The sequence below is a fragment of the Bactrocera oleae genome, chromosome 3 (assembly GCF_042242935.1).
Source record: "Bactrocera oleae isolate idBacOlea1 chromosome 3, idBacOlea1, whole genome shotgun sequence".
Classification (NCBI taxonomy): Eukaryota; Metazoa; Arthropoda; class Insecta; order Diptera; family Tephritidae; genus Bactrocera; species Bactrocera oleae.
The window spans coordinates 83646440-83790618 of record NC_091537.1 but is presented as its reverse complement, the minus strand read 5'-3'; the positions used below and the strand labels follow the sequence as shown (position 1 = coordinate 83790618).

Here is a 144179-nt window from a genome sequence, read left to right as displayed (position 1 = left end):
AATTGTTTGGTTGATTGAGGTTATATTGACTAAAGTATTATGAAGAACAAGAAAACACGTTAAGCTGCAATACCCTTCCCAGCTGCATTACTTATAGTATAAAAGAGTATTAAAAGATATTTATATGATTTGGATGGGTCAGCTTCTATGGCAGCTATATTCTATAGTGGTCCGATCTGAACAGTATTACAGAAAATTGTAGCACTGCCTTGGATAATAACGTACGAGTATGCCAAAGTTCGTGAAGATATTTTGTCAATAAAAAAAAGTTTTTCATACAAGCAGTTATTTTGATCGGTCAATTTGTATGACAGTTATAAGCTATAGTGGTGCGATATCGGCATCATATTCCGACAAATGAGCAATTTTTTGGGGAGAAAAGGACGTATGCAAAATTTCAGATCGTTATCTCAAAAAGTTTGATTGTCAGAACCCGATCTTAAAATTTCAACCTCAAGTCTAAACTAAATTTCAAGGATTAAGGGAATACATTAAACTTTATGCAAAATACTCCCAACAACAAAAATGCATGTCATAAGGTACTTTCAAACACTGTAGCTCATAACTCACAGTGCATATCTCGATGTTTATCATCATAGAACCTAGACATCGGATGACCTTCACTTTTAGCAGTCCACTGTTAGCTTTTCTTTGGATACTTATGAATGATGAGGAAACAATTTTTTATTTACCTTCGAAAATAGCAAATTTGCTGAAATCGATAAAAATCCCTCGGATTACGACGAAATAACCCACTGAAAGCTCTCTCTTTCTCAAATATTCACAACAAATGTAAGTACCCACTTCATTTCTTTGGTTATTGTCTAGACCTGTTCAAATAGTACCATGCACCTAACATTCACTACTAATTTAGGGTTTTTAAACCGAAATCTTCGAACTCCTCAATTGGTCTCAGTGTAGTTTAAGATCGTATAGTAGTCATGTATTCTGTCGGTAATTCGATTTTTTGGCTAAGGGCCTCCTTTCTACCTCTCAAGTTCGACTGAGCTGGTGGTACTCTGCTATAAACAGCTGAGCTCGAAGAAGTGGATAGGTTTGGCTTTGTTTCGGTCCAGTAAACGACGCTCAACTTAATAGGAATAAATTGAGTAGTATTCTCCAAGAGAATGCATGAGATATTGGAGTATATCCTTGCATTTTGTTCTACATCACTAATATCTTGATAATTTGAAAAAGATCAGAGTCCCTCAGATTGTACATCACTAGAAACCAAGCTAACCTAAGCTAGAGCTCAGAGCAAGATATTTGCCAGATAATATTACCTACCGATTCAAACAGAGTTAGATCGCCGAAATAACAGTCTTTGATCGGATAAAATCCGAGTCAATTCCGGTAATGTAGGATCTGGCTGTTGTGGCAATGGATCCTTGAAGTAGCACTGTGCTTTCGATGTTTTAAATGAAAAATCATATGCAGATGTAGAGAAATGACAACTTTTGGTGTTTTTGTGAGCAAGATTCTGAAAAAAACTTTATGGGACTTGCTACTTATGCGTTGCCATAGTGTTAACAGACCAAAAATAAGAGGCAATATTTACGACATCACCGACTTCAAAATGTGTCTTTGTTTTGTTTTTGTGAGGCTCTAGCATATTGAAAGTAGAATCTCAAAATAATGTAAGTTGACTGCTTTTAAGTTTCAGCTTCCCATATTTTTAAATTTACCTCGATCGAGTTTCAACTCGCCGATAAATCACAACGAAGAATCGGCGGTTCAATCTGCTTCACTAGAGCCTTCGGTCCAGTTTTTATCAAGTATAATTTGCGAGTTAGCTGAGTTAAATTGCGTCTTAAGCCACTTTTCATATCTAACTTTATGGACCTGAATCATACCTCGACAAAATTGCATCTGATAGTGTTCACCAAGAAATAGCACTACTAGCTCCAAAAGTTTTTTTTCTCAATCTGTCGTGAGAGCACATACAAAGTTACAAGTCCTTTTGTCAATTAATTCTTTGTTTACAAGCCATTTGACGTTGACGTTGACGTGTGATTAGATTCGTTGTTTCGAAAGGTTTAAAAGCAAACTATATTCATGAACAATTGTTAGAAGTGTAAAAGGAGTCCTCACCTTCAAAACGCACCGTTGAACTATGGGCTGGTGAATTTAATCGTGGTCGTACTAGGCTTGAAGACGATCCACGCAAAGGACGAACAAAAACCGCAACCACGCCAGAAATCATTGAGCAAGTTCATAATATTGTTAGTGAAGGTGCAAGTTTAACTAAACGTAACAATGCAACAAAAACTGGATCGAAAAAAAATTACTCAGCATAATTTAAAGCATTTTAAGCACAATAAAACCGATTTTTTGCGTCAATTTATAACTATGAATGAGATCTGGATCCACCACCACGATCCTAAATTAAAACAAGAACGTTTACAGTGGACTGAAGCTGGCTCTTGCGTTCCAAAGCAGGTGAAGTCACAACGATCAGCAAAGAAGGTTATGGCAGCAGTTTTTTGGGATGCAAAAGAAATTTCGTTGATTGATTATCTGCAGAAAGGAAAAGCAATCAACTCTGAATATTATTATTACAGCCTTTTGGATCAGCTGGATGAAAAAATTCGTGAGAAAATACCTGGTTTGCAACGCGAAAAATTAATTTTTCGTTAAGACCATGCAGCTGCTCACTAAGGTGCTTTAACAATCACCAAATTCAAAGAAATAAAGTACGAATTCCTTGAGCATCCAACGTATTCACTAGATTTGGCTCCCAGCGACTACTACCTCTTCAGAAACCTGAAACAATACCTTCGGTAAAAGCGTTTTTCGTCGAATGAAGAAGCTATTACAGCCGTAAACGGGTACTTTGAAGAGCTTCCAAAAAGTTATTATAGGTTTATAATATATATAAGTCATATTATACACAAAATTATTGGAGAATCATTGAAATAAGTTTATTGAAGTTAAGGGAGATTATATTGCATAAAAAAATAGATTTCGTACCAAAAACAGTATTTTTTCATTTCAGCCAATATGGAAATTTTTTAAATATATGTACATGCATACATTTATTTAAAATTCCTAAAGAAAATATAAGGCAACTTTTTTAAATGAATGGTAATACATTATAAATAAATATAAATTCTAAAAAATGTAATACAACTAATACCAAAAACTAATAGTTAATTAACTAGTAAACTAAAATTCAAAAATACCAACAAAATAAACAACATAAGTATATGAACTATTTGAACCGCCACATTCGTCAGCCTACTCATTGTATTTGCACAATTGGAATTGCACAACAACATAGTAGCGGCGTTGCTGTAACAACAGCAACCGGTTCGTTGGCCGAGGAGAGGGTGCGCGAGCGAATGGCTGCAGGCGCGCACTTGCGGAAATAAAAGCAGTAAACGCAACACTTTCGGAGAAAACGAAGAAAACAAGCCGAGTGCATTGACATAATTTTTGTTATTACTTTACGCTTTGTTGTTGCTGTTGTTGTTGCTTTCTGTCATTTCATTACTGCCAAATAGCGAACTTTTTAAGCGCGCATTTGCACGTGGATGGTGCACAAAGGCAACAGCAGCAGCTGCAACAACAAGAAAAATAAGAACAATAAGAAACATAATAATAACAACAACTACATATCAATAGCAATAAACGCCGATTGACAATGCTAAAGTTGGCGACAAAGCATGGCTGGCTGGAACGCGAAAATCGACGTTTAACTGTGAATGGTGCGGCGCAACTACAGCGTTACATTTGAATACATATGTATGTATGTATGTACATGCATTTGTTGTAGTTGAAAACGGTATGTGTGTGCGCACGCTCGCCAGAAGTATGAAAATGAAGTATGTAAACAACAACAAGTGCAAGCAAACAACCTGTTATCATGCGGCACATTGCTTGCGATACCCCGCACTACCCCCTCGCTTTAGCTTAAAACTGTTAACGCCCTCCCTCACCCACTCTCTCGCCATTATTTCCAATTCATTTCACTGCCACGTTTGTCTTTCAGCGCATTCCAATGATGCTTTGTTCTTATTTGCTGTTAAGGAGTTCATATTTTCGCTATAATTTCTTTTATGCATTTTTTCACCTTTTTACTGTTATTGTTGGCGCTTTTTGTTGTGTTAAATATGGTGTATGTCGTCTCTGCGTTATGTGCTTTGTTTGATTTATATGGTTGACATAATGTTCTAGGCGTGGTGTTGTTGCACTCTGACAATGTTGTTGCCATTTATGGTGGCAAGCAATTGTTGTAGCCGCTTAAACAGGCGTGCAAGTACATGTTTGTGTATATGTATTTGTGGAGTAAATCATAAATAGGAATTCCCCGTTGGTTATTACTAAGCAGCTCAGGTGTTTTGCCGGTGCGGTGAGCTGGCATGATTTGGTGTATAGATGTTGCATTGATTTTGTTTACATTTCTCTACAAAAACAATAACAACGATTCATTTAATTTAATCAACACGGCGGTGTCAGTCAACCGATATAATTTAAGTGATGAATTTATAATATTATTATATATTTTGGGGAGACTTTCTCTAAAATCAAAAATATACCTACTAAGTGGATCGAGGTTTCGTATTAAGATAGAAAGAAGTTGAGAAATTGAAAAACAAGTTTTTACTTATGCATTGGAATGCCAAATTAAATCTCTGAGCGTCTTCCTGTAGTGTAAAAGTTCGAAGATGAGGAACTGTAGTTATTAGTCGATGAAGATTATTGACAAACACAAGAAGAGTTTGCAGTATCTTTGGCAGGCACTCAAGCAGGCACTCAATTGGTTAAAACCAGCCAGATATATTCAGAAGCAAGGAAATCGGGTATCATATGAATTGAAGCCAAAAGATGTTGAAAGACGATTCTGCGTGTCATAAATGGTACTTGAACGCAAGGAAAAGAAATCGTTTTTGCATGTGATATTGACTGGTGCTGAATAATGGATCCATTACAATAACCTTGTCAGGGCAAAATCCGGAAAGATTTTTTTTAGTCATCGATTTTTTCTATATTATAATTTACTGAAAATCGCGACATATAATAGATGATAGAGCGACACAATTTTATTCAATTCATTGTTTTATTTTTTAATTTCAAATCCCGGGACGCTTAGCTCGGAATCCGAACTGTCCCGGCCCAACCGAGCACACAATAACCCAAAACAAAAAAATTAATAAAATAAAAGTAAGCCCTGGCCAACCAGCCTAATATCCATATTGCCCAGGTAATTCTCTGTATTTGATGGAATCAGAAGGGTATTAGAAGTATTAGGAGCTTCTAAAACCGGGTGAAATCATTAATGTGAACGCTAACAAGAACAACTCATCAAATTGAAGCGAACGATTACCGAAAAACGTCCGAAATTTACGACAAGACACGAGGCAATAATTTTTCATTATGACAACGCTCGGCCTCATGTTGCAAGACCGTTTAATTAATAAAAACTATTTGGGAAGTTTCGCCTCACCTGCCTTATAGCCCAGTCCCCTTCTGAGAACCATTTGCCGAAAAATTATCTTTACTCATTCTTGGACGCCAAACCGGCGCATTTCTTTTGAGATGGAGTACACATATTGCCAGAAGTTTCAGATGAGTAATACATAATACTATTGTGCATGTTTTTTATTTAAATAAACGTTCAAATTAAACAAAAAACTCACTTATATATGTAGTTTTAGACCCAATAAATATTAGGTTGAACCAAAAAACCTAATATCAAATTAATGGATTAAAACCTAACCTAACACCAGCAAAGAATGTCCCGTCATGGCAAGATTGTGAGCTTAAAAAAGGTGTCGGTGAGCATTCCAAGCTAATTTTTTTAGTGCTAAAAATTGTTATTCGAAATTTTTTGATTAGTTAAATTATACTATTTATTTTATTATTTTATTTATCTCAATCTAAGGAGTTTATTTCCTCTATTGAAGCAATACTAGCAACATCAAGTAGTAGTTGTCACTGAACTACAATCGAAACCTCCACGTTCACTTTTAACCAACTGTATTTCATCTCTCATTTCCTTATTGCAACAGTTGGCATGGCTTTTCAACTCATGCCGCTGAAAAGCTGTTCAAATAAAGTTTCATTTACCGAAAAGGAGCAATAATCGAAATTATTTACCATAATTTAAACAAGTAATGGAAAATTCTGTGCAAATATATGGTAAATATTGGCTGAGGCAAGTTCATTGGCTGTTGTGGGTATTTATTTTTCGGTCGCAGTAACCTCGCGGCAATTGCATAATATAATAATTTATGCAGATATACATAGGTGATTTTTTTTTAAATAAAATTGCCGCTTTGTTTCAATTGTTTAATGGAATTAAAGTTTACGTTTTTTAGATCGCTCGAAGCAGCCAATCCAACTTTAAAATCGTTTCCATTGAGTCATCAATGTATATGTATATTTAAAAGAACTTAATTCAGATCTATCAAAATATAGAATATATTTTACCTTTTCTGATATCTTAAAATACTCTCTTTCAAACACCCCGAAAGCTACTTTGCACTTTAATTTGGTTTCGAAAAACTATATGGTTTAGTCTTGAGCTACAAATCTTCTACAACAGTCGTGTCTATGCGGCGGACTTTTATGCGGCCAGTTGGCGAAAATCCTTTAAATTATTTCAACGATATTTGCTGCCTCTGCCAAAATAACAAATTTTATGTTTTTTGCCGAATATATTTTTTCTGCTAATTTACAAAAGCGATGTATTGAGATTAGCCATGTAGAAGAGTCAATACTTACGACTATTGCTGTTAAAAATTAATACACCTATTTCAAGACTTATTCGACCCACAAGAAAACAAACATTGAGTTAAAGAAAATTTGTAGAACTCTCTTCTAAACGATACGAAATTCTAGGTTAGACTTTCTGTACTACTACAATCCATAATAAACATTTATTATTGCGTCGAATTGGTAATCTCGTTATGCTTGAAGTTTTTATGAATATAGTCTCGTTGGAAAGTTGAGTGGTAGTTCTAAACCTGGGACTACTAACATCCAAATATGGTTAAAATTGATCTATATTTTTCCATAGAGCGTATATACAGGTCAATGTGTAAACTGTCTGAATGAAATTAAATAAAATTTGTTGGCTTAACATTGTATGAGATGATAAAAAAATAAAAATAATCGGTCCAAACTTTCACGTAGTACTGTAGTGGTCCGTTTGATGTGTGTATTGATATTCAAAATAATGGATATGGTATCTTTTCAGTTATTATTATGTCATATATACCGTATTTATTATAGATCTTAACAAAGTCAGAAGATGCTGATTAGATTAGACTGAAGTCAGTTCCATTTTCCTTTATATACTGATCTCCGTTTATGCGTTTGTCTTTAAAGTGGATATGTCAAATAATAAACGGTATATTTATATTAAATTAAATAGTTAATTTTCACTTTGTATCAAGTAAATTCGTGTTTGTGAATGATCACGGCTTCTAGTAATGATCTCACAGAAAAAATCGTTCACATTCAATTTTTTCAAACATCTTTCATTTTCCACACTTCTTATATTCTTGGTACCTCTAAAAAAATATCGGTTTGGTTCGAACTTAGCCCTTCGTTACTTGTTGTATACCCTGTACAGCATATATTAAGTTTGCCACGAAGTTTGTAACAATCAGAAGGAGTTGTCTGAGACCCTATAAATTATATATAAAAGAACAGCGTGACGAGCTGGGTCGATTTAGCAATATCCGTCTGTCTGTCTGCTCGTTTGTCCTGTATATACGCGAACTAGTCACTCAGTTTTCGAGATATCGAAGTGAAATTTTGCACACACCCATTTATTTTTTAGAAGCTACTCATTTGTAGGAACCGCCGATATTGGACTACTATAGCATATATCTGCTAGCTTGATAGCTGTCACAGAAACCGAACAATCTAAATAAACTTTGTGTATGGAAAAGTTTTTGATTTTACAAGATATATACCCAAAAATTGGCACCAATTATTTTCCGAGGCATAGATGCAATCTCCAAAGAAAAATTTCAGATCGGCTCATAGTAGCATATATGTAGCTGCCATACAAACTGAACGATCAAAAATCAAGTTCTTTTATGGAAGACTTTTTTATTTGTGGAGAGAATTCATGCATCGTTGCAACCGCAGTTAACGTTTTGTTTTTTGTTTTTGTTTTTTTTAATGTTGAAAGGATTTAGAGGCTTACTAAGGCGCAACACTTTCCTTTTATCGATTTTACAGATATACTTTTGCTTGGCTATTATATACATATTATATTTACATACATACGTTTGTACTGTTACTCTTCCACACATATTTGCCCTCGCTACGTCGGTTGTTTTGCACGCTTGTGCGCTTTCAGCGCATTTCCGCTTAGCAGCGTCGATTATCCTGCTCAACTGGGTGGCCAGAGTTGCTCTTCACTGAGCAAAGGACACGCGCGTTCACAGTAACAAATGCAGCAACAACAAGAACAACAATCAAACCGACGAGTAGTAGAGTTTGACGACAAGAAATGCCACAGCGCCCATTCGTCCGTATCGAGCATATCCGGTCGTTTGTGCGCCCGCCTGGCTGAGTTGCTGCCGGCGAAAGCTCACGAGTATCCTTCGCAAAGACTAAAAGTAATCACAGACACAGTTAGGAACGCGGCGGCCATTGCGTGTGTTTGTATGTATGTAATTTGCAAATAATTACTGCGGCACAGATTCCGCTCGATGCGCGATTTCATCATCATTTATATGTTGTGGTTGTTGTTGCTCATATTTAATTTTTTCCATCTTTTTTGATTGCTGCAACAACCAAATGTATTTATATGTGTTGTAATTTTAGCTCACTTCTATTGTTATTGTTATGCTGGCCACTAATTGCCACAACGCACTCATACAACATGCCACATGCCGCATTAGTTCGCTGGCCATCAAAGGAAGTGCTATTTGCGCAGATGGCGAAAGCATGCCGTTGGTCCGGTTGATGTGTGCGTTCATGCAACATCAGTAGCGTTGGCGGCAACAGCAGCGCCTGCGTATGGCAAGCGCGCCACACGCATCATTGTCAATTAGAGCGTCAAATGGCACGCAAAGCTCAAGTGTCTATGCTGGTTGAGAGCACCTTATTTAGTGGCGATGCGTTGTTGTTGGTGATGTTTTTGTAGTTGTTGTTGCAGCTGCAATTCTAAATAAATGCTCATCGATGTACATACATGCCATGAACTACTTCCGCTTGTTGTTGTAATTATAATTGTTGTTGTTGTTGTAATCTCGCTAATGTAATTAATTGCCGTGCGTTGATATTGTAGGCAAAAACAACACAAAATGACCAACTGTCACTACTACAGAACTTCAATTAGTTGCTGCTTCGTGCATGATTTGTGCCACAAAATTGCTTGCTACAAAAAAATTTATTATTTTTTATGTTTTTTATTCGCATTTTTTGCACTTTTTCTTTCATTTTTCCATTTTAGTGAATTTAATTGTGGAAATGCGAAAAATGCGAAAGAGTGTAGTTGTTGTAATGCCCTTTTGGATCTGTTGTTGTTGTTGTTGTCAGCGTGGTCATTTGCATTGTTTTCCATTTTATGTTGGCTGTTCCACCAGACATATTTCATAGGGAAAGATTGACTTTCTAGTTACTATGTTAAAAGCATTGAACCCAGTTTCACTTGCAACAACAATATTACAAATCAAATTATGCAGGAAGTACTGCGATAATGAGGGCAATTTCTGCAGATGTGGGAATAATATTCGTGACAACATAACAAGTCCCCTGAAACTTTCTAAAACACCAATTTTCGAAGTTACACTGAAAACTAAGCTGACCAAACTGGATTCAGCTGTCTACAGACGCCGCAAATGGCATTTTAGCCATCTACTTTGAGGTTAAATAGGACATGACAAGGTTTGAGAAAGCTAAAAATATATTATATAATAGGCATAATAGAATTCCTAACCAGATAACATACCAAGCCGCTGGGACCAGAAACCTTCTTTGCAGTAGGTCCATATACCATTAGAGAAGTAGTAAGGAAGAAAGGTAGAAAGGAAGGGCAGAGAAAAGGCGGAGAAAGATAAGCACTGATATTGATTACAAGGAAATCAAAGGTTGATCAAAACGGTTGAAATGGACTTTTCTGTTCAAAACAATTTTGGCCAAATACACGACAAATCATAGTTAAAGTAGAAGTCAGTGGCGATGTCGGTACGAAATACTAATTAACTAAGAATGCTGCTTGCTAGAAACCTATAGGAAGGCATGTCTTAGTTAATTATTTAATAGTATAGTATTTTAGCATTTTTCAAACTGTCAGAGGATTTATTCCTGAGAATCAAGAATCACAATTTTGGCTTTATTTCAAAGTGAATCTCAACGACTCTTATATCTTTCCAATCAATAACTTAAGGATTATTTGTACGCGGTCCATCCGTCCACGGGAATAGGTCTTACAGCATTAAAATTGTGACGATGACAACTAAAATCATATTAGGAGAATTTCGAAAACTAATCAAAATGATCCCATCATTCGAAGGTAGAACTGAAATTTGGGCCGTTTTGGGCAGCTGAAACTCAAAAATAGGAAATGTGGGATCGACCTAACGCAAGGCCGATCCTACAAACAATATTATATGAGAAATTCTAAAATATTCTCGACATATATTCTAACAAGGAAAGGTAGTTACGCGACTATTATGCGAAAAAGCATAATTTGCTAAGCTTTATAGCGGTAGCCAAAGCTGTGGTAGCTGTAGAGAGATCATGAATGAAAAAATGTCTACATATTCCTTCGAAGTACTTCTCAGAAAGCTGATCATTTAACGTTGAGAAGGTCTTAGGAAGCTTTGTCCTCTGAAGGCATTTTTTGGAACCAGAAATATATTGTAGTATGTAAACTAAAAATACCAAAAAAAATCCCTTGATATGCGGGACGAGAAACTTTTTAAGTGAAACGTGTTGTGTGCGCAGAAATTTTATGCTTTCCACACGCAAAGCTGGTAAGTTACGGACGTGCGGTAACGAGCCATATCACTGAGGTTAAAAATTGTGTAGGGAGGAGAAGTAGCAAGGGGAAGCATTAGCGACAGGGGTTTCCCAAATCCAACCAGAGGTCAACGCTACGTAGGCAGAGGTGATGGACATAACATAGCAGGGGGACTCAAACAACGCCACAGCGCTGACGTGAGTTCATGATGGGCTGTCAAATGAACAACAACGATTTACGCTAACCACACCAACTAGATTTGGAAAACAGGTGGCCCCCACGCATGGCTAATGTAGGTGTATATGTGCTGAAGTATGTTGGATCATAAGCACATATATCTATATATACACAACCCAGTTGACAAACAGTCGAATTGCTTAACTTGTCGTGCGCTCCCTAAACCGTAACGAACGCTTTGGTGCGCTACACTGCGCTCGCTTAGAGCCGCTGCTTTCCAGCAACAACAACAGCAGCAAATGTGAATACAAAAACCACACAAACATGTTGACGCATACTAACGGCAAGTGCGCAATTTATAGTTTTCTATTAGTTCCAGAGAGTGAAGCGCACTGGCCAACGTCGAGTCGCAACGCCAACTGACAAGCTCGTGCTTAGTACGGTCGTCGGTCGGTCGGTGGGTTAGCCGTTTCGTAGCGTACGCGGCGCGTAGTCAGCTGTAGTCATCAGCATTGGTTGAGCAGTTAGCGCAGATAATACATCCGGTTCCGGTTAAGCCCATATTTTTGTGTCATTTACAGCCGGAACGAATGGACTGAGCAGTTGGCGTTGTTGCTGTTGTTACTGTTTAGAGCTCTGGCGAGTCTCTGCGTTACTTGAGGCACGGCTAGACGGCGTGATGGCGGAGGGATAGTGTTGGTTGTGGCATGTCAACGACGGAATATGCGATTGCCAGCCATGGATGTTAATGAGAGATATGTATATACATATGTTTATATACTTATTAACATAATTGTATATATATGTATATATTTATATATTTTGACTTTCGCGTGTTAGCTCTGATATTATCGTATTTTTGCTCTTATTTATCTATTTGCATATGCACATATGTAAATTTGCTTTTATATCGGAATATATATATAAATATGTTAATATATGTACATAAAGATGAATGTAAATATATTTATACGTTTTTTTATTTCCATATGCACATTCGCAGAACCCTGCATGGACTATCAGTTCACTTCATATTCATAAATTTTCCATTCAACAACAGCAACACTAACGTCAATAATATTCAGCATTAATCTTAGCAAATTTCGTGAAGATACTTTGTGAAATAAAAACGTTCTACATACAAAAACTTGATTTGGATCGGTCCGTTTCTATGGCAGCTATATGCTATAGTGCTTCGATATCGGCGATTCTGGCAAATATGCAGCTTCTTGGGAAGAAAAGAACATCTGCAAAATTTTAGTACGATATATCAAAAATCAGACGCTATAGTTCGCATATATACAGATGAACAGAGAGGAATGGATAAATTCGCTTCGCTCGTCACGCTGATCATTTATATATGTACCAACTTTCTGGGTATTACAAACTTCGTCGCAAACTTAATATACAGGGTATAAAAATTATTAAAATTGAACAGCTTAACAACACTAACCACATAATGTTATCGTGTCGACTCACCACCCCCTGAGATAGAAGCATCGTTAGCCTCGTGATCGGTAAGAAAACCACGACTTAAATTGACATTTCTAAAATATCCAAATGCTATCAAAATTTAACCTTATTTAAAATTACTCAAGTGCAAGAAGAGTGGATGCCTGGTACCTAATAATCTTCAGATTAAAACCCTGTGCAAAATGCAATTTCTAAGATAAAAGTGTAGGCATAGTACTAAGATCTTTGCTGCGAATAATAATATAAGTGAGAAAGATTGCAAAAAGAAGCTATATTTGATATGGTCAGTTACTATTATTGTTAAATCATTGCAGTGCAGAAAATAGCTATTCATACGACTTCTGTTTGGATCAATTTCATGATAAAAGAAACTTGGCATTAATTTTGCTACTAGGATTTAACTAGTACTGACTTATACTGTGTTCATGACCTATTGGAGGTTTCTAGTCCAAAGATATTCTACGGTCACTTCACTGCTATTTGCGTCCAACCTTTTGACGTCTCGTTGAAAATCAACAGATTGGGCTTGGTTCTGGGTAGGTAGGTAGTAGCTTTATATAATATGTAATAGTAAGAATCGCTTAAACCACACAATGAAATTTCTGCTATAAGCAGTTACTGAGAAAATTTCATGAAAATATTTCCGTTACTCTAATTTATATCGAATTTACTTAATTACCTCATTTAAAATAGGCTTACTAACAGCTTTACATATAACCACATTAAAAAACGACAACAATTAAATTTAAATATTTTTACTATTTTTCATTTGCCACAAGTAGCCAACGGGCAACAACAGCGACTCAAATCAGCACACCACCGGCGACCGACGACGGAGAAAAGAGCAATGGCCGCAGTCCGACAAGGAAATTAGCGAATTTGTTGACACGGCATGGAAAATGCAGAAAAGGGCAGCAACTTGTGAAGGGAAAATAAAATGGGGAAAAGCGCAACCAATACCAGTGAGAATATAAATTAGGCAAAAGCAGGAAATTGTTAGAAATTAGCATTGGTTGGCAGCGGGTTAATTAGTAACGTGGCATTGGTGCGAACCAATGCAAATGTAACTAATGGGGGAAATTCTTGAATACTTTTCTTTTTTTTATATTTTTTTTTTTGATGTGGCAGTAATAGCAAGTTTTTTTTATAAAATGGCATATCTAATTCTTAAAAAAAAAAAACATTTTTAAAAGACTAATAATATAAATGTAAAAAACAAATTTTTTATAATTAAAACTAAAATGCATTTGTGAAAACATTAAAAAAATACTGAAAACAACTAAAATTATTTTACTTTCATGTAATCATATCTTACATGAAAGTAAAATAATTTTAGTTCAAATGTTTTGTACTAAGCACATTTTTTTATATATTATCGCTTTTCATTTTGTGCTACACCTTGAATACTGAGTTTTTAGTGATGTATAATACTATTATTTTATCTTATAAAATTTTAATTTAATTTTTTTTTTGTTTTTGTGTATTTAACTCTATAGCTACATTAATATTTTTTTTAAATAATTTTTGAATTAATTATTTTAAGTAATTTTTTTTTATTACATTCCTTTTCTTTAAATTTTTATTTAATGAAAAGTATTTTAATTTTTAGCTTAAACTTTTATTTATTAAAATTAATTTTTTATTTTTATTAAAAATTAATCAATTTTTGTAAATTAAAATTTTTCCTTTAATTCTATACAATTTTGATTTAATTATATATAAATCATGACTATCTTTAGTTAAATAATTAAATAATTATTTCAACAACTTTTTTCCTTCATTTAGAAGAAACTGCATTTCTTCCATTATATCCAGCAAATCAGGTTATCTTCACGCCAGCAACAGTCGCCCATTCTCACATAAATTCTCACATTAAACCGTTGGCGCTGAGGGGTGGTGACACAAACAACCTTTTTGCATTTTTTCAACTTTTTTATATTTTTTCTTACTTTTTATTTCATTTTTTGTTATCGTAATTTTATCTTCACACCCGTAAATGTAATTATATTATATATATATGTATAAATATGTATGTATGTATGCATCTACTTTAATATGCATATACATATGCGGAACTGGTTTAGCGCGCCGGCTATGACAGAAGCAAGTAGCAACAACAATAAAAGTAATATAATGAGCTGCGAAATTTACAGCTGTGCACGTTTTTGTGGCAACAACAGCAACAATTAATAAAGGGTATGTGACGCAGGGGTCAAGAGCATTGGAAAATGAATTTTTATATTGTATAGATTACAGAATTATTTTATAAAATTGTTAAAAGCAAAAATATAAATTACGGAAAACAAAAAACAATTCAAGTTAATTAAAATATTTTAAAATTTTATATGGTAAAATTAAGAGTAATGGTAACATAATAAGCACATTATAAAAAAAAATTAAATATGAAACTTTTTAAAGCAAATTTAAAAAATATATATAAACAAATGTTAGAATTAAAAAAAAAATTTTAAAAATTAAAAAAATAAATTAAAAAAATAAATAAAAAATATATAATGAAAAATAATATATGGGCAAAATTACTTTAAAAAATCTGAAAAATTAAAAATATTACTTTCGAGTTAAAATAAAAAAATAGCATAAATATTAAGAATCTATATCATTGTTAAATATTATTTATAAAATTAAAAAGGAACTACTTTACTACTACTAATGAACGGAAATAATTATGAAAATATCATATAAATAAATTTGATAATATATATAAACTTAAAAAGTGTTTTGAAATTGCACCGAAGATAGAAAATTTTTCACAGGTGCACTTTTATAGCACAAAAGAGTAAAAAAAATATAGTTATCTTGATTTTGATCGGTCAGTTTGAATGACAGCTATATGATGCTAAAATGGTTAAAGCTAAAAAATTTGTGCGGACTTTATAGATATCTCGTCAATTTAAAAAATTTTCCATACAAGAACCCGATTTTGATCGTTCAGTTTGTATAGCAGCTATATGCTAAAGCGGTCCGATCTAAACATTATGTACTGAGTTTGTAACATTTCATTGGATAACAATTTGTGTCCAATTTCGTGCAGATAATTTATCAAATAAAAAAGTGTTTCCTATAAGGACTTGATATTGATCGATCAGTTTGGAAGGCAGCTACATAATATATGCTACATATTATATATACTTGTATAATAGTCCGGCGGTTGTAAAGAAGAGGATGTGCGCCAAATTTCAGATCGATATCTCAAAAACTGAGTGACTATCTCTCGTATATACAAACGGACAGACAGACGGACATGGCTAAATCGACTTAGCTCGTCACGCTGATCATTTATGTATATATCTTATAGGGTCTCCGACGTTTCCTTCTGGGTGTTATAAACTTCGTGCCGAATTTAATATATCAGGATCAGAGTATAAAAAAACAAGAAAATTCAAAATAATAATACCTGGTAATATAAATAATTTTCAATTGAAAGTGTTAGGAAAACGTGAACGGTATTAACAATAATAATAATAACAGTATATGTTTGTGTTAAAAGTCTCAAGTGCAAATGATGAAGAACTTTAAAAAATATAATATAATTAAAAATACTAAAAACTAAAAAATAAATAAAATTACAAAATTTGCAGAAAAATATATAGTTTATTTTCGTAATATTTTAAATATTATAAAAAATTCAAAATAAATTTAAGTTTAAAAAACCTAACACCATCAACCTCGCGATCAACCTCGCAAGCACAGAGTATAGTTAAACAGCAGTTAACCAACGATTCAAACTAGCTCTCAACCGCCAGTTAGCGGACCGAAGATGCATTATCACTCACTCCGCACATTTTAACATACATATGCATGAATATTGAAATATATGCACTCCTACCCACATACAACCACATAAATAGTTTTTAGTTTTTTTGTCGAATCACTGCAAATAATTATGATTTTCAATTTGAATTGGCGGGAGTACGCCCACACCGGAGTGGCGTATTGCTGCAGACAAGTGTACACGTGGCTAAAAAAAGAGAGCGAACACAGGCTAGAAGGCTCGCCATACACAGAGGGCTAAGTGAAAAAAGCGACAATGAAAATTATAGGCCAAATACAACACTTAATTCAGCATTAGCATAAAAATAGTTACACCAACATACGTAAAGTTAGAAAGTAAAATCTAAAAATAGTAAGTATATAATTATGTAAATATTTACATATATATGTACGTCTGTATGTGTGCACATAATTACAGCTGGCAGTGCAAGTGCGCTTTTGTTATGCAATGTGAATTGTTGCATAGAATGATTAACGCTCGACACATATAAATATATGTATGTATGTATGTATATATAGCAATATTTACATATATATGTACATACATACAGTTAGACAATATATGTGTATGCTTGGCGCATACAAATTTATTGTTTCGCCGCTTCTAGAGTTCAATAAACCGATTGCTACGAAACGGTGAGTAGTCGGCAAGTTTCGGATTTATGTGTGAAAATTGAAAGATTTTAATTTCACGTTGTAAGTTGGTTTGCCTATCAGGTCTTTGAAACTTGTTCTACTATTTATGTCATTTACTTCATTCATGAAGAACTCTATCCCAAGACCTATAAATATCTTGAACTTAAAATCGCCCTAAGTCTAGATAACTTTAACTTAAAAAAAGAAATAATAATAATAATAAAGGAAGTGATTTTGTGCTCCAAACTTTTTAGTGCGAAATGCTTAATTACTCTGCCTAGTTTAAGATGTTAATCGTGTAAAAACGATCCAAAAGTGAAAGGTTCCGACTTAAAAGTTTTCGATGCTTGCCGAAAGTCTTTACCATTGGGGAAAGCCCATCAATAGATTTTTAAGCCAAATTATAGGCTGAATGCAAAATAACGAACCAACTGAGCTCAGCCTTATTATAAATATATAAACTCCCATCTGATCAAAATTGACCCGGACTGACAAAATTTATTTTAATACAAATTTTTATTATCGCCATCAAAATAAAATCCTCAGTCAATAAAAGTGGCTTCAGCGAATTTTGGTTTTTTCGGTTTCGGTTCATTTTTGGTACACTTTTCGCACAGTTAGATGCCATATTCATAAATTCACATCTCGTGACTAGTAGTGATGCGTTTGATGAATCTTTTGAATCTAACCGACGTCATTTTTGCAAAATATTCAGGTGTTTCGGTACGAGTCTGATTGACACGCCTTATATCCAAAAAATTAACCAAAATGGGTTGAACCGATGCGTAAGAGATGTTGAGATCCTCTTTTATTTATATCTCTGATTCCAACACGATTTTCAAACACTGTTTCTTTAACTTTGTCGATGTTAATGTCATATACAGATGGGTCCAAAATGAATAATCGGGTGGAGGGTGGTGTCTTTTCAGCAAAATTAGATACCAAAATCGCCTGCCGACTACCAGACCACTGCAGCGTTTTGCAAGCTTAGATCACAGCAATTAAAAAATGCGTTTTTGTTCTGAAAAAGGAGGAGCTTACAACAAGAAATTAATAAATATAATATATTTATTTGAAATCACTAACCTCTCTTAGAGTTTCACCGAAGATAGTGAAATAATGCCCTGATAGAAAAAGAATTGCAACTATAGCTCGCAGGTCTCTTGGATATGTCTCAGAAATTGCACATACTCGTATACAACTTTTTTGATGAACTTCATAAAGACAAGAGGGTGGTTTAGAGAGTATACTTAAGTGTGAGGAGTTTAGTCTAAATGGTTTCAGAATTGGCCTCTTAAATGCTTAGGTGCGTAGAGTTGTTTGTTGTTATTAAAAGAAGCTAGGAAACATCGGAATAAGCAAATTTACGTAAATACTTGTATAATCGTAATATCGTTTGGGAGTCGGGTGTCATGGAATGAGTTTAATAAACGAAAAACTGTTTATTAGATATATAAAAAATGTTAATATTTACCAAAAAATTCCAGTTGATTAAATCATATAAATTTCAATGTAAACCTCAGAAACATAAAGCCTTTACCGACGCGCATTAACCCAATTTCCACGACCACCTACAGACAGCTGCTATTAATGCCATGAAAAAATCAAAATTATTTATAAATATAACAAAATGATTAAATCGTCAAATATTGCCGTACAAATTAGTCGACACGCGTATGTTAAAAGCCTTTTTCGTGGCCATTAGGCGGCGCTAAGTGAGCGACATGAAAATTTTGGTGAAAAAGTGACTACAAGCTTGCACTCACATGTGAAGGGATTCAATAATTAGGAAATATAAGCACACGAGTGCCAGCCGCCATATGTCACAGATCGTTCGTCCTGCCCTCGGTTATGGTTGCCGACATTAACACTAAATGATTTTTGTAAGACCTACTGCACACTTTACTTAACCTCTTCGATTATTGCGGTAACTTGGTAAACGCCGACAATTCGGGTAATTTATGAACGGTGGTAGGCATTAGCTAGTCGCTTAGGTGAAAGTAATAAACGAGTAGTTGAACAAGTGCACTAACAAACAGCAACATATGGTACATATGTATGTGCATGAGTTTTTGTGGATAAGCCTTGCGCCCACTCCATCCCTATTTGGCACGTGCCGATGGCTAATGGTTTTCGTAATTCAACACGAAAGTCTCGAAATATTAATACATTTATGTATTTTTAATGTTTTTTTCGTTGTATACAGAGAGCCTCAAAAGTAGATAATGCTGAATTTTTCTACAATATTGAGAAATATGCGAAAGAGGTGTCAATGTTAAGAAATGTTATATTAGTATTTAAACTGGCCAAAAAAATAGAGCCACCTTAATCTAATTACTTGTGAAACTCGGATCTTGCAAATTTGAACACTCTAACATTAGTTTACTTTTAACTTCTTTCAACGTCTTAACCTAAAATTTGATATTGGTTTTCGTCTTCTATCACCAGATAAAGTTAAACTTTTTAACATCTCGAGGAACCTTCTCTGGCCTCTGATCTTCAATCAGTATCTGCATTACCGGAAAATATACAGGCAAAAACGACCAAAGCTAGAGAGTTTAGACTGATAACTACCTATAACTGCACCGATATTAAAAACCTAACCCAGCTAACACGATCCTAAGCAAAAATCTTCAATCTTGAATAATTTTCACTGAAGTATTTAATTTAGCTTAAAAAAACACCAAATTTCATGAACTTGAAGCTTATATTCTTTGGATGTAATGGTCCAGTTATAACCGACCCAGATAAAAACAAAAAAAAAACGGTTACTTCGTCTGTACCGAAGCTACAATACCCCGCACAGGTACAAGTTTTTCTTGCTAGAACTTCATTTTGATTGGTCAGTTTGTAGGGTAGCTATATGATATAGTGAACCGATCTAAACAAAATGTTCGGAAATTAAAGCGTTGTCCTGGGCAAGAATCTATGCTAAATCTCGTGATTTGTCAAATAAAAAAGATTTCCATACAAGAGCTTAATTATGCTCCTTCAGTTTGTATGAGAATTATATGCTATAGTGGTCCGATATCGGCGGTTCCCACAAATGAGAAACTTCTTCGAGAAAAAAGGAAGAGCGCAAAATTTCAGATCGATATCCCAAAAACTTACGGACTAGTTTGCACATATACAAACAGACGAACAGACGGGCATGGCTAAATCGACTCAGCTCGTGACGCTGATCGTTTAAATATATGTACCATACATACATATTATAGGGTTTCCGACGATTTTTTTTAAGTGTTACAAACTTCGTGGCAAACTTAATATATCCTCTTCAGGGTATAAAAGTAGACTGACCACTTAATATATTGACTGCAAAATCTGAAGAACTAGTCTAACCAAGCTCGGTTCCACACATAATTCCCTGAATGGAGTTGACACTGAAATATTTCATTTTTTTAGGCATGAATCAGACTTTAACCCAGAAAAAGATATTCTTATTCGGATAATTAGGATTTTTCGTATGTCGTCAATGAGTTGTAAGAGCTCATGAAACCCTTTAGTAAATATATGCCGCCAATTAATGTTTAGGGTCTTTCTCTCTAAACTCGACAAATATAAGAACGAAATAAAATATGATGGATGAATAACACTAAGAGTAAGCAAACTTAGTGGCAGTGAGAACGCAGTTTACCAAGTATCTACTGCCTTTCCTTAAACCATCGGTAATCAGTAATGAAAACTTGTGCTTGAGTTCGCATTAGCTCGATCATTTGTTATGAAGATCCCATACTAGAGTATATGGATAGACGTTCGTTTGTTGCTAAATCATAGTTTATTTTATTGTAAATGTCTAGAAATGTATGAGACGCATTCAAAGTGAAATAAGTTGTTATAACGAGTTATTTTTCTTAAAAGAAACTACAAATCTAACTGGTGATAGTTTTTTTAAAAAGCAAAGAGAATAAAAGAACACGAAGTAAAGCAACACTGAAAAATAAATAATTAAAATAGAATTCTTGAAAATAAATTTTATTAAAATTAAAGGAAAAAACAGGATCACCAGCAATATAGCCAAAGTCATTTAAATACGTAAAAATGTAACAACAATAAAGCCACCAGCATAACATATACCACCAAAACCGAGTAGAGCTATAGACACAAGCGCGTCTAGACTTTTAAGCCGCGCGCGCGCAAACTAATAATTCAACAGCGCGCGTACGCATTCAAAAATGTATATAGACAGCTACATGCTGGCGCATATGGTGGTTCAGACGGATGGAGTAGACGAATTGGCCCACAGGCCGCGCTGTGAATTCGCCTACAAGTAGGTACTGGCAGTCAGTCAACCCAACCGCGCGCCTTGCCTATTACGTTGCCAAGATATAGGCGAAATAAAACGCTTTCGCTAGAAAACGCCATAAATTAAGCGCGCACTTAGCGAGGTGTGTACGCACAACGCGCATCGATGTTCTAGTCACGTCCACAAATTGTCCACAAATAGCCACATTAATTCTGCACAAGTAGTAGGCGAGAAAGGAGTTGCGCCAAAGTAGTGACAAAATATATACAAATCAAAATAAATAAAATAAAAATTGTCAACGCGTAGTACCGCACAGCTGTTCTGTCACCAAAAATATACGAAGCATATAATAAAAAAAATTAATAATATTCATAAGAACACTTGTGAGTGGTATTTAGACAACAACAACTAAAACGACGTAAACTAGCAAATCATATTCAGGCGTAGGAAAAAACATTTAATTAATGTTAATTACCATTTCCACCTAAGAACGTGCGCGCTCACTAAAGTGAGAGATAAGATCGACGCCACGCACGTACACACACACACACGCATCAAAACACGTAAACACACATCCATACATGGTCACAAACGTAAGCGCTACTACTATTTTCAACCGCTAGCAGCAGAAAAAGTAGCGTAGCCAACTTTCCTACAGCAGCGACTACCGCCAAGTGTTGCGGCGCGTTGAGGCGCTTCCTTGAAAACGTAGCGCGCTCAAACGTTTAGTTACTCCCCTTATGCGCGTAGGTGTTTGTGACAAATTCGTTCAACATTTGCGACAGTCACTCGCGCCGTGCTTCTGAATTCTTTACTTTTCAATGCATGCCGATATACAAAGTTATATATACATATATAAGCGTATATGTATATTTTATAATAGGCATATTCATATGCGGCGCATCAGCACTGCGCGACTGCTTGTCTGCGCATATCAGCTGTGGATCCGCATGCACTATTATACTAATTGAATGCGGCAGCGCGCATACATTAAGTTGTTAAAGATATGCGCCAACGCAAACAGCACATAAAGTGTATAGTTTTCCGTTTGCGCTCACGTGTGCTATACGGTGCGCTGGCAGCGGTGGTTGAAGGTCGGTTCCGCTTAATTCTTGCGCTACTCTCGTTTGCTTACGCTGAACTGCAAAGATCAGCGATCAACGCGCTGCCTCCGAAATTCATGTGTCGTGAATTGATATTTGGTTAAGAGAGTTAAGTAAGGGAGATATCGCATCGGAGAGATGGACGCAAATGATATTGAGTGCGTGTAAAGTTTGCATAATAAATTCAAGAGACAAGTTGACAAGTCAAGCGATCTTCGGAGAATGGCAGGACGATTTACAATAAAAGTATTCTCTGAGAGTAAAGCCTTGATGTCTAATTAAAATTTAAAAAAAATCTTCAGACCACCGTTCGCGAAAATATCTTAACAGATTTAAGGATTATTAAATATAATTTTATAATACTATATTGTACAAAGTATAAAGAGATAACTTACCAAATAATTTTATTTAATTTTTTATATTTTTCCCTGAAAAAGTAAAAAAAATTATTTTATAAAAATTTTCAACACTTTCTTAAACTAAGTTTAGGTTAAATTTGAATATATATTATAAGCCATGTGTATACAGTAAAGATAAAAAGGTTAGTGACAATTACAGAACCGAGTGGGTTGAGCACTTGGCTGTTATTCCAAAGATCAAGGGTTTGTGACCCTGCTAAATTAAACATTTCAAATGTAAAGAAAAAACACCTCAACCAACACCAGACATTAGCACAACGCCGAATTTATTTAGGCTCAAACAAGTTTCTCAAAAAGCTTTCAGAACTATTTCTTGGAGCATGTGAAAGCTAATGCCGCAAATTAGAATAACATTTAGAAGAAATGCCGCGCATCTGAACTCACACTTAGTATCCAACCGATCGTAAAGCTTTTACTGAATTTTAAGGGCGCTAGTGTTAGAAATATCTATACTGCTGTTAGCACTGTAAAGGAACTGAACCTAAGTGATTGTGATTCCCAAAACACTCCTTGACAAGTTCTGAGCACACTGTCAACGAGCTCAAGTTTGTACAATAGCTTTGCTATCGGAGTGAATGTACGCCTCTCTGAAGGCCCCTGCACTTAGGAGCAGTACATCCACTGTAACCTTGAATGCAGCCACATCCACTTGAGAGACACTGGAACACTGGAACTCCTTTTTTTCAACACTTTTACAAAATTTAATAAAAGTCATGCATAGTCTTTTATTTTTAGAGTGGGCTTAATCTGTTCTGTTTTGGCAAGCTCTTGGCTATGCTTAAAGCAAAGAAAGTTTTAGCAGAACTTCTCCAAGACATTGAGCATATGAATCAACTGATATCACGAGTAACTCTAAACTCAAGCAAATCCTTTCTTTCAGCTATGATCGTGATTTTATATGAAAAGATAGGCAACGATTTGTGAGTGTACATTAGAGAGCTCTGGAAGTGTTTGATAGAAACGCTTCCAGATATGACCATCATGCATTCTAATATATAGAATGTTCATTAACATATATGTAATTAGACGATTATTTAAGAATAAAAATCTCAAATACACATGAAGGCCACCAACGTCAGCACAAATTCACAGAAGGATAAGAAATCTGAATTTCAAAAAAAATTACTCCATATTACTTTCTACAAATTTCGAACGGTAGCAAGTGGCTAACTAGACGCACTACTAAGTCTAAGTCCTGCGAGTGATAAGCATCAGACATGACGGCCTCGCCGACCAATTTCCAAGTACTACTTGCAACCATATATAATATGTGTGTATGTATGTGTGCACTTGTAAGTAATTCGCACTAACGCGCCAGCAAAGCCAAGCGTACGCACGCAATTACCAGCTTCCAAGTTACTCAAGTTACACAGAAATTTGTCTGCGCGCAAACGCGGCAGCAATGCAACAAATTATACAATGACGCTGTGCAACAGCAACAGCAAAAATTAGTGACGATGCTGTGGCAATGCGAAACAAGTGGCAAAAAGTGCGATAGGTAAGTGTATACACGGCAGTGCGGTAGCAATTGCAACGACGCTGGAGCTCCGCCGTCAGACGACGTGCAACAGTTGCATGAAGAATTGCATTTGCCGCATGTCTTTTACTAATAACCGCCATAAATTTTATGCCAACAAATTGAAATTAAACGTATGAACGATGTTCAGTGGGCGCAGGAGTAGGTGGAGTCGAAGGAGTAGAAGCCAAAGCATGTGGAGTGCCAAAGTGGTGGATCGCAGATTTTGGTTTTACGCGGCCTTTGGCTAAGTGTGAAGATGATTACGCGGCTCAGCTGTAAAAGTCGCTAAGATTGCAGATCAGTTGACGGTTAAAGGAATCGCGTTCTTTAGAGACGCATAGCCAGTAATTGCTATACCCTACGCTGATAGAGATTGTAGTGTTGTAATTGAGAAAATGTATCGAAATTATCTAACTATTGTCACAGAGAGTTTTATCACGGCGGAAGAGTTCTAAAAGAATAAAAATTCCATTAGAAGACTGGAACGACTGACCGCCGTGCTTTAGCTCGTCCAAAACTGTATACTTACTATCATTTAGCGAACAAGCGATTTTCATAAGCTTTTACGCCCTACGTTCATATCTTCTGAGATCGATTCCACCAGGAGCTCAACCGAATAAGCGCAGTCCTCTAGCTTCGAATAACTAAAATATTGACTAAATGATGGACGTTGGCTTTGATAGTCGAATTATGGCCTGCATGGAATAGTTCCGATATTGAACACCAGGTGGGCTGCCCCAAACCTCTGAATCCTCTAAGCATCCTATAATATTATTATTTTCCGGACTTTTCACATATTCCGAGAAGGGAGAGCTTAAAGAACTTAAAAGTACTCAAAATGAGAACTCAGATACGATCATGAGCTTGTCGAATCGTATCTCTCTTTATTTACTTTCCGATAATGATCGCACCAATAAAACGACGTGTCTCCGTGGGTTGCTAGCATTCCAGCATTTTCAAGACCATTAAAATAGGTATAAGAAGAACCTTATCCTCCGGATGAGAACTTATACTGAAGCAAATTGTAATTACAGGACCGGGGTTTAGAGCTTGTGTTAGATGATAGACTCTTCCCCTAAAAAAATTTGTATACTGAAAGCCCTAATTAACTCTCCATAACGGCTTAGACTTTCTCATGACAAATTAAATGTAATTATAAAACCTGTAATCAGAAAAGCCCTAACTGCCTGTCTTCTAGTACGTTTAAGGTACGTCATAAGTCCGAATCGGTTATACATTTTGGTGTTTAACGTTAAACTCCAAATTTAACAACTCCGAGTTTATTCTTTAAAAACTTAAACTCGAGTTTGTAGCGCAACAAGAGCTTACTTTTAGATGGACTTAGAGATCTTCGGAGCAAAAACCTTGCAGAGTAGAGCATTTTATCTTCAGTGTTGCCATCTCTTTAAATATTTTTAGATTTTTTTTTTTTTTTGCCAAACTTAAGCGTTCAGACTCATTTATAAACCGCAACTTTTGTGCAATCAGTGCTGAGTAGTTTTTTTTTTCTTTTGGGTACGCACATATATATTCGTGTATATATGGTAACGCGCCGGGCCAGAGTGCCACTTGTACCCAAGAAGACAGTTTGTTATTTGCTCCAAACGAAATGGTGAACACTTTGTTGTTGTCATGTAGTTAGCACTAGATTTATCCGCGTGAATTAATTGTGATCTTGTTGATCAGTGTGCAAAGTGAGAGAGAGAGAGAGAGAGTGAATGAGAGCATCGGCAGCGGAAAGAAGGGATGAAGGCTACGAGGCGTTCACTTCGAGCGGTTATGGTAGTTGGTGTTGAACTTGCAGCTGCCATATGCACGGCAACGAACATTCTTTGAGCCACCACTGCCGTTGTGTACGCTCAACAGTGTCGGATAATCCAGATGTGGTGACTTTTTTCAGCGTACGCGCCACATGTGGTCCCTTCGCATCAAGCAACCTGGATTTAATTTCTGCGAACTGATTCCACTGCTTACCGAATGCAGCAATGGTGTTGGTGGTGGCTGTTGGTCATACAAAAATATGACACTTATTAGCAGCGGCATAATTCATGCTTTAGGTAGCAAACAGCAGCCAGCAGCAGCCAACATTTATGAGGCAGGTAATCACACGCGATCAATTGGCAATTGTCCACTACCGCTTGACGCTCGCCCTACATGTTGCTGACTGCAGCTGGCATGCTGTGCAGCAGTGTACGGCGGTGGCTGAGAACTAAGCGCATTCAATACGCGCCGCCACAGCACGTCTACAAAATATGCTACATATACACAGATGCACCTAAGTGAGACATTTTAAAGTGCGCGCACACAGCTGATCGCTGATCGCCAATGATATACGCGCAATGTCATCATATATCAAGCGGCAATCGATAAATGTGTCATAAACAGCAGTTGGCATTTAAAGTGCACAACGATAAAAGTCAGTCATATATTTAGTGGCAGTCACTTACATAAATTCGCAATCATACATCTGGCTAGCGTCGACCAAATCAACCAGTGCGAACGGTCAATCATCGGCGCAGGCGCTCGTTAAAGTATGCGCGTGCGCTACTTAATATTCCACTCAGTTAAATGGATAATCAGCTTTGGCAGTCTTGCTGTAGCACCGCGCGCGGCCACCAGGATTGTGGCAGTATGGCGCGCAGGCGCATTTTAGCGTTGCACATATAAGCGCTAAACGGCGCGAAATGCTCCAGCGCGCGTATGAACGTAAAAATTCTTTCATTTAAATTTTTTGACTTAACGCTTTTTTACGTATTCCACTCAGCGCTGCAGCAATAATAAAAACAACAATAAGTGTAAGCGTTATTGCAGCATTTGCCAGGCAGGCATTATGTATGCCGCTCACTAGCTGCATTTACGGCTTGCGGTTCAATCAACGCCTTTAAAGCGTTGCAGTGCAAAATTGCGCACACTGTGACAGCAACAACAAAATATTTCTTGTAAAAACAACGAAATTTTGTTTATTCGTCTGGCTCTGTCTAGAAGTCAGTCAACCGCTGCTAGCGTTCACAACTCCCAACTCAACCGCGTTGCACCACATCCTCGCGTTCTTTACCTGCGCGCGTTTGCTTGCCGTAAACATGCACCTTCTTCTGCTGCTCGTTTTTTTGTCAAGCGGCGGGGGCGCGGACATTTACAAATTACCGCCATTAATTAACAAATAAAAATATATTTACATTTTCGCACCGCGCCAGCCCACCAACACTAACGCATAAACGTGCTTGTCGCTCTTGCTGCCGCGTAAATTAATTATGCGTTCGTTGCATACTCATACGCGTCCTCAACGACACCTTTAGTAACGCCGCGCCTGCGTATAAGCGTTCGAGCGCGCGCTTGTTTTGTTACAACGCCCTCGCGCTATCCTCTCATTTTATTTGTCTTCGCGCTTGGAATTAAGTCGTCTTGCCGTCTTCTGTTTTTTTGTTAACTTAATTTTTTCTTTATTTAATTTATTATCTTTTTTGGTTGCGAAATTCACAGTCTGCTCTGCGTCTGTTCGCCGCGTCGTTGATTTGTGAGCTCATAACTGTTGTCGTTGCTTGATCGATTTCTCTGCTATCATTCCAAAAATGCATTGCTCCGCTGCCGCATGCGGCTGATTGACAACTCCGACACTCAGCGCCCACACATTTATGGTACTACGCGTGCGTATAAAATTCTCATGAATGTGTTCCTTAGAGGTAGGAACATAGTATATACTTGGTTTTATTGGTTTTTGCCGTTTCGCTACATAAATGAGCAGTCAAAAATGCGAAAACGAAATTGGCGAAACATGAAAATATGCAAATTGGGCCTTGAACTCTATTTGTACGGTTTTGTTGAGCGTCGCTTTATGAATTCTGCTGGACGGATTTTTTTTGCTAAAACTGCTTTACGAGTATATTACAAAAAAATATATACAAGTATTTATTATTTGTGTTTTTAGCAATCTGAGACTATAACTCTAATTTCTAAACTCAAACTCTAAAAAAATTTGTCGAACCTCACTTAATGAAATGATATATAGATAAAAATTGGTTTCTCAATAACCTCGAGAAATAATATATTTTACTTATATCTGTCTTGTTACCTTCCTCTAAAAGCTGTGCCAATTTCTTCTGCTCCATTAAGCTTTACTCAATTATTTTGGAATCGAAGAATATGTTACGATACTATACTTATCTCTCACAATATCATAATCGATATTTACCCTCAGATATATAAGTCGGTAGATCGATATAGGAGCGTCTCACTCACTCAAAGAATGTCTAACCTTGTCCGAAGATAAATTTTACTTATTGTTATTTACTTTTATACCCTTGCATCCAAGTACTACCGTAAAACGGTTGGTGTGGTAACAAATCTTATTAGACATATATGGATAGGATTTTAAAGTCTACTAAAGGCTATAGTAAAAATCTTGTCGGGTGCTAGTTGTCAAAGTTGTATAGAACAAGGTGAAATGGAAACATCTAGCCACTTTCTTCACCATTGTCCAGACTTTGCATGGCTGAGGTTAAAACAGTCTAGGTAGGCAGTCTTAACTTCGGCGAATCTGAAAACATTGCTGAAACTGATGTTAGCCGCTTTAACAAAGTAAGCCTATCGCTTTGACGATTTATGAAGGTATTATGATCTATTATGTAGGAGTTTTAAGTACCACAACAGACCAGAGTTCTAAGCGGTCCAAGTGAGATCCCTGTGAGGATCGACTGCTTAACATAACCTAGCCTAACCTTAACATACTTTTCATTTTCTTTTGGGTACAGAAGATCGGTCCAAGGTGAATTACTTAAATTTTATGAATGTTATAGACTTCGGGAAAATCGATCTTTGTAAGTAAATTTGCAATTTTGAAGAGTATTTTTGGAGCCCCAGCTATTTAAGTTCAAAAAATTATTTATGAAAAGAGCGATCATATTTCTTGAAATAAAATACCTGTGGATTCAATGAACTTCTGCACTTTCGTAATTAGTTAAAAAAAAGAAGAAAATTACTTTGAAGATCAACTCAAACACAATCAATCATAATCGATCAATTAATTAAACAATTAAGTGCATGTTAGTGTCAATGCCACCGACTGACAGCCGAACAATCAAATAACTTTAGGTAGTCAACTCGCCGAAGCGGGCCACGTTAATAATATACATATACATGTATGTATGTGTGGTATGTGATTGTATTTTTATTCGTTTTTGGCAAAATAAAACGCTTTGATGCATTACGGATTTCATAATTTCACTTTTACTAATTAACGCGCGCCAATTGTGGTATAAATCAGGTATAAATCATATAAGCATTATTGATGGTATGATCATTTCTTTTTATTGCTGGAGCGTAACGAAATGGAAAATGAGAGAATTGCACTGGAAATGTATATATGTATATTCCTATATTTATATGAAAAATCTTTGAAAATTATTTTATATTATTAAAAATGCTTTCTAATCATAAAAGTGAAGAAATATTACAAAAATTTAAAAATATTAAAAATTTAAAAAAATTAAATTGTTTAACAAATTATTTATTTTCAAAAATTCTTTTTAATTAAAGTTAAATAAAAACAGGGAATCCAATAACTTTACAGATATTAAGTGTACAAATTGAAAGCATTCTTGAGAAAAAATTAAAAGAATAATAAATTTTAAAAAATAAAAGTTTTTAAAACAGAAAGTTGATAAAACTTAAAAAGCAGTTTGCAAAAAAAATTTTAAAATAAATACACATATTTTACAAACATAAAAAAAATTATTTACTGCAAAACAAACCATGAAAAAACTTTTTGAAAATAAATAAAAATAATCATATATCACTTTATTATTAATACTTGTCACTATTGAAAATTTTAACAAATATATAATATTAAATAAAATGGAAAAAACAAATCAAATAGAACTTTTGAAAGAAAGTTCATTGAAAATATTATAAAAGTTATCGTATAAAAATACAGTATTTTAAAAAACAAAAAAAAATTAAAATTATAAAAAAAATTTGCACGAAAGTACATATTAAAAATATTAGAAAAATTAAAAAAGAATTTACTATATTATTTATCCTTATTACTTAAAAAAAAATGTAAGAAATATTAAAAAGTGTATAATTGTTAAAAATTCCACGCAATTTACAAAAATTTTAAATTTAATGCAAAAAAAATTACAATAATATTTTTTTAAATAAAAAAAAATTACAATAATAATTTTTTAAATAAAAAAAAATTACAATAATATTTTTTTAAATAAAAAAAAATTACAATAATATTTTTTTAAATAAAAAAAAATAAGCAAAAATATTTATCGCTTTATTGATTAGACTTATTACATATAAAAAAAAATTTATCGAATATTAAAAAGTATGTAAAATGAGAGAAATTCAAAAGAAATTAATTAATAATATTAAAAAATTAGATGTTTAATATTGTTTTATTGTATTTAACAATAAAAATCTTCAAAACAGAAAGTTGGAAAAACTTTAAACATGTTTTGCGAGAATATATAAATTTTAAATAAATTTATTTGTTTCAAAAAAAAGTTATATATCATTATATATTTTTTTGAAAACAAACCAACAAACAAAGATTTATCACTTTATTTTAAATTTATTTATATAATATATATTTTTTTGAAAACAAACCAACAAACAAATATTTATCACTTTTTATACAAATTATTTACAACAAAAAGTGAACATAAATTTTATTTTTAAATAAAAAATATTAAAAATAATAGAAGCTGAAAAAAATTTGTATACAAAAATAATATATTAAAAACATAAAAAATAAAAAAATATTTAGTATAATTAATTAATAATATAATGTAGAAAAAAATTAAAAATCGAATTAAATTTATATTATTATTAAATTAACAAAAATATCGGACATAAAATGAAATCAAGCACCCAAATTTGGTCAAAATGGGTTCTGTTTTTTTTTTTTTGTTTTGTTATGCAGATAGTTTTATACCAATTATGATTTGAACAAAATGTTGGCCAAGTATCATCGCGGCTCCGTGGTTTACGCCAATGTTCGATGACCTGGTGCAGTATTTCGGCTAAAGTGCGCTAAATATTGTTTTCGGGCTCTTCGAGTATTGTTGGTCTATTGGCGTAAACCTTTGATTTAACATACCCCAGAGAAAATATTCTAGAGGCGTTAAATGATCTTTGCGGCCATTTGACTGGGTAATTATTCGTACTTAACTATTCGCCAAACTTTGTACGCAATGTGTCCATGTTTCGATGTTAAACATGAGGCGGGGCATCGTCTTGTTGGAAATAAAGATCGTCCGCGTCAATTTCATCAATTTCTGGGGGAAAAAAGTTGATCAACATCGAGTTAAGTATAACGCTCGCTATTGATGGTAACCGCATTTCCTGCTCACAATTCGCACCAAACGGTCAATTTCGTGGGGATGGAATTGAGTTTCCTTAATCACCCCAATAGCGCCACTATTGGTTTGTTGCCGAAGCCAATAAGCCAGAAATGAAGAAGTGTTTTGCGCGACGAGCATCGTACCAAAATTAATCTGACATCATGGAATGGCAAACCTTACTAAACACACTGATAAAATGTGAAACAAATCCGTTAACATATATGACCGCTATGAGCTATCAGCATCACGTCATTGCTATTAGTAGACGCGTTATATTTATAAAACTATTTTTGTGAAAGTAAAAAAAAAAACTTTTTTGAAAAAAAAAAAAATTAATCGTAAACGAATTTACCTAAAAATATGAAATTATTATTACTATATTTTGTAAGTTAATAATTTTAATAGTTACTGAAAAAAATTTAACATTTTAAATAAAAAAAAAGAAACAATTGAAAGTTTCAATTTTTAAAACTTCAAAATTGTTTGTTTTAAAAAACAAAAGTATTTAACATTTTTGGAAATTTTTATGTTTTGTTTAATATTTAAAAAAAAAAAATTAGAAAGATTTGCTTATGAATAAATGCCTGAAAATTTTTTCTGTATTTCAAATTTGATTTCGTTCAGCGTACGACGGAAATAAGCCTCACTGCTTACATACAGCAATCACCTGCACACACACACACAAACACATACCAACGCAAAACTCATAAATAGCGAAAAGACACATTATTTAACTAATTAAATTATAATTAATGACATAAAAAGAAATAACAACAACTAATAAAAATTCAATAGCATATCGAGGTAAAAGGGTGCTACTCGCCCAATCTAGATAAAACCGAATTCCTCAGGCATACGTACACTTAAACATGCCTTGACATTTATGCCAGTAAATATACAAATATAATAACAACAACAACGCTTAGCAATAGGTAAATAAATAATTAAAAACACACCGTACAGTGAAACACTCTCGCACTGAACACTTTTCTGTGCAGTTGACTCACCCACCACACAGGTTGTTCGACTGCGACTCCGCTTAGTTGTTGTTTTTATTTTAGTTTTTTTTTAATGAATTCTTTTGAATGCTGTACAGGCTGCTCGCTAATATTCACTGCCTGACCACCATCAATTGTTCCAAGTCAATTTTATATTAACCAACAATATCAAACAACACCAAACGTCCACCACTTTTGGCGTGTACAAACTAATTTTCATAAAATTTCAATAGATTCCAACAGCGTGAAGGTGTGAAATATTAATAAGACGTCAAGTCCATGCGACAGCGCCTAAGGAAAAAAACAAAAACAACAATAACAAATGTGGAAGTGACTTGTTATGGAGCGCGAGAGTTATGAGCATTAAGCGAAAACATGTAAATTAGGGGCGTATTCGTTTGGTTACCTTCTTGGGCTCAATTTGTCTTGTTGGTTTTATGGGGTTTGATGCAGAGTATTTGATATTTCTAATTAAAATGCGGCTTTTAAGTGGCTGGTTAGCAATTAAAAGTGAAAACGTGGTAGACTTTCGTCTACTTGTGACGAAAACCACGGTCTAACGGTAGTCTCGTTTTATTGTTGTCACCCTATTTGAAAGCAAAAACAAATATCATTGCAACAAGATGTTGCTCGAAAGAGAGATGAAAGCTTGAGAAATATATTTTCGACTGCGTTTAGCCACACGTAAAGCGTAATATAGATCCCAACTTGTAGGAACTTTTCAGATCAGATGGCCTCGCATTGATTTCATCGATCTATAATATAATTTCTAGAAGATATATTTTAACAAATAAAATTTTTTTCCATATATGGACTTGATTTTAAGCGATCAGTTTTGTATGTCAGCTATATGCTATAGTAGCTCAATATCGGCCGTCCCTATAAATAAACAGCTTCTTGGGGAAAAAAAAGTGTGGAAAATTTCAAATCAATATCTCAAAAACTGGGACTAATTAGCGTATATACAGACGGATAAACAGACATCACTAAATCAGCTCAGCTAGTCACGTTGATAATTTTTGTATAGCATCTCCGACATTTCCTTCTGCGTACTCGTATTACAAACTTAGTGACAAACTTAATATACCTTGTTCACGGTATAAATATTGCAAATATATTATTTGATGAAGAACATCTAAATTGTTTTATTTTGGCAAAAGAATCGCATTACGTCGTAATTTATTAATTAAACCTAGCCGTCCATAAGATTTTGTATAGCAGCTTCTCAAATACTGCTTACTTCTAAGAGTCTAAGTTTAAAGGTCATCGTCGATAATACAACTCGAGCTCGTATTCGGATTTCATCTAGTTAGCGACATTCAGCGCTCTGACGCTCTTTTAATCCGGAAAAGCATCTCTGTAAACTCGTATGTGTTCTCTTAAATCGCCTAAATTGTGTTATAAACTCTAAGAATCATTCTATTGAACTTTAACCTACGTAATTCACTCTTCTATCCTAAAATATGGTGAATACTTTACTCAAGTGTCACCGAACTTTCTTCGCATCACTTCCTGACGTCTTTTTTGGAATTAAGATCCACAGAAATGCTGAATAATATAGATTTTCTCTGCGTGTCTTAAGGCTATAAAAATATTTTATTGTCATTCTGTTCTTTTCTTTAATAGATCATAACTGCTATGAGCGAGTTATCGGACATTTCCTATGCGTGCTATAAGCCCTGTTTTGGCTGGTATTCTAAAAAGAATAACGAAAGAATTGAGTTAGAATTAGTTACGAAGTATAACCAAGGTCGCAATTTAATCTAAGCCAATAATGGGTTTCGAGTTTCTAAGCGTAAGTCGGTAATATCAGTAATCAGTCGGTTGGATTTTAACATCAAAAATTACTTAAGATCTGTGAAATCCAGATTCATCCATCCTATTGTTAATCCGCATCCTGTGTTTACGTTTCTTCCTTGTGCTTATCCACACAGTATTCTAATCAAGTTTATGCTTAACTTTATAGAGAAGCTTTGAACGCATGATCAACCCTCTCCGATCAAGAGTTCAAAGCTTCTCTTCACTTCATTTCGAGGCGCAAATCATGAGAAAGAGAAAACTCAGGAAACAGTACAACATCCAGTGAATTATTACAGGTGTTTAGAAAAGCATTGACTACTATCCCATGGGATTAAATTTGGTCACAAGAAGTATGCACCTCTAGCTTCAGATCGCGAGATTAAATGGGGATTGTCTATCTTTAAAAGTACCGTAAAATCAACTGCGCTTGGCTATTCGGCTAAATATTGTTATTCAAATATTATCACCAAACTAGGCTGATTGAATCGCGGTTTATTTTACATTTGTAGAGAGTTCAGCCATACCTCGAGGTTCTATAGGCGAAGCTTTATTTTATGTAACAATACCCATTACTTGTCGGTAGGGCTGCTCTATAATTACGAATAGTCTAAAACCATCTCAGACTACTTTTCAGCTCATGAACATGAGATGTTACTACTAAATTTAAAAACGAAACCTCTCAGCAATAAACAGGACAACATCAAAGATAGATATGTTTCTTTTTCTTTTATCTTACAAAATTTCAAATTTAGGATGTTACAATATATCCACTTTTGAATTTGCCAGAAAATCGATTTTTGTTTTGGCATATATATTGAATGTACATATGTCTGAGAATATTTTCCGAAAATTTAAAGTTTACCGGGTAAATATTTTTGGAGATATAAGCGTATTTGCGAGAATTTTTTAAATTAGTGTAATCGGCTTCCAAAACTTTAAAGTTTTCAGAGTCCATGAGGAAAATTTCTCTCGGCTAGACCGACCGACTTGAAGCTGTCACACAATCTTCTTTGAAATATTTGTCAGATAATGATCGAAGAAATAAGGTTATTGATAATAATTTCGATTTTTTAAGCCACTTTAAATTTTTTCACAAAAAACTGCAATACTTTTTATTGAATAGCCGCCATTTTGTCGAAAATCTAAATTTTTACTAGTCCTTCGATCATTACCTGTGTTCATCTATTGTAATACTGTTTTTTTTTTTTTGGATTACAGATAATTTTAAGCAAAAAATCTTCACCTTTTTTCGGAGGTCCTTCTGGAGATCGGCTAACGGATCAAGGGAATCCAAACTGGATCAAGGGGATCCAAAATCAATCGCTTTATTAAAGTGTATTAAATTCTGTAAATTTATATTTTTTTAATTTATTTAATAAGTAAAATTTATTTAATACGTAAAATTCAGACTTGCAGGTGGATGTAAAACTTTAAGGTTTCGAGTTGAATTTATCAATAAACTATTACTATATTTAAAGGTCAAAGGACTTACATTGAAAGGTAAGAGAAATTTTTAGTAACTTTTATCCTCCAAAATTTCTAAATTGAAGCAAAATCTCAAGTTTTAAAATGTTCAACAATTCTCCACATTCAGAATTGCTTTTGACATAACCTCAAAATTTTCAATCATCACACCCTTTCCACTTACAAAAAAATACAATATGACTATGAACTTCCTTAGCACTAAGCATCCTTAACCCGCTGCCTGGGTTGTGGGATAATACAAGTAATACCCACAAAATACCTCGAACCACTTAACCCATCCACCAAAGCCATCGCTGGCGACGTTATTTCTTATCAATACAAACATTAATTTGATTAATAACACCTGCAAATCATTTCCTCAAAATTGATAAGCCTGCTTAAGTGGATGGCACAGCGTTAGCACCCTTACCCTTTTTCGGCATTTTTCCATTGATTCCATTGAGCGGGTTATGCAATATCTTTTCATAGAGTCTTCCAAACACCTGACAGCCAGTGGGGCATAACCTTTCGACTCATCATCAGCAACGCCATTAACGTGGGCAACAACAATGAAAATTGTGAGTGTTGGCGGTATGCTCATCAGGCGACCCCTTATGCACCAACCCATCAGGTCACACCACACCAAATTATATAACCTCAACGATATATATGAAGCGTTATCCGCTATAAACTCCGATTGCCATGACTTAGCGTTGTCATCAGTGCGCTGGGGGCGGAGAGAGGGAATGGCATTAATAGCGACGAACAGCAGCTGCCAGGCACCAACAACAACAACAACATTAGATAGCGCAATCATCATTTACAACGCACCTTCATCAGGCTCGTCAACATTATGTTTCTTTTCTTGCCATTTTCTACTGCTCGCTGTGTTGTTGTTGCTGTCGCACGCGCGTATCAATGCAAATATTCGCTATAAATCGCTATCTTTATGGAATTTTTATGGGCAATCTCCTCGAGGCATACGCCAATCTAATACACAGTTCCGTTGCTAACCGAACAACAACAACAACAGCAAAACACAACAACAACAAAAACCAACACTACCGTTGTCAAACACATCCCACTCCGCACCCAACAACTGCCGTTGGGTGAAATTGACAGGAAAAAGCAGCAAACATAAAACAACAACAACAACGATTGATTGTCGAAGAAAGCTACGAAAAAAATGGGGAAAATGAGAAAGCGAAAAATATAAAAGAAAAAAAATATGAATGCCGAGAAAAACGTTGGCATATTGTCAACGACATTTGCGCATCATTATGTGTGTGTGTGTGTGGCTCAAAAGGTGGGGTGCAGTGGAAGGGGCACGAATAAAATTTCCTGTGCGCAAGCAAACAAAACTCAAAATATAATACAACAATAACAACAGGCGCATATAATAATGACAGCCATGCCGCCACCAACGAAACTTAGAATGAAAATACAACAACAACAACAGAAACGCACAGGAAAATGTGGAACATCAGCTTCCGTGGAAGCAGCAATGCTGTGGCAAGGAGCCAACGAGACGCAGACGGTTAGAGCAGCCTGCATCATTACTTAAGTGCGCGCTGCAAATGCAACAGGAGAAATTAGTGAAGCAACAGAAATGAAAATAAAATAAAAAAACATTAAAAACGTTAACTTCTATTGCGCCGAAACTATAATACCCTTCACAGATGCTTTTGCTTATAGCATAAAAGTGTATAAAAAGACCTTGTCGTAATTTTGATCGGTCAGTTTGTATGGCAGCTATATGCTATAGTGGTCCGATCCAGACAATATGTTTGGAAATTTTAGCGTTGTCTTGGACAATAATCTGTGTCAAATTTCACTAAGATATCTTGTCAACTAAAAAAGTTTTCTATACAAGGACTTGATATTGATCGACCAGTTTGTATGACAGTTATATCCTATAGTGGTCTGATATCGGCAGTTCCAAAACAGGAACGGCTTTCTGCAGAGAAAAGGACGTGTGCAAAATTTCAGATCGATATCTCAATAATTAAGACTATTTCGCGTATATACAAACGACAGACAGGCAAAATCGACTCAGCTCGTCACGCTGATCATTAATGGTTGTATGTATGTATGTATGTATGTGTATATATTCTCTGACGTTTCTTTACAAACTTCGTAGCAAAATTAATAGTTATGTTACATAGTATATACTATTCAGGGTATAGCAACCACACATAGATACAAATATACGAGTTCTATATATACTTCGACAGACAGGTGTGTGAACTCGGCGTCTGTCTGAATTCGCAGCGCAAATGACAATATTCCGAAATATGTTTGTATGTATTTATTGTTGTTGTTGTTTTTTATGCTTTTCACTTTGTTATGCGACACAACTACAACGCGCATGTCAGCTCTTACCAACGGCCTCCACAAGAACTTACGTCGACATAAAAATTTGTTAGATAAAAGGATTTCGTCCGTGATTTACCATTTACTTAATGGAATGCGTCAGCAGCAGAAAACAGGAAAGGATACAAACGGATGGGGTGGAGTAAGCAAAACTAAAGCAGCGGCAAAATTGGTGTGTGTTTGTATGTATGTTTGAATTTGGCTTGCAAACAGCTGTAGTGTTGTTGTTGTTGCATTTTTTCACTATTCCAAATAGTATGAATTCCTATTTTTACTATTGTTTCTTAAGCTAACAAGTTGTTGCCATAACTATGACTTTTAGTATATTTTATTTATTTCTTAACAGCTGGCAACTCTTCTCAAATATTTGATAAAACTCTTTTCATTATTTTTGCCCATAATGCAATATTTGATTTATTTGATTCATACAATAATTTTATTTTTAAACATAGTGGGAACTCTTTTCAAATATTTTTAAACATATTTTCATAATTTTTGCTTTTATTATTTTGCTTACGTGATATTTCATTTATTTTATCAGAATAATTTCTTTAATAAATTTAAACAGGTGGCAACTATGCGTGAAACTAGCTTCAGCTGTGAACTTTCTTTACATGCTTTAGTTTAATACCCATATGGTTTTATGTCACAATTTTTTTATTTAATAAATATGTGGCAACCCTCGTCAAAAACCAAAAAAAAAATCTAATATCTTTAATTTTATACTTATATTACAATAATTCGCATACATCTAAAAGTATCGAAATTTTTAAACAGGTGGCAGCGCTCCCATAAATAAATTTTCAACTAAAGCTTTTCTAAACGTATTCAATTGAATATCCATTTTTGAAGTGTTTTTTATCGTATACACTTTTGCATGTTAAAAATTTCAAATAAGTGGCTAACTACTCTGATATGCACGCAAGGATCTGTACAATTCTAAAATATAGCGCTTTACTCTTTGTCTTATTAACTGATACAGGATTTGCCTTTCGAAGACACTTGGGGTGATGAATCACATAGGGCTTCATACCGATACAAAATATAACGAACAAGAAAGCTGAAAAATTACCAAGATTTAAATATCTTTTGGAGAAACACATAACAAAATCAACAGGAATATAAAATAGTGTATTATATAACATACACCTCATGTACGATAATGAATGCTGGGTCTTAAGACGGGTGGTGGTGTTTCCATGATAAAATGCCAAACAAGACTGAATAAAAATAGCATGACCTCTACTTGGATCACCCGTTTTAACATACAGCTAAAGTACATCTAAGATTGGATTGGACAGGTTGGAGTCCGAAGCTGACAATATGGATTTAAAGTCTTTGTCACTCTTTTACAAAGCTTCTGAAAAACATTCGCTATACTCCCGATGAAATCCCTGTCTGGCCCATTTTTCTGAATGGATCGTTCCAAATAGATTGTACGAACGATTCGTTATGAAATGCAGTTCCTTCCCCGATCATCACATGTTACATTGATTTTGTTTGACCAAAATTAATTTCCAATTTCCACACACTGCTGTACAGGTAAGACGCGATATCTACAAATGAGTCGACTCGCGTCTGCGCATTCCAATACACTTTTACATATTGATCTTGTTGCTGCGCTCAGTCCATAACACATACATTCATCTATACGTCCGTCCATACATTCTACAACATACCGTTGCAGACTTTAGTGGCCCTCAAAGAAGGTGGCATCAGCTATCAACACGCGCGCACGCTCCACGGCTTATGGCAAATCGGCCGGTCGAACCGTCGGTCTCACCTTTCATTTGATTTATTGCGATGTCATTAGTGCACGAATGAGCCGAGCCGCGTCGAAAGTGCGGCACACAACACGCGTTGCTGCCGTTGATGAAGATGCGACAGACAGCGGTGTAAATGAGCTGGGATGTGCTGATGGGTAATGGATTTGTTAAATAACTGGATATGCATGTACTGCCCGGCTAGTGCGTGTTGGTTGATTACTTAAATTCCGTTCGGTTTCTTTTTTCCGCTGCGCAACTTGCCACAAATGCCGAACGAATATGAGAGAGTTTGAGCTCAGGTGCCGCTGATGTGCTGTCAAAGACCATTTGAAATTAGTTTTTCGGTGATTTTGTTAATAAATTGAGTTGTTTTAACAGTTTTTCGTTTTTGTTGTTATTTACTCATTTTTTGTTGAATTTTTTCCAGATAGCTGTTGTTGACCGCATTTTTGTATTTGCCACAAAGTGTGTACGTTCGCTTGTGCCTTATCAGCGACCTGGGACGAGTTGTTACGGAGTTGTAATAACTTATTTAAATGAGCGAAGACAACATGCGCCCAAAAGAAAGCAACAAAGATTTCGGCTAAAAGATATATCTAATGGTAATATAGAAGTAATAGATAGCTGAATGACGTGAGGAAGTTGTAGGAAAGTAGTGGCGATCACAAAATCAGGCAGCAACGTACGAGGGGAGTTACAAAAATTAGTTAGCGACAAGAGTGGTGAAGAAAGTTCAGGTCCTTACGAAAAGAGGTTGGCACTCAAGAAACCGTCAATTCAAAATATCAGAGATAAAAAGTTCGAAAGCTGACTAAGTCTCAGTCGTCTAAACTTAGTGGTATCACCAAAAATTAAATATACTTGTTCTTCTATCGGTGTAACAGAATCATAAAAAAGACAAAACTGTGATAATCTCCAAATAAACGTGAAAGGAGAAGGACCTCGTAATTCGTCCAACATCATGAATATAACTGGAAAAGTGTAAAAAAAAATCGTCATAGAATATTATTTTGACCTAATGGTCTGTCTTGACATTTATACCAAGCAAAAACGACTACATTTAGCGAAGCGAAATGAGAGCTTCGGTATAGATCAAGTCTAAACTCTCAACTTTTTAGATACAACTATTTCGGACTGTTTGCTTATCAAGCACATTCGTCTAGTTCAGCCTTTTGAAAGTACTTCTGCCTTAAAAACTCAATAAATTGTCTCTGTGGTAAAATAAAGTCATGTCGGAACTCCGAACTTTGCATTCATAACTCCGGATTCGCCGTCCAAATCAGATAAAGTAACTAGATGGTATAAAAAAATACAGTTATCACATAGAAATGAGGTCATTCATCCTTGGATCATATAAAGACTCACAACTTTTCGGCACAACCGGATACATAACGTTCCGAAAAGCATTCTCAACAAGTGGGTCCGCCTAGTTTAGTCGTCTGTCATAAATTCCGTCGTTTAAATTTGTTACTTCTTAAGAGGTTTAGTTTGGAAAGAAGGTCAATACAGAAACCCGTTTGGAGGGTTGCCAGAAAACCCGCTCTTTTTTCCTGGACACAGTTCAAAAATTTAAAACAAAACTAGAATTTCCAGGCGTTACTATAAGTTTTTGTGTCATGGGTATACAATCCGATAGAGGGCGCTGCTTGACTGTCAGTTATACGAAAAGATTCTTAGTATAAATACACCGGCCATTCGTAAGCTTAAACCTTCGGCCAACATCAATATACACACCACTGGATCGAACATAACGGAGTTGAATCGTGTATATCTCACTGACTTCTCAAACTCCTCTCGTATTCAAGTCAACACTTCTTCAGTAACTATTTTCAAGTTTTTTTTATTCTTCTATCTTTCATTTCACTGGTTTTTTACTCGCCGTCAACGATCATTTGATTTATTTCGGATGCCCGCATAAATTTGAGTTGTCGCCTTGTTTGAAAATCTTGTTCGCACCATCGCCTAAGCTGTGCATGCGCACATACATACATACAAACACACACATATTTATGCATATGGCTAAGCTTAACCTGTTGTCGCATATTTATAGTTGCTGTGAATTTTTTGTTTTTAATTTATAATTTTAGCTAGTGATTAAGTTGTTGGCAGTCGTTGGTGTTGCTTGCTGTCCAACTGCTATGCGATAAGATATGTTAATACGCTCGTATACATGTGTAGTATTCCCAGTATCGTGCGCTTGTTTTCGGTTTTGCTCGCAGCTAGTTAGCTGCGGTCGTTTTTTACCGTTCTCCACTAACACTTGTGCATATTCAATTTGTGTTATTTATGACTTCAACAACGCCCGATTAAACTAGACAAATTTTCGTCGCTTAATTTATTTGTCTTTATGGTGAAAAGCTACGGCTTTTGCATACCTGCTGCTTAAATCATTTTGATATATTTTCAATTGGAATTTTTTTGAGTGTTTGATGATAATCAGCGGGCAACTGCTTTGTGGTACTGAAGTTCATCGATTCTATTGAATTGGAAAATCAAAATATCTAGATTATAAATAACGTATTGCTCTTATTTTGACTGCTTCCTATCTACTTTTAATTGGCGGTGTTCCAGCGCAGTGCTGGTCTTTAGAACTTATCCCGGACGTTTCTTAACATGGCATAGGTCAGTCCACATTTAGATCTCACTACCTAAACTTTGTATGTTGCCATAAAGCTCGTAAAGCTCTTCATTTCATGGTTTGCGACATTCGTCTTCGTAAAGTCGTAATGGTTCATAAATCACACGTAAAATGTTTTGCCTTGAACACCAAGAATCCTCTCCCGCAGATATCAAGTCCATGCCCACCTCCACTAGAATGGATCTTCGGATGGCATAATCGAATCCACATTTGGATTCCACTAGCTAACTTTTGTATGTCGATTTCGCCATTAAGCACGTAAATCTCGTCGTTTCGTGGTTTGCGATAGTCGTTCGTAAATCACTCACAAAATATTTCGTCGAACATTCCAAGAATCTTCTCCCGCCGATATCAGAACCATTCCCACTTCTACCCTATTGGATTGGAACGGGTCTAATACAAAATATATAGAACTAAATTTTAAACTTTCTATTTTCAATGACCGATTCTATCCAAAAATTATCCTACCTGGGGTTTCAGAGTGGAATATACGAAGTAAATCTGAACATTTTTCTTCACCAATCTTTCTATATGGGATTTCGGTTACCACTGCTCTGCCAATGAGTAGTACTTTTCGTGGTTTATTATAACACAAAGTCGGACTGAATATCGACTCGGAATTTTCTAAGTCAAAGCAGTAATACTTGTAGTAGGCTCATTTCCTGTAGATGGTGTATTAAAAAATTCGAGTCGACCTTCAAACTTCCACTTTTTAAAAACTTCTCTCTTCTCGAATTTTATATATATTTACAAATAAAGTAAATCAAAAGTCAGAGAATCTGCGAACTTACCTTAACAGCCGCCATGCTGATGATTCGACCCAGCTGAGTCGTCCGATTTTTATTTCTATAACCTTGGTCCATAAAGTTTTTAAATTATCTTGTCCTCCTTAAAAATACACTAGAATTGAAGAGAATTTTATAGTCGGTGATCATGCTCAGCATAGTCGCTTGTGGCGAACAAGTAAAAGAAAAATAAAACGAGATAAGTAAGCAGCAATACAAACATCGACTAACAAAATAATGTTGGAATGTTGGCGACTTGTAGACTACAACTTTCTACACTTAACCTTAGCCAGACATTATGTGGCACGCCACGCTTGTATGGGTCGTTTGTGGTCGCGTGCTAAAATCACTGATCTATGTTGATCCTCCACGGAATGCAACTCTGTTCAACATATATTTACAACAACGTTGATAATAATGTGCGCCAGCGAGCTGAAGAACAAATTTGCCTGCGTTGATTGAAAGACGGAACAGATTAATCAGTTGACAGTACACGTAATTAGTGTCGAAAATTAATCAAAGTCAGTGACACTGACGCAGGTGGCTTACAACATGCATGCATACGATTATAGGTGGACTGGTATGGGGTAAAGTTATAGCAGTTTCTACATGGGCTACATGGGCTTGTTCATATCTAGCTTAAAAACATATGTATGGAAATAGGTAAAGGCCCATATATTTTTACACTGGTGGTCACATAAATGACTTCGTGGTCCGTTTCTATAGCTAGTTAGAATTTTTAAACACCACAAATTTGCAGTTTGTTGAGTCGGTAAAGTTTTGCCGTAATATTTTGTAATACTTGTACCTGTAACAATAAGGACTCGATCCGTAAAGCCGAAATTCAAAAACTTTCCGAGTTGAATTCGACACTCGATTCAGCAGATATTAATCTTCCACAACACTTGGAAGTTATTACAGCAGCGGAGTTCCATTCTGAGTTGTGAAATCAGCTGCTTAGATTATAGTAATTTCAAATTTTCTGTGGATGATGGAATGAGATTGCGACACCAAGAAAGATAATAACTTTTATAAAAACCTTAAATTGACAAAGCTGTGCGCCAGATGAGTCCAGATATCACTCTCGGCTTTTTAGTCATCTGGATAGATGTCCTAACAATCAGTTTTTGACAGAGTCGGTTTTTAAATAGAACAAAAAAGAAGCTATGAGATAAAATCTTAGCGAATGAAAATAATTTGGTAAAAGTGCAAGTATTTCAAGAAATAATGGGGCATATAGATTTATGACTAAAGATTATTATCGGTATTACAAATAGTCCTGAAGGTGCTGAGAACTTGAAAACCGAAAGACCGAGAACTAGAAGGAATGAGTTTTGAAAGTACTGAAGACTAGAAAACCGAGAGACCGAGAACTAGATGGAATGCATTTTAAAAGTACGACAACGAAAATATTATATAAACCGATTTCGTACTGTTTATAGATCTACTGTGAACAGATTTAAGAAGCTGTTCATTTGTCGGATTCGCCGATATCGGACCACTAAATGGATCGACCATACTTTGTGAAAATCACACAATAAAATTACCAGAACAGCGGCGAAGGTACCAGCCAACACATGGAGGTGAGTCGAAGCTGTAGTGCAGAAAATCAGTTATTCGTGGGGATACATCAAATTTCTATGTATAAATTAATCTAATTATAATTTGTTTGCTGAGGTTCTATGTTCCATCTAGGCACTATGGTATAATGTATACATATATGTATATATAGCGTGGTAAACGTGACATGGCATTTGTTTTTTACAGCTTTGAAAATATTATTTATAAAATAATGCGGTTCTAGAAACGATAATGTAGTTTTCAAACTCAAAATTCAAAACTTTTTCTCAAAAATGTTATGGCGCATATTTTCATAGCCACTAGTGTATTTATAACACTATCTACACTTGTATGTCTAGTATAACCGAATCAATTTTTAGCAATCGCTAGTGCAACTAATAGCACCGCCGTTGAAGACACCTGTTAGCCATTAAATTTACTCGGCGCACCTTTCCTGTTACCAGAGCGCACGCGCCCACTCAGCGATGCATAAAATTACACACAATTTAGTGAGTGACCAAAGAAAATGTGTTTTTCTTTTTTTTTTTAAATTTAAGTAAGCATACAAAACAATTTAATTGGCCGAATTATCCGCAATTGACCTTGAAGTGGCCAATTAAAAAAATATTTGTGCATAAACACAAATAAATATATAATAACGGTTTTAACTCAAAACTTATAAAACAATTCCATTTCCCCTCTGCACTTCTTCGTCCACTTTCGCACGTTTGTAGGTCAATTAAAATATACTTGATAATACACGTGAAAATTGGGTCTTCAGAACAGTGGGGCACAACGACAAAAAACGCTGGTAATTGCTAACAAACTAATAAAAGCTGGTTATTACGCCTATACAATGTAAATAAAATGATACGTTTGTGACAATGGCGGCATATCGATCGCAAAAATTCGTACGTGAAATGTGTGTCAAGCTGCGCATGCTCAGAGCATACCTAAGCTTATTTGCGGCTATTAGACGGCAAACAACGGTGCCTCAAATATCGGCTGATAGTTCAATAAGTTTGCGGGTATTTATGTGTATCATTTTCGCCAGCTAATAATGGTGCTGACGTCAAAACATGCCGCATTGCTGATTGAAATAAAAAAGCGAACTACAAAGTAGAGTAAGACAACAATCAGAATGCTGAGAAAGTCTCTCTACAATGAAGCTTATTTTGGTGGATGGACAAAACGGCAAGCAAGTCATATATTCAAGGAAGATCTGTGAAACATGTGCTAAAAAGTTAAAAAATAATTTAAACATCTGATCAAATTTGACCCGGACTGCAAAAAAAAAAATTTTACTTACACAAATCTTTATTAGCTCCTTCCAAATAGGCCTCTGAGCCAATACAAGCATGCGGATGCTTAAACCAAATTTTCGTACACTTGTTATAAGTATCGGCTGGGATGGCCTTCAGTGCCTTTAGTGAATTGTGATATTTTCGGTTTCGGCAAACGTCATATTTATCAACACACATCTATTCACCAGTAATGATGCGTTGGATGAATTTAAGGTTCTCAGCTATGTTGACGTCGCTTTTGCAAAAGATTCAGGCCGCGCAGTCCAATCCGACTATGTGGCATGTAAGAACGATCGTGCCTTAATATAGCAGTTTAATATAACACCCCTATTAGAGATATACTTCTAAAAGTATAGAATAGATATTAAGGGATGCTCAAGTATTTTTGATGATAAATTTTCTGGGAGAGTCTCAAAATCGTCAAAAATTCAATCATGGAACCTCGTCAAAGCAATCACAACCTAATGAGATTCAAGGCTCTGTACTATATTCAACTATAACGATACTTTAACCGTCGAAAGTAGAAAAATATTGAATAAAGTTAATAGAAACAACTTTCAGTTCGAATTATGGTTACTTAGTAAGGAAAAAATCTTTGTTAAAGGGGTCCGATCTGAATCTATAATAATCGTATAATCGACAATAGTCTATGCCAATTTTCGTGAAGATATCTTGTTAAATATAAAGGTTTTCCATTCAGGAACTAGGTTTTGATCGGTTAGTCCGATCTTTAGAATATATTCGGAGATTATAGAATTGTCTTGGGCTGTATTCCAGGGCAAATTACGTGAAGATATTTTGTCCAATCAAAAAGTTTTCATACAAGGACTTAATTTTGTATGGCAGCTGCAACCGATAGTGGCCCGATATCGGCAGTTTCAACATGTGAGGAGCTTCTTGGTAAGAAAAAGAAAAGGAGGTTTGCAACATTTCAGATCCATATCTCAAAAACTAAGGTACTAAATATTGAATATATTTTATGGGGTCTCCGATGCTTCTTTCTGAGTATTACAAACTATCGATCTTTGGTGTTCCAAATCGAAAAATTAGCTACACTTAAGACATAATACCAACGACTTAACACAGTTATTTGTAAAGATTTCGCTCGTGTGCCCACTCGGCAAAGCAAATCTTTGTTAGTGACTTTCAAATGCGAAAAATATCAAATTTAGTTGCCGGCTCCGCATAATCTTCACCAGTTCAAAGAAGACGCCGTTAAAGAAAAAACGATACACCGCTATTGAAGCGTCATTTACACGCGTCCAACGTTGCCACATCAGTTTAGCGCTTCTTTTACATCTTTCATACAATTTAATTAACCCAAAAATGAGCAACGCATGTTGTTGTAATTTAATTACGTTAAGTGCTAACTGCGCGCTTGGCTCAAACCGCACGTCGAATGTCGAATGTTGAATGTCGAGTGCTAAGCGTTGATGGCGTTGCAACTGCGCGCTTTTCTTTTTTTCTTTTGCTGAGCAGCTCAAGTGTGCCGCTGCAAGTCATCAAATGATCGATTGTTGAGTTCAAGTTGCTGGCCGCTTGGTGTTAATAAAGCAGCGCCGACGTACATAAGTTGGATGAAAAAGAAGCCGCGCGTAATTGTGCGCAATCACAAATTGAGTTGTTGCAATGTTTTTGTTGCTGCTATTTATTATTATTTTTTTAATTTTAATTTTATTGGTTTTTTTATTTTATAATTTTTTTTATTAATTTTTTTGTAATTGCGCTGTACCATATTATGCTACGAACAGCGCTGTCGCTCAACTTTGGCGACGCGCTGACTCGTTGATCGTTTTCGATGTTGATGATGATGATGTGTAGCGGTAATTGCTTATTGCAGCGCGCACTTTCTGTCACTTTGTAATGCATTAGATGGCAGGAATATCATATACACACATATTTTTATGATCACCTGCTTTTTATCGCGCGAAGATCACCTCGAGAACGCTGATCGCACACCGCAACCTGGACTGCTTCAACACTTTTTGTTGTTGTTTTTACCAAGCCGACCTCAAATTACAATTGCATGGAAAACTAAACGAAAAATTACTTGCCCACCTTCGAGAGCGCGCTGGAAAATGTGGGGCGTGTCGATCGCTTCAATGCACACCTAACCATTTATTTAATTTTCAACGCATAATTGTGGGTTTTCAGCAACGCTCAAGACGTAAGTGGCATGCAACAGCCGCATAAACAAAATGCAAAGACAAGCGCTTCATTTGCACGCCACACTTAACGTAAAGCGTGCAATGCGCGTTGCGATCAACGGCCGCCATTTACGAAATAAAGTTATACAAACGCACAACAACAACGGTGCTATCAACTTCTAATGTCTGTGCATATTTTTTACGCTTATCAACGGTGTATCCATCAACACGCTACCGCAATACAACGCTTGATATTTTTACCTACACCGCTACAGCTCATTTTCTATGCAGCTCCGTTGTGAAGTTCGGCTTTAATTGCTTCTGACAGTCATTACTGTCTGTCAGCGCATGCGTGAAATCAGCTGTAATGCATCAAATGAACCCGCGAAGCGCACAACCGAGACGCAAGTGTCTTACCAACACACATATCTCTTTCTAGTCTGCCATTCGCGTTCACATTTGACTGACAACGCCGCATGGCACGTCTTCGCCTTTATAGCTACATACTTCACTACTTCCCAACGCGCGTTGCCGTCGGCTAGGCAGGAGGAGTCAAGCGTCTTTGCCAATCAACTTATGCCGCAGCATAAACACTACATGCGCGTCTTGCGGCCGCAAAGGCAAGTTGCTTTGCTGGTTTTGCCGTCTCGCGAACTCGCTGACTCGCCGAGTGGCTGTTTGGTGGGATTGCCGCTTTATATGGTTGGTTAGATAATTTGCAGTAGATACGTCGCCATTTTGCTACGTCATTTATGGTAATGGAATCGCGAATTTTACATGCAAGCTTCACCACCTTTAATACTGTGAACTTTGAAGGTGAGTTCCCGAACCGTGTGGTTTAGAGTTAATGAAGTGTCTTTGGCGAAATGAGTTGGTGAAATAAATGAAAACTGGGATTATTATTAAATAGCATTACTAGAAATAGTCAACCCTGGAAAGATGGTTATTCAATGGTATGAAATGCGGAAGGAAGCTGTGGGATGCCGTTTTCAGGTCAGGACACACGAGATCGGCGTTCTATGCTGTCTCAGTGAGATCCCTGTTATGATCGAACTTTTACCCAATATATCCTAGGTTCACCTACCAGTAACCGGATGGGAGTGCTTCCAAAAAGTCGTCGTAGTAAATACGCCACAGTCTATGATCTTTCCCTGTTCGATCCCACAAAGGATCACCCTGGAGACCGGAGTTATGAAGGACGTGTATCACTTCCTTTGAGTAGTAATTAATAACATTTATTATTTATCATTGAGTAATCCCGTTACATAAGTTAGTTGCATTACCAACTCACAACGCAAAATTTCTCAATATAACGAACACATTTGCAATTAAACGATCAGCTCTCTTCAGATCAATAACGATCGTTTAATGCGTCCGCACGTCTGGGGGGCACAACAATCGCTCCACCAATGCAAACCTAAGGCCAACCAATAATTGCATATGAAACTCGTTAACGCTGACGCAAGTATACTTAGCTTATGATTAATGATCAATACGAGGACCGTTAAATGACCCCTTACACTCAAGTTTTTTACAGTTTGTTGTTGTTTTGTATTATTTCATATGGATTTCTAATTTTAAAGATTTTCTAGAGCTGCTCACACACACACACCTACATGCATACATATTGAAAGATGTGTGTAGTTTCTCACAGCAAATGTATGCGACCAGGTGGCAACATCACCAGTAAGTGGATATTAAAATTTTAATAGATTTATCAATAGCACAACAGTTATATTGGGTAGTGTAAGGTCATAAATTTTACCGAATGGCAGCTGCTGTACGCGCAGAAGAAAAGAGTTAAAATATGTTTATATGTGTTTTCTTCTTCTTTTGCCTATTTTTAGATTTTTCTTGTATTCTTCAAAGTGTGATTGCTAATGACGTTAAATTTGCACGGCTTTGTCAACGCGCAGGCATATTCATGAGCACGGCACAAGCCAAACCAATCAGCGTTCAACGCAGTTTTTTGGCCGACCAATCTTTTGTGTTGAGATTTTTTTCCAATATTCATTTTTTTTTCTCTCTGAATATGGTGTTGAAAAATTACGCTCATTAAAATTTTGATGAATTTAAATTTTTTTATTATTAAAAACAACAGTTAAGCAGCTAAAGACGATAGGTATGTTGATTAATTACAGCCACTGTGTGTGTGTAAAATTGTGACGACGCGTCATCGGCTAAACTTACAGCTAACAATTTCCTCGTTAACGTTTTGTGCGCAAGCGCGCGCGTCAATGTGATTTTTTAGTGGAATTACAATACTTACAGCAACGGTTGGGCTCATTAGAGGTGACAATATTTGCATTTTTTAAAATAAATTAAATAAGAACGATGATTTTGTTGTAATTTTTGTAATAACTCATAGCCTTGTTATAATGATTTACTACCTACGTATGACCTTACCAACAAAAAAATTGATGCCCGTTATTCAATTTGAGATTTCGGACACAGAGTTGTGGTTTTTGACAACTGAAATTCATGTGGTGGCAAGTCGATATCTTATCCTAGAAGAACTTCCTCGTCTGGTCAAAGAATGACCTTATAAAAAAATTTGGACTCGCTGACCAATTTCGACTTTTGGAACACACAGAGTTGTTAAAGCTATTTGGAAGTTATTTTTCCGGCCTTACCAACAAAAAATGTGGTCTCGTTATCTAATTGGAGTTGTAAGTTGTAATTTTTGACAGCTGTCAAAGTCCTGTGTTTACAAATCGACATCTAATCTAATAGAACAATTTACACTGAATATACAATGGCAAAAAAATGGTTGGCGCTTCAGATTTAAAGGCAACAGGGATGTGTGTTCAACGAAACGAAGATTCAGTGTTTATACATTTTTCACATGGAAATAAATGTTCTGACTTATTTTTTGAAAATCGACTATTATCTACCCCTCAACCGATATCTTACATCAACTAAAGGCTACATTCATTTTTCAGGTTGCAAAGCTTAATCTTCCTTAAATTATTTTTGCTTGAGTGTTTGGGATTTCATTCTGTCGTCCGCTCAAGCCCGAGAGGCTATAAGAATCCTACGAGTTCTAACCCATCGACCATAGCACCAAGTCGTTTCTTTAGAATATAAGTCGACGCTGATTCGAAAAATCAACTAAACCCAAATCTTTCTATTCATTGTATTTGTAGAGTAAACCAAATTACAGGTGATAGTTTCCATCTGTGGATGACGATTGTGATTTTTGAAGAGACTGATGATGTCTACGAAGCTAAAGATTTTATAAAAGTTATGAATTTTATTTTTTTTTTTGGCAGGTTGTTATTGAAGACTACACCTTTGGAAAATTTTGGCTTCAATACGACCACTGCACTAGATCACGGCTCATTTTATTGGAACACAAGTCAGTAAGAAGCATTATTTAACGTCCTGACTATGTCAACTGGCTACTGAGCTCATAAAGTTTTGACTTCTTTGTGGGTCTAATCGAAAGACACATTTATAAGAACCAATCTCAACCGCTTGAGTGAAAATTCAAGAGATGACTAAAGTTAATACTAACGCCAAACTAAGTGTTGAAATCCAAACTCGCTACAAAAAGATCAGAACTTAAAGTAATCGCGTAGAAGAACATTTGAAAGCTCGAAGTTCTTAACCACTTCACTTCATTCACCAACAATGCGTTAAAATTTGGTAGTTCACAGCTCTTTCACTGATTCTCCTGACTTGTATACTTGTATGTATGTATATCTCTACAAATTCTCCGGTATCAATTTTCACAACACAATGTCGCCTTGCCACAAGTGCCTCAAAAATGTTTCGACTGTGCTTAGTGCTCGTAAAGGTTGAGGTTGATCGCCATACGACACAGCGTGTGCATAAATATGAAAATTTATGTATGTGGCATTAACATGTTTCTCCTATTTTGACAACACACCAGCTGACATATTTCATCGATTAATTTTGGGATGAAGTTATGAACAAGCTGCGCGTTAAACACACGCGATCGTGACAATATTTAGTGGCTTAAAGGCTTAAATATTTATGTAAATGCTAGTGAATGCATGTACCTGTATTTGTATGTGTATGTGTGTGTGTTAGCTTGAAACTAGAAATTTGAATTTTTGATTAAAATTCAAATATTAAATCATAAATTTAGAGATTTCGAGTTGTGTTATGCGCTCATTATGATCGCTAAAGGGTTGACATTTTTTCGTTAAAGTTAAAAGCTTCAGAAAATGTGGGTAGGGGAACGCTGGTTAGGGCAAAACCGGAAATTAAACTATCTAGCCACAAGTAGTGAACAAAAAAGTATTAAATATAGTATGAAGTTGATAATTTTGACATCTCTGATCACATATAAAGAGGCAGGGAAACGCCCACTTTCTCAAAATATTATAAATTCATATTGCTGACTTCGTTAAAATAAATCTTTAGCCGATCTGTTTGAAGTTATGCATAGATCTAACAGATCGAGTGATCAAAGTACTCGTATTATTCAAAGAAAAGTAAATATTGGCACGCCCACTTTTTTATTTTGAAAGTTCGATTAAATTTTTATAAATCTATAACTCGCAATCACTGCATTTTACTATTCTAACCTTAACAATCACATATTTCGTAAATTTTAAGTGATTATTCAAGTGCAATTATATAGACCAGAGGCGTGGTTAGCAACCGATTTCATGTTTTTCAAACTGCATACATTTCACCCCTCACAAAGTTCCAAAAAACCGCAAAAGAACACTCTACTCAACTTACTATAATGACCACGGTTGAAAAAATAAATTTAAAACAGCTATTAACGCTCAGGCAGGGAAAAAATTGTTAATGAAGCTTCAAAATGTTCGTCTTTGTGACAATCATTGGCTTAAAAAAACGATAGTTTAATGGTTTTGAACTGAGGCAGACGATTAGAATGGTATACCATAAAAAACGCGTCAAGATTTGTATATGCATATCAGACTGTTATGACGTACATATGTCAAGCTATGTATTGTCTATTGCTTAGCCGCGTTAATAGCCATGGAAATTTACTTGGAGAAGCTCAGGAAAGTCAAAGTCATTGAGTCCACAAACAAAAAAAGTTTGCATACTCATAATAGTAATCAGGGTCGTTTACATCATTTTCAAAACTATAGCTATTTGTATGTCTAAACAGTTTTGAAAGTTTGAGGATAGTTTTCTAAGACTAGAACATAAGTAATTTACAAATCCGTTACACTTTCTCTGATGATAAGGACGAATCTATAGATTTTAATTATATAACAACATCACCATCGAATGAACTAACTCGCTAACAGTATTTAATATGGTCCAACTAGAAATTAGAGAGACTTCCTCCCTTTTAAAAACTTTGAAATATTTCGATTGAGAAGAGCTTTTGATAGGCTGACAAGGACCTAAAAATATGTGAGTGCTCCAAATTAATCCGCCCAAAGAAGCTACCAAAGTAGTCGTGGAAGTCCCCTACGTAAAAATCTGTTACAAAGGCAAAGCGGTCAACATAGAGCTGCTTTTGCGGTAGATACAAAAAAGTCACTGTAAATTCATAAGTATCTCATGGATATATCCAGATCTTCATAATCTGCGGTTATTGTTCTGAATCCTTAATTTTCATGAGCTTAGTACGATAAACTTAGAACTACAGTGCTTCTTGAAATATCTTTGCTACATAATGAAGTTTTTTGGGAACTAAAGTGTTTCTCAGAATAGATTCAACAGAAAGTAATCTTCTCATATACCATATTTGGCACTACCGCTAAGTATTCGTCAGCTTTAAACGTCACCGACCAACTTTCCAACCATTGAGGGTATCAAACCCCTAATTCCTTTCTAAGCCGAATACAAGTCTAGCGCGGAAGGGCGCTCTCAAAAGCCATCAGGTGTCCATATGGACACCATTTGCTCGACTTAATGACCGCTTAGTGCAGCGGCTTAGCGGCTTAGTCACTTTTTATGGGCCGAGCAAATGTTGCGAAAAAATGAAAAGTGGAAAAAATGGCAACAACAATACTGCAATGTCAAAGTAGTCAACAAAATCCGCCCATAAAAATAAATGACTTTGAAAAAAAAAAGATACTCAATAGTGTACAGAACTGTCAGCCCTCGGGTTACGCCTACTTTGATTGGTTTTACAAGACTCATACTTAAAGTCTTTTTTTATTTATTTATTCATTCATTTGTCTAACGGTGTGTGCTTGTGTGTGGGCGCCGTTTATTTAGCTACGGAATTCAACACCGCAGCTTATGCGCTAAATTGATTATGGCAATCGTCGGAATGCTTGATTTATGTGCATGACCGCGATGTCAGGAGGGCCGGTCGCAATGGTGCCAAATGCTGCTAAATGTCTCCATTACGCGTGGGCACGCCGACGAAGCGACGACAAGCGATAGAGAAAAGGGTGCATAAATTTAAAATCAATGTTGGTGTAATACTGTGCATACATGGGAATACTGTGGCGGCCATATATATAGAATCGTGTGCTGAAAATTACCAGAAGCGATTAAATGCTTCAATTATAGGAAAGAATTTACTTAGTTTAGCAAAAGAGACCAAGACAGAAATTTTTTCTCAGTAACTCTAATAAGGGTGTAAACGCTGTAGAGCTTGTCGAAAATTTACCCCCAATCGGTATTGAGTAAATCCACTGGACTTCACTTTCTGACAAGCAACTAAATGATGGCACAGCCGGAATTTTCGGGAGCTACTCATAACGTGCATAGATAACAGATAGCAGTCAGAAGTGTGGATGAAGGTTTACACATAAAACGATCCGCCTCAAGATCGAAAACGTTCACCAACTGTTTGAAGTTTTCGGACTAAAAAAAATTCAGCTTACCCAAGTCCAAACTTATCAACGATTGAATTGGTGGAATCATACTACTTGATGAAGTGCAATTAATTCACTATGAACCAAGCGCATCGAGGTGAAAGGGATGAATTAAAAAAATTGGAGTTTTTGATCTAGAGTACGAACTTTTGAAATGACAGGATCGCGTTGTTTTTTATAATACCCCAAAATTCGATATTTTGCTAATTCCAAAGTCATCAACGATTAAATTGGTGAAATGATACTGCTTCATGTAGTGCAACTAATTCACTATGAACCAAACTAATCTTGAAAATCTTGGACTTTTGGAAAGACTTTATTTTCTATAATGACTCAGAACTCGATATTTCGCTGCAATAAAGTTATATTGGTATCATTTTGGGCATGTCTATTCGTAGCTCGAGAGTATTGCTTACATTTTGGTAGGTTTTGATTTCATGTAAACCAGTTGAGAATTTTGAGTATCGCAGATAAACGAACGAAATTATGAAGCAAAATAATTGTATAACGCAGAAAATGTAGCCTCATTCTTTTGACATAAACTCTCTATAGTTTCTTTCTTAATAATATGTATATCTAATTATGAAGCTCTGCTCTAAATCCATGCCCATCACTGTATACTCCCGAAATACCACTACAGTCAATTGTTTTTACCTTTCTTACTAAATTTAACTGCTCTATTCCGCGGCATAGCCACCCTCTACGAACCACTTGTAATTGTGGGGGTTGTACATTGTTGGTTTGACACTTTCTAACGTTATTACGATTGTTGGTGTTGACACGAAACGGCAAAAAAAGCAAATTCACTGAACATGCATTTCAACATTGTAACAACTTTGACTTGTAGTTTTTTCGATTGTCTAGATTTGGCAGCTGTCTTGTTACATTTGGGCGCATTATAGTGCATAGCGAGGGTAGCAACCCACCATAACGGTAGTCGGTCATAAAGGGGTTACCACCTTAACTATGTGCACAACAAGTGAGCGTAAAGCGCACAGCCCACAGCTTATTGTCGAAAAAGTGAACCAAGTCACTCAACACTGTAATCAACAATCAAATAAAATTCTCCATGGACGCTTAATTTTATTTATGATTCTTAATGCTTGAAAATCTCAGTAATTGTGCTATGAGACCATGGCAAGCCGGCTGACGGCACCTCACCACAATCGCTGGCACCGCAATCGCAGCTGGTCGGTTCACATTCTACGATGCGAGTCGAACGCTCGAGTGCTTCATTGGACACAGGGGTTGCACGCCATTCGTTTGGCCTAGCGTCCCCGTCTCCGTCTTTGTTCTGTCACCATCCTCATCATGGCCGTTTAACCGCTGTGTCTGAAGTTGCTTTTTGCGGTCGGTGAAGAGCCAGTGCCACCACAACTTTCAAGCACAAGTATAATTCTTCGAGTACTTCTTTTTTTGCCCTGTTGTTGTTACTGTAATGCATACCGTTATTCATGATTTCGCATATAATAAATATTATAAGTAGTAAGCTGGCACTTTTTTGCTTCCCCTATTTCATTTTCGTTGATTTTCGGTTGCTGTTTTTATTTGCTTATTAAATTCTCTGATTGTGTTCCACTTTGCGGCTACGAATTGTGATTTTTTTAGTTGTGAGGCGTGTATTTATGAAAATTAATTTCTGCTAAAATGGGGTGCAAATTTATTTTATACAGTTGTGACACTTTTTACCACAATTTTGGGTCATTATTTTATTGTGTCGTAAAATACGATCATTTAAGTTCAATTATAACCTCAAAAAAATGAAAAAATAGTTTAGTTTTTGCACTTGAAGAAACGGCAAGGTAAGACTGTCTATCAGGGTGTTCCAATATAAAGCGGAGGACGAAGTGTTCAAGTGAATTAGCGCTGTGAAAGTAAGGATACGACTTCGGAGCTCATAGATATAATATATCTATGTGTTCTTCTTCATACGTAGAAGGATGCATGTTGAACCAACTCAGCGAAAGTTAAGGAAACCTCAGATTTCGAGTGGCATCAATTACTGACCCACGATGACAGGATCCAAAGAGTCATCGTAAGTCACAAGTATAAGCTGTGCCAGTTGAGGGATAACATGAAGTGTATCATCTCCTTTTAGAAAGATCAGATTTGGGGATGATCTCAGGTAGACACTAAAATTGCAACCAGTGTCGAAATCAATAAAAAATCGCTGAGCTCTAAACTAGTGAAGGAGTGTTTAATTTCGCTAGTAGTAGCATCAAGGTACTGCCATATTAAACTTGCCTGGGTGCCTAGTCACGGCGATATCGTTGACGAGCTTGCAAGAAAGGACAGACTCGTCTGTCATACTTACTACGAACCTGGCGAATTGGCTTAGTGAGATTATTCGTGGCCTTACGAATATCAGACTCTTTACCTAACTTAACCTAACCTTGCATTTAAAATTTCTTAAGAAGTAAGTGACATCAATATTTTTTTTTCTAGTGTATACTTATGGATTAGTGAAGAAATCGACGAAGCATTTTTGAAGTGAGGTTTTGATTTGTTGTAAACAGTTCAAAAACTTATTGGCACCCAACTGAGAAAGCAACAAACGAAATGTGTGGCAACAACAGCTCGCACCGAAGGAGTTAAAGGACAGGGTGGTAGGCCGCAGCGAAACTTGTCAATGCAAAGAAGCGAGATTAAATGCCAGACATTGTGGTTTTCGAGCAATGAAAGGTGGCAGCAGTTAGCTGCTGGATCGTATACGATGATTAGCTGCATAACTCGGTTATTGTTGGACACACCACGCCACAGCATGCTTTACCCCGCCCCGCTTGGTCAGCCAGCTGGCTTTAAGGACTATTTGTAAAAGCAATAATTTCAAAACGATTTTTACTTGCATTGATTATGCCGCTTTGGATTGGTAATTACATGCACCACAAGCTAAAGCAACAACAACAACCACACAGCAGCTCCGTGGCAAGCGCAGAAGCCAATAGTGGCAATCAACGCCAGTGGCAGCTACTGTCGACAACCGCAGAAAGCACTTTGCCACTTCAATGCAATCAATGCTGCAACATCTTGAGCCTGTGTTGCACGCAAGCATGCGCAGCTATGTTTGTGTGTGTCTAAGCCATAATTCGCAGCAAGCGTGTAAAAAGTGTAAACCGCAAATTGCTTTTAATGAACTATGGTAAACAGCACGGTATCGGGTATACCGTTCAGATTTGTCATCCACGTTTGGTGTGTGTGTGTGTGCGTGTTGCATGCTGCATACTTGCCGGTAATGGTTGTTGTGTTATTCGCTGCGCTGCTTGCCACCTAACGCTGACCGCATATGGCTGTTGCATTGATTAAACTAATTTCTGCATCAAAGACAGCTGCGGTATTGTCAACAACAACAACATGCTAAAGGAATGATAAGAAACTAAACATCAATAAACGCCTACGCACGACAGCTAAATATGTTAGTTTGTATATATACACGTATGTGTGTCGGCTCAAGAATCGAAGTCAGCAGCACTTCAGTATGGCTTATGACAATAGCTACCCGTTTGAAGCTGGAGCAGCTGAAGCGATTTAGAAGTTAGAGTGCAAATTGAGTTTTTATGATGTTGCCCTCGCAACACACCCAAATACAGCTTTTCTTTTTACTTTTTACTCACGCAGCTAATATGCACTTGAGGCAAACAGCGACTTACTAAACCGCATGGAAATTCATCAAAAGTTCGGCATACATAATAGCTCTAGTATATAAGAGGTCTAGTAAAAAGAAATCCATTATTTTTCCAATACTTGGTTTGAGTAATCTGTATCTCGCGTTGTATAAGTGCGAACGGCTTACGCTGTATGGCATTAGAAAGATAAGATTTCGTATTAAACACATTTCTTGTACAGTTTTGTGATCGCTTGACTCAGTCTTATTTGAGCACGCGTCAAAGATTGACACCAGCAAAGATAAAATACGGCATGTTTTACAATTTTTCTTCGATAAAGGCGAAAACGCAAGCCAGGTGGCTGAAAATAAGAATGGTATTTATGGTACTGATAACAGTTAATCACGGGCAATCTGGGTTTCGTCTATTTCGTTCATTTAAGTTTGATGTCAAAAGAGAACAGAGGGGGGAATAGCGAATTATCGAAAATATCGATAAAATAATGACAATCATTGAGTTTAACTAGCATATAAGTATTGTTTCGATTAAACAGAGGCTAAAATCTGCACAAGAAACCATTTGAAATCATTTAACGATAGTTGGAAACAAAACGAAGCTCGATACATGGGTTCCACACGAATTAACGCAAAAAACCTCATGATCCTGAGGATCGCAGCTAAATCGCAATAAAATCGTTTAATTTCTGAAGCGGATGGTTACTGATTATAGAAATTGGGTCACGTCACGTTAAACGAAAACGATCGTGGTCGAATCGCCGACGCCAACGGTTGCGAAGCAAGGAATGAAGGTCAAGCATCATTTAGTATGAGCTGCTCTGCTTTGGCCGAACTCTTAATTTCGACCTGTACTGTCTACATTTGAATCATCTGAAGAAAGCATTCCCCAGAAGTGGCCAGAATTGGGGTAGGAATTGTGTTCCATCAAGACAACACGAGACCACGCATATCGAAAGTGACTCGTCAGAAGTTCCGGAAGCTTCGTTGGGGGTCTTATGCATCCATTTTATAGACTGAACCTTAACAGCCATCTTAGAGATAACTTTAATCTAGCGAGCATTTTTGCTAATATTATCGCAATTTGTAATGGATCTAGAGAATCTTAAAGCAAAACATCACAAACCTCAGAGTTAATTGGACCGAATATCTAAATGGACTAACGACCTAAACGAAACACACCAATATTCTTAGTTTTGGAACTCTGCTGCAAGCCACGATTTATCAATAAACGAGACTACAAAGATACACAGATCTCAAATATTAGATCTTGAGATCGAGGTGTCCCTCGCAACGTATTTAAAAATAAAAACCTCAACGAAAAGTTAAGGAAGCTAAACTTCCAGTGGAACTAGATATTTTAGAAACCATATTGGTTTTAGCAATTTGTAAAGTCATAGACTATGTTGGGATTGCTGAAGATTTGGTTGAGGGTTGTTCTGGTAAAATATTTCATAATCGGGAACTATACTTAAACGTCGGAGTTTGGTATAATATAAAATGGTAATTATACCATTTTAGTACTGGGGACCACATTACTGGGATTTACATCAACGGTCGTTAGAACCTTGTACATCATAATCTCGACAAGCGACTAACTAAAGATATAATGAAAGGCTTCCAAAAGTCGCAATCATAAAGTAAAGCTAACTGTTTTACTAATCTGTTTTCGCAAGGTGAGTTTAAGGCGCACAACTTACATGATATAGGTCAGCTTGCTATTGTAGCCGCACTTAATATCTCGGGATGACGAACTAGGAGCAAATAAACAGGACCAACGGGTTTAGCAGAAGATCGGGAGATTCAAATGTATTAGTGCTATGTGAAAATCTTGGAAGTCCCAAATCTGAGGTTAAGGAATAACAGATCAGATCAAGAAGAAATCAAAAATATTAAATAGTAATATTACTCATAAGAACAAAGATACCAGAACAGAAATACTCGCAGCTAGCTGAAGAGGACTCGGACTCGTGAGTTACAGCCTTAATTCAAAGCTTAAACTGATTTAAAACTTCTATTCAGAACTCCAACCACTTGAACCTCGCTCAATGGCAAAGTAAACTTAATTTTTTCACCCGCTTTTAGCGACTGGTCCAGTCCATAAAACAAACGAATACTTCGGTCAAATCTGCCGAGCGTACAATAACAATTGGCCACTTATTGCGTACTCATTACTACAAATAATTCAGCGATGCAACCAGCGCCACCAAATAGGTGGTGTGGTAGACAACAGCATCGCAAGCGCAAAAGTGCACATCACTTGACTTAATTGCCGACACTTTCATTGCATTTCAATATGTTCCAGCTGGATTTTTCACTTCTTTTTCGCTCTTGCTCACGCTGTCTTATTTTCGCTATCTCTCTTCTCTGTTTATTTTTTTTTTATGAAAATCGTGAGAGCTGCACACAGACATGGTAAGCTTGTATAATGAAGTAGCTTTATACCCCAGTCTTCGGAACAACTCTGACGCTATGGCCTACAAGCATCAGAACACTCCACTCCAACGCCCGGCGAGAGGGCACTTTACACGCCACCATAAGTGAGGTGACATGAAATTGGAATCAAATTAAAAATATGCGCCGCCCCGCACCTCAGCAATAACCAACCACTTTAACCAAGCCACAATCGATGCGACCGGCAGGGCAGCAATTCAGCCATCTTCATTGCCGCTGACGGCGAGAATATGCTTATAACGAGCATATATTCAAATACGCCTCACCGCTTCAAGCCGTTACAAATGCATCTGCTTTGCTGGAATATTTAATTATTCAGCATGATTTTTGAAAAATGCGCGTCAAGTTGAAAACATCACTCAGCACTCACTCGGCGTTGGTGCGTCTACTAGCGGTTCGAAAATTAGGCTCGCCGCATCGCAGCTTAGATATGTTCTTAGATGCCATGTTGTCTCACAGGCTCTGTACGGTGGTGTAAATACGCATAATTTAGCGACATAAATTCAGCACAGTATAGCAGATATACAATATTTTAAATTATAGCTGTTGTCACCGCAGAAAGTACAGGAGACCAAGTGATGTATTCAAAGAGACAGCTAAATTTCAGTGACATAAAATACTTTTAACTAGAACGAGACATCAATCTGCAACTCTAACTTATAAAGCAAGGAAGTGTCAGAATCCCGAAGACATAGATAAACAAGTTGGTATAGATACATTAAATTGTGTACTTGGCGAGAAGGCGTTCCAGTCTGCGTATTACATACATTCTCCTAGATGAAGAAGTCAATTTACCCTAAAGAAGTGTACAATACTGTCTCTGTTACAGTTCAAACCCCACACGTCTTCAGCTCTTCAAATCAAATTAGTTTATCGCACATCAAAAATCTTTTAGTCCAACAGAGTCTAAATATTTCGTTTTCAAACAAAACCGAATGAAATGAGCACTCATAGAAACATAGAAAAAATAACGGCTTATGAGCTCGATCACAATATATTCTATAGCTCTCGTTGCTCTGAATATTGGATCATATTAAATTCTTTGTGAGATAATTCCTGCTCTTCTTTGATGTCACTGTTTAAAGGCATCTCCACTAGTTAGTAGAGGTAGTGTGGTTGTGACAAGGACGTCGTATAATCATCGGTGGACTCGGTCTGCCACGAGACTCTTAGGACATTGCAAGATTTGAGTTAACCTGAGCTAATCTGAAAGAATAATGCATAACTATTTGTCACTTTTTTCAGTCATAATCCTAATTGAACTTAGTTCTTTCATGTTTTTCATGTTTCTACAAGACTACCATAGTTGTAGTGACCACTACATAGTTGTTTTTGTTGTATGAGAGTAAAAGATTCTCCAAATAGTTTTCAGGAGAATGTCAGCCATTGGCGGGATATAAATACGAGGCTGTTCTGATTATATTCAGCATTTATGTATATTATTGCTTGAATGTTTTGAATGTTATGTAGATGAGTTTATCAATATCTCCTTTCTTTTCTTCACTTTCGCTTAATTTTTATATCTATCGGTGTGAGCCCCAATCCATTAGCTTTTAACTAATTTCAACCTTATTAAGATTTGGATAGCAAAATTACTGCAGCTTCGACACTGAAAACCACTTTCTAGCATTGGGATAGTTCCCAAGATTGTTTGACTGATCTTCTTCGTTTTTCTTTGTGGATCTAGTAACTGTAATCTATTTCGAAGGTTAAAAGACTTTTAAGCTCTTCCTGCAAGTTAAATATTATTTACAATTAGGCCATTGGTTTCGTGTGTGAGTTTCTAAGATTCGGTTCTCATGTAAAACTTAGAAGAGAAGACCTGATGGTATCTATGTAAACAGTAACAGCTGAAGAGAAAATTTTCCAAGACAGAGTAATTATTTTAGTAGATTTTTAAGTCTTGGCTGCTTCACTGTTCAAGGCGATAATTTTGATTGAATTAATATACATATAGAAAAATTGTCTAATTCATTTGTGAAGTGTCAGACTTGACGCCTGAGTGTTCCAAGTGGTCTTTACGTAATGCTTCACTGGCTCTCTGGCAAATAACAGTCTCAAGCAAGTGTGAATATACACAACTTCGTGCTATCAACGTGAGGTATCTAAAGATCAAGCACAACAACAACCTCCTACAATAATAATTATGCGCCCACTACGACTCTACCGAAGCCAAAGCTGGCACTATTCGCATTCAAACTTTCAAGATGGCTGCCACGCGATAAGCGCACCATATTGCGCGGGTTGGTTGTGATTAGTTTAATAACATCATACTTGGAGCGCAGCGATGTCATTTCGGGCGCACAGACTGCACTTTAGCCAAGCAGACATTGTGGCATTGCGACTTTAAGGCGTTAGCGCTGAGCGGGACTTATGATGGACATCATGCAACGGCGTGCAAGCGACCAGCAAATGCGGCGTTGGTGGAGTCAATTGCAACTATATGCACTTGAAGAGCAGTGAGACATCATTATTGCCACTTCTGTTGCAATGATGACGAGGTGTCTTCGTTCGAAGTGCGAGAAAAAATAACTAAATATTTGAAATATCAGCATTTGTGATGTATTTGCTTTTTGTAACGTTTCTATTACAACCACATTTTTCTCATACTCAAGCGGAGAAATCTCACCGGTGTATATATACACATACATATATAGATTTAACTGATCACTAGCGTGCGCGGCGTCGTTGATAAAGTGATTGCGCGCATCAACGCGCCTTGCATGCTAATGACAGTTCATCAATCAGTTCAACACTGACACCGACGCGCTGATGCGGTCGCTGACGTTGCGGCGTATTTGAAAAACTTTAAATCATAGAATATAATCCATTTTCCTTGAAGGCCATAGTTTGCCGTCTCTTCTCTCATGGCAAGCACACCAGCCAAACCATATTGGTAGGTGATGCTGTGCGGGTGTACGAAATAAGCAAATAAATATTTAAATATACCTATACGTGCACAAACCGTTTAACAGCTGCGGTCACTAGTATAGCTACAGTTTAGGTTGTCTTAGATGTGTTCGTCGTATTAGGGCACACCAAAGGCAACAGAGCTAAAGTTTATGATGGGGTGTTCGAAAAGATGGTGGTATCGAGGTTCAGCCATCTAGCCTAGCTAACAACAAAGTTATCGCTTAGTTATAATACTTTTGCATTTAGGGGTCCTACCACAAATTTATTAAGAGCTCATACTTAGAGAGGCTCTGTTAGAGCTGTCTACCAACCAATTTTTCAGAGTACCAAGCGAAACCACCCTAATGTACACCTCTCTGAAGGATGCTACACTTCGGAGTCTTGATGGCAGCCACCTCCGCTTCAAAGTTAATACAGTGGTCTGGTAGCCTGATGCTAGATTTGATGCAGAGCTGCCGACAACAGAGTGCCGCTCTCATCTTTCCTCTAAGCTTCGATCCATCCGCAGCTCTTCACCTCTTCTCTCGCATGTATGTGCGTAGAGAAGGAACCGCCAGGCAAATCTAATATATCTCTAAAGGGGTAAGAGTTGAAAAAAATAATAATTTTTTTTGCAGCCTTATAGTATACACTTTTGAACATACCGCTCAGAAAGATATCGAATCACCTTAACGTCGAACCAGGCTCGAAATACTAAAATAATCTAAACATAACAACAGCTAATATGGATCCGGAGTAAGAACTTAAGATCTCGACAACCAAGTTTGAATAAAAAAATATCACCAAGTATGCATTCCCAATAAATTTTATACAGGGTAGATCCATGGATTACACAGAACTAGTAGCAATTAAATAATCTTTAAAATATCATATTACTATTTACAAATGGAGAGGTTTTCTGAATTGATCGACTGGGACTTGAAACCACAACTTGGCTAGTTGCTTGGCTTAGTTCATTTCTCTGTGTTTTTGTAGTGTCCGCCTGCACTTTATTGGACAACTACAGAACTCTAGATATTACAAGTCGCCGCCTAATGGTTGATGAATTTTTATGAGGATAAAATATATATTCGTCGGTTTGTTGGAATTTTGAGCAAACCAGGATAAAAATTCAGAACTTCGGTTCAATTATTGCATAGACGAAGCAAAGATTATCAGAAAGAAGTTTTACGCGAAAGGACTAAGAACATACCGGGGTTCGACCAACCAAATCGGGGTGACAAATATACAAGAAATATAAGACAAGAGTATTCAAGAAACCTTCAACAGAAATGGTTTGCTTAGATATAATTATCGATAAATTTGTGCAATATTTTAAACTCACTGAACCCCCTAGTAGCGATAATGCCTAATTTGAGGAAAAAATTATATGTGGATTTCATAAGTGTATGCTGAAAGATATCGGTTGAAATCTGCTGCAAATAAAACGATCTAGTTAAGCAACTGTTCACATAAGCTTTAGCAGTAAAGCCATTGTAGCCATTTCATTGGCCTTATGTGTACTTTAATCCGGCTACACTGTTTCCATTTTTTTCGCTGTAACCAGTTGAATGTAATTATTTCAACATTTACACCACTCATTTATCAGCATTTTCAGCTTTTTCGTTTGTTAATTTTTTCCGCATTTTTTTTTTTAATTTTTTTTTTAATTTTTTTCACACTCTCCGCACACACTTGCCGGCTTTCCAGGCCATTAGTGGCGTTCGCTTATACCGTTCTTCGTTTTATTTACTCGCATTATTTCTTTTTCAAATATTTGGTTATTATTATTTTTGCCGGTATTGTAATATATCGCACTGTAGCGTAAATCTACTTAGGCCAGTAACATCATCATCATAAACATAATTGTAATCATCAGCCGACGCAGCGTCGCACCCCCGCACAACATCAGCATCACAATCACCAACACAGCCACTAGATACCATCAATAGGTGCCGCCACAGTGGCAGCCGCCAATCGCCCACATTTATTTTGATGAATATGTAGCGGAGCCCCAAACGATAAATACTACGTGTAAATATAGAAAATAATAATAACAACGAACGAAAAAAGCGCACAGCACAAAATTAAATCGGAAAATAACTACTCAACCAGGTGAGTGTCGGCGACCGGCCGTGGCATCTTCACCAACACCAGCAAAATGACTCTATTAGTTCTTTGGTGTTAAATTTTAACGATGGTGTTGTTATTGTAGCTGTTAAAGCCATTATTATAATTTTTTTTTATATATAGTTATTAGGTTTTGTTTAAAGAATTAAATGTTAAGCAGAGAAAAAAGAAAATTAGCATTTAGTGATTTATTTCTTGTTTGTGTCATTTGAAATAAAGTTAAAAAAATCAAAGAAAACATCAAATACTTAAAGTAAAATATTAAAAAAGTTATAAAAATTATACTGAAGGCATGAGTTAAAACTATGGTAAACTAAGTTTGAGTGCATGACCTGACTAGCTAATCGGTGGGTTCGCGACTTCGCTACAACAAGGTCTCATATGAAAGAAACCTATATCTGCACGGCGATTAATTTCGAGTCTCCAAATATATAAGATTTAGTATAAAGAAAGTCATTATTTTACAACAAACAGAAGGTCAGATGTGCACCATTTTGTTCGATAAATTGTTGAAATTTTGAAGGTTATGACACTCTCATACTTAGAAACCCTCATCCCTACTGGCAATAAACTGTAACTGTCGATTTCACAAGATTCTCTTGAGGCGAATTTTGCACCAGCAAAAACATTCCTTATAGACAGGTTGTAATCACTTGGTGTCTGGTCTGGACTATAAGGTGGATGAATAAGAACCTTCCAACCAAACTCCGGCGCTTCTGACGAGTCACTATCGATCAATTGCTCTCCTATTGCCCAAAGCTGAACGCTTCTGGGCGAATGCTTTCTTCAGACTGTCCAATTGTTGACAGTACAGGTCCGAATTAGGAGTTTCGCCATAAGGGAGCAGCTCATAGTAGATTATTCCCTGCCAATCCCATCAATCACATAACAAAACCTTTCTGACCGTCAATCTTAGCTTAGCCCCCGCGATTCGACCACGACCGCTTCGTTTGACGTTGCCGTAAGTGACCTACCTTTCTTTAGAAAACATATGGAACCTCAGATATGGGATAATCTCAAGATCTCCTCACTAGTTGGTATTGCCTTAGGTGCTGATCTTATGACCTGCAATGCAGCAACAAAGAAAGGAATGGTATTTTTTATGATAAACAACCGATTTGAACAATCTTTCAATGATGAAGAGTCTGCAAATTTTCATAAAAACTAAAAATTCTCTTGTAGGAATCGATTAGATGCACACGCAGAAGTGGCTGCTATCAAGGCGGTAGACGTACTATTAGGAAGTGCAACCTCTTTCAGGGAAGTGAGCATGCACGCCGACAGCAGATCGGCAATACTAGCGCTGCGCTCACTAACTTGACGCTCAAAGCTTGTCAAGAAGTGATTGACCTCACTTGAAATAGCATCAAGCTACTTCATCATTAGACTCATTTTGGTGCCTAGTCACAGCGGAACCGCTGGCAACTGCAAAGCCGATGAGCTTGTCAGAGGGGCACCCTTGTTCCGCTCACCTTGGAATGGAATCGAGTTGGATCTCTATTGGCGGTCTTGTGTTCACGCACTGGACCAATGTATCTCGGGTGTGCTTAACAGGCGCTGGCCGACGACTTGAACTACTTGCCCTGAGAAAAGTTCATCTTGCTGGAATCGTAGGAGTTCTTACTGGACACTGTCCAATAGACATGCATGCGGTAAGGCTAAAAATCCTGTCGGACTCAAACATCCAGGCACTTTCTCCTTTATTGTCCGGCTGAAACATCACGGTAGTCTTACCTTCGGCAAACCAGAAGACACAGCCGAAACTGGTATTAGCCGTATCAGACCTGTATATTGTTAGGCTCAGAGTGCTTTGTCGATTTGATAGGGTCTTATGATTAAATATATAGGCGTTTTTGGGTACTACAACGCAGCGGCGTTCTAAGAGAGTGAGATCACTCTCAGTATCGACCTCTCAACCTAACCTAACCTAACCTAAGTGTGCAGTTTAAATTGACGAGTCCGAGTTCAATTTGAGTACGTTGATTTTATGTAATGTTAGGAACACCCACCATTTTCTTCGATTTTTGGTAATCTGAAATCAAACCTTAAACATGCATAACTAAAAGACAGTCTTTCACAAATGGTTAGAAGATATGCACTAAGTTTTGTTATACATACAGATGTTAAAAACTTCGAAACAATTTAAAAAAAAAAAACTCGGTGTTATTTCTTCTGCCAGCTGTTAAACGACCATGAAATACATATGTACAAGTATGTATATAAACATAGAGTTCACCTACTTAATTTTTAGCACAATCCATAAATTCAGTCAGTCATGCTTCAAACTAGAAGAAACCCCATAATAATATAGAGCACATTAATTAGCCGTCAGGGCGTGAAAATGCTTTGAAGTGTCACGAACAATTCTTGCGGTGAATAAATAAATAAAAATTTAAAAAAATGAGCCAAAAAATGTCAGCAGCAGATAGCAATTTAGGACAAAAATTACGTAGCATGCGTAGTATGTCTTACGTAGTCTAAGATTTCTTTAAGTTGTTTCTTTATTTTTTTTATTGTGTGTCCACAGATTTGTATCTGTAAGTTTGCCCCTACACCAGTCAAAGTGAATTATTTTCATGATCGATCAGTTTCTGCGCTTTTTCCCTTCGCGTTTACTACGAATAGCTAAACAACAACAATAATAAAATTTAATACAACAATTGCAGTATGCCACCGTGACTCATTTCACGTCAGCTTTGACACTTTGTTTTCCTAAGAGTGGTGAGCTGGCTACCTTTTCGGCTGGCCCCTACACATACAAAACAAACAAAAAAAGAGTCTGTCAAATTTGTCATTTGACATTAACTCAATTAAATGACATTTAAACGAAAAGTATTGACATCAAAGCTACAAAAAATTTTAATTGATGTGCTGGACAAGCGAACGCTTTGCTCTACGTCAACAATGAGACCGTGTGGTCTACCATGCCAACAAATAACGACTCAGCCGCGATCGGCTCGCCCCGTGCAAGCGACAACTATTTGACGCTTTTTCGTGTTAAAAACTTAATGTTGATTAATTGGATTAACTTTTCATGTTATTGGATTTGTTAAAGCTACCGTTGCGATTGGGCGTATCGCAAAGCTTTAGACTCAAGCGAAAGGCTTTGGCTGAATTTCGGACAATTTTACATAAGTACATAGCTACCGGAAGCTTAAGATAAGCGCTTTGTTGCTAGTATGTCTTATTATTATTATTTTTTGTTATTTATATTTTTTGGACAACAACTTTCAGAAAATGCTACACACATACACACACATAGACACACCCCCGCCAACTAGCCTTAATTGGTTCTTGCGTTAGCGCGCTGTCAGACAGTTTGGTGCTGTTATTTCGTGCGTTTGATGATCACTTCGATTACTTCAATCACTTTGAACGTTGCTGCACGTTTATGGTATGCGATTTTCTTTTTGGCGGCAAAATCTATTTGATCCCACTCGGCGTGGTGACTCGGCAAATAATGCTGATCGTTTGGTGGTGGTAGAGTTTGGTTGGATCGTTGGTAAAAATATGCTGATTTACGCGTCGTAATGGAGCGACGTGAAGTCTCCAATGGCCGCCAGTGCTCGGCACTTCATAGCATATTTCAATTTACAATTCGATCCGCTAATCGCGCTGACGAAGTTGGCTTCCTCCTCTACATACACGTCACTTCGCCCTCAAAAACCCACGATCGTCAAATGTGCGTTCGTTGAGTGGTGTGTGCGGGTGAGTTTCAAGTGTTCTCAGCTCATTGCCTCTTGCCTGGGTATTTACGCGCTACGCTCAGAGTTTAGTGTGAACTTTTTTACATTCAACTTGTCCTGCATGAGTCAGTTATTCTGCGGAATTTATTTTCATGCTATACATATACATACATATATACAAACATGTGTTGGTAACTTAGAAGTTTTGATTTTTAATTTCTTCTTTTTTTTTGTGATATATTTTACTCTCCATTATAGCCAACTCACTCAGCCAAAAAATTTGCACTATCACGCTCGTATGCGTCGGCTGCTTTGCAATCGGCGGCACTACAGTCGTCACATACCCATACATACGATCAGTTAAAGAAATCTGTGCTGCATTGGGCATGGCTTTCAAAACCAATATGAAAACACTCGATTCATAAACACTCGAGCTGATTTCATCCAACCGTGTTATTTATGTAGCTTGGACAACACTTCTGTCGAAAATTCTACTACACGCGATCAGTGATCGCAGCGATCAAAGCGTTCGGCGATCGGTAGTATTTGTGGTTGTAAAACAAGTTTCTCATAAATATTTTCATAACGTTTGGTGATCGGAAAATCATGAAATGTCGTCAGTATTTATTTATTTACATAATTTTTAAGATCGATCGATTTCGATGGAGATTTTGTGGTGTGAAAAATAAACTTTCACATTTTTTCGAATTAACAGAGAGCTTAAATGAAAACCAAATTATAGAAATTAGGTTAACGAAACAAGCTTTTATAAGTGGCATTTTTAAGAAAAATAAAACGAAAAGAAATCAAATATATGAAATTCAGCAGTTAGTACAAGCTAATGCCTAAAAAAATTACGAGAAATATTACCTGGAGATCTAAATACATCCAGCGTCAGAAAATAATATGTCTTGCTTCTTAGAATCTACACTTTTAACAAAACGAAAGATATTGAAGGACTTCGTCCCTTTTTTGGGAAAGATCATTTAATGACGTTGATAGTATACGGATGAGAGAACAATTTACATGAGAAAATATTCAGTAAACGAGCTTCACAAGGAATTCGCATGACTTGGAAACTACGTCACTGCTGGCAGGTATTAATTTAAAAAAGTCAAAGACCCTGTACGAGTATAACTCGGAATCAGCATAAAAAAATACCACCAACAATTTAAACTTGGGATCAAGCGTAAAATAACTTTGCCCAACAGGTGCTACTTTGGGATCGGAGACAATGGAGAAGCCGATACCTTTCTCGACGCACAAAAATTTCGCTCTATAAGTCTTTTATCATTCCCGTCCTATTATATGGCGCAGACACTCGGACGATGACGAACCGAGGTGAGAAAGCACTTGGACCATTCGAGAGAACTGTTCTCCGCCAGGTTTTTAAACCATCCACGTGAGCGATGGGTACCGAAGAAGATGAAACCACGAACTGTAGCTCTACGGTGACATGGATACATATGTAGTTAAATGGCATCAAAAAGTCTGTCTGGTAATTGTTACCAAAAAAAATAGTATGGCGAATTTGCTTGAAATTTTGTGTTTCCAATGGAATGGTCGAAAATGTTGTAAAAATGTTTTGAGAGTCCACTTTATCATGATCACAAGTATTTGTGCGGCACAAAGCAATCAGTGAAGGTCGTAAAGTCAGCAAAGAATTGCCTCATTCGTATCATCCAGCCACATCTGTTAATGACGATAACATCGAAAAAAAATTAAGTGCTTCAAAATCGTCAGTTCTTATGAATCGACTCAACACGTTTTGGTTAATGATTTGGGTATGAAACTTCTCAATGCTACACTCGCAACAAAAGAGCCGATTCTTTTGGAAAAACATTGTGACGTCGAGATGAGATGAGTCAAGCTTAGCTAAGGACTGTTGACAAAGTATGGGTTTACGAATATCACGTCGAAAATGTGCAACAAGAAGGCTATCCCAGCCTAGGCTTATAGTCTTGAATACTTGGATCAAAAGTAGCCTATTTTGAGGACAATAATACAGATTTGTATTGAAATACGTAAAATGTTGATTTTTTTGTCAGTCAAGTTGAGCCGATGGTAATGCAGTACTCTAAATGAATCTAAACCTTACAATAAGAATGGACTTTGCGTTTTTATTATAATTGGCACTATATATAATACCGTTTTGGTTATTCATACTCTTTCTTTTATACTTAAAGTCAAAACTTACCTAACTTTCAGCCTTACATGTAGTAACCAATTTAATTTTGGTAAAAAAAATATCTGTCTATCTATATTAATGACCGGTTTAAAACAATTCTTATTCCGTAATTTTAGTGTGTGAATCGCACTTTCATTGTGATGATATCGAAGTTTCTATTTTAATTTCGCAATAAATCTCGCAAATTTCCATGAATGTACATAAATACGCGACATCAGCGTTGGTGAGCAATAGCTCTAATCAAAGCGAAAGCATAGAGTAAAAACAACAAAAATTACAACAACATTATTAACAATTAATTGCTGAAGCCTTGCATGCGAAAGATTCTCGCGCATTCGACACTACAACTTTTCAGCGTCGATTTATGTAATTTATTCCATTTCAAGCCAGTATCCCAGCAGCAGCTGACCCACCAACATGTGCAATTAATTGCCAGTCCAAATACAAAATACACTACGTAATACTATGCATATTAGTAAAATAGTACAGTGGTGGATACAGAAGTAAGGACAGTAAATAATATTGAGTACATCTAAATTTTTTGTTGTAATTTTTATGTTATACAATAATATATTGTCGGCTGAACTTGCACGCATTGCTTATAATGATTACGAATCAAATCTCTGGTTTAAAATTAACTTGATTAAGATTATAGCTGTCATTAAATTCATTGTTGAATTCGTGGTTTAATTTTACCCATATTCAATCCTTTTCTAAGGAGTATATTATATATTAGTATTTTATGAATAAGATCGCTAAGGCTTTAAAAAGTATCGTCTATGAAGATATATGGATCTCTATATAGACTCGGGAATGTCAGTATTTCACCGAGACAGCAAATTGCTGTCGACGCTTGACCTAATTTTCCTGCTCTATTTGTCTATGTGTCTGATTTTCGACTATTTTGCTGACAACTGGTCAGAACCTTTAAAGGAAATTTTTTTATTGAAAATAATCGAGTTTGTTCGTCGGGAATAGGGCTGGACCAGAAACGATAAATCTTGTTCGGAAAGCTGGGATGTTATGTAAGCTTCGTGAAGTTCGCATTACTTATTATACAGTTACAGGTCCTATTAACTGAGATCACTCTTTATTCCAATAATAACCCTTATTCTTACTTTTGGCAATTTCTCCTAATATTTCCCTCGCTTCGGTTTCTTAACCCTTGGAAGAGTCTATAAAGAGCTGAACTTTTGCGTAACCTATATGATACCAAAAGGTTTTGGACACAAACCATAGAAACCACACACTTTCTCATACTAAGACTCGAACAGACATGTGAATAATGAAACGGTTAAACAAATTATAAAAAAAAAAAACAAGAAGAAATACAATTTGTAAAAAAACAACTTATCTAAAAATTAAAAAAAAATTTTAAAAAGATTTCCAAATAGTTTCTGGGATCGTCGAAAAAATTTTCTCTACCTTAATTTCTCTCAATAGATACAACAGAGGAATGATTGGTCAACGAAAAATTAGTTTTAACGAATTCTTTAAATTCATTTTATTTTTATGCCCCATAAAATTTATTTCATAAGAGATTTTGTCTCAGCTGCCTTATAGGGTAGACCGTGAGCCTTCTAACTACCATTTGTTACAGTCGATGGAGAACCCAATCACTGGAATACAGTTCACTTGAAAACAGTGTAACAATAATTGGCTTGACCCGTCAAGCCAGCGCATTTTCTTTAGGATGAAATCCAAAAATTACGAGAAAAATGGTAAAATGTTATAGTAACAAATGGGCAATACTTTGAATAAAACTATTCTACATGGTTTTCTTTAACAACTGTTCAAATTTTGAAAAAAAAAAGCACATGAATATAGTTATAGTTTAAGTCATTTATATTTATATAATTTACAATACAGTTAGCCAAGGACTATACCGGTCTGTAAAAAGTTGTTTACATGCTTTTTCGAAAGCATTTGAATACATTTTTTCTTGCTTTGGTATGAAAAGCACAAAAGCACATTTAGCACATGAGAGTTTCAGCCTCAGGCTTGGCCATCCCAACTGCTTTGCCCACCACTGTGCGCTACCAAAAATGTGTTCATATTTCAACCCAAGAGCTAAATTTGCTAAAATTAAATCTATATTAGTGCGTTTGTGAAAAAATGCGTCGCCTAATCATTTGGAGAGTTCAACAAGGTAAAATTTTTGGCAAAATAAAATTATAAAATATTGTACAATATTAGTAACACAATAACATGATCTTCAGGTAATAAATTATAGCCAAATTGGTTTTGCAAAAATCTTGCATAACATTTTTAATAACTTAATTGTCAACCGATAAATATAGATCTACAAGCATATAGTATATATGTATATGTGTATGTAGCCGTTAGCGATCAGCCAGTCCCCACGCGTTGAATATTAATGAAAACTCCTTCGATTTCGAACATTAACCATCTCAAATTGCGCATAAATTATTGCTAATAAAATGGAAATTTCAAAGCGACCGTGAAATGACATCAAATGAATAACTTTTATTATCTGCGAAATTTAGTGGAGAGAGATTCTCTGCCTAATCCGATGCCAATTTGAAGTAGAAATTTTAAATTTACTATTTCATTTGACTTTGTTTTTAGTTTGCAAATCAAGGCTTTAACCTCGTTTCGCATATGGGCCAGAAGTGTCTTGGAAAATAGGGCAGCATTGGAGAGTGTCGCCAGAACCAAGCGACTTCACTTCCTACTGACTGACAAGTCACAGTTCCTACTGACAATCAGTCGATCGAAGATACTGTAGGAACATGATTGGAACACTCCCTGGTCACAGTGTGGTGGCCAGAATTAGGCTGACAGATTGAGAAGACTGAAATGTCAAAAACAAAGCAGCAGGAAAACATTGGAGCATCTCTTGTACACTTGTCCCGCAAGGGCAAGGCTGCGCTTTAAACATTTGAGGACCCGACGGTATAAGACACTGGAAACGGTATCGTTAGTGAGGCCACAGAGTCTGTTGAAATTCGCATCAAGCGCAGGCATGCTAAAGATTGACTTCTCTTTATGGACTTTGTAACGTTCTGCTATCGCAAAGGGCCAAAACTGGTCTATACGTAGCTCATTAGCCTACCAGAATAACCTAACCTAACCTTACCTATGCACATATAAGCATATTTTTAACATTTCAATGTAAAAAGAAGTGGGGATATGTTTGAAAAACTTTGGAATTGTAATGTTTTTAATAAAAATAATTTTAAAACATTTTAATTATGCAGATAAGAAATAAATTTTTTTTAATTATAAATATAAATTAAACTAAAATTTCAAAAATAAACTGAATTTTGTTAGTTAACTCACTTTTTATAATATATTATTAAAAAAAAAACATTATAATAAAAAAATTAACATAACTTCAATATTAAAAAAAAAATTATAAAAAAATTTATTTTGAATATAAAATAGTTTGTTTTTATTAAATAAGTAATAAAAAAATTTAGTTTTTAGATATTTTTTTTTTCTTTATATATATTTACATTTTTCTAAAAACATTAAATTTGTTTTTTTTCTACATAAAAAAAAGTTCTTAAATCAAAATAAAACATATAGATATCAAAAAATAGCTATTAATTGTTTTACTCTTACTCTTAAAATTTATTTTCTTGTAAATATTTTATTTTCATAACACCACTTCTAATTTTGTCTAGGTAAAATATAAACCAAAATGAAAAAAAAAAATTTAAATAACTTTTCTCGAATTATATATAATTTTTTTTTTTATGTTTTAATAAAGAAAAATTTTGTTTTAATAAAAAAAATTAAATGATTTCACTTGAAAAATGTTACTTCATTCAAATTGCACATATACTAAAAAGGTTTTGAATATTTTTATTAGAAATTTTTTGAGCTTTTGCATTTGCAATGCTTAAAAACTTACATTTTAGATGAAATATAAAAATAAATATCAAATTAAATTATAATTATAATAAAAAAATATTTAGATTGTAAGTATTTTTTTTAGTTGTAAGTCGTTAAAATTGGTAAAAAAAAAGTTCAATAAAAATATAAAGTTAATTAATAAAAATAACAATTAAAATATAATTATAAAGTACATATACATATGTATAATATATAAAAAAAAATTATACTAAATATTTTTATTATGTAACAAATACTAAAATAAACTAATTATAATGTTTTATATTAAAATAAAGGAAACAAAAAAGTATTTTTTTATAACAACTTTAAAGAAGCTATATTTTATATGTATTACATCTAAACTACTTACATGAGTATATAATTATATTTATTTTAAAGTTAAAAAAAGTTAAAAATATGTTTGCCATTTTAAAATCAATTGAATAAATTTAAAAAAAAAGAACTAAAATAATATTTTCATATAAAGGAGCCAAAAAAGTATTTATAAATGAACGTTTGGAATTAAATTTCTTTAAAAAAATATTAGATAATAATATTTTTTTTATATAAGTAATTTTTATTTCAAGTTAAAATTAAACTTTAAATTTTGTTACAATGAAAATATTTTTTACTGCTCACAACGACCTCGTCTTCGAGTCTAAATTTTAAAAGCAACTTTTTTAATTTTTTTCAACTTTTTAATATTTTTTTTCTGACAAGTAATACTTGGAAAGCGATTTTTGAAACTTAATACGGACTGTAAAAATAAATATCAAACTCAAAAGGCATACAAATAGTTATTTCTTTTCGACACCTAAAAGTATGCAAAGAAATTTTAAGAGATAACTAAACACAATCATCGAATACACACCACATTCGAAATCGAAAACGAGTTGCATTGTGGATGATAAAGCAATTTGCTAATCCACACAAGCAAATACAACAAGAGAAAGAGAAACCTGGTAGAGAAAAACAATTGTTTTAGACAATTATTCTTGCACGAAGTATGTACACCTTATGCATATCTACTTTTAGGTTTCTTAAGTACAAAAAAAAATGCTAAAACCAATATCTGTCCGACACATGTTAATGAAATAATCGAACTTTACGTTCTCTGGTTAAATTACAAGCTTGATGGAAGAGAGGCTGTCGCACAAAGCGTTATTAAAGAGACTGCCCAGCAGAAATCTTCCAAAACTATCATCTTAATAAGTTTATATCTTCACCGATCGTCTAAAGTTAAAACAAATGATAAAATACCTACCAAAGGAATACATCTTAAATCTCCCGGTTGTTTCCGACTAAACATTAATAATACAGAAATTCAAGAATACTTTAAATCAGGACTAATTGAAATTGTTGTGTTGACAGTCTGGGTTCGTTCTGGTCACGTAGCCTCGACTGTCATGGCAACTATTTTCGCCTCACATAACTTATTGTTGAAGATTTTGAAATACTGGATGTCTATTGCTACTTCAAACTGATCGCAACTGTAGGATTAGACATTTTCTAATCACAAGTTAGGTACCTGATATATCCAGTTAGATTTTCTGCAATTTTTACCAAATTCTTCAGTAAAAATTTAAGAGAAGAGAGAAAAAAAAATTTAGGTATATCGACTGTTTCGCGGTTTGAAAAAAATTGACGGATGTCCTTGAAGTCCTTGTGATTTCCGGTTTCCAATGCTGTTTTGTGTAATGGAGCGACATTTCAGGATACTAAGATCATTGTAAGTATATCGACAGGAATAATAAGTAGCAAAAAAGTATATGTTGTTGTTGTAGCATCATAAAACATTATTAAAATCATTGTGACGAATGTCAGCTCGGCAGTGACATTTTTTTAGCGTAAGAAATATGCAAGTTTCTTTCAGTTACCCAGACTCGACTATCTTGAAAGTAACCAATAAATCGGCACGGAGTCCAATTTATAAGCGAGTAAGAAATGTAAAATCGGAAATCGACAGCATGACGCCAAAACTATTTGTGGAATATTGTACGCGACCAAAACAACAACAATGTGATAGAAATATTGCACAACAAAAAAGTTTTAAAATTTCAGATATACTCGAAAATATGGAATGAAAATTTTTTATAAAAATATTTTAGTTTACCAGCCAGCTGCTAAAAAGCGTTTTGTTAAATAAATTATTTGCGCCAATGCGTTTTTTTCAGTTTATGTGTTTTTTTTTTTAGTTTTAAAATATTTATTTTTTCTTGTGTGTTTTTTGTTTGTGTCATTATAACATAATTTTTGTTTGCTTTGAGGCGTAATTTTTTTTTTGTTTTTTGTTTTGTGTAATATTATTAATAATAATAGTTATTATTATATTAGTAAAAAAACTCGTTTTAATAATGCTTTTTCCAGATCAATTTTACGATGTAATTATATATATGTATATATATATTGATTTTTTAAGTAATAAAAATTAAACAAAATCTACTTAGTTGCTCGAATCTGTAATAATATATATATAGATATATATATCTATTTGAGTGTGTATGTATATATAAGTGTAAAAAATCGATGTACACACTTATATTTAATATCATTTACAATTTTTTATTATAATTTTACGCAACGCTTAAATTAATTAAAGTTAATTTCTTGGTAATTAAATTTTGTTTTTGTTTTTTTTTCAATTTTTTTTTTGTATATATATAAAATAATTACTCAAGCAGGATGCAGTGATATACATTTATGGTACATCTCAGAAAGGCCTAAAGCTGTTGTTGCTTTGAAGCGACGAAAAAGAGAGAGCAGAGTACCACCAAAAATCGCACATACATACACATTCTCAATATATATATGCATGTATGCGCGCTATTTATATTATGTACATATGTATTTCATAATTTGTGTTTTTTTTTTTTTTTGTAATAAAAATTAATCTCAATTTGTAAGTGCGCATAAATAGCCACACGGCCTCGCAAGGGCTTGAAATTTTTACAATTTGTTTGTTTTTCTTTATAGTATAAATATATTTATATTTTATATTAGTTAATTTTTTTTCGCAATTTTCATAAGTTTACTGCTATACATACTTAAAAAGTGAGAAAAAAGTGTAGGTGTGTGTGTGTATTTTGTGTGTGCGAGTGTGTATGAGAAAAAAAGACTACCTAAATTGTTCTTGCAATAGCGAATACTTAAACATTTTTGATTATCAAGTTTTAAATATAATGTTTACCATTTTTGTTCTCGTTTTTGCTTTGTTAAAGACTTACTATGCCTAAGGTGTAGTCCGGCCTACGCTACTTTTTGGATTTCGTTTTTTTTTTTTGTAATTTTTTTTTAATTCAGAAAAATTCAGCTTAATGAATTCGAATACAAAGTAGATCACGCTTTATATATTTATAAAAAATATACAAATTTTTAATATCAGTTTAAAGTTTTTTTTTTGAATTTCCGTTTTTTCTTTGAGATTGCAATTTTAAATGCCCTACAACTAGCTTTTATATTCCTTTCAAATTCTAAATTTGAGTTTAGTTTAAAAACCGTTAAAATACCAATTTTTAAATTTTTCAAATATACATATTTTTGCAACAGAAAAACGTTTTAATTAAATTTTTATGTAATTAAAAAATTTATAATTTACAGAAATTAGCAGCGACAAAGCAGCTTTTATGAAATTTGAGTAGCATATAATAACTTATTTCAATTTAATTTTTGAGTAATACTTTTATTTTAAGCAAACTTTTTTTTTATTATTTTTAAATCACACGTTTCACTGAGTTGCAAAATCAAGTATTTGTGTAGAAAGCTTAAGTTTGGTGTGTGTCTGTGTTAGTGCCTATGTCTCTACGCCTAAAAGTATGCCTAACTCATGTTTTTTTATACTGTTAATAGCAAAATTGAAAACAAATCTATGCTGCAAACGCTTGTTGCGGCTCGGCTCGGATTTAGATATATGCTTTACATCCTTTAATAAAAAAAAAACAAATTTTAAATATTCAAAATACATAATAAATAAATAAAAGTAAAAAAACTATTTAAAAAAAAAATTTTAAATAAGAAAAAATTAAAAAAATACAAAAAAAAATTTAAAAAATAAAAAAAAAATTTAAAAAATACAAAAAAAAATTTTAAAAATACAAAAAAAAATTAAAAATATACAAAAAAAAATTTTAGAAATATAAAAAAAAAGAAATAATTACTAAGCTGTTCTACGCTACCCTACCTATAGTAAAACACGACAAATACAGCAACAAAAAAAAGGTGAAATATTACATTTAAATATATGTATATACACATTAGGGTGCACATATATACATATGTATTTGCATCGTTCAACGATCTAAGTTAAGTTACAATATCTTCACAATAAATTCGCATATTTCTTGAGCGTCTCCCGCAAGAGATTTATTAATAAGTAAATGAGCGCAAAAATCGTAAAATGAAGAACGGCAGAGTAAGAGTAGAAGAGAGTATGAAAACAAGCAACTTGTAATCTTCAGCACGAAGTTTTGCCTTGTGGGCGTAGCCGTTATGCTTATATATACAATTGTATATATATACCTGCCGCTATGCTATATAAAATACATACATATATACATGTTTATATATGCATTTGAAAGCGTTGTTGTTGCTACGCTTGGTTGCGTAGCGTATTATTATAAAAATATATGCATATCTGCGCTAATACTGATAAAACAGCTCAAACATAAACATCGATTAACGACTTAAGTGTTGCAGATAATACATTTGCTCTTTGTGTTCGTTAATATAAATATTATTTTAATTTTTTTCTTTTTTTTGTTTGTTATATATATGTATATATGTATTATAATTTTTTGGTGTGCTACCGTGAAAAAAGTAATTAAGTAATTGTAATAAATATGTGGACAAAATTACAAGCCTTAAAATGTACGTAAGTATTTGTTAAGTTATATATTTAAATATGTTGCTAATGTTAGACATTACTCTCATATTATAATTTTTATAATTTAATTTTACTTAATTTTTTTTTTTTAATTTTTTTTTTTTGTATTATTTTGCTTTTGCAACATAATGTTTGCATGTGTATGTACATATGTACGTTTTAAAAAGTTTTTGAACTTTGAGTAATAAGACCTTTCTGTGATTGTCCATTAATATATGCGAATAAAACACCCTGTATGTGAAATTTATATTGCTTTGTTTTTTTAATAAGATTAATAAGTTCGATATTATAGATTAAATGTAAGTAATTATCACATGATTCGCATATAGGCAAGAGATTTTAAAGTGAGTGTGTGTATTAACTATTTTTTTGCTTTTGTTTTTGTTTATGCTTTGCTTTGCTTTCTTCTTTGCTTGGTTTTGCTTTGTTCAGATTCAATTCTTTCGCTTTGTTAAATATGTACAATTTTTCTTAATTTCATATATATGTATATATTATATATATATATTTTTTTTTTTTTTTTTTTTTTGTATATTTAAAACAAGCATTTCTATTATTTAAGTAATGGGGTAGTAATAAACATTGTCATTGTGGTTCAAAAAATACTGAAGCTTCGTTTTTTGTTTGTTTTTAACTTTTAATTATACAATAAATTATTAACTTATAAAATTGTATGTATTAAGTATATATGCCCTTGGTTAAATTAATTATTTAATTAATTAATGTTAAAACATCGCTTTACCTCTTTCCACTCTATATAAACATTGTTTCATTTCTGTTTTGGTATTCGTTTCTTTCTATTCTTACTTTTGCGCTGTAATTTCCCTCCCTTTGCTGCTGCTTCTATGATTTCTCATATATTTCTTTAATTTTATTAAATAATTTGTTTCTGCTTTTTTTTAACCTTTTTCTGCTTGCGCGGCACTCATAGTCTACTTGCTAAACTTTCGCGTTGTTTTTTTGTTTTTGTTTTTATTGAATATTTGTTTTTAATAATTTTTTGTAACTTCTTTATACTTTTTTTGTAATTTTTATTTCGTTATTTTGATTTGATTTCTCTGATTTGGCGTTTTATGTTAACTTAGTATTATTTTCACTGGAGACAAGATTAAGAGGTACTAAAAAATCATCCATCTGATTGAATTCCCCTTTAATCGTACCTTGTTGCAGTTTCTTTTTCTTTAACAATCCATCCTTTATGATATTCGCTCGCTCCTCGTCTATGTGTCGCTTGTACTTCTGCAAAATTTAACACAAATATGTGCACATATTTTTATATTTTTCGATATTATTTTAGTTGTTTTTATTAATTGTTAATGTAGAATTATGTTATTGGTGAGGAAGCGTGCGGAATTGTGCGAAATGAGGTTAGGTTGGGTTATGTGGTCAGTTGTGAGGTTAACAATGAGTTAGAAATGTTGAATTAAGCGGACAAACAGAAAATGGAAGGTAAATAAACACAAACTAAGGGGAGCATAAAAAATTGGTTTATAGATAGCACAAAATTGACACACAAAAAAAAATAATAAGAGAAGATTTAATATAAAAAAGATGTTATTTTATAAAATAATATGAAAATAATATAAAGTAAAAAATAATATAATATAAAAATAATATAAATTAATATATAAAATAAATTAAAATAAAATAAACTAAATGTATTGAAAATAAATTAAATTATATTTATATTTTTTTAAATAATAAAAATACTTATTAAATACACTGATTTTAAGTGAAAACAAACAAAATAATGAAGTGAATAAAATTAAGCACATATAAAATAAAACACAATAAAATACTTTAAAGTGAAAAATTAGTAATAAAAAAAAATAATGTTAAACAATATCGAACAAATCATAATAACGATGCAATACACTGGTGCATTTCTTAAAGCGTAAAAGGGTATAAAAAGATCTTAATATTGATTTTGATCGGTCAGGTTATATGACAGCTATATGCTATAGATGTACAATCTAAACAATTTATTTAAAAATTGTACTGATATCTTGGATAATGATCCATCCCAATTTCATGAATATATCTCGTCACACAAAAAAGTTTTTTATGCAAGAACTTCATTTTGATGGGTCAGTTTGCATGGCAGCTATATGCTATAGTGGTCTGATTTGAAAAATATGTTCAAAAATTTTAACGTGGTCTTGCACAATAATCCATACCAAATTTCGTTAAAATATCTAGTCAAATAGAAAATTTTTCCATACAAGGATTTTGGTTTGATCGACCAGTTTGTAAGGCAGCTGTATGCTATAGTGGTCCGATATCTTTGGTTCCGACAAATCAGCAACTTCTTGGGGAGAAAAGGATGTGTGCAAATTTTCAGATCGATAAATCCAAAACTGAGGGACTAGTGCGGGTAAATATGTACAGACGGACATAGCTAAATCGACGCAACTCGACACGCTGATCATTTGTATCTACATATATGTATATACTGATACAAACAAAGCCGAAGAAGAATTTAAGAAATTATAAAAATAATTTAAAATTACGAGAAAAATTTCAGTAAGGAGAGGTTCCAAAATACATTCTTTTATTATAAGAAAATATAATAATTTTACTTTGAAGTTACTTAATAATTATAATTTACAAATAAAACAATAAAAAGTAATAAGCTGCATACATATATAGGAAAGATTTCAAATATTTATAGATAAACTATTTAATATAAAATTATAAATTCCAACGTCAATAATAAAAAAATATATGAAAACACCAAGGAAAGCAAACAAAAATATTTTTATAATGACATTGTTGAAGAACCAAAAGCCATAATCGCCATAATTAAATAATTTTTAAATATTTTATATATTTTTTTTTTAGTTTTCCAAATAAAACCGCAACAAATAGATTAGCAACTTAAATTAATTCCAACGCATACATACAAACACCGAGCAGTTTATTATTTCTTCAATATTTGTTATGCGAATGATCATATTTCATGAGTAAAATTATAGATAAAGTATGAATATTAAATAAAAACTCACAAATAGTTTTCAATAAACATTGCCGTGTCTCCACTTTGAACTAATATACATTTGTATGGCATAAATAATCACAATAGAACGGAATTGTTTGAATTCAATCTTTTGACAAATTTCAATGGCCAATATTGCAACGACAATAAGAGCATGAAAAAACGTTAACTTCAATAACACCAAAGCTGTAATATCCTTCACAGGTGCATTTCTTATAGCATAAAAGGTATAGGTACAGTTTGCATGGCAACTATATGCTATAGCGGTTCGATCTGAACAGTATGTTCGGAGTTTGTAACATTGCCTTGGATAGAAATTTATGCCAAATTCCGTGCCGATAATTTATCAAATTAAATTTATTTTAATGGGTCAGTTTGTATGGCAACTATATGCTATAGTGGTCGTTGTCTTAGACAATAATCCATATCAAATTAGGTGAAGATAATTTTTCAAATTAAAAAGTTTTCCATATAAGAACTTAATTTTGATAGGTCAGTTTGTACGCCAGCTATATCCTATAGTGTTCCGATATCGACGGTTTCAATAAATAAGCAGCTTCTTGGGGAAAAAAAGAGCTGTGCATAATTTCAGATCGATATCTCAAAGACTGGAGCACTAGTTAGCGTATACATAGACACGCCGTTGTTTTCGATGTCAAAAAATAATTTTGAATGCATTTAATAACAATTTAGAAAACTTTTATTTTTATTTTTGGAAATGATTTGCGTTGAGTAATCGCATATTAGGTACCCAAAATTTTCTTTATACGTATAAGCTAAATAATTTTCAAATAATTGCAAATTTCGCAATTCGAAACTTTTTTTTTCGTTTTTTCTTCTTTACATTCAGCTTTATTCTGCATAATTGCAATACATTTACATATTTATCTACACTACGCTATCAAAATAAAATGATTTCATGCATTTCTGCTTATAGAAGCGTATCCGCTTGTGCAATATACGCAACTACATACTGTATATACACTTGTACACACATACAAATATATACCTACTAAGCATACACAAATCTACTTAAGTCAATAGTCGTGAATGGGCATTGTTTAATGTATTTCGGTATGAGCAAGGGAAATATTAATATTTAACTTTGCAAATTGTTGTGCAAATAATGACTGGATAAGATTAAGCTGTGTTAGGAGTTTTGGATTTGTTAGGTTTAGGAAATGATAAAATTATGTAAATAGTGTATAAATCAGATTACATAAAAGCAAAAAACTATAAAGTATAAAAGTCATAGGCATGCCCTTACCGCAAAGGAGAAACCAGATGGTTCTGGATTTTCAACTGTTAAGAACACATTTTGTTTGAGCTCAACGCCTGCGCCACTCGTACCACAAATGGGCATTTTGCATAAGACTTCGGAGGGCGAACTTGCGCGTTTATTTTCTGTGGAGAAGAGGCAAAATTATTAGCATCTGGGTTTAAAAAATATATTATAAATATATAAAAAATTATACGCGCATTAAATAAAAATAATATAAGTCTATTTAATTTTTTTGTTCAACAAGATTGAATTGAAAGATTCATACATACATATATAATATATATATAATATATGAATACATGGTAAAATTATGTTAATAAAAAATAATTCTACTGTTTCTATATTTTTTAATAAAAAAAACGAAATTGGAAAAAGAGTTCGTCGAGAACTGTTAGCATTTATACTAATAATTTTACTTGCTAACATTTTTTTTGTATTTACATATCTTTTTTAATTTGATTTAAAAAAAATTTCATTTTGTTAATGGAAATTTTGTCGAGAACTGTAAGCATTTATAACAATTCTAAAAGTAAAAAAAAATGTTTTTTCATTTATTTATTTGTTTTTATTTTATTTATTTTTCGTTTTATTTATTTTTTTATTTTATTTATTTATTCAATTTATTTATTTTTTTATTTTATTTATTTTTTTATTTTATTTTTATTTTTTTTTTTTTATTTTTTTTTTTTTTTTATTTTATTTTTATTTTTTTTTTTTATTTATCATTTTTTTTATTTTTTTTTTATTTATCATTTTTTTTTTTTTCTTTTTTTGTATAATAAATATTTTTTCATTCTTTAATAATTAATTGTTTATATATTTAATTTTTCATTTCTTTTTTTTTTGTTTGCTTGTAAAAAAAATTGTTAGCTGAATTTTTTGAAAAATAATTTTTTTCAGTCTTGTAAATATGTATATAAAAAAAATACTTGTTTGCAGCCTATATAAGTCAGAAAAGTAAAAACATATTTTTATATACATACATATGTACATACCTATTATGAGTTACCCTTTTAAAGTAACACGGGTCAACACAAAATTCGACCTAAATTAGTATTAAATGTCGATATTTTAGTTTAATTTTAGGTCGTAATTAGACGAAAAAGAAATGTATAACTTGAAAAGTGATGTATTTTGATATATGTGCATATGCTAATTGCATCAGCATGATGTTTACACTTTCGTGACGACATTTTCCGTTATTCTGGACTTGTAAATAACACCTAATCGTTGTTTATGACTTGAGTGCCATCTAGGAATATAATTTTTATATACATAATTTTTATATGCATAATTATTATATATAATATTTTTAAATGTATTTTAAATGATTAAAATTTAGAAAAAAATTTTAAAATTTTTATATTTACTATAACTATTACAAAAGCAAAATTTATTCCGCAAAAAGGTATTTTCTTTTCGTTTTTGTTCATAATTAACGATAAAATGTTTTTGTAGTCGTGTAATTGTTTAACAAGAAATACTATAAATTACGATAAATTTCATAACCTCAAATTTCTACTAGTAAACCCTAATATAATACAGAAACGTCTAGTTACCTGTTATTGCATGTTTCAGCAACTTATTGTAAATTCAGTAAACTATATACACAAACTTACTCTTCTTCGACTTTTCACACTCCTTCGGACGTCTCCGCCGTGTGTGTATTGTATCACGTCGCATCGAATGCGGCCTATTTACACCATGCAGTTTAAAGTATAGCCCACACGCATTGCATACCATTTCACCACGAATGCTACGTCTCCAAATAGTCGTGGTGAGTGTGCCACAATTAGAGCAGGACATATCCTTTGGATTGCTTATAATACCGGCTGCGCTAGCGTTAGCATTCTTGTTGTTCTAATGTGCAGAACAAATAAATGTTTTGTTTATAAATTATTTTCAAGCAAATTATAATTCATTGCAACATACCTTCTTTTCTTGCATGGAGGCAGCAGCAGCTGCTGCAGCTGCGGCCGCCACAGCGACTTGATTATGTGTACTGGCATTAATCTCTAGATTTTGGGCATTAACAGCCATAACATTAGGCAGTTGTTCAATTGTATCATTTTTCGTCGGGCATGTTTGTTTTCGTCGGCACAATTTATTTATATTATCATTCTGTAAAGGTGAAACATTAATGTTGCAGTTTGTGTTAAATAAATGTAATGACTGAGAATTTGCCTTTAATAATGCCATCGGTTCCTCAGGTACATTCTCAGACGATATAGCAGCAGACGGCGCAGGGAATACAAGTGATTGATGTATCATATGCCGGAGCAGCTGATTGTTTTCGTTGTTTGCTGTAAATGAAGATACTATTATTACTGCTGTGTAAAAAAATTTAAAATATATTTTCTTATAATTTAAGAAATCTTGACAAATAAAAAAATTTTTCATACATGAACTTGTTTGAACCCTGTTGAGGGTATAATTTATTTAAAACTAACTAGCGCATTGTGTTATTTTTTATCTACTCACCAGCTGATCGTGCAAGCGCCTGCCACAATTGTGTGGTCGCAACGTCTGTTGCTTGCTCCTCCGACGTTATACTATCCGGCGTTTTGCGTTCATTCAACATGGAACCCATATCCATTTCCAAACGATTCGAATCGGAACTCTCATCGGAGTCTGTATATGCAGTTGTTGCTTCCTTTTTAATAGGTATAGTTAATTGGGTACTACTACAAGGTCTACTTGTAATTTCAATTCCTCCTTTAATAATACTTGTTGTTTCTAATTCTAAATTTACAGGTTGTATGTGTGTTTGTTGTTGTTGTTGTTGTTGTGGTTGATGCTGTTGTTTTTGTTGATGTTGCTGTTGCTGTTGCTGTTGCAATTCGAGTATTGTAGGACGTGTGTAATGTAGTAATTGAGATACAGTTGTTGTTGTAGTTGTTGGTTGTGTATTTGAGAATTCATGTTTCGCTTTTTTAATTGATAAGTCTATTTCCTTTCCATCTTGTTGTGTTGTTGTAACTGTTGCGGTTACTGTTGTTGCTGTAGTAGTTGTTGTTGTCTTTTCATTTGATGGACGTTCATTTTTTATCACAGAATTTTTAATACTTTCATCTGTTGTTTGCATTGAAGGTAGATTTGGAGACTGACGATTCGAGCATGGTGGTGATATGATCACTTTTTTACTAATATCCATAAGCACTGCAGCCGTTTCGAGTTTTTGTTGTAAATTACGAATATTCTCAATATTCGGTAAACTTTCATTTTTCAAATTTAATAAACTATTTGCAATTGTATTTGGCGAAATAAGACCATCATAAGTTAACGGTGTATTATTATTCGTATAATACTCTGTGGTCGTACGATTTTCTAATATCATTTCATCCGCTGATGCTTGACTCCCGGGTACACTTGTTTTAGTTTCACCAGCTGATCTGACGGTTTGTTGTAACGGCGGCGGTGGTGGCGGCAAAGGTGGCGCTAATGGTGGTGATAATACTCGTAATTTTTTTCTCATTATGGGCGGAGTTTTTGAAGAACAAGATGCAGTATTGAAAATATCTTCATTTTCATTTATATTCGATTTATGCAGTGCTTTAGTGACAACTGCTGGTGCGTGTGTGCTAGCTTCAGCATAATTATCGGCAGTAGCAATTATGGGTTTATAATTAGCAAAATAAGTTTTTGAGGATTTACTTAATTCGGTTAAAGCCTTTGCTGCCATACGCTCTGAAGAAGACTTGCCGCAAGGTGGCGATTTTGAGTGGCCGGCGAAACGAGTATCGGGTTCGGCAGAATTCTGTAAAAGAAAGTTGAAAGTTATCACAAATGTATAATATATATTGCTCGAAAACCATGAAATGTAGTATACCAAATTTACGATAAGCTTAGTAAAATATTAAATTTTGCCTTTGTATCAAACACTTTTCTCCGTCAATAATTGAGCTTATTTTATTACACAAAGGAAAGGTACTCAAGCCAGGAGCTTTCTGATTGTACCTGTTCATTCTTGTGCAAACTTACCTGTTTAGAGAACTTCGTTAATTCTTTTAATGTAAAATCTGCTTTTTGAGCCATCAATCGAAAGTTCCAAAATGCATTCAATTGTGTTCTGCAGTTGTTGCAAATAATGGCGGGCAAGCCATCACCTGGAGAAATCTACAAAAGATAAAATATTTAAAATTGTATACACCTTATTTATTTAATTATTTTATATTGTTATTATAATATATATTTCGTTTTTAACTTCACATATGTATATAAATGAAAATACAGTTATATTGTTATCACGCAAGGTCGAGCAAAAATTTGCCAACACTACTGTTGACACAGGCTTAATATCGATATTTGCACAACAACGATAACACACAACGTTATTTACTAACAAAAGGAGATTCCCTGCACGTGCTGTGCTGCCCAACTGATATCGCCTGATAATTTCACCATATGTTGATTTGCGTTTGATAACTCCCGTCGCAGTCACACATACACATGCTACATAACATAACACGATTTCCGCTCGCAGTAAACATTCACATAACACAATTTTGTTTGTATGTTTTATAAACTTGATAGATAGTAAAATTATAAAATAGATTTGGTGAACAAATAAAAACTTTGGTTACTCAGAAAATCGTGCAAGTAAACAGATTTTTTGCATCATGTAAATACAAATTAGCCGGCAACCCTATCTGTTTAATTATTGTCAGTGGTGTCGTAATCGGATCTCTTACTTATTACGTACCTTTATAGAGAGACAGCTGAGTATTTGAATGGTAATATGTGGTGATGAATCATCATGGTTTTCCTTCTTGAACACCTCCTCTCCCAGAGATATGCCATCATTGCTTTTGCCTTCTTCGTTATCATTGGATAATGTAATCTTGCGTTTCACATGTGTGGCATTTTCTGCTGGTATATGTGGATTAGTTGTTGAAAAGCCCCCCACCTCGTTTATTTCCAATGATTTAGACATCAATTGACTGATTCCATATGTAGAAGTTTCAGTTGTAGCAATGGAAGAAGGCACAATCGGCACAAATGTACTTAGATTATTATCTGGTATCTCTTCCTCACACTTAAAAACTGGTACAGGGGATAGAGATAGGTTATCAGAGCTACAATCATTTTTTGTGCTGCAGCTACTTTGTGGCCTTCCGAAATGAAGTGATTGTATTTGACGATGATGTTTATGATGGTGAAACTGTTGGTTGGGGGTATTTTCCGTGATTTCTTTTGCTTCATTTTCAGAGCCAAACGAATCATTCGTCGTCGTCTTCGCTGTAGCTGTAGCTGCTGCTGATGATGATGAATTAAATATTTGCAGCACCTCAACGTCATGCTCTTTGACCAAAGTAAGGCATAAACGACAAACTTGAAAGAACTTAGGTGGTACATTACACATAGTTATTGGATTATATGAAATTAATGTTTCACACAATTTAAGCACTTCACAATCTTAAAACAATATACAATGTTATAAATTAATTAATAATATATATAAAAAAACAGAACGCCCTTTTAACGCATCCGAACAGATTCACAATAAAATCTAATAATATGAAGGCGCTATACTAGTATGTTCAGCCAGAACAAGACATTTTGAGACATTTCTCTCACACACAAGAAAATCCAGAGTTTCCGTTACACAAAAATAATTCAACGCATTGCATGCAAACACCAACACATAAAAATCGTGATAAAATCTAAACGTGTACACAAATATGTAATCATCACATTCACATTCAGTTCAGTTCAATCTACATATCTTCGCATATAAAACACAACTGGTGTATATGCTTTTGTTTTGTGTTTATTGAACGAGTTGACCGAATATCCGCTTTTTTCTTTTGTTGCGAGCGCTTACGCATCTGCATCATATCAAACGTTGTTGCCAACAATTACCAACTAGCGCGTTTTAACAGCAAATCTCTTATCGTCCTTATCACATCCACTAACACTCTATTTACTATATTTAACGGGTATATATGCCCTTAATTTAATGTTTGGATAGGTAAAAAACACTTTCGAACACTTGTATACACCGATTTTTCTACATTATCAAAAGAAACTATAGTTTTTTGCTTATTTGAGGCAGACCAAATCAATCACCATGATTACAAGGCAACGAACAACACCAATCATGTATAGTATTGCCATGTGGTGGGATTATTGCGCAAGAACCCTGCCAACTAGAGAGGCCAACTTCACACTTGCGCTATTTTTAACATGCAATCGTTTTTGTTTTACACTCACCCTGTTCTATTGATGTGTGTTTGAGTTTTTCACAAAATTATTTTTAGTTTTTAAACTTTATTAAGTAGAAACATATTATTCATTATTTAGTTTAATATTGTATTAAATTTATAGGGTAATTGTTTGCAATTTCAGCTGCGTTGTTTTATTTTGTAAAGAAATTTAGACTGGCTCCCTGTTCTGTTTCGCTCAAGTTTTTTGCGAATTATGAATGTAGGCAGACTTCAAAAGTATTTTTGGCGCGTTTTAGCAACATTTTACTTGTGGTATTTGTCGCATTTGGCAGTTTAATTGGTACTTATAAATTGGCTAATATAATTTGTTTAAAATGAAATCACCAAAATTGTATGTAATTAAAAGAGGTAAATTTTGTTTTATGCTTATTTTAATTATTGTTTTGTTGAAAACATGAACGGGTATTACAAATTTAATTCTTAAAGGCATCTTGCTCATATCTACTTTGTCTAAGCAGCGCTTAAAATTCTAATTGAAATATTTAATGACTACAAGCCTTTAGGTTAGATAATTACACTATAATTGTAGAATTCTGCGCTACAACAATATAATTATTAGTTTCTGTTTCACCAAAAGCTTTTAAGTATGTAAGTAAACACAAGTTGTGAAATAGGTGTTTTGTGTATGGCTGGGAGATGGCTGATATTATATAGCTCTAAATATTGCATATTAGAATTTATTTCTAAAAATTTATTAACAGTTCGGGTAATTAGCCAGCAATAACATATTTACTATTTGTATAAAAATTATAATTGTAGTGTTCGATAATTTCTTAGAATTTAACTATAGTCATTAATTTTCACAGATGGGCGTAAAGAAGATATACACTTCGATAAAATCACTTCTCGTGTTCAAAAACTCTGCTATGGCCTCAATATGGATTTCGTCGATCCGGTAAATATAAAATATCATATATATATTTATTTATATATATATAAAAAAATATATATATATTATATAAAAAAAAATATATATATATATTATATAAAAAAAAAATATATATATACATATGCTATGTTTCCACACAACGGTATATAGAAAGTGCTAAAGACCTTTTAATTACTCCTAAAAGGTGGCCATCACGTTAAAGGTAATAAATGGCTTGTATTGTGGGGTCACCACTCAAGAGCTTGATAACTTGGCAGCTGAAATAGCGGCAAGTCTTACGACACAACATGCCGACTACGCAACATTGGCCGCTCGCATTGCTATATCAAATTTACATAAAGAAACTAAAAAAGTATTTTCTGGTAAGTGTCTCCTAATCTGCAACTTCTTGCACAAAAGCAAAAAAAAAATACTTGCTAATAGTTACATGAATATCACAAATATCTATCCTTTTCATATTAGATGTTATAAGTGCGCTCTATTTTTACGTGAGCGCCGAAACGGGCTTACCAACTCCTATAATATCAGACTTTCATTATAATGTTGTAAAGCAGAATGCTGATCGCTTAAACTCTGCTATCATATATGACCGCGATTTTGGTTACAATTATTTTGGTTTTAAAACGCTTGAACGTTCCTATTTGCTCAAGTTGAATGGCAAAATTGTTGAGCGACCACAGCATATGTTAATGCGCGTTGCCATCGGTATACATGGTGAAGATATCGATGCAGCAATTGAAACATACAACTTGCTTTCCGAGCGTTATTTTACACATGCTTCGCCGACACTCTTCGCTGCTGCCACCAAACAGCCGCAATTGTCATCATGCTTCTTACTTACCATGGTGGACGATTCCATTGACGGTATTTTCACATCTGCACATCAATGTGCTTTGATTTCAAAATCTGCTGGTGGTATTGGTCTAAATGTACATTGCATACGCGCGAAAGGCACTGCGATTGCGGGCACAAATGGCACCTCGAATGGTTTGGTGCCAATGCTGCGAGTGTTCAATAATGTAGCACGTTATGTGGATCAAGGTGGCGGTAAACGGCCAGGCGCCTTTGCCATCTACCTGGAACCATGGCATGCTGATATATTCGAATTTTTGGATTTGAAGAAAAACACCGGTAAAGAAGAGCACCGCGCCAGAGATTTGTTCTACGCTCTGTGGATACCTGATCTATTTATGAGACGTGTCGAAGCCAATGAAGACTGGTCGCTAATGTGCCCACACAAATGTCCTGGTTTACATGAAGTGTGGGGTGAGGAGTTTGAAAAATTGTATCTGAAATATGAACAGGAAGGACGTGCTAATAAGAAGGTAAAAGCACAAAGTCTTTGGTTTGCCATTATTGAATCGCAAGTAGAGACTGGCACACCGTACATGTTATATAAAGATGCTTGTAATCGAAAGAGTAATCAGCAGAATGTTGGCACAATTAAGTGTAGTAATTTATGTACCGAAATTGTGGAATATTCGGCACCCGATGAGGTAGCTGTGTGTAACTTAGCTTCGATCGCATTGAACATGTTTGTCACACCCGAGAAAACGTATGACTTTAAGCGCCTCAAAGAGGTCACCAAGACCGTTACACGTAATTTGAATAAAATCATAGACATTAATCATTATCCAATACCGGAGGCAAAGAAATCGAATTTCAGACATCGTCCCATCGGTATTGGCGTACAAGGTTTTGCCGACGCTTTAATTTTAATGCGTTATCCATACGAAAGTGATGAAGCATTCCGCTTAAATCAACAAATATTCGAAACTATTTACTATGGTGCGCTGGAATCCAGTTGCGAATTAGCCGAAAAATATGGCACTTATGAAACATATGTAGGTTCACCCGTTAGTAAGGGTATTCTACAGTATGACATGTGGGATAAGACACCAAGTGATCTTTGGAATTGGACCGAATTGAAGGAGAAAATTAAGCAACATGGCGTTCGTAACTCTTTGCTGCTTGCGCCCATGCCAACTGCTTCAACAGCACAAATTATGGGCAACAATGAGTCATTTGAACCATACACTTCCAATATCTATACACGCCGTGTGCTTTCGGGTGAATTTCAAGTTGTAAATCATCACTTGTTACGCGATCTAACTGAGTTGGGTTTGTGGGATGATGATATGAAAAATAATATTATAACTAGTCGCGGTTCGATACAAAACATTGAATCCATACCACAGCACATACGCGATTTATACAAAACTGTTTGGGAGATTTCTGTGAAAACCTCAATCAAAATGGCTGCAGATCGTGGCGCTTTCATCGATCAAAGTCAGTCGTTCAACATACACGTGGCTGAACCAAACTATGGCAAACTTACTTCTATACACTTTTACGGTTGGAAGGCAGGTCTCAAAACTGGCATGTATTACTTGCGCACGAAACCCGCCGCAAATGCTATACAATTTACTGTGGACAAAAGCCGCAAAGAGACGAATGGTGAAATTAAAGCTCAGCCTCCGGTAGATGAAGCTGGTTCACCTAATCGCAGCCAAAATTTGGCGGATATGGTTTGCTCACTGGAGAACAAAGATGCCTGTATGTCGTGCGGTTCATAAATTATTTTTTATTATTACTTTGATTATAAAAGAATCTTATGCTTGTATTATTTAGTTATGAATGTTTTGAATGTTCCAAATGTTCCGAAATAAAAATTTAGTGTTAAGTATAATATTAATTATTAAACAGCAGTTGTTTACTTTGTGCTTATTGAATTCGAATTTTCTGTTGAAACGGTAACTTCGGTCACACGGACACTATAATAATCTTCACAAAAAAAAAATGTTTTTCATACAAGAACTTGATTTTGATCGATAAGTTTGTATGACAGCTCGTCATTCTGACCAATCTATATAAGTATATATTTTATAAGGTCCCCGACGTTTCCTTCTGGGTATAAAAATCGTTACTTTTTTAATTTTTAAAATATTTATTTTATTAATACAATACAAAATCTTAGGTGTTAGCATAGTATTTATCACAAAACTGTTGTGTCTTTTCTCCCATTGCACAGATTAAACATTATATTCGTATGCTTAGTTTGTTGTTTTGGCTAACATTTTGCTTAACAAGTTTGCAAGTTTTTAATGCAATATAAAAAAATTAATAACTTTTACTCTTCTCCACCTGGCAAATAATCATTGGTGACATAATTAATGATACTTGATGCAGCATTTTCACCAATCCACAGTAGACCAACAATAAGCGCTTCAACAATACCCAAACCCATACCGCCAAGTACATCTAATATATAATGCCGGCTGAGTAAAATTCTTGACAAACACACACTTAGTGTCCACGAAAATAAGGGCATCCATAATATCTCTGAAACTGGATTTAGCACGGTGAAAAACATGAATATAAACGCCGACCTGGACGCATGACCAGAAGGAAAACTAAATTTATCAGGTCCCAATGTGAGCATATCTGAACACACTGCTGGTCGCCGACGTCGAAATATTGCTTTCAGCACAGCTATTATGATGATATCTAATATTAGGCCAAATAGCAGATTTAACTGCATTTGATAAAGTGATTTGCTATCAGCTATCCAAATAAATGCTAACCAGCCAGCCAACCAAGCAATGCCGTTGCATGATATCTCCAAACATTTGCAATGCAGCCGTAATTTTGTAAATGGTATATATTGGAATACGAATGTTACCAATTTTTTTGTCCATAGCACATCTAGTTTAAGAACTTCGCCGAGTACGTCGGAACGTTCTTTTGTCCCCTGGAAAAGATAATTGTAGACAGATATATGAATTGGCGGAAAATATAGTAATGTATAATTATTTAAATTTAAAAAAAATTACGCCACTGATCTTATATTAAACTACATTTTTAACTACTTTTAGAGATAAACTAATAAACAGTAGAACAAAAACTTTAAATTCTAGCTAAATCTCTAATTTACCGGTATGTTAAAGAAGACTGTGTTCTGAACTAAATCGTGTTACATTTTCTTCACAGATAGCGCATATTAATCATTGACATATAAAAGCAATCAAAATATATTTCCACACCTAGCATATGAGGTGTTTAGTGGAATTACTCAACGAAGAATGTACAAACTTTTAAAGCAACGAATCACGAAGGAAAAGGAATGACAGACCTTTTTTTTTTTTAATGCTTATCTAAAAGACTAATGATGTTACAAAATATGCACATTTTTCCAAAAATTCACCTACCATTATATATAAATTTTGTTTAATTTACACGTATTCTTTGCACCTTTGTTATTACTAATTGTTGCAAATCTTTAGTAAATTGTAGGTGCACAGGGTGATCATGAAGAATTAAAAGAAGTGTGTGTAGTGTTGTTAAACTTAATAAAATTTAACATATTTTTTTCTTTGTAAAAAAAGTTTAAGCGATCTTTCAAACAAATTGTTAAGAAACTAAAAAGAAATATACATAATTTTTTTCGTTTGCTCATTATGTTATTAGTGCATTCGTCAGAAAACGAATATATGAGTATACAACATTATTCACAGTAGCGATATTATCTGTACTTTTTCTTGCATAATTGGGTCTCAAGGCATATTGGGCTCGAGTTACATTAGGATTGACCATTACGAGGGTCAATACATCCTCTAAATTGGAGTATCATTTATCATCAGTATTATATTTTGGCCTGGCTAGGTCTAACGCCACCTTCCGGTTTGTTTCGTACGATAACAGCTTCATAAATAAGGTTATTCATATTTGTAAATGTTTGTAGGGTCGGGGTAGCAGGGTATTGTATAAGCCTACAATCCGTTCCCACGACAGTCGGGTCTACGTAACCGGAACGGACCCGGATTTATTCCGGCCAAGGACTGTCGACTCGGCAGAATTCTGTCGCTACAACAACAACAACATAAGCCTACAATCCCTACAAGAAACTGCTGATGGGTTCACCAATACACTCACACTTATTATGTCAGTGCAGACGGACAGTTTACTTATCAGCTGACCGTCACTGTTATTGTTAAACAGAGACATATTCGAATCATATTGCTTACATGTGTAAGAATGAAATTGCTGAATCCTTTACTCAACAACTTCGCAACATCATTTAGTGTTCTTGCCACAAATCAAATATGATGTATATCATGCGTAAGTTAAATAAGTTTCAAATAAAACTATATATTAAGTTAATTTCCGTTGGCATTTTTAAATTCAGAAATATCCACTGATTAAGGAGGGGCATTCCAGATAATTCGTTTTCATTTATATCGTTTACGGTATTTTCCAGAATATGTCAATGCGATCGATCAGGTGGGTTAGTATAATGTTGCCAGACTTTAATAAATCAAACGGCAATTCATTTTTGTGGCGATTCGTCACTCGATGTGATGAAAACTTAACACAAAAAATGTTGAAGTTTCTGAAAGCTCAAAAGTTTATTGCAGGTGTGTTTATTGAAAATAAAAGTTTATTAACGCAAATTCATAAATTATTTGCAATTAAAAACAAACCGGTTCACATCAATTTTAAATAAATATGGTAACTTCAATGTGCCACTAGGTTTGTTTCATAACTAACTACAAGCTATCAAGAAGAACAAGAACGCAAAATTACTTGGCTATCAGTGATAGTTAGCAGTTAAAAAACAAACCTATTGCTTTTTGTATTTACATGTGTTTTGTGTTATCTGTGATTTTCTTAAACTTAATAATAAGCTGCACACTTTTGTTCCGAGCGTGCAGCACATTAGAATAATATTTGAAAAATGTTAAATGGATTAGTGGCCGAACCCTCTGTATACTTCTTTGAGGGGGTAGAGAAGCTTTTGGAAATTTGGTTCGAAGATGGTGATAACGACGAATGTGACTTAAGGAAAATACCCAGGTATGGTTTAGATTTAACTACAAGTGTAACAGTTGTAACAAAAACCCGTACATTTATGTGATAAATGGTATAATAGTTCTTAGTGCAGTGTGTTATTATGGTATATGTTTTTGCAATACCGCAGTAACTTATCCAAGTAGTGGCCGGATATAAAACAGTATCGTTCCGGTTCCGTAGTTCAGACTGTGTTAGAATTTCCAGCAATCACATATTGATGTGAATTAGTGATAAGAACGCGAGCTATTAGATACACAGGCTGTATAAACCGAATGTTTTAAAAACATATTGTATGTATGCCTGGATTTAATACATACGAGCGCACATACACATTTTTCAATATTGTTCTTATCACTAAATTCAAATTCTTACGAAAGGTTATCAAAACTTTGCTGACTATCTGTGCAAGGCTTTAAACCTTTTTAATTGTTCGGCGCACGCACAATTTTCAGCATGCTTTCTATTTATACAAAGTTGTTTATAATTTCAGAGCTAACTGGGAAACATTACTGCAATCAGTAAAATGTGAAATCATTAGTTTTACCAAAAATAATGCCATAGATGCTTATGTATTAAGGTAATTGGTTTGATAAATATGTACATGTATGTATATGTATATGTATAATTGAACTTATTCATTAAATGCTACTACAATTGCAGTGAAAGTAGCATGTTCGTTTCGAAGAAGCGTTGGATTTTAAAAACATGCGGCTCCACAACATTGCTGCAGAGTTTGAAACCACTTTTGGAGCTTGTGCCACAATATGGTTTCACAGAAATAACCGATTTATTTTACTCCAGAAAGAATTTCTCGCGTCCAGAGTTGCAGGTCAGTGTAAAAGTTGTGTCAGTTTTTTTAACGCATATATTATATTTCCAATACACATCACTTTCAGGCATTTCCACATCGTGGTTTTTGTGAAGAAGTCGAGTATCTTGACTCTGTTTTCGAAGAAGGCCGTTCATACTGTTTGGGTTCAATCAATAGAGAGTGCTGGTATTTGTATACTTTTAGCAAGTATAAAAAAGAAGTGACGCGGCCACGTAAACTCGATAATGCTGAACCAGATCAGACTATTGAAATTTTGATGCAAAATCTGGACACTGATGTGATGGCCAAATTTTCCAAAGATAAATATGAAACCGGCGCAGAAGTTACAAAGGTGTGTAAACACAAAATCAACATTTAGAATAAAGTAAAAAAATAACGAAAATTAAATATCATTATTTATAGGCTACAGGCATAGATAAATTACTGCCTAATATGATAATTGATGATTTCCTTTTTGATCCATGTGGTTACTCAATGAATGGCATAGAAGAAAAGGTATGATAATATAATAAACAGTGCTATGTATTTAAATTATTATTTGTGTACGTTTAACTCATTGCAGGGCGAATATATGACAATACATATAACACCTGAGAGCAATTTTTCATATGTTAGTTTTGAAAGCAATGTGTCCATGAATAATTATGCCGAACTTATAAACCGAGTGGTAAAAACTTTCAAACCGGGCAAGTTTGTGGTAACCATCTTTGCAAATAAGGTGCGTATTTCATTCCTTGTATAATAGTTTTACAGAAAAACTTTTTTTTTTCACTTTCAATTCTTATTAGGCATCACCTGCTTATGCTACGATAAAAGAGTTGGAACTCGAATATGCTGAAAAGACCAGCTGGAAGCGCTCGAACATGCAGTATTGCAGTTTTCCATTATACAATTTATTATTCGCACAATATTGTCAATGCCCTTGAGATTATTGACTAGCAATACATATACTTAGTACACTTCCTAGAAAATCTCCAACATATTTTTAACAACATGACATCAGTAAGCTTATTTCTGTTCAATTATCTAATAGATTATAAAATAAAAGCTATATATAAAACATAGTATAGAAAAAATAAGTCGTATTTTAGTTTAAAAAAATTGTTTTTAATTGCAAAACACTTGTATAGCATTTGGTATAACTTCAATGCGTAAAGGTTTAACATCATATTCCTCCCCATCTATGGAGTAGTGAGTTTCCGTAGCATCTTTTTCTGTCGGTTGCAGTCGTATTGTTCTACTTTTGATCGTGCAATTTGGCACCAGTTCTTTGCTAATAACTTTCTTTATTTTCTTAACGAATTCAAATCCTGGCGCCAGTGTATCGATCATACTAGTTTCGAGCTCGGAGCTAGAGCCCACATTTTGTTTACACGTTATATTTAATTGATTCACATTTGTATGTCCTTCGGTTTTCGTTTCACAATCTTCGTTTAATTTGTACGAATTCATAGTATTGGCAGTATTTGTATCCCTTATTGTATACATTCGCGGCAAAAACTTTTTCACATACGATTTATTTTCGTATGGTTGACAATTTCTGCAACCGGCACAAGGCGGCGTATACACGTAATCAGTGGCGAGATTCCAATTTAATTTATTGGAAAAAGCACTGAAAAATGTGGCAGCATATTGTCTTAGTGGTCCAAAATACCAGTATTTATCTGTAATGCTTTCAACATCACGTAAGAGACCCCAAGAAAAGTCGTTCAAACCATAAATTGTGGCGTTTTCCTTTGCGGCGTCCGCTTTTTCTGTTGTGCCATTAATGAAATCAACTTTCATTACACTTTCATTCTTTACTTTTTCGTGAAGTAACGGCGTTAAGGCGGCAGTAAGTGATTTCACGCGTTCTAATTTGTTTTCTGGCTTCACATCAAGGTATTTCAACGCTGTAGCACTTTTTCGACCTAATGGCAACAAAACAATTGGACATTTGCCCTCCTTGCGTCGCAGCAAACCCGTAACTACTTCGGAGGCTGTGCCATCACCACCAGCTATTACAATTGCATGTGGACGCACGGTCATTTCGTTCAGCCAAGTTTTGACATGACCTTCTTGTGTTGTTTTTATTATATCCACGCTGTATCCGGACAAATGTAATATGGGCTCGCAATAATCTTTAAACTAAACGTACAAAGAAATTAAACAAAATTAAATTCACCGTAAATATAGTTCCTGTTTACCATTTTTTCTGCATTTCTCTTATTAGCAGCGGGATTTAAAACGACCAAAACATGTTTCGGCTTATCACAGACTTTTCCCATTGCTACAGTTTCAGCACACACATTTTTCATATGCTGGGATATACTGCAAATATATAATTTAATAAACTGAAAGTAATATTTGATAAAACAAATATTGTTTACAATTTTCAAATCCACACTTTTAATTATATGGCAACGTTGTATAACACCGCACACAATTTGATTACACCATATAAAGTTAAAATCACATTTTTTGTAGTTAAACTGACTTACTCAAAGCTGGTTTTGCCGTAATAAAGGCCATATCCTGCAACACCGGTCGCAAACAATGATTTTTTCCAATGATTTCGTAGTGTTTTGAGTGCAATCATTTTATTTTAGTTTTATCGCACACACCAGCTGCACTGATAACACAATTGCTGCAAATTCGATTGACTGCTAAGTACAGGGTGATTGATTTATTATCGATATGTAACGATTAGTTGTAAGAAAATAAATCGACTTATAACTATTTAAGTGAATATAAATATGTGTTTATCTAATATCTTAAAATTGCTGTTAAACTGTTACATTAATCTGCGCTGCATTATGCATGGTGTATGCATTAATTCGTGCGGTTTTCTAAGAGAGGGCTCTACTAGTATTATTTCGCGTCGTATTCATCTGTGGCTATATTCATTTCAAAGGTATTGCTATTTTCGCGTCGTTTTCAGTAGATATAAATTATTTGAGCGGGAACAACAATTTGTTTCATTCATTTGAACATGTCGAAATTTGTACCAGATAAAGTGTTTTTGCGGGGAGTTCTTCTTCATTATTTTAACATGAAGAAAAGTGCTGCCGAAAGCCATCGTATTTTACTGGACGTTTATGGTGACCATGCTTTAGCCGAACGAACGTGCCAAAAGTGGTTTGCACGGTTTAAAAGTGGCAATTTCGACTTAGACGACGGAGAACGACCCGGACAGCCAAACAAACTTCAAGACGAAGAATTGGAGACATTGCTCGACGCAGATGCATGCCAGACGCAAGGAGAACTTGCAAAAGTATTAGGAGTTGATCAAGCAACCGTTTCCAGACGATTAAAATCATTAGGATTCATCCAGAAGCTTGGAAATTGGGTGCCTTATGAATTAAAGCCAAGAGACGTCGAACGTCGATTCTGCATGTCAGAAATGTTGCTTCAACGCCACCAAAAGAAGTCGTTTTTGCATCGGATTGTCACTGGCGATGAAAAATGGATTAATTATGATAACCTAAAGCGCAAGAAATCGTATGTGAAGCCCGGCCAACCATCAACATCCACGGCAAAGCCGAATATCCATGCTGCTAAAGTTATGCTATGTATTTGGTGGGACCACAAGGGTGTGCTCTATTATGAGCTATTGAAATCGGGTCAAACGATCAATGGGGACCTCTACCGAAAACAATTGATTCGTTTGAAAAAGGCCATCGCGGAAAAACGACCAGAATATGCGACCAGACACGAATCAATAATTTTTCATCATGACAACGCTCGGCCACATGTTGCAAGCCCAGTTAAAAACTATTTGGAAAACTGTGGGTGGGAAGTTCTACCTCACCCGCCTTATAGCCCAGACATAGCACCTTCCAATTACCACTTGTTCAGATCAATGCAGAATGCCCTCACCGGAGTACGCTTCTCTTCAGAACAGGGTATCAGAAATTGGATTGATTCTTTCTTGACCTCCAAGCCGGAGAAGTTCTTTTGGGATGGGATCCACAAACTGCCAGAAAGATGGGCAAACATCATAGCTTCCGATGGGCAATACTTTGAACATTAAATGTATAACAATTTTTTCACAATAAAGTCTTAATTTTCGTAAAAAAACCGCACGAATTAATGCATACACCATATGTATATAACATTGTTTTAAACCTACTTTAAATATTCTTTTAGAGTTTTGTGCTCAAAAACCTTTACTTGTAGTATGTAGTCAATTTAGTAGTGTTATTGTAACACCGACTGGCTTCCGGTAATCATTTTTGGAAATACGATTGGGAAACATTTCAAATTAATATTGGTTTTCAACACATTTTGCACTTTTAACCCTTGTGTAAATATGCTAATATTTTTTTATGCTCTTATAATGCATATATTTTTATTGGGATATAATGAAATTTGTAAAAAAATTATATATTAATGAAAGAATAGTAGTATCATTATTTAAATTTTCTATTAATTACCTAATTAATATTTTGCTGTTCAAAAAAAGGTTTAGTGTAAAAACAATTAACAAGCATTAAGTGTACAAGTGAAGTCGCAATCAAAGCGCATGTGCAATTACCAGGCTCTTGTCTATGTCAAGGAAGTATTATGTGCATTTCATAGTAAAAACTTTCTGTTGTGTTAAAAGCCAAAGTATGTCCTGTGACCTGAAAAAAACCAAAATAGTTTCATACCTTCAACAGATTTAATCAAAATGTTCCGCAACTTAAAAGCAATTTGTGTATTAGCTATAATTTTTATATGTGAGTAGAATTTACAAATATGTATAACCCATATTTATTCACATTGCTAAAATATGGACACAAAAATTGCATTTTAGAAGACATACAAAAATATGTACAAACTCAGTGCACACATCATTTTGTTAAATATATTTTAAAAAAATCAACTTTCAGTACGAATATTACTTTCGTTTAATAAAAATAACAGTGAATTTTCATTAATTATGTTAATTTATGCCTTGCATAGTTTTCCACAGAAAAATCGACTGTCAATATGCTTATATTGATCACAACCAACAAGCCAACGCTTCGGTATTTGTGCAAAAATCGCGGGGGGTCGACGAGACATTTGATTCGTTGGGGGACACATATTTGAAACAAAGTAGACCGCTTGATAGAGGGCCCTACTTTGACACATCAGCTACAAAGAATGTGACATCGTTAGTTGGTAAAACAGCGCATTTGAATTGCCGTATTAAGAACCTTGGAAACAAAACAGTGAGTAATAATAATTGCCAACAGATGGGCATTGAGCCAAGTGGTGGAAAGATAAAGTGCATTTATGCATATATGATGTATTGGCAGCAAATAGCCGTTGGAATCATTTTCACGGTTTTAAAAAAATTAATTTCGTTTTAATATTTTACTTTAGCAAATTTTCTTTGTAAACTTCAAAAGTTTCCAAATTTTTTTTATTTTTGCAATTTTTCTTGAAAATATTGTTTTCAACTTCTATTTCAATATTTGCTAAACATTTAAAAATTTACTACAACTACTACGAAACTTATTAAGCTGAATATTTGTACTTAAAAATACCACAAATTAAGGTTTCTTGGATCAGACATAGAGATTTACATCTACTGACTGTGGGCGAAAGCACCTATACTTCCGATCAACGATTCACTTCCATATATAACAAGATAAGTGGCGATTGGTCTTTGCAGGTAGGTCCGAAAAAAACATTTTTTAATATATTGCTAACTGCCATAAATAATTTGCGATAATTAGTTAATTATAAAATAAGTAAATAAATACATTTCAAAAAAATACATAAATAAAAGCATATAAATAAATACTAGTATATGAGTTGTACTAAAGTATTTTGGAATCGTTCTATTTGCCCATTCTAGATTAAATTTCCGCAAATAAGAGATTCCGGCGTTTATGAATGCCAAGTTTCAACAACGCCTCCTGTAGGCTATACAATGGTTTTCTCTGTCGTCGGTAAGTTATCTTACATAAATATGAATGTATGAAAAAAAAAAGAAAATCAGAGAACATACTTAAGGAAAATAATTTGAAAATATTTCCAGAACCAATAACGAGTATTCCTGGTGGTCCCGAGTTGTATATTGATATGGGCTCAACCGTTAATTTGACTTGTATTGTCAAACATTTACCCGATCCGCCATTGACAGTGCACTGGACTCACAATAATGAGGTCAATAACACGAAAATATTTCTTTTCACATTTTAAAATTTTATTATTTTCAAAAAGGAAATAAATTACGATTCACCACGTGGTGGCGTTTCCGTTATCACCGAGAAGGGCGACATTACAACATCTTATCTTTTGATACAAAGAGCTAGAATTTCCGATTCTGGCAGATATGCTTGTTTACCATCCAATGCAAATTCTAAAACTGTCAACGTACATGTACTAAACGGTACTTGTAAAATTTTGTAATATTTTTTTTTTACAAATTTTTTACAATAATTTTCTCTTAAACTTTAGGAGAACATCCAGCGGCTGTACAACGTGCCGGCTATTCATTAAAGTATTGTAGCAATTTTATTGTTGTGTTGATTATGTGTCGTATAATCTATATTATAGATTAAAACTTGTATGTATGTATAACGCAAATCAAAAAAAAAAAAATTAAATATTTCTTACATTGTTATAGATTCGAAAATTTTATAGATATTTAACGGAATATCATTGTAAATTAAAGATACATTTTCTATGTAAATATACTTTATCTGATCTATTAAGCCTTAAAAAGCTATGCATTGGATGGTGTTACTTTTGTAAAAATCATGGTATATAATTTTTTGAATATAGCGCATAAGTTATGCAAACAAACATAAAACAAGAAAAAACGTTAACTTCGGCTGCACCGAAGCTAGAATAACTTTCACAAATAAAAGTGTTTTCATACAAGAACTTAATTTTGATTGGTCTGTGTGTGGCAGCTAAATGCTAAAGTGATCCGATCTGACCAATATATTTGTAGCACTTTTGGCAATAATCTACACTAAATTTCATGATGTCTTGTCAAATAAAAAAGTTTTACATACAAAAACTGGATTTTGATTGATCAGTTTGTGTGGCAGCTATATGCTGATGTAAGCCGATATCGGCGTTTCGGACAAAAGATCAGTGTCTTGGGTACAATAGGTTGTGTACAACATTTCAGATCGATATCTCAAAAATTGAGGAAATAGTTTGCGTATATACATACAGACAGACATGGCTAAATCGACTCAGTTTGTCACACTGATCATTTATATATTCATCTTATGGGGTCTCCGGCGTTTCCTTGTGGGTTTTACACACGTCGTCGTAATATACCCTGTTCACGGTGTAAAAATATTTAAATATGAGCATTGTAAAATCCGATGCTACGATGCTGTTATTTCAATGACCTAACACTGTTTGATAAATAATTAAAGAAATTGTTTTCTTTCTCATCGCAGTAAGTTGCCAACAATGCGTAGATCTCTATAACTGGCAGATCTCTATGTGCCCTCTCTATATTACGTCACTTCGGAAGCTACTGATATTAGTTCTAACTGGTCTTTTTACATCAATTGCACATTAGTAGATACATATATACAATATTTCCATAAAATAAAAACACTTTCAAAACTCTTACTTAGTACTGTATAAATACTCTCATACAATTTAATTTCAAAACTTTATTTTATAATTTTTTTTTTCAAGTCTACTGAATGATTTATTTATTAGTTAATAAAGTTAAAGTAACTTTTATACGCCTTCTTCTTGAATATAACTTATTAACGAAAAAATCATATTAGTCCTTGTGACTATGTGTGGTGCTAATTGAGAAATCAAGGCGAATTGAAATAATTGCAATTATGAAAATGATAAAGAAGAAAACAACAACCAAAAGTGGCTCTTGCAACAGAGTAATCTTCGAAAAATTGTACTTTAGATTGAAATTTGCAATGTGATTTTCTACTAGATTTTTGCTAGACAATATTATAACTGGGCGTCCAACTGTATCTAAATACGTGTAATGTAATTCATTTGGTGCGCGCTTCACTGGATAGGGTGTTGTTAATTCGATATTGGAAACACCTTCAGGTAAAATAATTTTTATCTCCGCTTCATCAATTACCATATCGTTGTAGATGTGATCGATTAGACGCATTTTCAATTGATACTTTTCACCGGCGTTGAAAAGGTATTCGAAAGATGGTATGTTGTAACCTAGTGTGTAGTGTGTTTTCCAGCCACCGAATAGCGGGAAACGTGGTCGCAACTCCAATTCAACAAAGTCACGCATAACTTTCATATTTGAAGTAGAAATATTGCCATTAGTATCACGGTAGTAGACATCAGATGCCGATGCAGGTAAAATCGTCTTATACGATTTAATAGCGTGACCGGAACGCGCATCCTTTTGGAATTCATAACGTGAAAATGAACCCTTCAACAAAGCGCCGGTATGCTCCATGTAAAGATTTTCTTTTACAGCAATATTGCCCCAATGTGATACCTCAATAATACGCTCAAGACGTGTTGTAGTTAAAAATGGGCGTTCGTTTTCATAGTGTATGACAAGTGATTGATTTGATAAGGCTAGCAAATGATAAATGTCAGCAGTTATTTTAATAAGCAAAGAATTATAATTACTTACCTTCGATATTTTCGTAAGGTCCATATTTAATTTTATTAGACGCAACATTGAAGGGCTTGACTTGTGTATATGAGAGTATATTAGCGGAGCTTAATAAAACGCTAAGCTTCTGACTCTTTGTCTCATACGGTGAATATAAGTATAGATTACCCTCATACCTTACAAGTTGCTTCCCCGATTGCGGTATTTGACTGGGATGAGGTATCAACTTCTTTGTGTACACGGCTTCAATATTGAAAACTTCAGTGGCCGTTGACGTTGGGAATGCAATAACGAATTGGTGATTACCATCAACCAATTTTTCCGTATATTTTAATTCTTTTTTATTTTCATCTCTTACGGCGATAAATGCTAAGTTTTTACGATCTGCAGCTGGTACTAAGAACGTGTACACGCTAATCGGCTTTCCATCGCTATTGGTTGCTGTTATTTTAGTAAGCTCCTTAACTAGTTGGGTTGATACATCTAATGAACGATCAACATTCTTATTAATAATTTTTGCCTGAGTTAGACAAATAGTATAGAAAATTAATATTAATAAAATTGAACACCGGCTAGTATTCATTTTGCTTTGGACACGTAGGTAGGGCAACGGAAAAAAATAGTCACGACAAGTTGTTGTATACACGAAACCCAGTGGGAATTGAAACACAGGGCATAAGCGATGACATTTATTTATTTTTGCTTATTTTTGTAATTAGGTTACATACGTACGTGAATTTAAGATTTTCCAAACATTTTTGAAAATGTTTGTTTTGTTTGTGATACTAAAAAAGTATTGAAATTAGTTTGGTGTGTTAACGTTGAACATCCGCGAATGATATGATTTAAGATTTCCTAATTAATTTTAAAAATATATGTAATATTGTGATAAGCAAAAAAAATAATAAAATTACTTTTGTGTGTGTACTGTAATTTGTTTTATTTTTTAACTGTACTTTTCATTTAACAATAATAATTTCTTACGCGGCTTTTATTTTTGTAAAATCATTTACAAATTGTTGCCAAATGCAGAAACAAAAATATAAGAAAAAGTGCGCGAAACTATAAACACTAATCACTAAAGACCAAATATGTGGATAGTTTGTGGGCGCAGGTGCAAACAATGACACACATGCAATTATAAACATGAAATATACAGACGTTGAGAATATGGTTGACAGAACTCTATTATTAAATTGTCGATAATTAAATTCTTTCAAAATAATATCTTTAACGAAGATATGATAAATTAGCAGCAGCACAAAGAATGGCATTGCCAGGCCATCTTTTACATATAGTGGAAACATGCTGAAGACAGTAATTTCCAAAAACCATAAGGTTTCCAGTGGATAGCTATTAAATAAACATAATGCGGGGGCAGCGACAAGCAGTATAGACTTTTCATGAACCTATAAACATTTATAATAGAAGTACGATTAATTTATTAATATAAATGTCAAATATTCGAATAATTGTTTACCTGAAATGAGAACAAGTAAAAAGTCATGGCGGTGCTCACCAAACTTAACAAGAAAGTTTCTTTTCTTTTATTGAAGAAGAGATGAACGTTAATTGGCAGCACAAAAGCAGCAGTAACACTTAAGCACAGCATAGCCATTTGTTGATTTAACAATTTATTTCTAGAATAAGTTTAACTTATTATAGTATATGGTATCTTGAAAATATATAATTTGAATACATACTTTATTTTGTAAACCACATTTACGACACACCAAAAGTTTGAAACTTTATCTTCAAATACACCACGACCAATGGGAAAGAGACGTCCCACTACCTCTAAAATTGAGTTCAACGATCCCAGCCAAGGTAGCCATAATACAACGCAAGTGCTTACAACAATTGAGGCTACTAATGAGAACTTTTTAATCTTTTGCGAAAAACTACAAGAAATTTTAAAGGAATTATATCGATGTGTAGTTAAAAATATATTTGAATTAGAAACTAATTACCTCTTTTGGTCAAAGCATGTGCGGAGCAGATAAATAAAAATTGGAAAGGCATGATAAAGCTCCATTTGTTTATAGTTCAAAGCCAAAGTGTAGACGAATGAGCCTAAATAATACTTTTCTTTACATATAGCAGCTATAGCAAGTAGAAATAAGCCAAGCGATATGTTATTGTACTGAAAGTGTCCGTTATCTATGAGAATTTGTCCAGGATATAAAATCATTGGTATAAGATAGACGAGCAATGATTTTTTAGTTTGCTGATTTACTATTACTAAACAAAGTAAGACCAAAGCTGGCAGATATATAACAACATCAGCAAACAATACACTTAAACGCATAAATGCTTTGTGTGTTTCAGACTCCACACCTCGTGATTTGGTCAATCCAACAAAGCTCTCATTGTATTTACCGGCGATAATACCCAATAAATAGCTATGATACGCTGTAAGTGGCGGATAATCTAGTCCCCAATACAATAGGTCATTTTCACTTGTATTCTTGTACCAATATTTAGGCTCTAAGTTTGTTGTTATTTCTTGCCAATGCCTTTGCGCCTCGTAATCGCCATACATGGGCGGCTGTCCCTGTCCAGAATATGAATATAGCGATACAATAGCTCTTACAGCTATAGCGACACTTATTGCAGCTAGAATATTGGCGTTAATCATAGCGATCTTAATTATTAGTTTTTTAAATGCCACGCCATCTAGAAGCTTACGCCGGTCTCTTGGTTTTTATTTTTGTTTACTACATAAATCAGCTGATCAGAGATGTGGGATATTGATGAGAGTGACGTGACTATAAAGGAATTGAACTACAAAATACAAATAGAACTCGAATGATAAGTAAATATTTACGTATATAATATATGTAACAATGATTTCAAAGCTTATTTTGATAAAAAATTACTTAATTTTAGCAACATATCTGCATAAATGCATATGTAAACTTCCATTGTTGTAGTTATATCGATTGTTGACATTACTGTTTTACACATCTCTATTAGACAGTTCGCCAAAATACCGCGTCCAGAAATTCATAAATTTTAACCTGTCTAGAGTTTTATTAAAATTAAAAATATAGCAAAATGTCCATTTTCGATAATGCTAATTCAGAAGGACCTGGATTTGTGGGTATACGGTTCTGCCAAGAATGGTATGTATTATTGGAAATAATATATACTTACATTAAATTATTACTTTATTTTGCAGTAATAACATGTTGTATCCCAAAGAAGATAAAGAAAACAAAGTGCTGCTATACGCCTGTCGAAATTGCGATTACAAACAGGAGGCTGATTCGAATTGCATCTATGTGAATAAAATTATGCACGAAATCGAGTAAGTTTTCTATATTTTTGTGTTTCTTTAAATTATACGACATATTAATCATTACATACCTATGTAAATTCATAAATCTGCACGCAGTGAGCTTACTCATATAGTACCGGATGTGATATCTGACCCGACATTGCCCCGTACCGAGGATCATGCCTGTCCGAAATGCTCACATAGGGAAGCAGTGTTCTTCCAAGCGCAAACACGTCGCGCTGAAGAAGAAATGAGATTGTACTACGTTTGCACGAATCAGAACTGTACGCATAGATGGACAGAATGAGTTATTTTTATAGTTTTAATGAATTTGGAATAAGTAAACAAAAAACAAAAAATTAAACTGAAAACTTTAGTACCCTGACGTATATATCCAATATATGTTTTTAATATCATATTTAACGTATGTGCTAGTAAGGGCATAAAAATATATCATCACTCACAAAATAGAGGCAAAGCTTTGGTAACAATAAATTGGCAGCCAAAGTTGTTACAGGGTGTTAAATGAACATGGTTTGAATATGGAACAAACAGCAGAGTGACAACTGCAATGCTAATTGATTTATGTTTGTTTCCTTCTAGTAAGTGTACTGAAATACTTTTTGTCAAAGGTGTGCTGTTTTGTGATTTAATTTTGGTTGTTTCTCATTGACTTCTGTTATACATCCTTCTACTTTAAAAAATATAAAAAGAACCTATGAAGAACCAAAAAAAAAAATTAAATCTGAAAATATATTATATAGGTTAAAAAAAGGGCAAAGGAGTGCAATCACTACATAAATGCGTTCACTTCCATTTAACGTAAATATTGACTTTCGTTCGTTCAAATAACTTCACATCCGAAATTTCGATGAATCAGTGTGATTAACATGTAGATATAAAGGTTTCGTTCGGTGTTAGCTCTAAAATTAGTTATAAAATTGGATAAAATCGGTCGGTGATTTGATTCGTGCTCATGTAGGAAAGCGGAATAGCGATTTGCAGGAAGAACTACCACCATATCCGCCATTTTTTACAGATCTGGCCCCGTGCGACTTCCTTTTGCCCCATATGGAAATGTGAGTAGTATATTCTAAATACTTATTGTATTGAATTCATGAATATAGTTATGGCTAGCATTCATAGTGGATTTCACTAAGTTACCTTGAAAGAAATGATTTTGAAATCACTTATGTATGTTGTGTTATTTGTCTTCTTTCCAAAGTTTGAAATAGCATATGAAAATCGTTACAGGCCAAAGTTAAAACTAAAGTCTTCATGAAGTCGTAGAAAACTTTTGGATAAAAAACATATCAGCTTTCCTCAACATTTTGAGAGATTAAAAGCGGCTCCTGTAGCCGCGTTGTAATAACTACTGAGCAAACTCTAAAATTATAGAAAATATTTGATGTTTTTCTAAAAGCTGTTGAAAAAAAGTATGATATTATAAGTCTTTTTTGGCCTTCCTTAAACTTGCAGGTCTCTTCAATAACCTAAAACGATCCCACATATTCCAAGCATTTATTACTAAGCTACATATTATATCCGATACCATCGATTTTAACATCTATCTGCTTTGATAATATCCCTACATATAGAAACAATTACTAACCGTTTTTTTTTCACCCTTTAATGTCATAACCTCCAATCTTCTAGGTGAATTCTGATCAGTTTATTTTATTGCTCGCTAGTATATACATATGTACATATAGTATGTATAAGTAACATACTATTTGATATATTTTATTAATCATATAATAACCACATGTTCTTGACGAATCTTTAAATATTTGTGTATCAGCAATAACTTCTAAAGCGTGCAGGGTTAACTCAATTATATTGTTGCTTTAAATAGATTCGATCGAAACTTTTGAATTTCGCGATCTCGAACCGAGCTATTATCTTTCTTGAGAATATAAAAGAATTTCTATTTATACATATGATTACATTTACCTTTATTTAAATACATATGTGCATATACATATATTAAATAATGTTTGTGATCATAAATTATAATAGAAAACCGATATCAGCAAAGAGTCTATAAAAAAAACATTAGCGATTCTATTAGTTATCGCAACAATCAGCTTGAGCAAATAATAATATAATATTTTTGTTCACCTAACGGTTGTTTGTAACACTTAAGACTAATCGGGATAGATATAGAGTTATATTAACATATGTATATAATATATAAATGATTAGGATGACGAGTCGAGTTGAAGTCCGGGTCACTGTCTTTACGTCCTTTCGTGCTAGCGAAATTAAATCTTGCACAAATTGTATCTTTAAAGTATTCTACGTCCAAAAGTGGTTGAAATCGGCCTTTTACTTTTCAAGCCTACTGATATCGAATATGTGGACCTCAGTCCTTGTGGCTGATATTTTACCGAGAACATCGGTTAATCTGTAAGATGTGTTATTGAAAATTAAAAAATTTTTTTTTTAACTAATAATAGGAGCTTGTGTCAAAAATGGATAAAACAGGATCGACACTTCCCCTAGCCCAAAGATCTCTGATACTATACCTAATGTAAAGATGTTCGAATTTCCGATTTATTTTACACCGGGGGTTTACCTATGAATAACATTGGTCAAGACTTTTCAGCGCCCTTGATAGTTGCAAATTCTGATAGTAAAAAATGTTCATTTACACTCGATCTTAACCCTTCCTTACTTGTTTTTATACCCTGAACAGAGTATATTAAGTTTGTGACCCTATAAAATATATATATAAATGATCAGCATGATGAGCTGAGTGTATTTATCGATGTCCGTCCGTCTGTATATATGCAAACTAGTCCCTCAGTTAAGCTATCGATCTGAAATTTTGTACCTGCCCTTTTCTCACTAAGAAGCTGCTAATTTGTCGGAACGGCCGACATCGAACCACTATAACATATAGTTGCCATACAAACTGAACAATCGGAAGCAAGTCCTTGTATGGGAAACTTTTTTATTTGACGTAATATCTTCACGAAACTTGGCATGAGTTATTTTCTAAGGTAACAATGTAATTCCCGAAGAAATTGTTTTGATCGGATGACTATAACATATAGCTGCCACATTAACTGAACGATCGGAGTAAAGTCCTTGTATGGAAAACTCTTTCATTTGACGAGGTATCTTCACGAAATTAGGCATGAGTTATTGTTTGAGGCAACAACGTGATCTCCGAAAAACTTGAATAGATTGGATGACTAAAACATATAGCTGCCATATTAACTGAACGATCGGAGTAAAGTCCTTGTATGGAAAACTTTTTCGTTTAACGAGGTATCTTGACGAAATTTGGCAAGAATATAATATCCGAAAAAATTGTTTAGACCGGATTGCTATGTCATACAGCTATTATATAAACTGAACGATCGGAGTAAAGTGCCTGCATGGAAAAAAATTTTATTTTTTATTGCTGATTCACGAAATTAGATCTGAGTCCAGTTATTGTAAGGAACCTTTGTATCTGTGAAGGGTATTATAGCTTCGGTGTAACCGAAGTTAACGTTTTTTCTTGTTTTATATTATTTTCGCAATTTTTTGATGCTATCAGAATTTTATATTTGGCACCTATTAATAGGGCCTTATTAATTATGATCAGGAGGTTGCGCTTCAAAAGAAAACAATTTACATAAGTGGATTTACCTACTATGTCCAAAATATAAGTTTCTTTTCTAGAAAAGTGATCTTCACAGTGATATATGTATGTATTAATATTGAATAAGAATTAGGTAGATTTATACTCGTACAACTATAGAGTTAAATGTGCAGTGAAATTTTAGTATAAAAATAAGTGTGGTTCACTTTTTGAACATATTGGTTATTTGGTACACTTCGAAGAGCTAACATGAAAGGCTTGATCGTCTTACTACTCGCTGTTGCTGCAGCTAAGCAAATTCGCACAAAAATTAGCAACCTTACAGCTTCGGCTATCCCCATCGATGAGGATAGGCAATCTGGTGAATGTGGCTGGTATGTGCCACAATTGGATGGATCCTTCGAATGGGAGACTGTCGAACAAGTCGAAGCCATGGGTCAAGCACCAAGTGGTCGCGTTCATAATTTACGGCTAGCAATCGGACTCTGATTCCGATCTGAATTTAATTATTCGTGACGCTTATTTGGCAAGTAAATACAACATTTTCTCGGTTGACTGGAGCGACAAAGCAGAAAAACTCAATTATTCTGCCTCTGTATTGCGTGTGTCTGGTGTTGGTAAAGAAGTAGTTAACTTCATCGATTTCTTGTACAAGGAAGGTGGTTTGTCTTTCGAAAATGTACATATTGTCGGTCACAGTTTGGGTGCTCATGTATCCGGAATAGCGGCCAAGAATATACGTTACGGACGTATCCAGCAAATTACCGCTTGAACCAAAACGACGCCTACTACGTGGAGTCCATTCAAACTTGCGGTGGTCTTTTGGGCTTCTTGAAACCAATTGGTAAATCTGCCTTCTACCCCAAAGGAGGTAAAAGTCAACCCGGTTGTGTCTCGATCTTACCGGATCATGCGCTCATTCACGTTCGTGGATGTACTATGCTGAAGCTATCCAAAAGAACAATTTCCCATCTGTGAAATGTGTGCTGGTTATAAAAATGCTGTAAAAAATTCCTGTGGTCAGACTTATTCTTCGGTACGCATGGCTGCCCTCACAAACTTTGTCAATGCCGTTGGTGAATTCTATGTTCCAGTGAATAAGAAGGTTCCTTATGGCATGGATAACTAAAATTTACATAACTCTGATATTCAGAATAAGAAGTAAATTGTCAATAGTAAAGTCTTATTATTTTGAAAAAATATAATCTGAGCGGTATTTTCAATATTTCTTATTAATATATATAAAGAAACTAGAATATAAAGGGTGATGCATTTCAAGGTTCCGTATCGAGATCACGACCTTCAGTTTCAGGCATCAAATAGTCGGTTGTCATGGTGCGATAACGGTCGCCATTGATGAACACGTTCTCACCGGCATCATTTTTGAAGAAATTTGGACCGATGATTCCATCATCCCACAAACCACATGGTATGAAATGGGAGCTCTTGAATCTCTTCAGGTTGCTCTTCGTCCCAAATGCGGCAGTTTTGTTTGTTTACCTCATCGCTGAACAAAATTTGGCTCGAAAACGTTGGATCTACATGGTACTTTTTAAGAGCTCATTAAGCGAAGCGTTGTCGCTTTGAAGGGTCGAGCCGCTTCAGTTCTTGCAGAAGTGGATATTTTGTACGCTTTCAATTAAAGATCTTAACGTAAAATGCGCCATGTCATGTCGTTCCATACGTCAGTCCGAGTTGTTGCGAACGGCGCCGAATCGACACTCTCAGCTATGGCCGTTATATTTTCTTCACTGCATCTGCACTACATATAACATTCACTGACACGCATAATGCGAAAGCATGACGGACTCTATGTTAAGAGCTAGGGTTCTCCATCGCATTTTAATTTTTTCCCAAGTTTTAAAAGTGGCTAGACTTTTGTCACATTTGTATTACTTCCAACCAGAACCACCACGACCAACTCATGTATGTCACGTGCTTTTTAAAGAAATGTTGTGCCTCATGCACGAACGCAGCCAAGTGACAGGTTGAGTGGAGTCGGGAACTAAAGTTGATTAACAAAACAAATGTTTTTCGAACGAAAAATTAATAAAAGTAGTATTGTTCAAAATGCCTTCACTATGGCACTGTTGGCCCTTCATTAGATCTTTTATATCGAATATCTTTGTGTTAGCACATCCAATGGTAAATAAGGTATTCCATCTAAAATTGCTAACTGAGCTACAAATCCAGCTTGCGATAGACTGAGGTTGAAACATCTCAGTAATCATATTTACCTTCGGTACATCGGTCGTATTAGCAAGGATCGATATACAAGTAGTCGCCTCAACAAATTTGGTCAATAGCTCAAAGCGCTTCGTCGATTCATGAGCATCTTTTGATATATATTTAAATCTAGGGGTTTTTTGCATCACAAGAGGTTCGGTGTTTCAACTGTTCAAGTGGTATGTGCACATACTTGTAATTATCGTGATCGTGATTGATATTTGTCCGCTCTTTTGTCTTTAACTTACATACATACGTATATGGAATATACGAGTAGTACTTTAATTTTGAAACAAAAAGTGAAATTATATTTTGGATAAGTCTTTGGATCCTTAGTGGTTTTAAATATCGCCTGCAATTCTTAAAAATTACTCATACGCTCCGATGGTCGGTAATTATACCTTGAACAGGGTCATAAAGTTTCTAAGAAACAAAAGGAAACGTCGGAAACCCTATAAAGTACAATATATATATACATATATATATATACATGTGTGATCAGAGCGACGAGCTGAGTCGATTTAGCCATCTCGGTCTGTTTGTCCGTTTATTCGTCCGTCCATCTGGCTGTATGTACACTAACTAGTCGCTCAGTTTATGAATTCTCAATTTGAAATTTTGCACACGTCCTGTACTCCTGAAGAAGCTGCTCGTTTGTCGGAATCGCCGATATTGGACCACTGTAGCATGTTGCTGCCATACCAACTGACCAATTAAAATCATGTTCTTGTATGGAATCTCTTGTAATTGTGAAGGGTATTATCGCTTCGGTGCAGCCGCACTTAAGGTTTTTTTCTTATTTTCCTTGTTTTCAAATCAATTAATTGATTTTTTAAATATTTTTATTCAAACTAATATAAATTACATCTGAATATAAGATAATCACTTTTTACCCTTGCCATAGGGAGCCTTCTTGTTCACTGGAACATAGAATTGACCATTGGCGTTGACAAAGTTTGTGGGGGCAGCCATGCGTACCGAAGAATAGGTCTTACCACAAGACTTTTCTACAGCATTCTCATAATCAGCACACTTCATAGCTGGGAAATTATTCTTTTGGATAGCTTCAGCATAGTACATCCACGAACGCGAATGAGCGCATGATCCGGCAAGATCGAGACCACAACCGGGTTGGCTTTTACCTCCATTGGGGTAGAAGGCAGATTTACCAATTGGTTTCAAGAAGCCCAAAAGACCACCGCAAGTTTGAATGGACTCCACGTAGTAGGCGTCGTTTTGGTTTAAGCGTTCAGCGGGTTTATCGTAACTGTACATAGGCAGGGCAGGATCTAAACCGGTAATTTGCTGGATACGTCCGTAACGTACATTCTTGGCCGCTATTCCGGATACATGAGCACCCAAACTGTGACCGATAATATGTACATTTTCGAAAGACAAACCACCTTCCTGGTACAAGAAATCGATGAAGTTAGCTACTTGTTTACCAACACCAGACACACGCAATGCACAGGCAGCATAATTGAATGATTGTGCTTTGTCGCTCCAGTCAATCGAGAAAATGTTGTATTTACCACTTGCCAAATAAGCGTCACGGATCAATCTGTTAAGATCGGTATTAGAATCCGATTTCCAACCGTGAATTATAAATTTGGTTGGATTTGCGTTGTTGAAGTGAGACGCAGTCAAGGAAGCGGCATCTCCCGAAATTATTGTGTCTGGTGTGGTGGGGTTCTCCTTGGTGTACAAATGGAAATAGACTACAGTAGCGGCACGACCACTTGGTGCTTGACGCATGGCTTCGACTTGTTCGACGGTCATCCATTCGAAGGATCCATCCAATTGTGGCACATACCAGCCACCTTCGCCAGATTGTCTATCTTCATCGATGGGGATAGCCGAAGCTGTAAGGTGACCAAGGAAGTTTTAAATGAAAAATTTCGGTTTAGCTACAGTTTTTGCGAATTTGCTTACCTGCAGCAACAGCTAGTAGTAAGACGATCAAGCCTTTCATGTTAGCTCTTCGAAGTATACCAAATAACCAATATGCTTGAAACGTGAACTACTCTTGTTTTTATACCGAAGCTTTGCTCTAAAATAGGTTTTTTGTATGTAATTACTATTATATATGGATATACATACATACATCTGTATATGTATGTAGTATGTATATCATATCATAAATAAATTCACATACTTTGGTTTGTGTTAAGGCTATCTTATCATATCACAAATGGTTGCAGAAAACAGATTTTGACATATGGCAATAATTATTTAAGAAATTACTTTCATATAAAATAACTAAATTATATCAATATACATACATTAATATATATGTATACCTTACAAGGTGTAAGGTGCTATATGTGCTTGAAGAACATGTGTCTGGCACATGTAATAAGTCCTTCAACAAAAAAAAGGAAATAATGCCTTATTTGGGAAGAAAAAATGCTATTTCACCATGACAATGTCAAATTAGGTTACGAATTGCCGCCACACCCACCGTATCGTACATATTTGACCCCGTGCGAATTTTTTTGGATTAATGCACCGGACAGAATATTAAGTCGAATTTCTTAAATACTTATTGGACCACCCTCTTAAATATAGTTGTCGTTAGTATTCATAGCGGGTCCTCACTAAATAATCATCAAATAAATGCTTTTGAAATCTTTCAAGTATGATGTGTTATCTGCCTCCTCCCAGAATGTTGAAATAACATTTGAAACCCATTACAGATATCAAAGGATATTATTTATTAATGATATATTATAGTTATGATTGGATGTGAACATTAAAACCAGAGTCTTCATAGCAAGCTTTTAGCTAAAGAAGTCAAAAGTGTATCTCAACAATATGAGAGATTAAAAGCGACTCCTATAGACACTAAGAGGTCGTGATTTCAAAATAAGAGAAAACTCTAAAATTACGGAACATATAATATGTGCTTTTCGATGTAATTCTGAAAAAAATCTGGGTCTATAGATCCTTTTTGGCTTTTCTTATACTTGCAGGACCCCTCAGTTGTTTGAAACGATCTCACATATCCGAAGCATTCATTACTAACCTGTATTACCTTACACATACCACATATATATTTTTATCGGCAAAATTACTAAATATAGAAACATTATTTTCGAACGGTATTTTCATTTCCAACATTTAATGTCATAACCTCCAATCTAAATTCGGACATGGAAGAGCCATTAGCTTTTCACAGATGACTTTAAAATTGTAGGTAAAAAAAAATATATATATATAACGAAAAGAAATGCGTACCTAGCAACAGTAATGGTGAAAAACATCCATAAATATCGCATCACGTTCATAAATCGTAACTTGTGATCAATATAAATATGTTTTATTGCTCACGAGTATATATAATACAAATGTACATATAATATATAAGTAACATACGATATAATATATTATACTAATCAAATAATACCACACCAGAGTTAAGACTCAATTGAAATGTTGCTTTAAATATATATTATCTTTTTCAGCAAACTGATATGTAAACACAAAAAGAGTAACACGCGATGTATAATATATGACTTAAGCCACCCGAATTAACCCTTACACTACAAACTTTTGAATTTCGCGAACTTGAACCAAGCTATTATCTTCCTTAAGAATATAAAAGAACTTACATATACTATATATTGTTATAATTATATTTATTAAAATATGTAAATATTCCATATTGTTCGCGGCGATCGTAAATTATAATATCGCACCGATATCAGCGAAAAGTCGCTATAAATTAAAACATTAGCGATTATATTGCTTATCGCAACAATCAGCACGAGCAACTAATATCAAGAAAAGTTTTATACAGTCACAATAAGTTCCAACAAAATATAATCGTTGTTTTCATCTAACGGTTGTTTGCAACACTTAAATCTAGTCGAGATAAATATTGAGTTTAATATATATAAATGATCAGGATGACGATTGGAATTGAATCCGGGTAACTGTTTGTTCGTCTTTTCGTACAAGCGCTAACGGTATAAAATCTTGCCTTTAAGGTATGCCATATGACGTCCAAAAATTATCGAAATCGGACTATAACTTTTCAAGCCTCAGACAACGAATATATGGAGCTCAATGCCTGTAGCTGTGAGATATATTAATGAAATTTAGAGAGCATCTTTTCCTTATAATAATGTGTCTTTGTGTCAAAAATTTGTAAAATCGGGTCATTAGATCCCCTAACTCCCATATACTTAGTGTAAAGATTTTCGGACTTCCGGTTGACTTTATATCGTATAGGTATATTAGTCAATATGTGAGTTATATTAATGAAATTCAAAGAGTGTATTTCTATGATATGTGTCTGCCTTTGTGTAGGAAATGATAATAATCGGTGAGGTATATTTATGAAACTCAGAAGGCATTTTTTTCGATAACAATGATTCCTGATGACAAAAATGAATAAAATCGGGTAATTACTAGCTTCCTTATACCTAATATAGTAATTTCATGCTTACTAGTTAACTTTAAGCAGTTTATTTGGGTCAATCTGTGCGCTATTTTAATAACCACTAGCTGAATATGAATCAAATCGGTTTAAACCTCAACCCCTAATTTAACCATATCTTTGTCTCCTGTTACTTTTTCCTCATATTGCCTATATTTAATACTTGTATATATAAATATCGAGGAAACGTAGCAACATGTAATATACTCTTATTTCCCTCATACTTCCAATATTTGATACCAATAATTATCCCGGATATGAAGCAAAATGTAATATTGAGACTAAGCGTTTTAATAAGATACTAAATATGGCATAATTATGAGACTTATTAGTAATCAAGGGAATTCATATATGGTATCGATCGAGCCGCTGATTGCGTGATTTTCTAAGGTTTAAGTGCTTTAAATGTCAAATTATTTTGAATTTGCCCTTTTCTTGTTATTCGTGGTTACAAAATTCTTCACTATCTGACATTCTATACGCTTATGTTTAGTATTTTTAAGCTATTGCATAGCTTCTATCGCGAGTTTTTAGTGCGGCGACCGAATCACAAAATTCCGTAACGGAAATAAAACTAACACGATCACATACATATTGCATACTTTTGGGCGTATTTTCGTATATCTCAAGCGCAACAAATCAGAGCAGGGTGATTAAAAAATAATATACTATTTTATACATAATATTAGTAACATTATTTTTATTTTGGTAAATAGCTACCCCACCTTTTAGAACAGAATCTCGTTTGAATTGAACAAGATTATCAATGGTAATAAATTTCCACTTATCTTGGCTAGCGATTTCAACATCAACTTCGCTGATAAAAAATCATGGCCGTTGACAACTTTTCTTTCGGAAAAATTGAATTTAAAAATGAATAATAATCCACAAAAATCGACGAAAAAATATGGGACCAACATTGACGCGGTATTTTCCAGATTTTTACAGGATATCAAGTCGCAAACTTATGTTTCTTATTTCAGTTGCCATAAACCTATAGTTTCAGTCAGAGATAAAGAGATGCCCAACTCATCTCACGGGAAATGAGAGCGCAATTGTTAACAGTCAAAATCTTCTGAACTCAGGCAACTGTTAAAGCTCAGGAGGTCTGACGTTTAGCATTTGGAAAAAGAGGGACGGCCAGATTGAAATCCTACAGAAAATTATGCGAACAGAGAGATTTGTTGCTGCTGTTGCAGATTACTAACAAAAATTGGAAAACAATGAAAATGAAAGAAAACGCGAAATGGCAATGTATGTGCTGTTTTGTGATGCCATGCTTAGTAGTACTAATTTTCCATTGAAATTTATTAATTGAAAGCTAATACATTTAATCTTTTGATCAAGTATTGAAAGTTCAAAAATGAATTGTTTTATTACATTACAAAATCACAAAGGAGGGTTTAAATAGTTTCTGCATATGTTTAACATATGCATGTATAATAATATTTAATCTTAATAAATGTTGTTAAAAATTATTATTTTGTCCGTTCTGGCTACAATGGAAAATGTTATAAAAAACGCTAATTTTGAGGCGCTCTCACACTGAAATAAGTTAGGCATCCCTTTATCCCTGGTTTCCCGGATAAAACTTCCTGAATAAGCTAAATGTATTGTAAGATAATAAAAATATTTTAAACGATAATAATTTCTTATTTATTTAATAATAGAAAAAAGTTTGTTTACTTATCGGTCACCACGCTTAAAAAGTGTAACTTGAATTCATATCAAAGAAAAAATTAATAATTACAATTGCATAAGTTGATAAAAAATGCTATGCAATAGCTTTACCGCGGCAGTCCCCGAGTGCCACACATTTCTTTTTTTTTAGTTTCTCTGACATTGTAAACGCTAAGCCTTAGTGGTCAAACGAGGTGTATCTAAAAGTGGAGAAAGTCAATGTATTGGTCAAGCTAGGCGAAATCGGACTATAATCATGGCCATTTTCTTTATGACACCATTTTTAACTACGCCATATAATTTTGCTTAAACAATACATAAATAAAACATCAATGAAGACCCCTAAACGCTTAAAATGTGTCAAATCTAAATTTTGTCAAAATAGGATTAAAGCTTTTCAAGAAATCATATACTGAATAAGTGCCTATGAATAAGTTTATACTTTAAATATCGGTAAGTTTGTAAGAAAAATTGATGAAATCTGTGTCCAGTTGCTTAATTTGAAACAAAAGAAATCGGTTCTGCACTTCCCATACAAAGGGGGCTTTGTTACTTATAAAACTATTTTCGTTATTCTAGTTGGTTTTACAGCATATATTTATCTCAGTCGGTATGTATAATATATTGACAAAATTAGGTGACCAAAGTATCTTTGATGTTTTCCAACATATATATAGTCGTATATATGTGTATGAATTATATATAAAACAAGGAAAAAAACGTCATCTTCGGCTGCACCAAAGCTATAATACCCTTTACAGGTGCATCTTTTATATCATAAAAGAGTATAAAAAGATCTTTATCTTGATTTTGATCGGTCAGTTTGTATGACAGCTATATGCTACAGTGGTCAGATCTGCAATTTTTTCGAAGATTGTAGCGCTGCCTTTAATAATAATCTATGCCAAATTTGTAGAAGATATCTTGTAAAATAAAAAAATTTTCAATATATGGACTTGAGTATGATCGGTCAGTTTATAAGGCAGCTCTATGCTATATTTGTCCGATCTAAACAAATTGATCAGAGAAAGTAGCGCTACCTTTAATAATAATCTATGCTAAATTTCTGGAAAATACCTTGTCAAATACAAAAGTTTTCTGTACAAAAACTTAGATTTCATCGATCATTTCGTATGAAAGCTATATCCTATAGTGGTTCGATATCGGCGATTCCAACAAACGAGTACTTACTTGAGGGGAAAAGGACGTGTGCAAAATTTTCGACCAATATCTCTAAAACTGAGAAACTAGTTTGCGTATATATATACGGACCTGAAAAACGGACAGGCTAAATCGACTCAGCTCGTCATGTTGATCATATATATACCTTATAGGCGCTACAACGTATCTTTCTGGGTTTTACAATCTTCGTAGCAAATTTAATAAACCCTGTTCAGGGCATAAAAAACTCGATTTTTTGAAATTCGGAAGTGATTACAACTCTTTAAACATGTATACATTTGTCACTCACTCATGAGAGCTCATTTCAAAATTGTAGCGCTTCCAATAAGTCGCCCAAAGCTGTACGTACATACCTGTCATTGTGCTGAAAGGCTGAGTGCTAGCAAAAAATTTCGCATACGTGTGCACATACAAACCAAATTTGCCGCCAATGAGCGTGGCAACAGCGGCGACTACACACATACACATCCATATATGTATACGTATAGCGGCGGTGTAACATCAAACACTTGCATTCAGTTATTGTACTTGGACAAAAAAACAATTGTCAGTATCTATTTTATTGGCTTGTGCTATACTGGCTTTGTATTGTCACTTAAAAAATATAAATATCCTTAAGGCTAGCTTATATTTAAGTGGAGTATAATGTACACTTGGGAGCTTATAACTAGCTGTATAACTAAGTATGTATGTATATATGTTTGAATGTCTATTTGTTTGTATAAATATGCCAACAACTCCCCCCGCATAGCTTAATATGTGCATAGTATAGGTATTTATATTTATATGTAGGTAAATTTATAATTGTATGTATATACTATATATATACATATATATATTATATATATTTACAGCAGTCATTATTTTGTTGTTGTGTGCGTGTGCGTTTGTTTGTATGCACCGAATGTATGTTGTTATCGTTATCGTTTTTCGGTTTTATTTTTGCTTTTGATGTTGTTGTTGTTGTCGTTGTTTCGTTTTCTTGATTTTATACGTCCAACGTGGTTGTAGTTGTTGTTATCGCTTTTGTTGTTGTTGTTGTTCTTTATTGTTTTTGTTGTTGTTGCATTTTTTTTTTTTACTTGTCACTACATTCCGTTGTGCCATTTGAGGTTTCATCTTCTGTGGTTGTATCGCCCCCCGATTGAAAACCAGTCTTGTTGTCAGTGTCAGTTGAATTGTTCGAATCGGAGCACCTTGTGCAGACTCCCTGCGTTAGTGTAACGTACACCTTGCCGCAGCGAACACATTCATCTTGTGGATCACCTGAAGTTAAGAATGGAAATTAATGCTGTGTGCTGCTGCTGCCACTGCTGTTGCTGGTGCGACTACTCTAGAAGTGCGCCGCAATCACATAAACACACGCACACATCCATCTACATATGTATGCATATATAAACAGCAGATATGTGTGCATACATACGTCATAGTGGCCAGCATGGACATGCCTGCATACATATTTATATATGGATATATGTACATATATGTTTGGCTTGCTTTGCGCCTGCGTATATGCATGCAAGTTTGTCTGTTTGTATGCATATATATATATATGTGTGTATGCGCGTGTGTGCAATGTGGTATAATGAAAAAATGTGGTAGTTCAACTTACCTTCATGTGTTTTCATATGAGCTCGTAAATTGCACGCTAATGCGAACTTCTTGTTGCACAATTCACAACCATGGGGCTTGTTGCCTGCAATGCCAATGTAAAAATTTATTATGATTTGCCTTTTTCTGGTTTTTGTCTTTTATTTTTTACTTTGATTTTGCAAAGTTTTACTTAGTTTTTGCGCAACCAAAAAAAAAAACTATAACGGTTAATGTCAATTTTTTCAATGACAACTTTTTTCGAAATTGAACTAATTTCGCAATTTTCTAGTTCCAAAAAAATGTATGTGTATATATGTGTAAGTATGCTATGTATAATTGTTTGCAGCTGCGCAATCATTATTTGTCAATATATTTTATAGAAATAATTTTAATTTCACTGGACTTATGCCACTCAAACGCGCTGTCATTGTAGGTGTGTGGGCATACAGGTTCACCAGTTTGTATCAGTAAAAAGTACCCACATAACTACTCAACGCTTATTTGCACATATTTATGCATGTCATAGACATATATACTTAGGTATATATATACATATAAGTACATATTTACTTATGAAATAAATCTTAAGCTGATTGTGTACTTATAAGTACTCAACCATTAAATGTAACAACAACTTGCTGCTATTGAAACACTGCGTCAAATACCTTGTAGGTATGCTATTCATGCATATACAAACATATATATGTACATACATACTCCTTATGTATAGTGTTAGGTGAGTGTGTAATGTACCAACCTGTATGCAGAAAAAGATGATTTTTGAGATTTGTCTGTTTCGAGAAACCGCGGAAGCAAATGTTACACTTAAATGGCCACGAGCCACTATGCACATACATGTGTGATTTTAGATCGCCGGGTGTTGGAAAGGATTTGGAGCATAAATTGCACTTATGCGGCTTTTCCTGTAAAAAAGTATAAAAAAAATTACATATTGTTATTATTTTAAATTTATTTCGAAAAATACATAATCTAATGAGTTCACATTTCAAATATGCTAAAACAATGCGCTCTCGATTTTTTTGACTAACAAAGCAGTTATATCTAATTCAAATGGGTTCTACCGATTATGCTTAGTACTGTAAAACTCTCAGATATTTCCAAAATTATATTACATTAGTTGAAAGTGGACAAGAAATAAGCGGTGAAAATTCAAAGTGTAAAATTAACCCCCAACAACTAGGTATATTTATAAATAGTCCATAATGATCCCTTAAGAGGTTGTATCAGCAAAAACATTAACTCTTAAAAAACGCGTTTTATCATGCTTTTTTTTTTAAGAGGTATTATATTTCATAAATAAATTAAAATAATGCATATTTACAGCTATAAATGTACTTTAATAGTCGTTGATTCATTTTGAAAAAAATTTTAGTACGCTTGATCACCTAACTTATCTCTAGAAGGACCGCCGAAAAAAGGTGTATGACGTTGAGCAAAATTTGTTTGCTTAAAATTATCTCAAATCCGAAAACCAAAAAAAGTGTAATTAATTTTGATATTTGACAAAATGGTGGCTTCCTGAAAAAATATTTTTTATGTTTTTTTACTTTTTACACTTATGTGACTTAAAAATCAAAAATATTACCAAAACTCTTATTACTTCGATCAATATCTGACAAAATATATCTAAGAAGGTCGTGTGAAAATTTTTAGTCAATAGGTCCAGTCGTCCAAAAAGCTTTCACAACAGTTTAAGCTCTGCTAGGGGACACCGATAGCTTACCGAGCAAAACTAGGGCACAAAGGAACTATCTAATGCAGATTTAAATCTTTAGTAATCATAGTAAGCTAAGTTAAATATTTAGCTAGATATTTTTAGGAATGGAACGCTTTGGAGGTTATTCGAAAGCTTCTAATAGAACCTAACCTCATTAATTCTTGTAATTAATAAGTGACGAAATTCACAGGATATCAGATCCAGAGTGTTTGTATGCAGCTATATGTTATAGTGGTTCTATCTGAATAATATTTTCGGAGGTTGTAGCATTGCCTTAGAAAATAATTCGTTAAGATATCTTGTCAAATAAAAAAGTACAAGACTTGATTTTGATCGGTCAGTTTGTAAGCCAGCTATATCCTATAGTGGTCCAATATTGGCGGTTCTGACAAATAAGCAGCTTTTTGAGGAGACTAGCACGTGTGCGAAATTTCAGAACGATATCTCAAAAATAAGCGACTAGTTTGCGTATACATACAGGATATAGCTAAATGGGCTCAGCTCGTCACGCTGCTTATTTATATATTTATATGTTTATATACATTTATACTTTATATGGTCTCCGACATTTCCATCTGCGTGTTACAAGCTTCGTGGCGAACTTAATATACTCTGTTCAGGATATAAAAACAATCCCTATGGTATAAGATATATATATTTGCCTGAGCTTCCACTCCTATTTGTGCTGTGTATTTGATATCAATAAATCAATAATGGCTTAAAGGATATCAAGAGTTTTTAAACCAAAAATATACTCTGGAGCTTGATTTCGTTCCCACCGCAGATTTACTTAGCAACATATATATCTATGATATGATGACTTATAGTAACCGAATTTCCACGATTGAAGCCTGCAACTATTTTTTTCTTTAAATTTTATTTTAAATTTCTCTTAACGCAATTGCATAAATCCTATTGCCTCACCCTATATGTTAATATACACCTGCCGACTATTTTACATTGCACTGATAAAGGCTACACTCACCTTTATATGTGTCATTCGATGGTAGTACAAGTTGGAGCTGGCCGTAAACCGCTTGCCACACACCTGACATTCATGCGGTTTTTCACCCGAATGTATTCGCCGATGCGTATTTAAACTGCTCGACGTGCTAAAGCCTTTCCCGCAAACCATGCATACATGTGGTTTCTCACCTGCAATTGGACCAAAGCAAAAGCAAAAAAAAAAATCGAATTTAAAATCATAACTTTTCGGGCACAAAATAATATCGCGTTGAAAGCAAATATAACAAAAAAGATAGTTTTTTTTTTTTGTCGAAACAGAAAAACAGCATCTTCACACTATCAAAATCTCCACGCACACAAACACTCACACACACGCATACAGTCACGCCAGGAATGCATTCTTTGTTTTTGTTGTTTTTATTTTTTAACGAAATGCAACAGGTGCAATTGTAGTCGTCTGCACCGCTGCGGCGCGTCTGCCTGCCTGCCAGCCTACCTGTATGCGTTCGCATGTGTCGCTTAAGTAGACTAGGTCTATCGAATGCCTTCCCGCAAACATCACAAGGCAGCAAACAGCGTTCACTTCGGCCGATTCGTGTGCGTTGCGGCGTTCGCTGATCGCGGATCAGTTTTTCACAGTTTGTTGAGTTTATAACATCACTTACGGGCTCATTTAATGATATCACCGAACCGGATAGATCACTCGATATTGACTTGTGTTCATCTTCACTACTCGAAACCGGCGAGACGGGTAGTGAGATGCGGTGCAGCAGGGAGGCGGAAAGATCAATTGGCGAATCTAACAAGTAGCAAAAAAACAATAATAATTATATATCTTGTAGCCACTCGAACTGTCAGTAGTTATGTACCTTTCATTATGGAATCCATCGTTTGACGATACATAGATATTCGCATGCGCATGAATAAGACTTCTTCGGGTCTTTCGGGCAGGTAGAATACAACAAGTTCCTGATGCGCTGCTATCGGTTTTATCGCCTCATATATGGGTTCACCTTTCACTTTCGTACAAATCATATTTACATTTGAATCACATACGTTGGAGACGCGCAAAAAGCGTATCCAATTACAGCTACGCACTGGTTTATGAAAAGCATCGGAGATCTCGTCGTACAAGCCGAAACGATGTCGGATCTAAAAATATAAGAAAAGCGGATAGTGTAAATTTTTTTTTAAAATGTTTTGTAGCTGAAAAACTATTCTCGTAATCCTTTACTTTTGAGAATTTATAAAATATATCTTCTTAGTTGCTTGACGAAAAAAAGCAATCTTCTGATAAAGAGGCTGGAAAACATACAGTCTCGAAAGGTTTCTCGCAAATGGGAGACCATTTAATTAGCATCTAAAATTGGCAAATGGTGGTATTGATGCAAAAACTTCGACTATTCCTCCTAAATGGCAACCACACCTTCACACGGTACCCCTAGATCACTACGAACGAGGCTCTAACAACCAAAGCAAGAGAGAAAAGTCAGGCATAATCTTATCATCAGCGAAGAGGAAACTCCTACTACTCTGTCAGCATAGAGGCAATACCGGTAGCGCCGGAACTAGGATCGGATGAAGAAGGTCAATCACTTACTCATGTTAAACCTCTTGATTGCCGAAACCGGAATGGTTTTAAATACTTTAAATCATTCCTTAATTCAGAATTTTTTCAGTACATCCATGGTCAGATCCAATATAGAACAACTTTACGACTATCGACTTATGTTTGTGCAATTTATTTTTAAATATAATATTACTTCGAATTACAGCTTTGTTATTTTATTCGTTTAGTTGCTAATCTGTGACTGGTCCAGAATTTCTATCACCTCCATGAGTTAGTGCAATTTTCTTCAATACAGAAACAAACTTATCAGGTTTCCTTCGCTATTTTTTTTATAACGGCAGTCGTCGACAGAGCTAAGACATTGCAGGTTATAGTATAGTCGCACCCAGACGCCTTCGTTTTCAGAACTCGATTTATAAACACGTAGAAATGCACATTTCTTTCATATAACCTTTTTTTCGTATACTTCAAGAACCGCTTGTTGTTGTTCGATTTGCATAAAACATTTCATAAATGGTTTTGAGATGAATCTAGCTGCACATTAATCCGGGTTCGCTCTGGTTAGTTAGACCTAAACTACAAAACTCCTCTGCAGATGCTCTAGGCCTCTAAAGCAGACTCCTCTGATGCTGTGATCGTTGTCATCAAATATTGAAAAAATATATGGGGAGAGGCTGTCTTAACAAATAGAGTTGTCTGCATGCTTGTAACGCGTAAAGTTATAGGTTCAAATCGTAGACGAAGTAATGTCTTAATTTTGTGCTAAAAATTTGGAATCATGGAAACGTGCTAATTCATTATCATTTCATAGTCGGGGGCGGCTTAAGACTGCTAGGAAATAATGTTCAGAATTGTTGCTGCTGTAGTTAAAGACTTTTGGGAATTTTTGGACACCTATAAATAATTTTATGATTGAACTCAGTATACTCTATAATTTATTCTATATTTAGCTGGTTTTTCTCTCTGTCCGTCTAGATGTCCCCTTTGACTGAAAATAAATAGATCAAAAGATTAACCGAGAGCGTTTGTATATCTCCGTTTTTATTTCTTTATTTGCTAAGAAGTGATGCAGTGGGAAACTTAACATAAAATTAATTTTAGTGAAGAGCAAGAGGAGTTGGTAATATCTTTGTTGTCGTTGGACTCATGGAATCCTGACAATTTTTGTATTGCCCTCAGAGTTCCGTGATTAATTGCCTGGGAAGGGAAAGAAGGGCTAAGTTCGGGTGAAACCGAACATTTCATACTCTTGCAACTTGCAAGGAACAAAAGCGGATGAACACCTTCAGGTTTTGACTAAAATTTATATCAAACTAAGGAATGTTATTAGAAAAATCTGAATTTCTTTAAAATTTCTTACAAATTGACCGATAGATGCGGTATAAAGTTCGAAAATGTTTATGTTAGGGTTATGAGGGCTAAGGAAAGTGTTGCCATTCTTTTACCCAATTTCGGCACAAGTTATAGTGCGATTTCGACAATTTTATTTAACTTTATTGATGTTTGATTTGTATACTGTAAAGTGAAAGAATCAGACGGAATTTAAAAGTTGGTTATATGGGAATTTGGCGTGGTTGTCATCCGATTTCGCCCATTTTTGCAGTGTCTAATAGGAATTTTTAGGTAACCTCACATACCAAATCGGTCGAGACGAATAGTGAGATATAGGACGAGACGAATAGTGAGATATAGATTTCACTTAAAGGTGGGCGGTACCACACCCCTTGTCAAATTTTTACACTAGATCCTAAAAAGTCCTTTTCTAGCATCCTAGTTGTGAAATTTAATGCTTGTGGCTCATTTATTCAGTAAGTTGCAGTACTTTTAATAGTTTTCAACATAACCATTATATGGGGGGTGGGCGTTTAATGACGTTTTGTGGGCGTGGAAATGGTCCGATTCCGCCCTCCCTTGGGTGTCAAGGAATATGTGTACCAAGTACTCTCGTCAACCTGATCATTTGTATATGCATAACTCTATATCTATCCCGATTAGTTTTAGGTGATATAAACAACCGTTAGGTGAACAAAACTATTATACTCTGATCATCATGTTGCAAGAGTATAATAATAGTATCGGTCGTGGGTACAGCCTGCGCTGCTATTATAGTACTATACAGGGGTAGTCTACTTAAAATGGTATTTAAAATCCATATATCCATACTGTTCATGGTTTTTCTGTAGCAGGCCAAATATTATTTAGATTTGCTCTGTCACGAACAACAGAAATACCCTATGGTTGTGACGCTGGATTCCATAAATAATGTATTTGGGTACAAAAGAAAAGGGAAATATTGCGCTTCTTGCGAGGATTATAAGCAAAAATTGTTTGAAACACCTTCGCTTAAGCAAGCAATTCAGTGAAATTATGAGTGCACATCGACTACATAGAAAAATTAATCAATAAACATTTCATGTTTTTCCAACGTCAACCTACCCACTGCTGCAGCAGCTCAAGTACTTAAACGAAATCCGCATTACACTAATTTTCTTAAGCATGAAAGTGCTAAAGATCATGCGCACAAGTGCATAAGTAAATGCGCAACGGCAAGTGGAAATTTTCAAAAAAGCGCATAAGGTAACTTGTTACAACAAAAGATATGCAACAACAACAACAAATCAATATGACATTCGGGAAAGCAGCCGCGGCCAGCATTTGATAACTTCTGCTCTAAGCATGCAAACACTAATTTATTTTTCCACTTTTACCCCCTCCCACCTCTCTCGCACTCACCATCATCATAATTTCTTATTAATTTTTTGTCGATTTGTTGTTAGTTTTTCATCGGTAGTCACTTAAATACATGTTAACCTCTTGTTGCTATCCACACTTATGTACGAATAGGTTTCGTGATTGACGGTATTTCTACGCTAAGCTACTGTTATTGGTGTTTTTGTTATTGTTGTTGTTGTTGCAGCTGTTGCTTTGCTGCTGTTGCCTGTTGTTATGATTGAAATGACGTGAAGCCGGCTGCTGTGCTGTGCGATGCTGCCTTGTGCGGTTGTTCTGTTCTTGATGATGAGTTGATTACAGTTCAAATTATTTAAGCGCGTTTTGATATTATTCGTCTTTTATGCGCAGCAAGTGAGATCAACTTTTGGCTATACATGCACACATACATATTGTACATATATATATATGAATTTGCTACCAACAGATCATCGCACCTTGGCGCATAGCACCGACATAAGCATCAAGCGGCTACAGAACCACAGCTCTTCACAGCTCACCAGAGCTCAGCTCAGCTCGGCTTAGCTCAAGTTCAGCCTCATTTTTAGCTGAAGCAAAGTCGAATCTCTTTGATGTTTCGTAGAAGTGCTCGTTGTTTACCTTTCGTGCATAAACTCATAAGTTATAGTCATGCAATTTAAATGTTGACTCTTGTGGTGGCTCTTTTGTTTCTGATTTTGACAATGACAGGAAGCGCAGGTACAACAAAAAAGCCAGAAAAAAAATTAAGAACTCGAAAACATCAACTACTGATTTTTAGTCATTAATGTAAAGACTCTACATTCAAATAAATATACTTAAATAGCTTTAAATACGGGTGAATACTTGTAAATAAATATGTATGCATGTTTGTTTGCGTGCACACTTATTTCAAAGCTGGATTTGTACCAAAAATGGCGCTGATACTCATAAAGCAACAAACATGCGCAGCTTTGTGCTACAACCAAAAATAATAAAGATTACATTTCACGTACGATTATTTTGCCATTATGCAGAACTATTAAGTGGCATACCAGAAATGGTGTAATTGAGTAGAGTTTTCTAATTCTATGTGCCACAACAATTGATAGGCAGTGTAAGCTTGGTTCGATGAAGTAGGTGCAGGAACTTCTTTCAGGGTATCAAGTCAAAGCAACTGAGTCAAAATAATATTTTTAACTGCCTAAGTAAAAAATTTCCCTCAAAAAATATTCCCTAAGGTAATTTTTCCACACATAAAAAAGTGGTTAGCAAGCTCTTTTCTTCGCTTTCTATGACATTGTTGACTGTATATATAGGGTGTTCTTTTTAGACATGTGGTTTTCAAGAAAAAATAAAATTCGTTTTTGTAGCAATTGGGGCGTATGACCGTAGTAACGCGCCAAACATTCTCTTCCCAGGCGTCAAATGTATCGGGCTTATCTGCGTAGACAAGCAACTTCACATAACCCCTCTTTGAGACCACGCCACAGGCCCATGACGCGAGATAATGCGGCTAATCAAAAGTTTCCTTCAATAAATTGATAATTTCGTTGGCTGTATGGCATGTAGCGCCGTCTTGCTGAAACCAAAGGTCGTCCACATTACTCCAATTCAGGCATGAAACTGCCATTAATCAGCATATATGTATAGTCATATATAGCATTCTCCATTGACTGTAACATTATGGCCGGCTTAATTTGTGAAGAAATATGGACCAATGATTCCCTCTACCCATAGAGCACACCTGGTTTTTTGAGGATGTAACGACATCTCAGTGATGACTTGTGGGTTATTATCACTCTAAATGTGCCAATTTTTTTTATTAACGTACCCATTCAACCAAAAGTGAGCTTAATCGTTGAACAAAATTTTCTTGTAAAAATTGGGATCGGTGGCCATCTCGTTTAGGGCCCATTCACAGAACGTGCGACAAGCTTGTTAGTCATTCGGCTTCAATTCTTTTAAGAGGTTTTGAGAGAATATTTTGTAAGCTCATAAATCAAAATTTTTCCGCAAAAACTATCAGAAAATGGATGAGCACAGCTCCAATGGTTGCGTGCGATGGCAGATGGACTCATTCGTTTCTTCTTCGATACTCTGCGTCACAGCAGCAATAGCGTCTTCGGTGCACTCTGTACGGCATCTTTGAGGATTCCTATTATCCATTAGAGTAAACGTAGTGCGAAAACAATCCAAGGTTGCCCGAATTACCGAGTCTGCTGGGCAATCATTTCAACCGAACATTGGACGCTGCGCTCGACGCACGCGAACCCAACCATTATTTTGGTAATAAATTTGCACGATTTGCAAACGCTGTTCCAGCATAAGTCTGTTCATTATAAAATGGCAAAATGTCAAACAGACCAACTCCGAAAAAAATATTGCCTCATTGAAAAAAAAAACGCCCTAAACGTAAAATTTTACTTAGAAGGCTGGTTTATATGAATTGGTAAACTAACCTTACTTTATTTGGCTATTTTTGGCTGAGTGCTACTTACAGGATCAAGCCTAATAAACGTTACTTAGTGTGTTACTAGTCTGTTACAGATAGAACTGTTGGCTTGTGCCGCTAACAAAGGAGGGACAAGATTTCCGAGAGTCAGATCTGCAGAAACTATGAAAAAAATCTTTTAAAGATGAATACGGAATACATTTATCGTTTACGACCATATCAAGAAAGGTTTCAAAATCACATGTTTGAGTTTGAAGTTTGAAGTATCAGACAATTTGGTTAACTTTTCTATATCTTAAAAGCAGTATCCGTTGTGCCTTAAAGCTCGTGCCAAACAAAGATGTTCAGCCGGTAATACTGTATAAGCGAATTGAGTATTATATAGAATGTAGATGTGGATAACATGCTGTAGCTCTTAGGATATTGAATAAAGCGATTCGGTAAAAGATTTGAGTATCCGTCAAAAATATTAACAAATGGAATGTTGTAAAAGGTGAAATCGAGAGATATGTGAGTCTTTTGATGTCGAGACAATTCATTAAAATGGATTCGCTACTCTATGAAAGTACCATTTGGAGAGAATTGCAACCGGATACCGGTTAATGTCATCAAAGGAAGGGACTTGCTAATCTCCTTTGGAAAAATGAAATGAAGAGGGCTCTGGTGTTCTAGGTTAGAATTTCGGAAACGTTGAAACAACTATTTTGTTAAGGTAGGCTAAATCAAAACTGCTTATACGATTATTGCATCAATCGATAATACGAAGATTCACTAAGAGTCGAACTAATAATCTCTCCTATGTCTTCCTCTTTATGAGTCATGAATGAATTTCAACTATACATATATCCTTATATGCATTGTAAATTGCAACACTGCATAACTTCTCAATGAAATCTAAAACCTTTATCCCACGATTGGATGCCCTTAATTCTCATCATCATCTTATCAATTCCCATTCAACTGCCCAGCCGTGGTCAGCTGTGCAATAAATATGTGGGATTTAACATTAAACTTGTGGGATTTGCTTTTGTTCTGTCATCACAACGTCACAACATTGACTCGCAGGCATATTAAATAACAACAATTCACAAATGCGTTACGTCTTTGACATTGCACATATTTGCAGAAGTATTAATCAGCATCGTCATCAGCCAATGTGTTATGTGATTGATATTATGATCGATTGTGTATTGTGCAATCGTCTGATAGCGTCACGGACATTGAACTTAACAAACGCCAATGACTAAAACTAATGCCTGTTTTTGCCATAAATGTAGTAACCGCATATCGATAGTATGTTATATGCGTAATAGTTGTTGTGTTTGTTGTTGCAGCAGTATTGACAGCACTTGCGTAGCGACTCTAAACCAGTACAAGTGTGCGGAAAATCACACTTTCACTGATTGAAAATGGATGAAGATTTTTGACAGCAATGCAACAAGTGTGCACCAGACTTATTTAGAGCGTGTCAATATGCTTGCATGTGTACGTAAGTTTGTTTATAATTGTTTGAGGTAATTGGTACAGCTAATTGGTGGAGGTGACAAGAAGGATGCAATTTTGAGGTAACTTTTCTTAAGCGGTAAGGTCTACAGTCGAGTTTCGCTCTTTAAGGCTTTTTTGTATTATAAAAAAGTGTATTTCAACATTTTCAGAGTGGCTACTATGCCAATCTTCGGAGTCACCTTTTTAAAGCCTTGGCGGACGAGGTAGAGAATCGGGAAACAAACAAGAAATGCGTTAACTTCGGTTGCACCGAAGCTATAATACCCTCATCAGGTTCACAGTTATAGCATAAAAAGGTTCAAAAAGATATTTGTCTTGATTTTGATCGATAAGTTTACACATGTATGACAGCTATATGCTATAGTGGTTTGAACTAATGAATTTATTCGGAGAGTGTGGCCTTGTCTTCGACAATAATCCATGTGGAATTGCGTTATGTCAAAAGAAAGCTTTTTATACTAGAACTTGATTTTGTTTGGCCAGTTTGTATGACAGCTATATACTATAGTGGTCCGATCTAAGAACGATATTTGAAGATTGTAGCGTTGCCTTGGATAATAATTAATGCCAAAAATCTCGCCAATAAAAAAGTTGTCCATACAATGATTTAATTGTGATCGTTCAGCTTGTATGGCAGCTATATGATTTAGTGGTCCAATATCGGTGGTTCTGACAAATGAGCAGCTTCTTGGAGAGAATAGGAGGTCAGAAAAATTTCAGAACGATATCTTAAGAACTGAGAAACTAGTTAGCGTATATGCAGACTGGCTGGCAGATGGACATCGCTTTACTAGATAATCTTACTGTGAAGCTACAGTTAAAAGCGGAGTACCATCCGAGTACCCTCATTGTATAATTTGAAAAATGCAATTTTGAGAAAAGCTTGCTTATTTAAGATTGTATGTGCTGAAGCTGGCCACACTACAGCAAATTGGACTGGGAAAAAATTGTTTTCTCTGTCATCACAATTGTGTAAGATTTTTAGTACAAATGAACTTCATGCCGAACAAAATTTGGATATTGCTGGAAAACCTTGACAGACCTTACCTCTTAACGGCAGTTAATACAATATATTGATGTAAATGTGTTTGTATGTGTCTATATATGTAAAATAGATCAATGCGCATAAATTGTTGATGTTCATCGAATTCCCACGCATCTTTCTAGAGGGTGTGTTTTTATTTCTTTAGATCGCTCGTCTTTTGATAACTAGTTGAATTAATTTTGACGATTTTGCGGTAAGGCGTCAACAGGAGTCACTTAGGTCGGCGGTCCAAGCATGTGGGTAAGTATGTATGTTCACCACCACTGCCATCACTTACATATGTGGTCTAAGAAAAGGTTCTCAATCGTGGTCATTCTCCCATAACGGCGGAAAGACGTCGTCGTGAAGACATTCTTAAAGAAGTTCCCATGTTTTCTTAATGCTAAAAAGCTATTGTTCAAAACGCTACTTTTACACTTGTTGCACACGGAAAACGGGAAGGGTGGGTTAATAGTTGAATTTTGATGTTAAATTACCCCACGTAATGTTTGCAACATTCACACACAGATACATACACACATATGTACATATATGCACGGCATAGCGGTCGGGAAGTACAAATATTAAAGTAAAAACGCATAAATTGTATGTGTGGGTACAACTACCCATAGTTAATAGTTATTTACAAGCACATATTCATACACACGTACAAACGTCTTCGCAATAACGTCGTTGCTGGTGCTTACCAAGCGTGAAAAGAAAAGACGTTATATTTAGACTTTTCTCAAGACGCTCTGCTTAAGACAATTATGCTCATTTGACGGAATTGCATGCTACGCCACATAAAGACACAAAACACATACACACATACAGACATACACATATACACAGAGTTGACAGCCATCCCGTTTAATCGGGAAGCGTGGGAATTTTCCCACAGACACTTAATGAATTACTGCCCATCCACTGGGTGAAGGTGTGTTTCTATGCGGGCGGTATGCGGGTTAGAGCGTATTTAGAACCCCTCTGTATAATTCCAAATTGTCGACTTTCAACAGGTACAAAACTACAACAACAAATATACGTAAAGCGTTAAAATTGTTGCATGCGTTCGTATTTATGGGTATTTGTATGAATTTGTTTGCAGCTAATTATGTGAATTTTCCATTTATATGTTTGTATGTATATGCAGTTAATGTAAATATGTTTTGCATAGTTGTAAAGTCTTTGTGTGTTTATTAATAATTGATTTTTCGCACATAATTCTTTTTAATTTTATTTAATATTAGATTTTACAATGCAATATGAATAAATGAATGCAAATAACAGTTATCAGATAACGTGGTGAAAATAAGTATGACCTCAGTTAAATACTAATTAAAATAAATATCAAATATATTATTTTATTAATATTTTTTTAATTCTGATTTTATTTTAATTTATTATTATTATTTTATTGAAAATGCGATAAGGAAATTACTTAGATTTTGTTAGATAATAACGAAGGTTAATATAAAAGGCGGATAAAAAATTAAATACTAGCTAAAAACATACAATAATAAAAATGTTTCATGTCAAAAACAAATTTACAAAAAAAAACTAGAAAAATCACTGACTTCAGCTGCACCTAAGCCATAATACCCATATGTATTTCTTATACTATCAAGGGGTACAAAAAGATCTTCATTTTGATATTGATCTGTCACTTTATATGGCAGCTATATTATATAGTGGTGCGATCTACATATGATGTTCGGAATTTGTAGCACTGTTTTGGGCAATAATCCAATCGAAATTTCGTGTAGGACTTGATTTCGAACGAACAATTTACAGCAGCTATATGCTATAAGGGTCCGATCTATAAAATATTTTTGGAGATTATACCGTTGCCTTAAACAATTTGGCACAGATTTCGAGAAGATATATCGTTTAATAAAAAAGTGTTTCATACAAGGACTGTATTTTGATCGGAACGTTTGTATGGCAACTATGCCCTATAGTATAGAAAAGGATGGATGCAAAATTTCTGAATGATATATTCAAAACTGAAGGAGTAGTTCGCGTATATGCAGTTAGAGAGACTGACTTAAACGACTCAGTTCGTACCGTTGGTCATTCATGATAAGTATGCTTTATAGACTAACCGATCCTTTATAGAATATATGTCGTTATTTCTCCTGGCAGTTTTCTTGAGCTTGGGTAACCCATATTCAACTACCTATATACACCACAGTCTGTCGCAAAAGTAAAAGTCAAGTACAGTAAATTCACAGCAAAAATTCTGTTCAAGAAGAGATCAAAATGCCCATAAGATAAATTTTGGTAGACAAGATTTTTTGACATACTGCACTTACTATACTATAAAAGTATATGTACCAGATAATCGTTACATGCACTTTTATTACAAATATTATAAGTTATATTATACCAAATCAGAGTATGTAAACACGATTGGAGCAAAAATTACTGAGATGTTCCTTTTCAAATATTGCAAAATTTGTTTTAAACAGTTTTAAAAACACAACATAATAATAATATTATGATAATCTTCAAAATCACGATCATTCGAATTATATAATCTCGGTACTTTTAAAAACGTCCTTAACTTCTCTAACTTCTAACGTGCTTTGTTATTTTCACCAATTCAGTTCAAGAAGCTCACTTTTACTGTAATTTGTTAGAGGATAGTTCAACTGTAACTCTCATATTTTATCAATGCGTTTTGAAACTCCTAACTAACCTATAAAGGAATAGGAAAACAAGTTTTGAAGCAAAATTACAAATCTTAGCTGCTCCAAATCAGTCTAAATGTTACGATAAATCTTAGTTTCATACGAACTTAGGTTAGTTTGAGAGTTCCACTCTGGAACAACCTCTATGAATCTCAAACAAAAATAATTGAGCCTAATTAGGAATAAATATTATTGCTGTAAAAATAATCAAATATGAATTCTTTTCAACTGGTAACATAATATTCTTCTATGTTAATTAAGTTCTGTTTATATATCTTACATGCGTATATGGTGAGAATGGATCGATGCTAAACGCAGGGTTTATTTGTAGTACGATTAGTCTTTGCTTGATTCACGCAGATTTATTTCAACCTTTTAACCTTAAATTCTTAATCTCAGCATCTATTAAAGCCTTAACAAAAAATTAGTTTCACAATTCTTAAATAAAATAAAATATTAGCTATTTTAGGTAATTAAAATTTTATTTTCCTCAATTCTTTCAAAACACCAACAACAAATAAGTTGTAGCATATGTTTGACAGCTGAGTAGTTATCATTATTGTCAAATACCATAAATGAAATTTTATACGCATTGAGCGTTCGTTTGCCACTCGCTTGAAAACGGGTGTATTTTAAAATTATTTCATTTTGTATTTCTTCTACTTCTTATTATTATCTTATTTATTGTTAACCTTTTAAACTTGTTATTAATTTTTAATAAAAACGCCACTTCCCAAAATCTAAGCAAACCCTTGTATGTACGTATATAAAAATATCATTTTTATCTTCTACTGTTTGCATATACATATGTGTATGTATGTTTGTATGTGCAACTAACAACTTCCGTAACCGCTTGCATTTAAGTAATACGAAACCCCGTCGCTTGTGACTAAAACGATTTCACGTTTTTAATTTCATTTTAATAATTTTCAATTTAATTTCAAACTATATTCTTAGCAATTTCATACTAATTAGGATTGCAGAGGTTTATGTATGTATGTATTTAGGTGTTTATTTGCATTATAGCTTGAAATATACATACATTTGCATGTGTTGTTGTTGTACTTACATCATTTTCATCAAGATATTGAAATGCGTCCAGTTTGTCCCAACGTATCGTTCCTTGAAAGGGATAAAAAATTGTGCCTTGCTCGATATATGATGTTGTCCACACTGTGATTTCGGTATCGTGATTTGCCGTTATTGTTGTGGCGGCAAGCGACAGCTCTTTTGGTATTAAAACACACGTTTCCATCGTTACTTGATTTGTTTTTGATTTACTAATTTTTTTAATTACAAATTTTTAAAATTATTTCTTGTTTGTTTTTTATTTTTAATACTCATATATTTAATATTACTTGTTGTTTATTTGTAAAATTATTTTATTTTATTTTTAAATTTTTTGATTATACTTATATTTTAGTATTTTTCCTTTAACTTTTTATTTTTTAAATTATTATTTTATGTATCTATTTTATTAATTTTTGTTTAATAATTTTATTTTTACTATTATTGTTTTTTTATTTTAATTTTATTATTTTTTGTTTAATAGGTAAGTTTTTTGTTTTAGTAATCACAAAACTATTCGTTTTTTTATTTTTGGTATATTTTTTTACAAATATTATAATAAAAATTACTTTTATTAAGAATATTGTTAAGTCCCTACATACATTTTTGAACTGAAAATTGTTTTTTTACGCCATTAGTGCGTGTTTGTTTTTGTTTCTGTCTGTGTTTAAATAGATTTATTCAAAAAATTTTTTATCAATCAAAACAAATTGTTTATTGTATGTATAAAAATCAGTTTTTGCGTTTATAGTTTATTATCAAGATTTTATTTTTTGTTTTTCTAACTTAATAATTGTTCTAAAACGTTATATCAAAAAGCCGACACGCTAATAATTCGTTTTTATATTTTTATATTTTCCAATAAACAGTATTGAACGAGTTTGCGTTAGCGCGTACGCGATTTATACTTTAAACAATCGAAACAACAACGTACAAGTTGTAGTAGTAGTAGTTGTGGTGTAGTAGTAGGACCCTTTTCCTTCAACACTAAACTAATACTGTCCGATCAGGATTGTCCGCACCAGCCATGACCTTCGGAATGAAATACATAGCAGCGTACACACCTGATACAGGCCGCACTAAATGCAAGACCGAAAATTAAGAGCTACTCAGCTAAGCTTATTTAGCTCAATGCTCCAATACGTTACCAAAAACAAGATCAACATTACACAACGTTAATTTAATCGATTGATCGTACATACATACATACATACATACAAACTCACACACACGCGTATATGCAGGCGAGCAGTGTGCGGCAAATACTCGCGCCACATACGCACAAACATACAAGCAGGCATCTGTATATACTCGCCTATATGTCTGTATGTATGTTTGGCTGTAGGCAGCCACCATCATATGGAGCGAGCGTAGTACGTACTTGAGTGTGCGCTACTCCACATACATCCATACATACATACAGATAAACATGCGCCGGAGCACAGGTAGCCAGGCAGCGCGCTTGACTTTTTGCCCAGACAATTGTAAAGCGGCTTAAGAAAGCAGCGCGCTCGACGTATTGCCGCATTGCCGTCACCTGTTGCCTTGTTTGGCTCGTTTGTTGCTTTTTGTTGTTTTTGTTGGTTTTCTGTTACTGTTTCGTACGTCTTGGAAGACGTTAAGTGTTTGGCTGAGCAACTTTTTGAATGAAATAGGAAGCCCACACGTAGTAATGTTGGTATTATGCATATATCCGTTTATAAGCACACATACACAAACATACATAGCGACACTGGTGCTTGACCATTTTTCCTGCTCTCTTGAGTTACAGCAATTGAGTCGAAAGCAGTAAGACGAGTCAAGATGAAATGAAATGAAAAACTCTTAAGCTTGTGTGCATTTGTGTGTGTGTGTGTGTGCGCGCCTAGTTATTGCGGTTTTGGCCGTGAACGTCGGTTGCCAAGAATGCTCGTACTACAACATCCCATTCATAATTTCCGTTTGAACGGCTCCAAATTCTGGGAGAGCACTTAGAATACTCAATGCCGTTGCTCGAAGCTGGCAGCAGCGTTCGGGAGATGTTATGAGCGGCTTTGCCGCTATATAGTGCTTACATCCGGACATACATACATACACAGAGGCATCGACACATTTCTGAGTTAAGAATAATACGAAATTGTTTATAGTCGCCCATATGCATGTGTATTGCGTCTCTTTCTTAAACTCCGCCCTTTTTCTTGAGGAAGTGATGTGTTCTGGCGAAAAACTTGGTGAGATCTTTTATTTCCTTTTTACAAGTAATTGAAACGCACAAAGACTGGTACTCCATTTTTATGCAATTAGTAACATTTTTGTTATTGTTACTTTTATATACTTTCTTATATGTGTATGTATTTAAATAACGGTTTGAAGAATTCGAATTTGTACATGGTTTAAAAGACATATTTTTATATTTGAGGCCATATCTAAAATAGTTGTGTTTGTTTTGGATCTACGAGTATATATTTTATATATATTATATTGTATATCCCTACACCATATGCCATACATATAAATATAATTTTTATCTTAATACCTAAATAACACCAAAAAACGTTACTAAGACGTGGTATGAATAATGAAAATCGAGTTTAAAAAGGGTAGGCTTTGAAGAGTGCGAGTTGGACGTTCAATAAACGTGTCCTTTCAAAAAAAGTGAAATCAGATTGATATATATTGACTTTAAAATATATTTTTTTTGTATTCTTATTATTTTTAGTCGTTCTAGCGTAGATTGTCAAAAATTATTCCATTATTAGCTTTTTTTTTTGTTTGAGATACCGTTAATTATTTTATCCGCTTCTTCTTTTAGCTCATTGCTAAAGTGACGTCACGAGAAAAGTACTCACCTCGTGATCTTCTATCAATATCTCTTTGCTATTATACGAGGATTATTTTATGAATT

The 144179-nt window shown here is 34.6% G+C and overlaps 11 protein-coding genes and 1 pseudogene across 13 annotated transcripts; 5 read left to right on the top strand and 7 right to left on the bottom strand.

Moving 5' to 3' along the window:
- Nucleotides 1-78938: 78938 nt before the first annotated feature.
- On the bottom strand, nucleotides 78939-91349 carry GATAd. Of its 2 annotated transcripts, XM_014247219.3 has the most exons (9): nucleotides 91110-91349; nucleotides 89950-90662; nucleotides 89229-89363; nucleotides 87729-89004; nucleotides 87432-87550; nucleotides 87180-87368; nucleotides 86867-87107; nucleotides 85233-85369; nucleotides 78939-82209 (listed from the first exon to the last, which is right to left on the bottom strand). In XM_014247219.3, exons 2-9 carry the CDS (start codon nucleotides 90607-90609, stop codon nucleotides 82042-82044), a joined length of 2925 nt encoding a protein of 974 aa, XP_014102694.2. In that variant the 5' UTR covers nucleotides 90610-90662; nucleotides 91110-91349; the 3' UTR covers nucleotides 78939-82041. The 2 variants fall into 2 exon arrangements, with proteins under 2 accessions (XP_014102694.2, XP_069963171.1); XM_070107070.1 differs by having other exon boundaries at nucleotides 89950-91349.
- A 325-nt stretch (nucleotides 91350-91674) lies between these two features.
- On the top strand, nucleotides 91675-95066 carry RnrL (Ribonucleoside diphosphate reductase large subunit). The gene is made up of 4 exons (XM_014247110.3): nucleotides 91675-91822; nucleotides 92281-92369; nucleotides 92548-92725; nucleotides 92826-95066. The coding sequence occupies exons 1-4, from the start codon at nucleotides 91789-91791 to the stop codon at nucleotides 94937-94939; spliced, it is 2415 nt and encodes an 804-aa protein (XP_014102585.1). The 5' UTR covers nucleotides 91675-91788; the 3' UTR covers nucleotides 94940-95066.
- A 224-nt stretch (nucleotides 95067-95290) lies between these two features.
- On the bottom strand, nucleotides 95291-96684 carry LOC106627134 (polyisoprenoid diphosphate/phosphate phosphohydrolase PLPP6). The gene is made up of 2 exons (XM_014247139.3): nucleotides 96572-96684; nucleotides 95291-96114 (listed from the first exon to the last, which is right to left on the bottom strand). Exons 1-2 carry the CDS (start codon nucleotides 96572-96574, stop codon nucleotides 95494-95496), a joined length of 624 nt encoding a protein of 207 aa, XP_014102614.1. The 5' UTR covers nucleotides 96575-96684; the 3' UTR covers nucleotides 95291-95493.
- Nucleotides 96685-97975: 1291 nt separating this feature from the next.
- SamDC (S-adenosylmethionine decarboxylase) lies at nucleotides 97976-100124 on the top strand. Its single transcript, XM_014247238.3, has 7 exons — nucleotides 97976-98216; nucleotides 98704-98790; nucleotides 98874-99042; nucleotides 99110-99376; nucleotides 99448-99540; nucleotides 99608-99763; nucleotides 99834-100124. Exons 1-7 carry the CDS (start codon nucleotides 98098-98100, stop codon nucleotides 99969-99971), a joined length of 1029 nt encoding a protein of 342 aa, XP_014102713.1. The 5' UTR covers nucleotides 97976-98097; the 3' UTR covers nucleotides 99972-100124.
- Nucleotides 100125-100130: 6 nt separating this feature from the next.
- Nucleotides 100131-101698, bottom strand: Mulk (acylglycerol kinase-like protein Mulk). The gene is made up of 3 exons (XM_014247237.3): nucleotides 101526-101698; nucleotides 101232-101355; nucleotides 100131-101172 (listed from the first exon to the last, which is right to left on the bottom strand). The coding sequence occupies exons 1-3, from the start codon at nucleotides 101621-101623 to the stop codon at nucleotides 100153-100155; spliced, it is 1242 nt and encodes a 413-aa protein (XP_014102712.2). The 5' UTR covers nucleotides 101624-101698; the 3' UTR covers nucleotides 100131-100152.
- A 1866-nt stretch (nucleotides 101699-103564) lies between these two features.
- Nucleotides 103565-105734, top strand: LOC106627132 (zwei Ig domain protein zig-8). The gene is made up of 7 exons (XM_014247136.3): nucleotides 103565-103745; nucleotides 103972-104222; nucleotides 104552-104668; nucleotides 104855-104948; nucleotides 105038-105165; nucleotides 105223-105391; nucleotides 105460-105734. Exons 1-7 carry the CDS (start codon nucleotides 103697-103699, stop codon nucleotides 105561-105563), a joined length of 912 nt encoding a protein of 303 aa, XP_014102611.2. The 5' UTR covers nucleotides 103565-103696; the 3' UTR covers nucleotides 105564-105734.
- An 862-nt stretch (nucleotides 105735-106596) lies between these two features.
- LOC106627117 (dolichyl-diphosphooligosaccharide--protein glycosyltransferase subunit 1) lies at nucleotides 106597-108227 on the bottom strand. The gene is made up of 2 exons (XM_014247124.3): nucleotides 107609-108227; nucleotides 106597-107550 (listed from the first exon to the last, which is right to left on the bottom strand). The coding sequence occupies exons 1-2, from the start codon at nucleotides 108171-108173 to the stop codon at nucleotides 106760-106762; spliced, it is 1356 nt and encodes a 451-aa protein (XP_014102599.2). The 5' UTR covers nucleotides 108174-108227; the 3' UTR covers nucleotides 106597-106759.
- Nucleotides 108228-108513: 286 nt separating this feature from the next.
- gny (ALG6 alpha-1,3-glucosyltransferase garnysstan) lies at nucleotides 108514-110361 on the bottom strand. Its single transcript, XM_014247120.3, has 4 exons — nucleotides 109561-110361; nucleotides 109294-109491; nucleotides 109071-109230; nucleotides 108514-108999 (listed from the first exon to the last, which is right to left on the bottom strand). The coding sequence occupies exons 1-4, from the start codon at nucleotides 110226-110228 to the stop codon at nucleotides 108571-108573; spliced, it is 1455 nt and encodes a 484-aa protein (XP_014102595.2). The 5' UTR covers nucleotides 110229-110361; the 3' UTR covers nucleotides 108514-108570.
- Nucleotides 110362-110544: 183 nt separating this feature from the next.
- Polr2I (RNA polymerase II subunit RpII15) lies at nucleotides 110545-111268 on the top strand. Of its 2 annotated transcripts, none has more exons than XM_036370532.2 (3): nucleotides 110545-110689; nucleotides 110772-110900; nucleotides 110988-111268. In XM_036370532.2, exons 1-3 carry the CDS (start codon nucleotides 110664-110666, stop codon nucleotides 111175-111177), a joined length of 345 nt encoding a protein of 114 aa, XP_036226425.1. In that variant the 5' UTR covers nucleotides 110545-110663; the 3' UTR covers nucleotides 111178-111268. The 2 variants fall into 2 exon arrangements, with proteins under 2 accessions (XP_036226425.1, XP_036226424.1); XM_036370531.2 differs by having other exon boundaries at nucleotides 110551-110715.
- Nucleotides 111269-114714: 3446 nt separating this feature from the next.
- Nucleotides 114715-115594, top strand: LOC106627100 (phospholipase A1-like; annotated as a pseudogene).
- A 1921-nt stretch (nucleotides 115595-117515) lies between these two features.
- Nucleotides 117516-118733, bottom strand: LOC106627106 (phospholipase A1 VesT1.02). The gene is made up of 2 exons (XM_014247105.3): nucleotides 118624-118733; nucleotides 117516-118553 (listed from the first exon to the last, which is right to left on the bottom strand). Exons 1-2 carry the CDS (start codon nucleotides 118661-118663, stop codon nucleotides 117574-117576), a joined length of 1020 nt encoding a protein of 339 aa, XP_014102580.1. The 5' UTR covers nucleotides 118664-118733; the 3' UTR covers nucleotides 117516-117573.
- Nucleotides 118734-124508: 5775 nt separating this feature from the next.
- Nucleotides 124509-141670, bottom strand: LOC106627104 (zinc finger protein 177). The gene is made up of 7 exons (XM_014247104.3): nucleotides 141297-141670; nucleotides 129161-129443; nucleotides 128788-129090; nucleotides 128311-128480; nucleotides 126345-126510; nucleotides 125607-125690; nucleotides 124509-125260 (listed from the first exon to the last, which is right to left on the bottom strand). Exons 1-7 carry the CDS (start codon nucleotides 141480-141482, stop codon nucleotides 125073-125075), a joined length of 1380 nt encoding a protein of 459 aa, XP_014102579.1. The 5' UTR covers nucleotides 141483-141670; the 3' UTR covers nucleotides 124509-125072.
- Nucleotides 141671-144179: the final 2509 nt, after the last annotated feature.

What these genes read in the sequence shown, in the direction of transcription:
- GATAd (XM_070107070.1), bottom strand. Translation starts at nt 90,609, where the DNA reads ATGTGTAATGTACCACCTAAGTTCTTTCAAGTTTGTCGTTTATGCCTT. An exon ending in AACCGATGGCATTATTAAAG is followed by an intron (nt 87,369 to 87,431) that starts GCAAATTCTCAG and finishes TCACCTTTACAG; the next exon opens with AATGATAATATAAATAAATT. An exon ending in CATCTGGTTTCTCCTTTGCG is followed by an intron (nt 82,210 to 85,232) that starts GTAAGGGCATGC and finishes TAAATTTTGCAG; the next exon opens with AAGTACAAGCGACACATAGA.
- RnrL (XM_014247110.3), top strand. Translation starts at nt 91,789, where the DNA reads ATGAAATCACCAAAATTGTATGTAATTAAAAGAG. An exon ending in ATATGGATTTCGTCGATCCG is followed by an intron (nt 92,370 to 92,547) that starts GTAAATATAAAA and finishes TACTCCTAAAAG; the next exon opens with GTGGCCATCACGTTAAAGGT. An exon ending in AACTAAAAAAGTATTTTCTG is followed by an intron (nt 92,726 to 92,825) that starts GTAAGTGTCTCC and finishes TTTTCATATTAG; the next exon opens with ATGTTATAAGTGCGCTCTAT.
- SamDC (XM_014247238.3), top strand. Translation starts at nt 98,098, where the DNA reads ATGTTAAATGGATTAGTGGCCGAACCCTCTGTATACTTCTTTGAGGGG. An exon ending in GACTTAAGGAAAATACCCAG is followed by an intron (nt 98,217 to 98,703) that starts GTATGGTTTAGA and finishes TTATAATTTCAG; the next exon opens with AGCTAACTGGGAAACATTAC. An exon ending in TCTCGCGTCCAGAGTTGCAG is followed by an intron (nt 99,043 to 99,109) that starts GTCAGTGTAAAA and finishes CATCACTTTCAG; the next exon opens with GCATTTCCACATCGTGGTTT.
- Mulk (XM_014247237.3), bottom strand. Translation starts at nt 101,623, where the DNA reads ATGATTGCACTCAAAACACTACGAAATCATTGGAAAAAATCATTGTTT. An exon ending in TACGGCAAAACCAGCTTTGA is followed by an intron (nt 101,356 to 101,525) that starts GTAAGTCAGTTT and finishes ATATATTTGCAG; the next exon opens with TATATCCCAGCATATGAAAA. An exon ending in AGAGAAATGCAGAAAAAATG is followed by an intron (nt 101,173 to 101,231) that starts GTAAACAGGAAC and finishes TTGTACGTTTAG; the next exon opens with TTTAAAGATTATTGCGAGCC.
- LOC106627132 (XM_014247136.3), top strand. Translation starts at nt 103,697, where the DNA reads ATGTTCCGCAACTTAAAAGCAATTTGTGTATTAGCTATAATTTTTATA. An exon ending in AGAACCTTGGAAACAAAACA is followed by an intron (nt 104,223 to 104,551) that starts GTGAGTAATAAT and finishes CCACAAATTAAG; the next exon opens with GTTTCTTGGATCAGACATAG. An exon ending in AATGGTTTTCTCTGTCGTCG is followed by an intron (nt 104,949 to 105,037) that starts GTAAGTTATCTT and finishes AAATATTTCCAG; the next exon opens with AACCAATAACGAGTATTCCT.
- LOC106627117 (XM_014247124.3), bottom strand. Translation starts at nt 108,173, where the DNA reads ATGAATACTAGCCGGTGTTCAATTTTATTAATATTAATTTTCTATACT. An exon ending in ACCTTACGAAAATATCGAAG is followed by an intron (nt 107,551 to 107,608) that starts GTAAGTAATTAT and finishes ATCATTTGCTAG; the next exon opens with CCTTATCAAATCAATCACTT.
- gny (XM_014247120.3), bottom strand. Translation starts at nt 110,228, where the DNA reads ATGATTAACGCCAATATTCTAGCTGCAATAAGTGTCGCTATAGCTGTA. An exon ending in ACATGCTTTGACCAAAAGAG is followed by an intron (nt 109,492 to 109,560) that starts GTAATTAGTTTC and finishes AATTTCTTGTAG; the next exon opens with TTTTTCGCAAAAGATTAAAA. An exon ending in TTTACTTGTTCTCATTTCAG is followed by an intron (nt 109,000 to 109,070) that starts GTAAACAATTAT and finishes AAATGTTTATAG; the next exon opens with GTTCATGAAAAGTCTATACT.
- Polr2I (XM_036370531.2), top strand. Translation starts at nt 110,648, where the DNA reads ATGTCCATTTTCGATAATGCTAATTCAGAAGGACCTGGATTTGTGGGT. An exon ending in ATACGGTTCTGCCAAGAATG is followed by an intron (nt 110,716 to 110,771) that starts GTATGTATTATT and finishes TTTATTTTGCAG; the next exon opens with TAATAACATGTTGTATCCCA. An exon ending in AAAATTATGCACGAAATCGA is followed by an intron (nt 110,901 to 110,987) that starts GTAAGTTTTCTA and finishes ATCTGCACGCAG; the next exon opens with TGAGCTTACTCATATAGTAC.
- LOC106627106 (XM_014247105.3), bottom strand. Translation starts at nt 118,663, where the DNA reads ATGAAAGGCTTGATCGTCTTACTACTAGCTGTTGCTGCAG. An exon ending in ACTACTAGCTGTTGCTGCAG is followed by an intron (nt 118,554 to 118,623) that starts GTAAGCAAATTC and finishes GTCACCTTACAG; the next exon opens with CTTCGGCTATCCCCATCGAT.
- LOC106627104 (XM_014247104.3), bottom strand. Translation starts at nt 141,482, where the DNA reads ATGGAAACGTGTGTTTTAATACCAAAAGAGCTGTCGCTTGCCGCCACA. An exon ending in ATCGAATGACACATATAAAG is followed by an intron (nt 126,511 to 128,310) that starts GTGAGTGTAGCC and finishes ACTTTTTTACAG; the next exon opens with GAAAAGCCGCATAAGTGCAA. An exon ending in TCATCTTTTTCTGCATACAG is followed by an intron (nt 125,691 to 126,344) that starts GTTGGTACATTA and finishes TTGGCATTGCAG; the next exon opens with GCAACAAGCCCCATGGTTGT.